This window comes from Artemia sp. Qi Xiang Cuo, chromosome 6, assembly GCF_049724085.1.
Source record: "Artemia sp. Qi Xiang Cuo chromosome 6, ASM4972408v1, whole genome shotgun sequence".
Taxonomy (NCBI): Eukaryota; Metazoa; Arthropoda; class Branchiopoda; order Anostraca; family Artemiidae; genus Artemia; species Artemia sp. Qi Xiang Cuo.
This window is the reverse complement of record NC_142799.1, coordinates 51,768,287-51,889,972: the sequence shown is the minus strand read 5'-3', so window position 1 is coordinate 51,889,972 and position 121,686 is coordinate 51,768,287. Positions and strand designations below refer to the sequence as shown.

The 121,686-nt window shown below is 34.8% G+C and overlaps 1 protein-coding gene and 1 pseudogene across 1 annotated transcript; one reads left to right on the top strand and one right to left on the bottom strand.

The window, feature by feature from the left end:
- Positions 1-1,185: 1,185 nt before the first annotated feature.
- Positions 1,186-118,595, top strand: LOC148951356 (uncharacterized). The gene is made up of 21 exons (XM_089091076.1): positions 1,186-1,218; positions 43,885-43,989; positions 48,436-48,597; positions 50,111-50,290; positions 52,315-52,470; positions 55,730-55,850; positions 61,445-61,629; positions 64,758-65,028; positions 66,955-67,129; positions 69,136-69,358; positions 74,971-75,141; positions 78,468-79,055; positions 94,038-94,175; positions 95,965-96,151; positions 97,723-97,839; positions 100,420-100,627; positions 102,022-102,459; positions 103,203-103,308; positions 110,866-111,282; positions 116,869-117,022; positions 118,546-118,595. Exons 2-21 carry the CDS (start codon positions 43,894-43,896, stop codon positions 118,593-118,595), a joined length of 4,143 nt encoding a protein of 1,380 aa, XP_088947202.1. The 5' UTR covers positions 1,186-1,218; positions 43,885-43,893.
- Positions 87,692-88,443, bottom strand: LOC148951357 (uncharacterized; annotated as a pseudogene).
- Positions 118,596-121,686: the final 3,091 nt, after the last annotated feature.

Here is a 121,686-nt window from a genome sequence, read left to right as displayed (position 1 = left end):
AAAATAGAAAGATGTCAAACCCGTCTGCACTATACTATGGGGAGGAGAAACACCAAAGTATAGCCCTGAGGATGAGTGGAACAGGATTGGTTTAGTACAACTGCTGATTAGAAGCGATAATAATTCACAAGAAAATATATCTTAATTTTCTTTTAAGGTTGCTGCTGTTATTGAAAATAGGAAATGGATTTTTCTTAGAATTTTGTAGGATTTTTGTTTCAAGAAATATTTCTTCTTCTCCTTCCTACGAACCGATATACATGGCGAGCCCAAGATGACAGTATTTATCTTTAAGAAACAGATTAGGCGGGATGACGGTTGAAGCCCGGAGGTCAATATCGATAAGCAAAAAAGAGCGAAAAATAACGGCGGCGCAGTAGTAACGCCGCCGATAGAATCAGCGGCGGCGTCAGCGCGCTGATGCAAACTCGGTGGCACGCCACCGCTTTTTTTCGGTAGCGCGCCACCGACTTTTTGGTGCAGTTTCGGAGTCTACTTCGGGGTCTATCTTATATATTACATATTTTTTGCACTTTTTCCCTGTGCATTATACTTTGTCAGCTGTTGGATTCATTCAACATCTTGTATAATTTTGTAAGACGTTATGTATACCAAAATCTTCTTTTTTTACCTTTTGTTACTATTATCATATAGCGGCTCTTGTGATTGGCCCAAAACAGTCATTTCCTCTAAATTATACACCGTGAACTTAAAGAAAATTTTAGAAATGAGAGTTGTGTTGTTATACATATTAGTGTTCAGACTAAAGAAGCTAACTAGAAGCTCAGCATCCAAGTGAGGATGTCGAAGAAAAAAATCACCGAAATACCAGTGAATTGGCAATTGGCATGCCATGTGCTCTTTCTCTATTTTTGGGAGGCTACTCTTACAGATTCTTTTCGAAAGGATCAGTTTGCAACTAGACAAAAGCATCAAGTATCCAGGACAAGCATCATGGCTTCCAACCACACCACTCTTCTGAAAATCTGGCTTTCCGTAATTAAATTTTGAACCGAAGAAAATCGGGAATGGATGCCAAAGATTTATGTGGTCTTTCTTATTATGAATTGGCCTTTCACTCTGTGGACCCTCACAGTTTGTGAAAATTTGTTTTGCATGTCCTTAAGAAACTCATCCATCTGATGAATACGTTTTACGTAACAACGCTGTTGCAATTTCAAACATCTTAAACACGAGAAAGACCATTGCAAAATCCAAGTAAGGAAATATAACTTATTGTTTTTTTTTCAGTTATAAATATGAGAAGTTGGTAACATTATAGTCACACTCTCTTCTAATTATTGTAGCAAAGCACCTGTTTTGTCATATCAGAAAATTTCTACTTGATATAGCCTTTCCCAAGCCTGTTTTTAGAGTTGCTTCAAATTTGACTGCATAACAGCTCCTTCCCCCCCCCGTCCTAAGGTCTGGACCTAAGTCTATTAATAGGATGCCTTTTTGGTCAATATAGGCTATACAAAATCATATTATTGAATTGGACTAAAGTGAATAAATACACCATTTGATGCCTTTTTTATGCTGATTACAAATATAATAAGCATTTCTATTGGAAATGAATTTCAGCCCCCCTTCCCTATATATGCCAATTCAGGGTTAGGTTAGGTATAGCCTATATAGGGGGGGGGCTGAAATTCATTTCCAATAGAAATGCTTATTATATTTGTAATCAGCATAAAAAAGGCATCAAATGGTGTATTCACTTTAGTCCTAACTCATTAATATGATTTTGTTTATATTGACCACCTTTTTTTATGCTGATTACAAATATTGTAATCATTTTGGTAAAATTCTACTTTAGCTATTTTTGACTATTTGGAAAGAGGTTAGGTTAAGAAAATGAAATGTTCAGGGATGGGTCTACAGGCTAAAGTATATCCCGGGAAGATATTTTGAAGTACCCACCTCCACTCCTTCTCCCTCTCGAGGGTCCTGACCTTTAATGACCTTTAAAAATATGTGAGTTATAGAAGTGAAACCTTGCAAAATAGATCTTCTGCTTAAATGAAGTACAACAAAATTGTTTTCAACTTCACAACTTTGCTCAATCTCAATTTATAAGGTTTTAAAGATATGCAAATACATTTCCTAAATTTTGGAAAAAAAAAACTATTTATATGTCTTAAAATTCTGCTCAAATAACTGAAATTGCATTTTCAGAGCAAAAGCCAGAGAAAAAGAAACTGATAACTGAAAATTAAGGTAAAATGTTGTTTTGTCAAAATTTCAGTGGGTATAGACCTGTCATGTAGGCAAATTTCATGACCCTCTAGAGAGAGAAGGAGTAGAGATAGTTACTTCAAAATACCTTCCCGGGACATACTTTAGCCTGTAGACTCATCCCTGAAAGTCTCATTGTCCTAACCTAACCCCTTCCCAAGATAGCCAAAAGTAGCTAAAGTAGAATTTTACCATCATTTCTATTGGAAATGAATTTCAGCCCCCTATATATGCCAATTCAGGTTATATATTTCTACAACCTAACCCTGAATTGGCATATATAGGGGGGGGGGGGGCTGAAATTAATTTACAATTGAAATGATTATTATATTTGTAATCAGCATAAAAAAGGCATCAAATGGTGTATTCACTTTATTCCTAACTCAATAATACGATTTGGTAGAACTTTACCTATTTTTTAGCACTAAGATCTTACATTTTTCTGCAAAGATTATTGTTTTTTAACTCATCTTTGTTCTAAGATCTTAAAGCTCACTGATGTTAGCAAAAAGTGTGAAGACCGCCACTGTTCTGCCATATAGAACAATGATGAGAGAACTTTGATGATCTACTCATCATTGTTCTCAGACTGCTGATCAAAGCTGAATGATGAAACATATTTGCACTAAAACAACCAAATATGCAAGATCTTTGTTCAAAGATTTCACTTTTAAGTGTTTCCTGACAAACAATGCAAGATCTTAAGTGAAAAAAAAGGTAAATATTTACCAAATCATATTATTGACTTACAAATAAAGTGAATATACCACTCAATGCCTTTTTTTATGCCCTTTCCAAATATGATGATCATTTTTGTCAGAAATGAATTTTTCCCCACCCCTATATACCAATTCAGGGTATGTATTTGCACATTAGTGGAGTAGATGTAAAGTTTAAACTTACCTCCCATTTACATCAGAAATAAAATTTGCCCCCCCCCCCCCTCATGTGCAAATATATACCCTGAATTGGTATATATAGGGGTGGGGGTAAAATTCATTTCCAAGAAAAATGATTATTATATTTGGAAAGAGCATAAAAAAAGGCAGTATAAGTTTAGAATTTTGGCCCCTCAGGAGACATGTTAAGAAAACAATTCTTACTTTAAAATATGTATAATGATTCTAGTTAACATATTATCCAAGGGGAGAACCTTTATCATCAAGTCTTACCTCTGTATTTTGTTTTGTATTTTCACCACTGCTCATTAAAAAAAAAAAAAAAAAAAAAAATAATAATGGCCAGAATGAATGCTACCTGTAAAAACAATCTATTATAGCAGCAATTTCAAATTTCATTTTAGCATGGAGGTTTTTTATAAACTTTCTTTTAAGTAGGAAAAAGAAGGATTTTTAGAGGAAAGACTTGATGATAGACTTGATGAAGGTTCTCCCCTTGGATAATATGTTAACTGGGATCATTATACATATTTTAAAGTAAGAATTGTTTTCTTAACATGTCTCCTTATGAGGGGCCACAATTCTAAATTTATACCAAAAAGGCATCAAGTGGTATATTCACTTTATTTGTAGGTCAATAATATGATTTGGTAAATATGTACCAAAAAACAGTTCTAATAAATTTGGGTAAAATTGTACTTTAGCTACTTTCAGTATTATTCTAGTTTAGCTACTTTTTGCTATCAAGGAGGCACACTTGTGCCTCTATAAAGAGGCGACCCACCACAATGTTAAGCGATTTCAGGTCCTAGAGGTTGCAGAGAGACGGCAGTAATCGCATTTTGTAGCCCAAGCTTATCCTTGAAATTTCAGCTCAATCCGATCACTCCTTCCCTGTTTTCAAAAAACCAAATATAGCCACTTAAAATTCATCATCATCATTTTTTTTTCTTAGCCACGCCTACAGGCCACAGTTGGCAACAGATCCAGTTGAATGAGGACTCATTCGAAGCAGAATTTGACCTGTTAGGGCTTTTTGATATTTTCAGACCAAAAAAATTATCCCCCCAATTTACATTTATGAAAAACCTCGTTTTCCTATATAAGCCCATGTTAATTTTTCCCACCACAACCCCCCTTTAACGTTGTCTGATCGGGCTGAAATTTAGAGGATAAGCTTTCCTGGGGCCTTGGAGCTTATCCTCGAAATTTCAGCTCAATCTGATCACTCCTTCCCTGTTTTCCAAAAACCAAATATCAAGTTTTGCTTGCGTCAAAAAGATTCATCACCTTACTAAAAAACAATTTCAATTATGTCTCTTTAGTGTAGCAGTGAGACTCCTGGCTGTCAGGCGGAAAACCCAAGTTCGATTCACTGTTAGATCAAATTTTTTATATACTGAATTTGAATTTAAAAAAAAACTCAGTTTCTTTTTTAAATTATTTGAAAAAAATTATGTTTTCTAAAGAGTTAAAGAGGCTGAGTTACAAGGTCGACCCTTAAAACACCCTGTCGAGAAAGAAAAGAATAATACACAATCATCTAACAGTTGATACTTCCAGCGGTTGATACTTCAGACTGTGAGGTGGAAAACCCGGGTTCAATTCACCGTCAGAGCAAATTTTTTATATACTGAATTTAAACTTTAAAAAAGAAACTCAGTTTCTTTTTTAAATAAACTGCACAAAAACGTGCAGAAATTACTTGAAAAAAACTACGTTTTCTAAAGAGTTAAAGAGGCTGAGTTACAAGGTCAAAGCTTAAAACGTACAGGGATTAGGAGGCACAGTTGGGGGGCTGCCGCCCCCCAAACCCCCGCTTCGCAGCCTTTAAATAAAAAAAAAAGTTTTTTAAACTGAAAGTAAGGAGCGACATTAAATCTTAAAACGAACAGAAATTATTCCGTATATGAAAGAGGCTGTGCCCTCCTCAACGCCTCGCTCTTTACGCTAAAGTTTGGCTTTCTCACAACTCTTTTTTTAAACATTAAAAACTTTAGCGTAAAGAGCGAGGCGTTCAGGAGGGCACAGCCTCTTTCATATATGGAATAATTTCTGTTCGTTTTAAGATTTAATGTCGCTCCTTACTTTCAGTTTAAAAATTTTTTTTTTATTTAAAGGCTGCAAAAGGGGGGTTTGGGGCGGCAGCCCCCCAACTGTGCCTTCTAATCCCTGTACGTTTTAAGGTTTGACCTTGTAACTCAGCCTCTTTAACTCTTTAGAAAACATAGTTTTTTTTCAAATAATCTTAGAAAGGGTTTAGGTTAGGAAAATGAAATAGCTACTGGAATTTTGACAAAACAACATGTTACCTTAATTTTCAGTTATCACTTCCTTTTTGTCTGGTTTCAGGCCTAGTTCTGAAAATTCAATTCCTTTTGTTTGAGTAGAATTTTAAGCCATATCAATGGTTTCTCTTCCTTTAAATCTAGGAAATTTATTGATATATCTTTGAAACATAATAAATTAGGATTAAGCAAAGTTATGAAGCTGAAAACAGTTTTTTGTGCTTCTTTTAAGAAGAAGATCCATTTTGCAAGGTTCCACTTTTATAACACAAAGATTTTTAAAGGTCATTACCCTCTATAGAGAGAAGGAGTGGTGGTAGGTACTTCAAATTACCTTCCCATGACATACTTCAGTCTGTAGGCCCATCCCTGAAAGTTTCATTATCCTAGCCTAACCTCTTTCCAAGATAGCAAAAAGTAGCTAAACTAGAATTCTACTGGCCAAGGCTTCAGGATATAACACCCAGCACTTTGACAGTCCCTTGCCCAATCTTAGACTGTTAGGTATTAGTCTATATTTATGCCTAGAGTGAAAGACCTCTTTTTGGGAAAGGTCACTTTTCTTTGGTGTTCTGGGATAATAGCAATGGGTTTTTGGTCCACCCCTATTTCACTACAAGATGATGTAGATCCTGCCTTCTTTGTGAAATTTCCACCAATAATTTGTCAGCATAAATCAAAATGTGGTGTCTGTTTTGACTAGTAATTGAAAATAAAAAATTATATTTAATATTTGTGATTTATAGAATAAATATCAAACAATAAAAGTTTTTTGGGTGGGGTGAGGAGGACAAATTTTCTGCTGGGAGAATTTTCTTTGGAGAGGATAGTTTCTAGGGGGTGAAATTCTGAGAAGAAATTTTATGATGGGTGAATTTGCCAGAATTCATATACATAATTTCTTTATATGTCTTGCTTTCTCTTTACCAATTCAATTTTACATGTGGAAATGTTAAGGGTAATGGTCTGAAGGTAAATTTTCACCAGGATTGAATTGTCCAGAGGATTTCTATGGGGAGGGGGATTTTTCCATGGAGGTGGAGCCAGGTATCCTGGCATTATTTAAAAAGTGATCATAAATAAAAAAAACACTTTTTTCAACTGAAAGTAAAGAGCAACATCAAAACTTAAAACAAACAGAAATTATCACGCATATAAGGGGGTTGCCCCCTCTTCAACATTTTGCTCTTTGCTTTAAAGTTTAAATTTTGTCCCAATTATTTAAAAATGATTCCTAAAACACAAGGTTCTTATTGTTCTTAATTAGAACAATAAGTAACTTTTTTTAAAGCGCCAAAAAACTGTAGCTTAAAGAGCAAGGTGTTGAGGAGAGGGCAACTGCCCTCATATACATAATCATTTCTGTGTATTTTAAGTTTTAATGTTGGTTTTTTACTTTCAGTTGAAAAAGACTTGTTTTAGTTTCTTTATTTAATGAAGCTTAGAGACAACAATTTTCTAAAGGCCATAGAGGAAGTATCTCAATTAAAATAAAACTGTTTAAAAATGGAAAAAAGTAAGACCTTACAGAAAATACAGAAAAAAATAGCCTACTTACAAAAAATAAGATACAAAATCCCAGCGTTTAGTTCTGTTGAGCAATGCCGAAGCTTAGGACATATATTTTTTAACAATATCAACAGTTTTGAACTTGGTTATCAAAAACCAAAATATTTAATGCCTTTAGACTCAATAAAAAGTAACGCATTATCAAAGTAGTTCCTTCAAAGTAAAACATCAAAATTAAGCTTAAGAAAATCAAATAAAAATTTATAATTCAATATTTTTAATTTGATTTTGAATGCCAAAAGCCAGCATATTTGACACCTTTATGCTTCATAACTGTAAAAAATCAATCTTTTTCATAGGGACAAATAGATAAATACAGTCACTCCTAGAAGAAAAAAATTGTTTCAGGAGGAGAATACAAAAATTTATAGCATTCCATTCAGGGGAAACATTTCTGATTATAGTTACTTCATATATCAGTCCATGGGTACTCTTGCACATTGGTGCCCATAAGCTGACTTTTAGGGGGGGGGAGGCTTAGCTGATCTAATTGGCACTTCCAATGCTGCATAATAGAAATTTCAAAACAAAAATATAAAACATAAACCAGCATCATTCAGCCCAGGGGGGGGGGGCTGAAGCCCCCCCATATGGGCACCCATGCTATTGCTATGCAAGCAAAAGTTGACACCATATTCTTACCAAAATTGTCCTGTATTGTTTTCCTTGTGTTCTGTATAATTTTACAAACTTTCTTGTTTTCTAATAACTTCACTAATTACTAATAAACAAATAAATATTTATGATCACCATAAAAAGCTGATTCTTTGATTGAATGTTATCAATAGTTAGGCTCTTATACTTTCATTATTGAGATCATTATTTACTTACATTATTTTACAAGGATCATTATTTACATTATTTACAAGGATCATTATTTACTTACCATTCATTGCTATGAAGAATTTGTCTTTTTGTTGTTGTTTTTTTTGCTCCAACCAAATAATATAGAAAAAATGTTTGTGAAAAATTGTTTTGAGGTTACTCAGTCACAAATTAGAACTTATATTTTCCTTGATCTTGGTCAAAATCTATTGGCAGGCAGCCAACAATGGGGCAACAAACATTTTTGCATCGTTTTTCCCTATTCTGCTCTCTTTCCTTTGATTTTCTTATAATTACTTTATAGTCCCAAATTTCCGGGGGGGGGGGCATAGCCATCCCCCCACCCTGCCCCCCTTGACGGCGCCCATGCCAACCTCCCCTAGTGTGCAAATGAATAGCCCAAATTATGTATTTCCAATGCATTTTGTCATGTGTTGCTTGGTTTCAGCCTATATAGGCTACCCATAAATTGAATCAACAGTGACAAATTCTAGAAGAAGAAAAACACATGGGTAATGCATAACTTGGACTGTATGTTTGCACAATGGGGGGGGGGGGGATTGTGGGTCAAGCATTGTAAAACTGCAGTAAAAATGTGTTAACTACAATTATTCTATATCCAGGTTGCAACAGTAGCTAGCAACTGAGTAAGAGACAATCTTGTCCCATACTAAAAAATACAACAACCAATAATTTTTAGAAATAGTTTCAGATCAAAACACAAAGCTTACTATTAAAATCATTTTTTCAAAACATCCTATAAAAGAAACTTACAGTCCCTTGGCTTGAAAACAAGGAAAATCCATTGGCTTAAGAAACTACGAAAGTGATTGTAGCCACAATATTTTGCATCAACAGCATATTTGTTTTTTTCTTTCTGTTTTTTTTCTCCACAGCTAGCAGGGCACTAGAAAATCATAGAGAGCCATTTAATGGCCCATTTGAAAGGAAATTGCTGCATTTAAAAACTTTTTGTAATTAACAAAACAATTTTTAATATAAAACGGTTTTTTTGCAAAACAACTGCATTTTCATGTGCAAGAATGGTGAATATCATCATAATCATAGCTGTAACAAGTCCCCGGCGCCGCGCCGGCGGATTGATCGAACGCCGCCAACAAGAGGCCCGGTCAAACGCCGCCGAAGTGTTGTAACGCCGCCGCCGCGACGCAGGCGCGCCGCCGCCGGCAAAGGCGACGGCGTTTGGTCGACTTCAAATTAATTTTGCGGCAATTCTTTGTTGCGTCAACTGCAAAGTCGGAGCTTTTCCTTCTCGTGTGGTTTAGTAGTTCGATTTCCCTGATTAGAAATCAAGCAGGGCTTGCACTATCCCCGAATTTTTTAGTATTTCCCCAAAAATCTATGCATCACCCCAAAAAAATTTGGTTCCTCAAAAATCACGCAATCATGGTGCCACACCTAGCGATATATCACTAGTGACTTTCCCTGCCAAATATTACTTTGCATACCATAATTCTTCACTACTCTCTTGTTCATTAATTTTCGTCTCTTTTGTTACTTTGCAATTTTTGTCTCTTCTGTTACCAGACAGATGCAATATGGAAATGCAAATATTGCAGTATACACAGTTCTTCAGATTTTGCAGATTTTTTTTTTTTTGCTGTTTTTAGATAAGATTTTCTTAATGTTTAATACTCAGTTGTTGAACGCTGGATAGAAAATACAATATTCTTTCTGAAACATTTTTATCCCCCCCCTCTCAAAAGAAAAAAAAACCTTCTATTGAGAAAAAATTTAGCTATAGACTAAGCTATGTACAAGGTTGGGGAATTAAAGATTGAACTGGAAGTTACCCCAAAAATATGATTCATAAATAAAATGTAAATTACTGCCTAAAGGGGGGGGGGATAGGGGGCTATCCTTTTTAAATGATAACACATCTTTTTTTTATTGAAAGCAGTGATGCCAAAAAGATAATTATTTTTTTCATTTAAAGTGGAGACAGAAGAAAATGATATCAAATTCCCTGGGAAACCATTGAAATATTTTGATAGACCAAGGCCCCCCCATTAGGACTTGTTCATTGTCTTGGGTATTTTGCGATTTTTCATAGGCTACTGGCCTAATTTGGCTTTTCTGTGTGCTCCCTTTTAATTGGGTCCTTTGGATCTTATTGAATTCCATGGCAAATCTATGACTCAGTTTTCCAATAATTTGAGGTATATCTGAATGATTTCGACATTTTTGTTGCTGTCTTTGTACCCCTTTACTCATACCCTCATTTTTTTCAAGGAACACTAAGCTGTTTAACGTTATTTTGCGTGTTTTTTAAAACCATATAGTAATCGAGTTAATTATTAAGTAAATTATTTTTCTAATGAAAGCTGAGACGGTATCCTATCAAGGTGGTATCCAGAGGGGGGGGGGTAGAGAGGTATTACATTTAAATGATAATGTCTCGAATTTTTTTTATTGAAAGCAGGGATCCCAAAAAGTTAATTCTTTTTTAATATAGAGCAAAGACAGTATCCTATCAAGGTGGTATCCAGAGGGGGGGGGGGGGTAGTGAGCTATCATATTTAAATGATAATACCTCTATTTTTTAAAGCAGGGGTGCCAATAAGTTAATTATTTTGTTTTATTTAAAGCAGAGACGGTTTCCTATCAAGATGGTATCCAGGGGGGGGGCATAGCAAGTTAATATATTTAAGTGATAGTACCTTTTTTTTTTATTGAAAGCAAGGATGCCAAAAAGTTGAAAAGTTGACAAAAATTAGCAAGATTTTCGTGAGTTATGCTTGATACAGCACTCGCATGGTTTTGTTGTCCAAAGGGAAAGGGACACATGCGTCCAACCCGTTTTTTTTCTTATTGATGAAACGGGTTTACTTTGAAAACATTCATACATAAGTACCTGGCAGATTCACACTAAAACAAATTGGCGTGACGAAAGTGATATCGACTTCCCCACCTAATGCTACGCTCGAGTGACAATGGCGCCCTTGGTCCAGTGCCCAAGTTACATTAACAAGCCAGGTCATATTAAAAGCTTTCAACTTGGAAGGTTCATGGAGGAGTCTGACAGTCTTATGACCTCAGGGTACTAGATGCTGCAACGTTCTTACGTATCTACAGTGGTTTAAAAAATTCGATCACCACACAAATGATTACCAAAAATATGCACAAATGTAACATTTGGAATATTATAACACTTTTTTTAAGGCTTTGAAGAAAGCAAAAAAGGCTAAATACCCCTAACTACGCTTGAAAGCTATTTTAAAAAGAAACTGGAAATTTCCATGGAAATGACCATAGCAGAAGCTTTGAGCCTGGGTGGGTATCAAAGAGGAGTCTTTGAGTATTTTGACCACAAGTGACTTATTGTTGCGACTTACTTAAATTTGGTAATTTTTGTCAGCATTTGGAAATCAAAGCTTAAACTCAATAACTGATACTAAATGTCCTAATATTTTGCTTGGATTAAAAGTGAAAAACTAGGAAGAAAATCTCAACATCTTCCTGGAGCTACTTCAGTCTGCATATTATTTCATTTAATTACATTTAAAATGGATGAGCTTTACATTTTCTACCTAAGAAAATAGCTGGCATTTCATTTTTCTTCATATGAAATAAACCATCAACTGTTTTTTGTTTCATTGTAATTGAAGTGTTCTCATGTGAAGTGTTCAACATGTATTTTTCAATTTGATAAATTTACTCGTTTAAGATGCAGTTTGTAATTTGACTGATATTAGGTATTTATTAGTTTATAATTTATTTATTTTATCCAATAAAGGAGGAAGCCATATAATTTGGAATGAATCCCCAAAAGAAAAAATGAATAATATCCAAAAGATCAGCCAAAAGCAATAAAAAAGCAGCAGTTCAGCCTTAGCCTACATGACATATTCTATAAAGAAGCAAAAAAAAAACTTTAAAATGTATTTTTTTTTAAATTGTTATTAAAAACCAGTTTTTAATACAAGAAGGCTTTTTAGGAGTCCAAAAGAGCAAAAAAAACATTCAATATCAAAGTTGGTCATTTCCACTGTTTTAAAGGTGACAAAACAGATATAGACAAAGGGCATTATGAAAAAATTAAGCTTCTAAGTTCAAAGTTATATTCAAAGTTTTTACCCATATAACTGACGAATTTTGTGACACGGTATTTGAAGTTTTGTATACAGTATTGCTTAATGAAAAAAACTACTAATTTTGATAATTATTTATGTTAAGAATACATAGCTAATAGATACTTCAATTACTCGTATTATGCAAGGGTTCTGGAACGCCACAGCCATTTCGTTTCTACCTGATTTCTACTTCTCTTGATGAATAACGAAGGAGACCAGTTTCCAGCCAGCGACTTGTGAATTTTAGAAGTCATGAATAGGCTCGAATCTGTTGTAAGTTTAAGCTGTGATTTGAGAAATACTGATGAAAACATTAATGTTTGCGGTCAACATTGATCACGCAGGTGGCGCGCCGCCAACATCTTACTGGTGGCGCGCCGCCAACATCTTACCGGCGGCGCGCCGCCGACAATTTACCGGCAGTGTGGCGCGGCGCGCTGTTTTTGGCCCCGCCGCCGCCGGTCTTCCCTCATCGGCGCGGCGCCGGGGTCTAGCTGTAACCATATATGGCATAAAAAATGAGTGCAATATTATGCTCTTAACTATATTAAAAATATAATAACTATTATATAAATGGGTGTTAAATTATATTCCTATTATAAAGGATTGATAAAGTTCATTATAAATCGTGACTATGTAAGTTTCATTGGATATAGCTGAAATCTGGCAAAGAAAAAACCATGGCACATAATAAATAAAAGTTAAGGTAATACAAGCATCTTTTGAGAAGTTATTTGTCAGGGGTAAATCATTATAAAGAACAAACTCATCAAGGTTACAGCTGTATCTGCAACCTAGTAAAAGGTATACTGCAGCCATAGTTGAAAAATGCGTTTTGTAATTTACATAAAGCTATAATAAAGAACTAACTTTAGCCTATTCTAACTGAAATGTTTAATATAAAGAAGAACTTCAGAGATTGATGAATCAGGCTTGCAGCAGTTATATAAATGGTTGGTATAGTTAATTATAAATGGAGATTATTTAAGTGCATTGGTATCATGGCTGTGGAGATAGCTGAAACCTAGTAAAGAACAAACCATGACATATATTGGACATAGTTAGCTGTATTACATAGTTAGATGTATTTAAAAACATTTTGTAATTAACAAAAATAATTTTCAAAATAGAATAAATTTTTTACAAAAAACTGTATTTTCATGTAAAAGATTGATGAATGATGTCATAATCATAGGTTGTAACCGTTATATGGCGCAAAAGTAAATGCAATACTATGATGTTAGGTATAATTACATCAGTATATTTTTACATGAGGGATTAGTATAGTTCATAATAAATAGGGTTTAAGTAAGTTTCATTATTATCATGGCTGTAGAGATAGCTTCCACCTAGCAAAGAACAAACCAGGTAATATAGTAACTAAAATTTACATAGCCCATTGTTTCATTAGATATAGCTGAAACCTAGTAAAGAGCAAACCATGATGCATAGTAACTAAATTTTATGATGTAAATCCAGGTCGCAGTGGTGGCTAGAAACCTAGTAAGAGATGAGCACATCCCATACTAAGAAATACAATAACCCATAACTCCCAAAAATTAAACAGAAGTCAGATTAAAACAAGAAGTACACTATTAGAATTATAGAGCCTTATCTAATACCCCTTATATAGGAAACTTACTGTCCCTTGGCCTTAACAGGAAAGTCTGTTAGTTGGAAAAACAAGAAAAGTGGCTGAAACTACAATATTCTGCATTGAAAGCATCTTTTTTTTTTTTTTTTCGTCCTCCACAGTTAGTGGGGCACTGGAGTATCATAGAGAGCTGTTTTATGGCTCATTTAAAGGCAATTGATGTACTTAATGAAAAACTGCATTTTTCTATTACCTGGAGTACCAAATGTTAACATCATCTTGCATACAAAGATCAAAATAGTAGTTTTAGGAGGTGTGCATGTAACTGAACCGCAAGCAACTGAACCACAGTGCAACTGAACCCTTGTGTAACTGAACCACCAGGCAACTGAACCCCATTTAACTAAACCCTTGTGTAACTAAACCCCCGTGTAACTGAACCACCATATAACTGAACAACCGTGCAACTGAACCACTGTGCAACTGAACCACCATGCAATTGAACCACTGTTCAACTGAACCACCATGTAACTGAACCATTGTGCAACTGAACCACCGTGCAACTAAACCCTTGTGTAACTGAATCATTGTACAACTGAACCACTGAACTCAGATTTTCAATTCTCTAAACATATTGGGCAATATCATTGGGTAAAACACAAGTTAGAATTTTTAGATGTTCAATCTTGTTGAAATTGTTTGTTTCTTAAATTCATGATATAAGCACCTGTCAAAAGTTTTCATGAAAAAGTTTTGTTTTATTTTTGCAAAAGAAAAAGAAGATCTGATTTCACAAACTGTTAAAGTACCAAGGACACCCAAAATGAAAACTAATTCATTAAATTGGTCAAGTGCAAACTTACGTCTTAAATTAGTGTGAAAAACCGATAATTCATTTTTTAAGGAGAAAGATCGCCTGTTTACATAAGGCTCGTTTTTTAGCACTAAGATCTTACATCTAAGATCTTCTACGATCTTACAGCTCACTGATGTTAGCAAAAAGTGTGAAGACCGCCACTGTTTTGCCATATAGAACAATGATGAGAGAACTTTGATGATCTACTCATCATTGTTCTCAGACCACTCATCAGAGGAGAATGATGAAAGAAGTTTGCACAAAAACGACCAAAGATGTAAGATCTTTGTTCAAAGATTTCACTGTTAAGCGTTTTCTGAAAAAAGATGTAAAATCTTAGCACATTGACGAGTGAAAAAACAGGCCTATAATGTGTTCCAATACGAAAGTTAGTGGCCAATTTCAAAAATAAATAAATCAGCATATAGCCTTAGAAAGTGTTGTTTTCTTGTATGTTCTGGTAAAACAGAAATCGGAACCTAGTTCAGCAAAGCTCTTTTCTTTGAAAAATACTTTTAAGGAATGCTTCTTGAAAAGAGCTTGGCTAGACTAGACCTATCTTGATGTTACTAGGATTTTTGGTATTCCAGGATCTTTTAACCATGAAGCAGTGTAAAGGTAAACATTAATGATTCTAAAAGAAAGTATCAATATATAGGCTACCCTATTGGTGGTTTTGCAGACCTAATAACCTCCACTGATAGCCTACCTTATGTAGGCTAAGGTAAGACACCTAGTAGGCTGTGTGATTTGCTTGAATATTTGATATAAATCTACCTCATAGTTACTATATAATAGTAGCATATACCTTTTATGCTTTATTTATATTAGAAATACAAATTACTCGGGTGAGCACTGTTTGACTAGGCCTATTAAAGTCATTGGTTCTTTATACTCTAAACAACAAATATTGTCATTTACTCTTATATACAAAGCACTATAAAATCAAAACATTAGGCAATATTGTGTTTCCTTTAAACATGGAGAATGATATAAAGTCTTCTCTATGATTTTTCAAATATGACATGATTGTAGGGAAACATGAATAAAGTTATACAGAATGCTTTTTGGTATTCTTATTTAATAGATGATCCACTAAAATGTCATAAAAAATAAATAACATTATCCCACTGATGCATAGAGAAAACAACAAAGTCATGCAGATGGCCTTTCATAGTTCTAATTGCAGTTCAGGCAACTTGGTGGTCACATATCAATCCTAAAACTTAGTCAACCTACCTGAGAATTTATGTGGCCAGGAAAATTAGGCTTAGGATGCTTCTTCATCAGCAAGTTCCTTAGACATTGTCTGTTGTGAGTCAGCCCAAAAATCTTGGTCATCTATATTGTAATTCAAGTAGAGTTTCCAAGTAGGTATGTCCCCCTAGAGTCTAAAGAATTCTGACCAAGTTTTAGGATTAATTTGACCACTAAGCCACCTGGACTTGCAGTCCACAGTCAGAAAACCCAATCTATAAGCCAAGACAGTTTCACTAAAACAGAATTAATTGGAAACTGATTGACTGAAAAGTTGCCTGGCCTTGTGTGCAGACAACTGGCAAAAGATGCACCCGACTAAAGTCTTAGACGGGCAACCCAGTTTATAAGCTCAGACAGTTACATTAAAACAAAATTCATTCAAAATTAGTTGACCCAACAAGCTGCCTGGATTTCAAGTGAACAGGTGACAGAAGGTTTGCCTGTCTATAGTCTCAGGCAAGGGCAGCTGAGTTTTAGGACTAACATATGAATATCAAATTGCCTGGACTCACAGGCAAACCAGCAGCAATAATAATAATTGATTGAATTTTCAGAACATATATCCTATAGGCCTTCAAAAAATTATGGGTATTTATTAGTGAAAAGGATGTCACACTGTTATACTAAAGCAATGCAGGAAAAAAAGGTACTGTTGTTGGTTAATGCTAGTTAAATAAAACAAAATAGGATAAAAATATAAGTTTAGAAACAAATTTTGGCTGTATATTTGCACATTAGGAGGGTGGGGGTAAAGCATAGCATATAATAAATACATAACCTAAACTAACCTATGTACCTTTTTTCCTCCTAAACCCCAAAAAACTAAAGCTTGAATATAGTTCCTGGAGTGAGAAACCCCTTGTTTATAGAGCATAAGATAGGAAATTACTGGGTAGTGTTATCTGTTCTTGGCTTTTCTCAAGTTGCATTCTTGCATGTTGCCCATATATTAGAACAGTACCAAAAAAAATTAATGAAACAAAACAGGAATTATATTAAGAACAAAATTAGAGAGTAATGGCTTCTCGGAATGACAAATGTTGATTATATAAAGCAATACTATTAGATCATTATCTGTCATTATTATGTAATATATATTACTGTATTATGAATCATATACAATATATTATTGTATTGTTTGTACTTGCCATTTTACACTGTTTATTCTAATTCAGCATTAGGCCACATAATTTTGGGGTGCCAATTATGTAAGGGGGGAGCAGTTGCCTCAGTTAGACTTTGAAAAATACCTTCTTATTTCTATTTTGCTACTTTTTATTTTATCATGGCTAACTGGTTATTTTTGCGCCATTACATTTTGAGGATTGGAATCACTGACATAATTACTAGATACAAATCATCAGCACAACTGGGTTATATTTTGTTTAGTGATCAGCCTGAATAAAAGACTCTTATTTAGTTACTTCATAATAAATAAATTATTATGGTTATTAGACTTTGAAGTTGATACCACGAGCCTATACTTTACTCCCCTCCCCTAATATGGAAATATATAGCCTAAGTCAGCTTCAATCATTAGTCAGCTACATATGACCTATTTTTCTCCTTAGCCAGTTATTTAAAGAAGCAAATTTTTGAGTATAGGGTTACTAGGTTTCTATGGGCTGTTCTGAGCCTTCTAACCCCTTCAGGGCTCAAAATTAATTGTCCCTATAAAGTGGTTATTTAATTATAAAAGAGCATGAAAAATACTCATTATTTTGAATTGTGCTGAAATGCTAAATTTAGTTGAAAACTGCAGTCTAGGCTATGTACCGAAAATATGGTGTTGATTTATAATTAAGGGTATATTTTTCACCATTATGGAGGGAGGGAGGGGAGAGTCTTGATATATTTAGCTATATATGGATTTGCAATGGAGTTCTGACTATACCTGTGTCTTATTTTTTAGGCCAGACCATATTAATATTAAATTAGGCTAATCAGAAAACTTTGAATATAGCTTTTAACTTAGAAGCTTAATTTTTTTATAATGCCCTTTGCCTACCACATTTAAAACAGTTGAAATGGGGGACTTTGATATTGATTTTTTTTTTGCTCTTTTGGATTCTTAAAAAGATATCTTGTATTAAAAACAGGTACTATTAAGGTACTATCACTTAAATATAATAGCTCCCTATGCCCCCCCCTCTGGATACTATCTTGATAGGATACCACCTGTGCTTTAAATAACAAAAATATTTACTTATTGGTACACCTTCTTTAAAAAAAAATTGAGGTATTGTAATTTAAATATTATAGCTCACTACTCCCCCCCCCCTCTCTGGATACCCCCGTGATAAAATACCGTCTCTGCTTTAAATTAGAAAAAAAATTGGGGATCCCTGCTTTCAATAAAATTTTTTTCGAGATATTATCATTTAAATTTAATACTTCCCTCCCCCCCCCCCCCTCTGTATACCATATTGATATGATACTGTCTCAGCTTTCATTAGAAAAATAAGTTACTTGATAATTAACTATGTAACTATATGGTTCAAACAAACACGCAAAATAACGTTAAAAAGCTTAGTGTTCCTTAAAAAAAATTGAGGGTATGAGTAAGGGGGTACAAAGACAACAACAAAAGTGTCGAAATTACTCAGATATACCTAAAATTATTGGAAAACTGAGTCATAGATTTGCCGTGGCATTCAATAAGATCCAAAGAATACAATTAAAAGGCACACACAAAAGCCAAATTAGGCCAGTAGCCTATGAGAAATCGCAAAATACCCAAGACAATGAAGAAGTCCTAATGGGGGGCCTTGGGTCTATCAAAATATTTCAATGGTTTCCTAGGGAATTTGATATCATTTTCTTCTGTCTCCATTTTAAATGAAAAAAATAATTAACCTTTTGGCATCCCCGCTTTCAATAAAAAAAAAAAATGAGGTATTGTCATTTAAAAATAATAGCCCCCTATCCCCCCTCCTATAGGCAATAATTTACAATTTATTTTTGAATCATATTTTTTAGGTAACTTCCAGTTCAATCTTTAATTCCCAAACCTTGTACATAGCTTGGTCTATAGCTAAATTTGTCACAATAGTAGGTTTTTTTTGGGGATTCAACTTGAAAATAAAATTCTTGACTACAAACGATGCAAGAAATAGTGATTGGGAAACTGCATTCGCAATGATTTGAACTCATTTCATAAAGACGATCCTGTTTTTTGTCAACATATGAAGAACTGTGTATATTGCAATATTGGCAATTGCATCTGTCTCTTTTTATGCAAAGTAACAAAAGAGACAAAATTAATGAACAAGAGAGTAGAGAAGAATTATGGTATGCCAAGTAATATTTGGCAGGAAAAGTCACTGGTGGTAAATCGCTAGGGGTGGCACCGTGACTGCGTGGTTTTCGGGGATTCGGGGAACCAAATTTTTTTTCGGGGTGACGCATAGATTTTCGGGGAAATACCTGAAAATTCGGGGATAGTGCAAGCCCTGCTTGAGTTCTAATCAGGAAAATCGAAATACTAAACCACAAGAAAAGGAAAAGCTCCAACTTTGCGGTTGACGCAATAAAAAATTGCCGCAAAATTAATATGAAATCGACCGAACGCCGCCGCCTCTGTCGGCTGCGGCGTTACGACACTTTGGTGGCGCCAGGCCTCTCGTCGGCGGCGTTTGGTCGATCCGCCGGCGCGGCGTCGGGGTCTAGCTGGAACAAGTATCCTGAAATGGTATCTTGCATACCATCTAGCGCTTGGTCATCATCAAAATATTTTCTGACACATCAGAATAGTCACTTTCTAAACTTGAGGTAATATTTTTTCACAAAATGTATTTTCACTAATATATATATATATATATATAACAATCAACAGATTTTGTAAATTTGAATTTTCACAAATGAAAAACAGGGTCGGATTCGTAGGAAATAGTTTTCGCTAATATTATTCAGCTCCGAAGTTTATCGTTGTTTTATTATTGACAACACTGTTTTGCAAATTTATTCAAACTAAAAATGCTAATAGCAGCTAAACAAAAACTCGTAGGAAACCCGGATTTTCCGGTATATTTGACCTTTGACCTTTGTGAATCTAGATAACGAATTTTGATCAGATGTCATTGAGGAGATTGCAGCTAAAAAGGAAATGGGGGGGGGGGGGCTGGTTGCACTCTAGCCCTTTTTTTCAACATTCCTTCAACTTGCCCTAAAAGTTTTAACTTCATACCCTCAGGTTTATACCCTTAGCTATTCTCGACACATAGCAGATACAACGTCTTTTAAAACTGGATGCACATAGTACCTCTTGATTTAGTTGAAGATGCTCCTAGATGTTTTCCAAACAATGTGACGGCTGTTACCATCAGCCATTGTAAATGTTCCTGGTATTTCCTTTTCATTTTCAATAAAGGAATAAATGCTTTTTGATTGTGTTTGGAATTCTTCTTGACATTACCCTTAGGTTTGACCTTAATGCTGCATGTTTTTTTTAGGATCAAACATGCTATCTTTTCTTGATAAAAAAGAAAATTATATGTCAATAGTAGGCATCTTGTATAACTTGCAGCCTTTGCACCAGAGGCTTGTGAATAACTATGGTTGTGAACCATAGTTATTTAACTATGTCATAGTTATTTAACCTTTGAACTGTTTTAACTAAAATGACCATCTCAAAATTTAGATCGGATATATTTTGGGAAAAAAAGGATAGGGTGGAAGCCCTCCAATCACTTTTAACTCTGAAAAAGAGCAAAGGAAATTTTGATTTCCAATCAAAGAGCCCTCCCCCCAAAGCTTATACACAAATTTATTCTACAAAAAACCTCGTGTGTTAGCAATGAGGAACTAGCTTAACTTACATCCCTTACCCCAGATGCTGCTGGTGGGGTTGTTAACCCCAAAGGCATGATTATTTGACCTTTAGACTATTTTGAAATTTTTTTTTATTTTAGTTTGATCGGATTTATTGGGGGGGGGGGGGGAATGCCAGTTAAGAGGGAAAGGCTGATTGTCCTCTGATTACCTTTGATTCTCCAAAATTGAACATGAACTTTCAATTTTCAATCGAATGAACCTCCTTCAAAGTTTTTAAAACCATCCCTTCTATAAAAACCTTAAATTTTAAAAATTGGTAACTTGCAATAATATACAGATTGCTGATACAGGTGTATTAGCAAATTTTTTTTGGAAAAGCTTAGCGTATCAAAATGAAACTTCTGGGGTATCTACCTGCTACTACTGCTATTAATACTGCTGCTACTACTGTTGCTACTACTACTTATTTGACACTATTATTAATACTACTGCTCCTATTACGACCTCTACTACTATTAAACTAGCACTATTAAGGCTACGCATATCAAGTTGAAAATTTGACAGTATGGAGTATTTGAGGGGGAACTTGAACTAAATCAAAAGACACTATGTGCCTGCAGATTTTCAAAATGGTGTATCTCAAAAAGAGATTTGTGTATTAAGTGGGAACTTTCAGAGAGTGCATAAAGGAAAAGTCAATTCACCAAAAGGAAATATGTGCACGCTCAGGCCTGGATTTACCCCTAGGTCCATAGGCCCGGACCTCGGGGCGCAGAATGTCTGGGGAGCAATAAATTAACTTTGAGTAGTTTTTCCTGACAAAAACGGGACTGATATGATTTATTGTTGCCAGGTGCACTCTGCCGCCACGCTGCCTATTCACAGAAAAGTGACTTTAAAACAAAACAGGAATGCCATGGTCGCTTATAAACTGTCAGATTTCTCCCGAGAATGGTAGCTGAGGGTTATGTATTACCCCTCTCTTTCATCACTTTTTGCTCATCCGTTGTGTTCTGTTAATTGCTTCCATTAGTCCCGAATTTTTGGGAATAACCCCGAAAATCTTGCAAAAACAGAGTGGCAAAAAGGCTAGGTTCTTAAGCATCAAAGCTTTGAATCCGGCTCTGTGCACGCTACTGCTAATGCCATTACTATTGTAACTACATTTACTACTACTGCTACTACAACAACTACTATTACTACTAGTTCGACTGCTTCTTCTATTGCAACCATTTGTAAGCTAAAAGTATTAAGATGAAAATTAAGGAACTATATGAGCATATAGGTTATCAAAAGGATATATCGGTAATGGGATAGCAACAGCTAATTGTATTAACGTGAAGCTTATAGAACTTGATGAGAGGAATCTTCAGCTGACCAAAAGGTAATATGTTAATACTACTGCTGCTACTTGCACTAGTGTTATTACTATTAATACTACTACTAATGCTATTACTGGGCCTACCATTACAGCTGTACCTAACCTTAATGAACGGTATGAAGGGGGACTTTTCAGGGAATATTGAGGGTGGAAGGTGAACTGAATCACAGCACACCATCTGTATACAGGTTGTCGAAAGGGCACATCAACAATATCCTTGGGAGAGCGTGGTGTGTTGAAAAAAATGTTCAAAAATACGAAATGTACTATGTACATACTGCTACTAGCTCTGCTTCTGCTGCCACGGAAGATAAAGGTATTAAGGTGAAGCTTTCAAGGAATAGTTCGGCGGATATTGAACTGAATCAAATTGACTATGAGTATGCAGTTTCTCAAAAGGGTTACAAAGCATTATCTCAAGAACGGCTTCCATTAATAAGTTGGACCTTTCAGGATAAGTTGTGGGTGGGGGACTTCGAACTAATGAAAAGTTAAAAGTTTGCAATAAAACCAAAATAAACACTTTATCAGGCCATGCTTCTGGCAATAGGCCCAATCCTGATAAGTTTCATTCAATTTAGAGGGTTTAGGGGCTACACTGATGAGTAATACAAGTTAGAAGCCGCAAATGAAGCGAGAAATAGATTTTGAGCGTTTAATCAGCCTTAGTTCAAACTTACTTTTAGGCCGTGAATTAGGTTCAGGATTTGACTTAAATGAGGGTTGGCTTAAAGAAGGCTTGAGTTAAATGGGGGTTTGTTTGAACGGGGGTTCAGCATGTAACTCTATAGCCCCTTTTTTGTTTTCCCCAAAACCCCCATATTTTCTGTGATCGTTTGTTTAACTTCTGTTCGTTTTGGGTTTCTTTTTTTGTGCTAATTTCTGATCATTTTGGGTTTGAATTATTATAGGAATTTATTTATGCTAGTCTTTGGTTTAATATGACTCTTTACTTTCCTTTGAAAAATTGTTTTTCAAAAGAATCTTTTTAATTAATTTAAGAAAAGTGCAACCCAAAGCAACTTTTTTGTTATCTAAATTCTCAAAGTTCCGATATTTTCAGTAAAGATTTTTATTACTCAACGTTCAGGAAAGGCCTGATTCATCTAGGAAAAAAAAAATCAAACCAAAAGTTTAAACGCAAAGAGAAAGTAGCTTTTGTATTGGCTCCACCGAAACAGGCAATTAACTTTTTTCAAACCAAACGATAACCAACTACGAGCGTAGAAAATACCACAAAATGAAAACAACAAAATAAGTAAAGTGGTAAAAAAAACATTACAGTATGTAGACGGTGTGAGACGCCATTTATCCCCCCCCCCTGCGAAAAACATCCCTTGAGGAAAATACCCCGCGGAAAATACCCCCCCCCCCCCAAAAAAAAAAAAATAATTAGCCGTGGAAAATCACCCCCCCCCCCCAAAAAAAATATCTCTTGCAGTTGGTTAGTCTCCAATCACTTTCGGCTTATAAAAAAAAGACTAGAAATGCCTGGGGATTATCAAACAATTTCTTCTTCCATCATCCTCTCCCTTAGAGCTAATTCTGTATTTATTTGATGACTCAATAAAAGCTGAGATGTTTCGACATCAAAATGCACCCTTTGAGGTATCTCCTTCTCTTCCTAGCTACAAAACAATCAGATAACCCCATTGCAGAAGTTTCAGTTTCTTTTTTAAGTTTTTTGATTTGTCTATTGCTTACAGATAGTATTTGTCAATGGGAAACATGCGGAAATTTTTTGCACGGGGGTTTTCTTGAGGATTTTTCATGAGAAGAAAGTATTTGCACGGAGGGGGGGGCAAGATTTACAAATAAATTCCTCTTTTCCACTTCCCTTAAAACTTCTCAATTAAACTAAAAAATGACTCAACCCAAAGAAGATTTTTAAATTTTGAAAACCATAATTTCTGTGAGAGGAGTATTTTGCAGGTGATGGGCTTCCATGGCTGGAGGAGGGGAAATTTTCTGCTGGGGAGAGGGGTAAACGATTAGACCCATAGAAAGTGACAGGGTGAAGGGAACCCCCATTAACAGACATAAAAAGAGAAATATATCTGGATTAAAGAGTTTATGATGTCCGTTTTTCTTTGTTTTTGTGACAACAAAACACAACATTTTTATAAATCATCTTGACAGTAATTTATATAAAGACTTAAAAAAGCAAACAATTCCAGCAAAGTTGAACATGTAAAGATTCTAGCTTGTGTTTTACCCATGTAAGTACGGTGGTTGAGTTGCACGAGGGTTCAGTTACACGAGTGTTCAGTTACACGGTGGTTCAGTTGCACGGGGATTCAGTTGCATGGTGGTTCAGTTGCAGGGGGGTTCAGTTACATGGTGGTTCAGTTAGACTGGGCTTTAGTTAAATGGGGTTGAGTTAAAGAGGGTTCAGTTGCATGGTGGTTCAGTTACAGTGGTTTAGTTGCTTGGGGTTCAGTTACACAGTGGTTCAGTTACAATGGAATCGTTTTAGCATTATAAAAAGCATGTAGATATAGTTGTATAAAATGCAGTATTTTTTTAGGGTCTTAACAAAAAATCTGATTTGTGTATTGAAACTAGAATAATTCCCGAAAATTTTAAATAAAATAATTTTATTTCATCTCTCAGTTCAAAGTTATAATTGTCTCCAGGAACCAGACTTTTTTGGCCTAACTCCTAAAGTGAGCCTCTCTATGAAGTTGTGCTATATTTCCATAGAAAGCAAAATCAAATTAAATTTTATTTTACTTTTGTTTTCAGTTATGAATTGCTAAAGTTATTGTGTAAACTTCAAAAATATATATGGTGTCTTAGCAATAATTTTAGTTTTTTAATTCAAACTAGAAAAATACATGAAAATTTTGAAGTAAGAATTTTTCTTTTGATTTAATGAACTTGACATGCCATTTTATGGTTATACAAAGGATTGGTATAGTTAATCATAAATGGGTATAATTTAAGTTTTCATTGGTATCAAGGCTGTTTAGATAGCTGAAACCTAGTAAAGAACAAACCATAACACATATTTGGACTTGGATAGTTGCCTGATTCTCTGAGGTCTGTCTCTTGCTATTCCAAATAAGAAAAAGCCATAGGTATTTTCCTGTTTGTAATTTTCTTTTAAAAAATGTTTCTTCTTAAGTTTTCTGTAAAAAATTGTTATATTAAAAGACAATAATTGGAAGAATTATAATAAAGAACAAACTCTGGTCCATAGTAACTTAAATGTAAAGAAAACATTTAGTTTTACACAAAATATTCATGATGATGCAAAAGCCTTATCTTTGGACAAGATAATATAAAACAAAAAAAAAACGCAAGAATATAACATAATGAACATTAGAAACCAAAAAAAGAAAGAAAAAAATGATGTGAAACCATTTCATGTGATCAAATCTTCCACGGTTTCATGTAAAACTCACTCCATCACTTCATCACTCCATTTTACGCTGTCAAAACCATAAAGAAATTAAAAAATGTTTGATCAACTGCCCATATCCTATTTTAATATCGGAAAGAATGCAGTTTTAGACAAAATATTCATGATGATGCAAAAGCCTTATGTTTGAACACGATAATATAAAACAAGTATTTTTTGAAAACTTGCTTCTCTGGGGTATAGTCTTTAAGTGACTTTGCTGATTGATTCCTTGTGGTTTGTCTTTTAATATTCCAGCTAAGAAAAAACATAGACTTCTTGCTGTGCATAATATATATGAGGCACCATCAAAAGTCAAGATTATATGGCAAACCGGTTTGTCCCTCTCTTGGTTGGACTCTTATCTATCTGGAAGAGTACAGAGTGTCAGCTTGTCAGCTTAGATGGAGTATCTTCTCAGTCCTTGCCTGTTCGGAGGGGTGTCCTGCAAGGCTCTGTTCTAGGCCTGATTTTATTTCTCCTAAATATCAATGATCTTGTTATGGACCTGGGCCCTTCAGTGCATCCTGTGCTATTTGCTGATGACAGCAACTTCTTCATTACTGGCACAAATTTACCATCGGCAATAACCTCTGCCCAAGTCGTTCTGAACAGAGTCCAGTCACGGTGCCTTACAAATAACACGACCATAAATAGCAAAAAAATTCAAGTAGTATTCTTTAGAACCCCCTACATCAAAGACGTAATCCACCCTGCTCTAGATCTCAGGTCCTCTGACATCCTCCCGCAAGTGGAGGTTGCCAAGTTTGTTGATGTATTTATTGACTCATGCTTGTCATTCTCTAATCATGTTTCTTACATCACAGCAATAATTTTGAGACAAGTAGCTATGATTGATCATGTGAATTATTTTCTTCCTCCTGACATCCTAGTTACCCTCTATTATTCCTTGATTTTTCCTTACCTTTCTTATTATGGATCAGATTGGGGAAATACAAACCGCTTCTTCACTAAAAAACTAAAATTTGCCCAAAACCATGCAATTAAAGCAGTTTTTTAGCTTCTCCGTCTATATCCAACCCGTGATTTGTACTCAGATTTTGGTATAGCTCCACTGGATCAAATCATACAAAAATTCAATTTATCGCTTGCTTATTCTGCTTTCCACAACAATCTTCCTCTTCAACTACTACCTATTATAATATTAATAATTCTTAAGCCCACTGTCTCTGTTCATCCAATAGAGCCATTATAATCCCTAAATGTGTTTCCAGTGCTGCCCAGCAATCTCCCATTTACAAATTTATTATTCAATGGAACAAATACCCTCCAGTGTTGAGCTAGCCACAAGTTTCCACACGCTGTACAATTATGTAACAAAACTTGACAGTATAATTTAATCTTTCAACTCTTAACCAATTTGCTTTAATTACCCACGTTTTATTCTTCTTTCTGTTTTTCAGTGTCACTTTATTTATTTTTTTTTCCTTAACAAGTTTCCTTCTAGGATCTTTATTGTTATTATGTTATATTTTATTTTTATTCAAATAAATTGAATTGAAAATTGGAAGCTACAGTGATGACAGTGGTCAAATATGGCTCTGAAGCATGGACACTCTCATAAAGAAAAATTTAAAGGAAATAAGAACTTCGTGGGAGGGTGTAAAGAGGGAGGCTTTGAATATATTAGGATGTAGGAGGAGCGTGCATAGCTGTGTTGGCCTCAGATCGCTTGGTGGTGCGGTGATTTATTAGTAGTAGTAGTAGTAGTAAATAAAACCGTTTATTTATTTATGATATCATTAACAGAGGAATTCAATGAGCCTAGTGAATGGAAGGGGAGGATTGACAAAGCATAAAGGTCTATTGTTTACATTTTGCAATCAACATTTACCATCAAAATTAACCAAAATAAAAGATGCCATTCCTGAGCCAGCTTGAAATGGCACTTCATTAATTGACAGTTTTTCCCAAACATATTTTGGTTACTATGGGCTAGACCTTGTTCTCTACTAGGTTTCATTTTCAATTGCAGTCATGATTTTTATTATTTTTTTCCTATTTTATGAAATTCCAGCAATCTACTTTATTATAATATTAGGAATTACTTAATTCAATGGAAAAGAAGTTTTTTGGTATTGTAAAATTATACAAGAACAGAATCTGCGGTTAGTATCTACTCTTTTTAAGCAAACAATTGTGTGTTTATTAACTTTCCTTTGAGGTGGCTCATTTTTTTTCAAAATTAGCGCCCTGAAACTCTCTGATCTGAAAAAGCAATCTAGATAGGTCACAAGTTTGGTAAAATTCTCTTATGACCCTTATTTTTGGAATTACATTTTTCATATAAATGACACCACGCTCATCTATCTTCACATTGGCAATTTAAAGAACGAATTACAACATTTTTTCCCCAGATTGGAATCGTTTTTGTGCAATAGTAAAGAACAAACCGGTTTGCCATATAATCTTGACTTTTGATGGTGCCTCATATATATTATGCACTGGAAGAAGTCTATGTTTTTTCTTAGCTGGAATATTAAAAGACAAACCACAGGGAATCAATCAGCAAAGTCACTTAAAAACTATACCCTAGAGAAGCAAGTTTTCAAAAAATACTTGTTTTATATTATCGTGTTCAAACATAAGGCTTTTGCATCATCATGAATATTTTGTCTAAAACTGCATTGTTTCCGATATTAAAATAGGATATGGGCAGTTGATCAAACATTTTTTAATTTCTTTATGGTTTTGACAGCGTAAAATGGAGAGATGAAGTGATGGAGTGAGTTTTACATGAAACCGTGGAAGATATGATCACATGAAATGGTTTCACATCATTTTTTTCTTTCTTTTTTTGGTTTCTAATGTTCATTATGTTATAACGCCCCGAATACCGTAACTATTTAATTTAGTTATTAAAATACAATGATCAACCAGTCAAAGGCCTTAGAGAAATCCAAAAATAAGCCCAGTGCAGTTTTTTAAGGTCAAGTTGTGAGCGTATGAACTGTGTGGCGTCAATTAGAGCATGAGAAGTTGAAAATTTCAGCCAAAAGCCATATTGATGAGAAGAAATCAAGGAAATGGAGTGCCGACTGGCGAACAGAAAGGGAGACAGATGTCTGAAGATAATTCTCTTGAGCACTTAGGATATAACAGGAAGAATTGAGATTGGACGATAATTACCTATCTCAGTTGGATCACCCTTTTTAAGAACTGGGATAACAATGGCTGACTTTAGTAAATCATGGAAAATCCGTGGGTTAAAGATAGGTTGGCAATATGCTTCATGGGCTCGTAAACAAAAGGAGATATGGTCTTCAGGAGCTTATTACTTAATCCAAGACAGTCAGGTGTAAAACTAATATGAAGAGAACCAATGATTTGAAGTACCTCATTGCTATCAGTTGGGCAGAGAAACATGGATCTAGAATTGAAGCAAGGGAGTACAGCCTGTAAGGAGGAGCAGGAGTCAGTATGGGGAATGCAGATGGCATGTAGTAATGTTTCGGACAGATTTAATGTGTTCCATTTGAATTGCCAAGGATTGAATTCAAGTTTAGATTTTATAAATGAAATTTCCAGTTTATCTCTTTTTCAGGTAATTGGACTGACTGAAGCTTGGTTAAATGATTATAATTCGGAACTTTTACATATTTCAGGATATAATCTTTACACGAAAAATCGTCAACTTCGCCGACACGGGGGACTGGCAGCGTATATACGTTCTGATATACGGGCAAGTGTCCGAGAGGATATTTTAATATATAAAGAAATGGTTTTTGAGTCTTTTATTTTGCAGTTAGAGCTGTCTGTACGTTGTGGTTATGTTCTGGTTGTATATAGGCCACCGTCAGGATCTCTTATTGAGTTTTATGAATTACTTGAAGAACAATTGGAAAAGATCCCACATCAAAGTCCTATTTTTATAATGGGAGATTTTAACATTGATCTATTGGATAATGGATCAAATACAGACCGATTTTTAAATTTGATGATTTCATTTGGTTGTATCCCTGCTATTAATAATAGTACTCGTGTTACAAGGACGTCATCAAAATTTCTGGATAACATATTTTCAAATTATATGTCGGGTAGTCCAAGTATTCTTATAAGTGATACTTCTGATCATTTTGGTGTATTTGCAAGTTATTCGGTATGCGTTGATAATAAAAATTCCACAAAGAAGAGCAGTCTTAAGCTGAGGATGTTACTCGATAAAGATGCACTTCTGAAATGTAGAAAAGAGCTAGCCAATAAGGATTGGAATACAGAGTTTTCAATCTCTGCGGATATTGACTCTAAGTTCAGAGTCTTTTACCAAATAATTAAGCAATCCCTGGAAAAATGCTCTAGGAATATTAACAACAATAGAAGAAAACCTTCAAAGAAGCCTTGGATTACTCCGAGTTTATTGAGATCGATAAATAAGAAGAATAATTTGTATGAGAAAAAGGTACATCATCCCTGCGATATAAATGAGCAAATTTATAAGAGTTATCGTAATGCCCTAAACAGACTCCTGCAAAGAGCTAGACAAGATTATTATAAAATAGAATTTGAAAAAGCATCCGGAAATCCGTTGAAAACATGGAATGTGATAAGAAGCACTTTAGGACAATCATCTGGAGGAATCCCTCAGGAGATATTCCGTAAAGATGGAACCAGCCTTAAAAATCCAGAGGAAATTTGTGAAGAATTTGCTAACCATTTTTCGACAGTTGGAAGGAGAGAGAAAGAGTCGATTATAATCAAAACAGGCGACCAGGCTTTTAAAAAATACCATCATAAGGAGTTGGAAATATCTTTAAATATACTCCCAGTTAAAGAATATAAATTGTTTATGGTATGAAATGTACAGCTTCTGGCTCTGATATTGTTTCAATTAGAGTAATAAAAACACTTTGGGATGTGATAGCTCAAAATTCTGTTTTAATAATTAATCAGTGTCTAAAAGAGGGAGTGTTTCCGAGTTGTTTTAAGTCAGCGAAAGTAATACCAATACATAAAGGAGGGAATACTGGGGATGTTGAAAATTATAGACCAATTTTGATTTTACCCATTATGTCTAGGATACTGGAAAAATGCTTTTCAATCAGAATTTATTAGTATCTTGACGACCAGAAAATATTTACTCCTACACAATTTGGATTCCGTCAAGGTTGTACTACTGAACAAGCAAATGTATATTTGACTAGCATTATTAATATGGCACTGGATAACGGGTATAAAGTGGCAACTGTATTTATAGATATTGTAAAGGCTTTTGATACGGACAGTCATGATATTCTGTTAATGAAGTGTCAAATTTATGGGATTAGGGGTCCAGCTCTTTCGTTTTTAGGTTCTTTTTTGTCTTGTAGAAAACAATATGTTCAAATTGGTAATATGGGTTCTCATGAAAATTGTGTTGAGTGTGGAATTCCACAGGGTTCGGTACTTAGGCCCTTATTATTTTTAATTTTTGTGAATGATCTTCCACAGTCTGTTAGTAAACTGGAAACAAGAATGAGTGAGATCGTCAAAAAGGATAACGCGGCTACAGTGCCTATGTTTGCTGATGATACTTCTTTAGTGGTGATCGCAAAGTCAGAGAGATTGCTCCTGGAGAGTGTACGAGAATCACTAAATGAGGTTTCAAGATGGCTGAGAGTGAATCACCTAAAGGTGAACCCCTCTAAGAGTAATTTTCTTATATTTTCGAGGACATCGAATTATTATCCATGGATACAGCATATAGCATATGAAGACGGTATGATTGCTCGTCAAAAGGCAGTAAAGTATCTTGGCATTATTATAGATTAGACGCTCAGTTTCCGATCCCATACTGAAACTTTATCCCGGATTCTATCGCGTAATTTGGGGATGATTCGTAAACTTAAATATATGTTTCCAATTAGTATACTGAGGCTTCTCTATTTTTCGTTAATCCATCCCTATATTTTGTATTGTTCTTCTGTATACATGGGTACATTTTCTTCAATTATTAGTCCTGTGCAAATTATCCAAAACAAGTCTATTAGAGTATTATCAGGAAAATCAGAAAGAGAATCGTTTCGAGAAGTCTATAGGGATTTTAGGATACTGCCAGCGGCGGGAATTCATCATTTTTATATATTAGTGTTTATGTATAGATACAATATGAAGCAGCTGCCAGAGTGCTTTAATGGTTGGTTTTACAGCCGATGGAATATACATAACAAAAATACTAGGGGTAAAAATGATCATTATACTCCACCTATAGTGTCTGCCAGGTCCATGTTTTCTTTTGTTATAAAGGGTATAAATTTATGGAATAATTTGGATAATGATATGAAGAAACTAGAAAATTTTAGTGGTTTTAAAGCAAAATTGAAGGAAAAATTATTAAGTAAGTATGAATTCTAGTTTTGTTTGTTTTTGAGGTGACTTGATTTGATTTAATTTAAGTTGTAATTGTTTGTTGGTTTGTGAGTGCGACCCCACAACATGAATTTAAATTTTTGTATTTAAAATTTTTTGTTAATTAATAAAATATATCATATATAAATAAAAAATTAGAAAAATAATTATTAGATGCGTCAGGTGCATGTAAAGGGTCAATTAATCTGTCATTTGTGTCTTTAAGGTGAAACATTAATGGTGGACCAAAGTTTTTTGAGGTTTCCTTTGCAATTGATAATTTTTGTTTAATAATAATTTTTCTTTGCTTTACGAATGAGTTTAGTGTATAAGTTTTTATAGTTTCTTATAATTTGGTAGGCCTGGTCTTACAGGCTTACAGGTCTTTCACTACTGGTCTTACAGGCTAACTTATATAATTTGTTTTTATGAAACGAGGAGACAATGAGGCTATGTGACATCCAGGGGCATATAGCGATAGTTTTCCAGAGGTTTACGAATAGGAAAGGTTGAATGGATAATCTCACTTAGTCGTTGTGCAAAACCATTTGTGGCAGAATTTACCTCTTGACAATTTAAAACATCGGACCAGTCAGTGGTTCCTAGGCAATCGATAAAATGGGTCATATTCGTAGAGCTGTAATTTCTAGCAGGTGTTGAGCTATTAATTCTAGAGCGTAGAATTAGTGGTTGCGAAGGTAGTGACAAGTAAATAGGGAAGTGGTCTGACAGGTCCAAAAATATTATATCTGAGGGCAGGTCATTTTCCAGGGAAGTAGATACAAAAATGTTGTCAATTAATGTTGAAGTTGATTTCAAAAGATCACCTCTACTGGGGAAAAAAATCGTGGATAGAAGACCACTTGTAGTCACTGATTCAGAAAAAGTGTCAGATTCAATATTTTTAACAACATTGAGTAGGTTTCAATTAAAGTCCCCAAGAACTATTGCCTTTTTATGGGGTAGATTAATAAAATTAGAGAAATCATCAAACAGATTACAAAAACATGAGGTTGGAAATGGAGGTGGTTTGTAAATTAAGAAAAGTATATAGGAATTTTGGCTGATAACTATGTTAACAATTATTCAATAAATAGATCTGAGATTTATTTGTGTAGAGAAAATAGATTCGCACTCTGGTAGCCTGGTAAAATTTATATTCAAGCGGATGTAGTGAGATACCCCTGGAACACTTAGTCAATCTCCTGGGCACATGGATTATTTGGTAACCAGGGACTAAAAAATCACGAGTGTCATCATTATCGGAAAGTCGTGTCTCTGTTAATACTATTATGTCAAAAGGGCAAATATCATTAAATGAGATTAAATCTTCAAATTTGAGCCACTTATCCCGGATGCTTCTGATGTTGAAGCAAAGAACATTAAGGGAATTATTATTGACTAATTTGGCTTCACATTGGTAGCAGAATCGAGAATATCAAGGTATTTACAATTAGCACGAGTAAGGTACCATCGGGGCTGCTTATAGGGTTGGCATCCTGGTTACTTTGTATATCGGAATAATTAAGAGCAATGTTATTAGGAAGGGATAAATTAGTTAAAAACGAAAAGTCACACATTAATTAGTGGTCAGGCATTCTTGTTGGGTATCTTCTCGCTTGGGTTTTGCTTTGAACATCATCTTCGCCTAAAGAGACTTCGTGAGGGGTCGTCAATTTCTGTGTTACTGTGTTGGGCGGCTTTTTCTTGCTTTTTTTTATTTTGGTATGGCTTGGAGCTTCTACCATCGTTTCAGATGCTGGTGATTGTTTCAAATTTCTGTGGGACTTGGTAACAGTTGGGATCAGGAAATGTTTAGTTAGGATGGCATTCCATGCCTTGTATGAAGGATAAAAGTTGGACCATGGCTGTTTGCCAGATTTCCTCTCTTAGGAGCGTAGTGATGACCATTATTAAGGATATTTTTCAATTCAACTGGTTCACTGCCAACCTCGATAAGATGGGAAACAGCGAGATATGTGGCTAACCTTTGCAATTCTTGATTATAATGATGAATAATTTGTGGATGCGATAAAACTGGAAGCTGGGAAGAGGAAGGCTGCGATTTGGCGTCAAGTAAAGGATATTAAGTGGATCATTTGGTAAATGAGCAAACTTTATCAATTGGGGATGGGGCCTGTTTCCTCTAGTCATTTGAAACTTCAGTTTGGCTATTTAAAGGTCTACTGGGAGTTGGTTGTCTAGGGATTGTAGCAGCTACGACAGAGTAGGGCAAGTTCAATCTCACATAGTTTTGGAGGATCTCGGCTCTCTTGTGATAGGCTGGACAAAGTTGCTTTTCATGTGCCGTGTGCCCCTTATTATTACAATTTTTACAGAGGGCGTCTTTCTCAATGCTACTTTCTGTAACGTGGCTAGGTTTTGCCACATTTTCGACATGATTGGAGTGACTTTACAGTTATTTTTACTATGACCATGAGCTAGGCAAATAGTGCATCGTAGGGCCTTTGGTTTATAGGACTTATGGCGAAGGGTCATGCCATATAAAAAACTTCTCTTTGCAACTCTTTTTTTTGTACACAATGAGCACTGAGCGACTGGGTATAAGATTACCATCATTTTTCAAGCTGAGTCTTGTGACAGTGGTTGGTTGGACGGCATGGCCCGAAGAACCCATCTGGCCTAGTTCAGCTATAATTTCCTCTATTTGTATACCGGTGTGAACACCATAAACCACGTATTTATACGACTTGTCTACTTCTTTTGAAGTGGCAAAGATTTTGGAACCCCCAAAGATTAGTTCCTTGGATCTTGAAAGGACTGAATCAGCAGCCTTGTGAGAGGTAAAATAAAGATCTATCGGACCGTCTTTCAGGAAGACTACTTCAAAAGTTGAGTTAGCTAGTAGAAATATAGGCTTTCTAATATCCATTAACCGTTCTCTAGTAAAGGGTTGACCATTGGTTTTCTTGATGGTCACAATGTAATAATTTGGCTGACCTAAAGAGCTAAGTAGGGAATGGTGGGGAATCCTCAGGGAGTGATCTAATCTCTGGTTGGGGTTCTTCAAGGGGTGATCTAATTGCATCATTATTGTTTTTTTTGTAAGGGGTTTCGCCAGTACTTTTAGCTTGAAGGATGTTTAGGGCTTGTTTCCCCTTAAAATGTGTGGTTGATTTAGACATAGAAGTCGGGACGGTGGTTCTGTTTCTTTTTGAGGGCAGGAAAAGTGAGACATCTATGTCTTTTTCCGGAGGTTCCTTTGTTTCAGACATGAGCTATTTGGAACTAAAAATCTCGCCTTTGATTTCTTTCACTGTTCAGGACTATGATACAAATCCTATAATCCAATTAACAAGAACCAAGGTCACTAATGTCACTTAGGAAAGGCAAGGGTCATGCACGGTTAGGAAATGTTCAAGTTACACACGGGGAATTTCGACTGGCAAATACCGAGAGTGAAAACACCAATTAGATATTAACACAGCAGAAGCTAGTTCATAAGTGAACTAGAACTTTTCTGAACTGAACTGATAATTTTTCCTCCCTATTTGAACCATGGTTTGACCTGGTATATTTTATTGTATGATGTTATTTACCATTGTATTGGTAAAATAGTCAAGTTCTGCTAATCTTTGACAAAGGCGAAGAATTTTAATTTGAAAATTAAAATTTTTATATGTATAAGGTATCTTTGAAAACAAAAATGATGTGTTACACTTTCATTCTTTGAAAACTTCTCTTACTTTGTGGGATACAAATTTTGCTACTCTAAGCTAAAATTTAACAGATAATCAAATACAATATAACAATTCATTGTTAATGGACTTAATTTTCTTGTGTATTGTTTTTGAAAAAACACAAAGTGAATCTTGTCTTATCTTTCAATTTAAAACCATTTTAAACAAATATTTCATGTTGTTATAAACAAATCATAATATATATTTTTGGTATAAAATGAGTGCGGTAAATAATACAAGATACTGTAAATAATACCGTATCTTTTACTGCTGTAGTTTTGGAAGCTGTATCAAACAGTTCGTGGTAACGAACTGTAAGAAAGGAGCGACCCGGCTCAATGGTAACCGAAACTCTAAAAAACGGGATTTTGATACCAATAGATACATCAAAAGAATCAGATTTTAATTCTGATTTCAAATATATAAGTTTCATTAAGTTTAATCTTACCCATCAAAAGTTACGTGCCTGAGAAAATTTGGCTGATTTTCTAAAAAAGGGGGAAAGACACCCTAAAAGTTATAGAACCTTAATGAAAATCACACCATCATATTCAGCGTATCAGAGAACCCTATTGTAGAGGTTTCAAGCTCCTATCTACGAAAATGTAGAATTTTGCATTTTTTGCCAGAAGAAAGATCACGGATGCGTGTTTATTTGTTTGTTTGTTTGTTTTTTTGTTGTTTTTTTTCCAGGGGTGATCGTTTCGAGCCAGTGGTCCTAGAATATCGTGGGAGGGCTCATTGGAACGGAAATTAAAAGTTCTAGTGCCCTTTTTAAGTGACCAAAAAAAAATGGAGGGCAACTATGCCCCCTCCCACGCTCATTTTTTTCCCAAAGTCACCCGATCCAATTTTGAGATAGCCATTTTGTTCAGCACGGTCGAAAATATGATAAAAATGTCTTTTACGATGACTTGATCCCCCAAAGTCCTCAGGGGGAGGGCTGAAAGTTATGAACTTTACTCAATGTTAACATATAGTATTGGTTATTGGGAAGTATACAGACTTTTTCAGAGGGGATTTTTTCTGGTAGGTGGGGGCAGGAGAGGGTTGGGGGCTATATGGAAGGATCTTTCCATGAAGGAAGTTTTCATGGGGGAAGGGACATTGCTATGAAGGGGGCGCCGGATTTCCCAGCATTGTCAAAGAAAAAGATCAGGAATTAAACAAAAAAAACAAGTTTTTCAACTGATCAACTGATTGTGATTAAGAGGTCATTTTTAAAGAACTGGAAAAAAAATTCGAACTATAGTTTAACGAGCAGGGTATTGACTAGGGGGCTAACCCCCTAATATACGTTTTAAAAATTTATGAATATAGAAGTTCGTTACGTAAGTTAATTCTAAGTTACTTATATTTATTACTAATAAAAACGTCCGTAAATAAAATTAAACAAGTTTCAAGAAAGCCATTTAACCAAATATAATATGCAAATTTGGTTTTAATTATTCATGTACGGTGAGCCAAAATCAAAATCTGCATTAATTCAAAAACGTTCAAAAATTAAATAAACAAAAAAGTTTTTTTTAACTGAAAGTAAGGAACGACGTTAAAACTTAAAACGAACAGAAATTATTCCGTATATGAAGGGGGCTGTCCCCTCTTCAACGCCTCGCTCTTTACGCTAAAGTTTGACTTTCTCACAACTCTATTTTTTTAAACAATAAAAAAACTTTAGTGTAAAGAGCGAGGCGTTGAGGAGGGGACAGCCCCCTTCATATGCGGAATAATTTCTGTTCGTTTTAAGTTTTAACGTCGTTCCTTACTTTCAGTAAAAAAAACTTGTTTTTTTTTATTTAATATTAGTTAGAAGTATTATGAATTAAGAATCCATTTCTTAACACGTTTCCTTCTCAACAGCCTCAGTTCTAGTTTTTTTTTTAAATTGCTTAACTTCACTTCATTTTGAGCTGTTGGATCAAAGTTAAGTAACTTACAGTGCCACTTTGTTGCAGTAGCAAACTGTAAGTAAAGACTGCTTTGGATCAAGCAGTAACAAACTGAAGTAAAAAGTTACTTTGTTAAATAGCACAGTTTATATAATTATCCAGTATGATCTTTCCCTATCTCACCCATTATAAAAACCCGGACCAAGGTGCATGTGCTCCAGAGAACGTTTTTGCAGATAGAAACAAAGGCGGCATCAGATCTTTTCACGGGTAGACAAGTCAGACTGTGATCTAATCGGAAACAAGTGGAAACCTGCTATTACGAATAATGTACTTTGTTGGAAACAATCGGAAACAGACTAACCCGCTAATGCAGAAAGAAGTGAGAGGAGCTTTTTGTTCGCACCGAGAACGAAGACCAGAAATGATCTGCAATAAGCTTACTGGATAATTATATGAACTGTGGTCAATAGAAACTGAAGCGCTTTAAAACAAAGTTTAGATTAGCCTAAACTATAAGTAAACTATTTACATTGTATAAACTATATTATAAAGTATTTGTGTTGAATTTTTGAAAAGAGTCAAACTCCCCCAAAAACAGGTGTGACCTTGGTAAAAATTATAAAACAAAATTGGATATGCATTAGAACCCCAAAGCTGCTTAAAAAAATATGAATTTTCTTACTATCCCTGGCAAGGGTGGCCATCTATGCATATTTGTTTTGTTGTTTTTCCCAGGAGTGACCATGTTATATTAGTTGTTATTTATTATTGAAAGAGTCTTCCCTCTATTGCAAAATTTAAAATCTAGTGTCCTCTTTAAGTAATTCATTGAAAAAAATCGACAAAATAAGTTTTACAGAGAAAAGTAAAGAGCTTGATTAAACCCAAAATGAGGAACAATAAAGTCAAATAATACTCCAAGCATAAAATTACCACAAATCACCATCAGTAAATAAATGAAACTAAAACAACAACAACAGAAATTACAATAAATAACCAAGTTAAACTCAAAATGAGCAGGAATTAAGATGAGTAGGGCTGACAGCCCTATGCCTTCTGAAAACCAGAATATAATTTGTGCTTTACTGAAAACAAGATAAATTTTAAATTTTTTTACTTTTTTAACTTTAATAAATCAAAATTTATTAAGATTTTAAGGAATAAATATTAGCATCTGTATATTGAACTGACAATCCACATTTATCTAAAATTTTGCAAATTTTTTTTGGTAAAGTGCAAATTATGTTCTGGTCTTCAGAGGATGGGGGGCTTTCAGTCCTACTCATGATAATATCTGTTTGTTATGAGATTCATTTATTTATTGATGGCGATTTGTGGTAGTTTTAAGCTTGGAAGATTGTTTGACTTCATTTCGGCTGATTTTTGGTTTGATGGAGCATCTACTTTTCTTTGAAAAACTTATTTCGTGGAAAAAGTTCTTAAAATAAATTTATTTTTTTTTTTTTTTTTTTTTCTTTTATTTTTTTTTTTGCACGGTTTTTTCCATGGAAAAAGAAAATAATATTTTAAATATTTTCAGTTTTTTTCCATTAGAATCTATAGTTTGGCTTGCTATTTGTATCCTGGAGAAAATTTTGCTACTAGTTTAAGCAACGTACACCCTTTGTAAAATCTTGACACAAATAGTATTTTCTAATTTAGTTTTATACTTCCTCAAGTTGACATGAAAAATAAAACTTAATACCTTTTCAAAAATTGTATCTATGCTTTTTGACAACATGGATACACATACATTCTTTTGGTTTAGTTAAATTCTAAGAGCAGAAGTAGTTATATCCCTAGAGACATAGTTACTAGACTTTTGAACTATGCTGAACAAAGTGGCTATCTCAAAATTTTGATTGGACGTTTTTGGAAAATTAATGGGCTCGGGAGAGGCCACTTACTATCCAATCACTTTTGACTCTTTAAAAGGGAACTAGGACTTTTAATTTTCAATCAGACTAGTTCCTTTTAAAATTTCCTATGATAGCATTGTGCTTTACATGATATTGCTTATGTGCCCCTTTGAAAACCTGCGTGCATATAGTTTTTTTTCATTTAATTGAAAATCCCCCTAAACATTCCCTAAAAGTTTCACCTTAATACTCTTAGCATCATTATTTACAGCCAGGGATGTAGCTCCAGCTTTGGGGGGGGGGCAAGAGGGTTCTATATCCAGATAGTCCTGGGGCATGGGCTATATAGTAATTTTTTCTCAAAATTATTTGGGGGTGGGCAACTGTCCCCCCCCCCCCCAAATGACGCTCCTGGTTTTAACAATCATAGTATTAGCATTAATAGTATGCACAAAATGGCTTCTAGGTTGTTCAAAATCCACCACAACCCATCCTGAAAGTTCCATCTTACTAAATATAAGCTGTTCTTGAGATATTACCGTGTCACCCTTTTTATAATCCTCATACTCATAGTTTGTTTTGATTTAGCTCAACACCTGCTTAATATTCCTTGAAGGCTTCACCTTAATACCCTTAGCTTACATAGCAGCAATAGTTGTAGCAGTATTCGCAGCAAGATGCACTTTGCACCTTTGGTTTTCTGCAACATCCCCCTCAAGACACACAGAAAGTTTCAAATTAATACTATAAACAGTTCCTGAAGCATTGCTGACATGTCCTCTTGACAACCTGTATGCACTTATTGTGTTTTGATTTAATGCAGCACTTACAATTTTCCTCAAATATTTTGCCCTAATACCCGTAGCTTTAGTAGTAGTACCAGTAGTAATAGTAGCAGCAGTAAAATTAATAGTAGTATAGTAGTAGCCTTAGCTTTAGAAGCAGTAGTCTTAGTAGTAGGAGCAGTAGTAAGAGTAGAAGCAGTAGCCTTAGGATGTATATATTTTCTTCTGGTTAGATCAATAGCCCCCCACAACAAGTCCTATAAGTTTCAACTTCACACACCAAACTGTTCCTAAGATATTGTTGATATGCTCTTTTGACAACCTAGATTCAAATGGCGTATTGTGATTCAGTTCACCTTTCTCCCACAAAAATCCTTGAAAATTTCACCTTCGTACCGTTAGGCTTAGTTATAATAGTAGTCACAGTAGTAGTAGTAGTACTAGTAGTAGTATTAAGAGTAACAGCTATAGTACTGGTAGCAGCAGTAGTATTAACATATTGCCTTTTGATCAGTTGAATATCCCCCTCATCAAGTCCTGGAAGTTTCAACTTAATACAATGCCATTGCTATGACATTGTGGAAATGCCCTTCTGATAACCTGTATATTCATATACTTCCCGAAATTTTCATCTTAATACTCTTAGCCTTACTAGTAGTTGCAGTAGAAGTAGCAGTTGGAGTAGTAATAGTAAAAATAGCAGTGGTAGTAGCATGCAATCGCCTTTTGGTCAATGATAAAGTTTTCAAGAAGTTATTAGATGTCAAATGGGACGATGTTCCCTGGAAGGACCAGTGGGATGCATTTGATGTTTAATCATTTATATCATCAAGTATGGAGCAATTCACTGATCAAGATGGATCTTAATTTGCTCTGAAGTGCAAATAAAGGTAATTAAGCTAATTGATCTTCCCGTGAAGCATCCTCTGAAAGTTCCTTAATACTCAAATCCATTGACAATCTAAAGCACATAGTGTGTTTTGATAAACGAAAATAGCGACGAAGACCACACTGCCTTTCCATGACAAACAACAAAAGCACATAGAACAATAGGGAAATCTTTTTGCAAGACAGTTCTAAATTCTTGTAAAGATAAAACCCCAGTTTATCAAATACCATGCGATTGTGGTAAATACTATGTAGGTAGAACACACCAGAATTTAGAAAAGCGCATACAACCGCATAAAGATGATGTCAAAGCTCTAAATTCATATATTTCCACTGTTTCATTTGATTCTGCATTAGGCAGCCATATTTTTGAAAATCCTAGCCATAATATACTTTTTGATGAATCCGCCCTTATTAGCAATGACCTAGGCATAAAAGCAGGTAGTTCGAGAATCAATGGAAATCAGACTTAAGATTAAGAATAATATTTCCGTAAATAGGGACTTGGGAGAATATACACTAAATGTTCTATACGCAAATTTAATTAAAAATGATCTTACAAAATATTTTAAAAAACCAATAGACATTAACACAGAACTGGTCACAAAATAACCTTTGAGGTTAGCTGCCAAAAAGGCTGGATTAGCAATAAGAACGTGTTTTTAAATTATTTTTCTTTCATATCATTGAAGCGCCTTGTTTTAACTTACTTTTTATCAGTCCTGGTTCAACCTCGCTGAAGTAAGGATGCTAGGACTGCTTTGAAATTATTTTTTAATTTTTGGTTTTATTGGTCGCATGTTGTTGTGAGTCTTTTTTATTTTATATATTTTTGTCTTGCTGAGGACGGCCCTTAGACATAGGGCCGAAATATTCATTCAAATTATCCCCACTGACTTGCAAAAAGATTTCTCGATTGTTCTTCGTGCTTTTGTTGTTTGTTTTGATAAACACATAGGCTCTTGGGGTTTGTGTCAACTGTGAAGGCATTGTTAAATGATTTTTGGACTGTTTTGAATGAAATGGCTACCTCATTTTTTTCTTGGGGGGGGGGCTAGTTGTCCTCCAATCACTTTTGAATTTTAAAAAAGGCACTGAACTTCCCATTACCAATCCATTGAGCCCCCCTCCAAAGTTTGTACAAATGTCCCTTCCATAAAAACCTTATATGTTAAGAATGGGCAACTAGCATAACTGTAGCTCTTGCCCTGAGGGCTGTGGGGAAGGGGTCGACATCCCCAAAGACATAATTACTATACCTTTCAACTATGCTGAACAAAATGGCTATCTCAAAGTTTTTGATAGGATGTGTTTGGAGAAATGATTGGGGTGGGGGGTGGGATAGTCACCTTCCAATCACTTCTGACTGTTAAAAAGGGAATTAGTTTTCAATTTCCTATCGAATAAATCTTTTCAAGGTTTCTACAACAACTTATATAAAAAGTGCCTTGACCATCATAAAAAAAAATAATAATACATTGTGCCCACTTTGCTTTTTACTTAGCCAGCGCTGCTGCACTGCCTTTGACAAAAGATATTGTACAACAAGAAAGTGTCAGGTTTTAGTATTTAGGCCTGCAAAACAGTAATCTTGACCTAGACAGGGCAGAAATGTCTTCAACCAAAAATCCTGCAAAACTATCAGAAGAGTTTTTATATAGCCTCACATTCTCAGATTCTATACTGGTGTTTGCTGTACATTTCCCTCTAAACATGCAAGCAGTCCATAAAAAATGAGCTGCTATAAATTACTGAAGATTATCAGTATGATTTTGAAAGAAGGGGAAGTACCTAGAGATTTTAATAAGACTTCGATTAAACCTCTTTTAAAGATTTCTCTAGTAAGTAAATTTCATAGAATGATGATACTTATTAGACAAAGAAGGTAGGCTACTGTAGATTCAACTTTGAGAGATATACAGTGGGGTTACAGGAAAGGGAGAGGGTTTGTCAAATATCCACTCTATGAATCCTCATTTAGGAGTATTTGAATCATCACACCAACAGCATCCCATAGCAAAGGTTATGGGAGAACATGGTATTAAATGGGAAGGTAAAACTCACCTAGACTTAGATTATGTTGGTGATTTCAGTGTCCTAGATAAAAATGTTTGGAAAATAAATGAAGTTTTGGATGTTTTGTTAGTCCAGGGCGCAAATATAGGTTAAAAATTACTATTATTAAGACTAAACTGCTCAGCCTACGAGTAAGATGAGAGAAAGAAAAGGTGTTATTTAACAGGAAATTCAAATCAAGTGGATATCTTTACTTACCTGGATAGTATTAGCAGTAAAGTTTTGGAATGCATTGAATAGGAAAAAGTGTGCAATATGGGTGCTGAGGGGGAGGGGGACTTCCTGCTGCAGATACGATAATTTGTCTTTGAACGTCAACAGTGGTAGAAGTGATCCAACACAATGTTAATTTTGGCCCTTAGAATTTGAATGTTGCCATGTAGTTTTCACTTATAATTTCTGTTGAACCAAACAATGCCTTTTGTAAACGTGAATTGTACTTCCATATGCTTGCCAAAAAGTATTTGCAGCTGGCTTATTTTACCTGACACCAATGTTGATAATCGTTCTGGTGGTAAATTTAATTCTGGTAATTTTACCTTGCCACCTGCACAGCACATTCTTGGAGTTTCAGTCTTTAATTTTAATGCCCTTCAAAATTTGCATAAATAGTCTTTTTTTCCAATAACAATAATACAATAAAGAATGTAGCACGCTCAAGATCATAATGGGACGCAGAAAAATTCAAATCAGCATGCATTGTCCAATGGGTTTGAACATCGCATTCTCGATTAGTTGCCAGTCCTGCTCTCCATCAGTCACTTGTCACTGTTCCATTCGAATAGGTTTGAGCAGTACATCAATTAGTACCCACTCTTGATTCTCTTTATTCTTCTGTTTTATAATAGTGGGTTTGAGCAGTGTGTAGTCAATTTTTCCCAGTCTTCATTCTCTTTTCTCTTCTGTTTCATTTGAACAGGCTTGAGCAGTGCATAATTGATTGGTTCCCTTGATTCTCTTTGCTCTTTTTTTTATAAACATGTAACGCCTTTTTCACTTCAGTTGTATATCGATCTTTTGAATTCCGCTTGGGGGGGGATAACAAAATCTTTTGTTATTAGAACTTAAAATTATACTCTGAAATTGAAAAATGAATAGCAAAAAAAAACGGGATCTTGGAAATACTTAAGACAGATATATTCCCATTCTTTTTTCTAGATCAGCAAAATGTCCCATGACTTTCCAAGAGGAGGGAGCGAAGCTATTGTGGCAGCCCGAAAAAAGCATTTAGGAAAGAGACCAAAGTCTGGTAATCTATTTAAGGTATGTTTTTAAAATTAAAAGTTTATTTTATTGTTATTATCAATATTAGAATGGCAAGTGAATATTATATTCAATATACTGATAAAAAAAAGTCTTCAGATAAAAAGAAAGTTTTTGGCACCAAGTACACTATCTATCGTATCAACCCCCCGCCCCACCCACCCACCCACAAATATCTTGCTTTTAATAGAGGAAAGATACGGGAAAAAATGATCAAACTTCAGGGAAATTATCACAGAATTTTATTTTTTACATCAAGATGTTCAGAAAAATCAGCTTAATTACACAAAAAAATCCACCCGAATCCCCCTTGCACAAGTGTTTTAAATTTGCCCCTGAAGGGGAAAAATTGATTTTTGTGTTTATAAATATTGTGGAGTAAATGGTCGTTTCCTATCAAATAAAGCATGCTGAGTCCAGATGTGGATTCATTATGATGAATCCAAATCAATAAAGCATGCCGAGTCCAAATCTGAATTGCCAATTTCCACCCGAAAAGAATGGGGAGGGGGTTAAAACTCGAAATTAAGGGATGTTGGATTTTTTGGTCATTTTCTATAAAATCAATGGTGGCGAATTCGAAAATGAAGTTAAAAACTTGATTTTATGTAGCATCACCTTACCTAAAATGGTTGTGAAATTTAACCTACAGGAACTAGTTATTTTAATAATTTTTGGTCGATTCTTCTTTTTATATTAAGCTAGGAATGGCGCCTTAGAATATGAGCCTTGAACAGTTTAATTTCAAACCAGTATTCCAAAATCCCCTTCCCCCTCCAGTTAGTGTTTTACATTCCTTAGTGCTATTCTTTAGGTGATCTAATTATTGGGACCATCTACCATAGCACTATGAAATAGTATGCGCTTATCCTGTAGAGCTTATCTTATCTGAAATAGAGGAGTTTATCTATGAAACAGTTCATAGTGCAAAAGAACGATTATCCGTGTCCAGAACTGCACGTCTTTGGTTTCAGTATCTGGACCTTTTTGAAATCCTGAGAAAGATCCTGAGAGCTGAACGAAGTGGCAACCTTGAGCTCTGTCTACAGTTGTTGTTAGAAATGCTTCCTTAATTTGCTGCTTCCAGCCACAATCTTTACACGAAGTCTACTTAGCTGTTCGTGCAGTCAATTATTCAGTTGAGGATAGACAAACCAGAGCAGTACAGAACGCTACAGTAATACCTGTTCATCTAGAGAACTGACAACTACTGGGCGACATTTTCTCCTGATTTGGTGATCGAACAGACGTTAATGAGTAAGTATGAAAACGAGTGGCAGTCTGACGAGAGGCGGAGGCATGACTGAATTACAGCGGACAATTTGAGCATCTGCTATTCCTGTCTTGGTTATTATTAACCAGTTTGGTTCTCATCAAACAATAGGAAAATTTCATAATTTAAAGGCCTTTCCCCAGGAGCTTTGGGGGGCCGTTTTATCTCTAAAGGCATAGTTATTGGACCATTCAACAATGCTGAACAAAATGGCTATCTCAAAATTTTGATCAAACTACTTTGGAGTAAAAAAGGGCATGGGAGGGGGGCTAGCTGCCCTCCAATCTTATTGGTTACTTAAAGGGGGCACTAGAACTTTTAATTTCCGTTCTAATTAGCTCTCTCGCGATCTTCTAGAATCTAGACCCACTGGTTCGATAAGATTATTTATCTCTCTTTTGGCAAAAAATGCAAAATTCCACATTTTTGAAGATGGGGGCTTCAAATCTCTACAGTAGGGTTCTCTGATACGCTGAATCTGTTGGTGTGATTATCATTAACAAGTATTGATTTTTTAGGGGGTGTTTCCCCTTTTTTTGGAAATTAGGCAAATTTTCTCAGACTCGTAGCTTTCGACAAGTGATGCTAAACTAATAAATATTATATTTTAAACTAGTACAATAAGTCGATTCTTTGATATATCTACTGATATCCAAGTTCCGTTTTTTAGAGTTTCGGTTACTATTAAGCCGTGTCACTCCTTACTTACAGTTCGTTACTACGAACTGTTTCATTTATTCATAGTGAAACTAACATACAATGAATATACTGTACTAATCCCAATAAGGCCTCATTGGCCTGTAAAGGAAGGGGAAGACATACGATTCATTTAAGCATTAAGTCAGAGTAATAAAAGAAAGTGGATTATAAAAATCATAACCTCACTCAGCAAAAGAAATAAAATAATAGAAAGAAAAAAATTAAATAGATTCCAAACAACCCTACACAAAAAAGGAAAAAAACACATAAGAAGACAAAAATTTTAACAATTTTTTGAGCAAGCGGAAAGAATGATTCGGCCGTCATGTTTCATACAACATGACTTGCGTTTACAGGATTGAAGTATGATCTTTCGGAGGGAGTAAAAAAAAAATTCAATGTGATTTGTATTACACGAAAATGAAAATTAATTTGATCAGAGGGGAAAAGAAGGCGGAACACCGAGGGGCCAAGGGAGGTCACCGTGAAGCTGAGAAAAAGTAAAACATGCACTCGAAAGAATAAATGGTGTAGATGCATTTTGTAGATATAACATCCATAATCTGCTAAACAGTAGGACTAGTTTTTGTTCGTTTTAAGTTTCTACTACGCTCTTTACTTCCGTAAGATAGCTCTTTTTAAATTATTTTTTGTTTTTTGTTAAGTTTTGTTAATATGCACGATAAACTTTACAGAAAGATCTTTGGGATAACTCCAGAGGGGGATATCGTAAACATCCGTTTAAGGGTCGTAAATCATGGAGATTAAATGGTACTCTTTTTATACTTTACATCCCTTTTGAGCATATGATTGTATGCTCAGTAGCTTTTAAATGAGCACTAATCATCTCTCCACAATCTTCCAATATCCTACTAGCCCTGATGAAAAAAAGACGGAAAAAGGATATACATCATTCCTACCCTTGTAAAAAAAAAAAAACAATTTCTCTTGTTTTTCGTATTGGGGAGGGGGCTCAAAACTTACAATATAGGGCTTTAAACCATGCAAAATCGATTGACCATCTTAGGATCCCTATTCTCTGGCATTTTAGCCCTCTTGGGACAAAAATTGATGTTTTATGGCAGAAAACAGCGGTTTGCTGCGTTGGGAAATCTTTATTACTTAAAGAAGGCACTAGATATTATGATTCACGTTCAAATGAACCGTTTCCCAACATTTTGAGAGCATTGGTTTGATACAATTGCCCTTGGGAAAAAAGAGACACATCAGTGCTACCTATTGAACAACACTTTTTTTTTTTTTTGTTCATGAAGGACTGTAAGTCTCCATTTTTTGTTTTTGACCAAGATGATTCTACTGCGCTTTTTTTTTATATGCCATCATTTTTGAGGGGATTCAAGCTCTTATTCAGAGTTCACGAGAGTTTGTTTTCGTAGTAAACTTCTACTGTAAAGTTAAACCTATATAATAGTTATTATTGCTGATCACCTTAAAAAAATCTCTGTTCGTTTGAGGTTTCATTTGTCCATTCATTGTAATTTCTCTTCGTTTTATGCTTGACTTGTTAGATGACCTTGTCTCTTTTCGATATAGATTCAAAATCACTCTTAAATTTACTTTAAAAAACTAAATTGCAAAAATCATCACTTCAGGTCAGTTTCACAAAGGGCTCGTATATTTGTCACTGTTTACCTCCTTTTAAATCCCCTCCGTTCAAATGTTTACGAAACACAGTGGATTAATGAAATTTTTAATCTATGTATTGTATTTACCTTTCAGTAAAGGGTAAACGACACTCTGGCCTTGTGGGTATGGGGGCTTAAGGGGTGACAGCACATGGTTTATTTTTGTTATTTATTTTGTTTTGTTTTGTGTTTTCCTTTATTTGCTATCATCATTTGTGATTGTTTGGGCTTCGTATCTTAATAATTGACAATTTCTGCTTCTTTTAGTGGAACCATTTGTATAAGCTAATTTCTACTCACTCTGAGTTTAAGCTCGCTCTTTATTTTTCATTAAAAAGGTTTAGCCTTATTATATTTAATGATTTGCAGAAAATGATCCATGGAAAAATATACAGAAAAGTTATATATTTGTTGCCACTTTTGAGAAGCGATTTATTGATAGATGATCATTCGTGCACACAAGGGAAGAGGGTATAAGGAACTACTGGGTCTAAGAATAGCTCGAACACCCAGGAAGTATGACATATTCCGGTATAAAAATCTGCTTTCTGAATTGGACCCCCTTCCCCATAAGAAAAATCTTAAAATTGACTTACTTAATCATCAAATAGTTATAACCTTACCTCCACGTTGTTGGTCAGAAGAAGTCTTCCCCCCGCCCACGAAGTTAAGGGGTGCTAAGATTGCCCCCAAGAATTGCAAGAATTTTGGCTTGAATCCTACTTTTTTGTTGTTGAGGTCTTCTGACAGAATCAATTCATTATCTAATATAAACATCTTTAAGTTTCGGCTGCTCGCACCTACAATAATATTTTTGTTTCTTTTTAGAAGAGTGAATTGCCCCGTAAGAAAAAGACGAAAAAGGTGAAGAAAGTCACCAAAGACCATTTTGAAGAGGATTATCTTGAGCCTTCTAAAAAGAAAAAATTGAAAAACAAGAAAGAGCCGGAGGATGTCCCTCAGGAAAATGCTAGCAACCTAACACACAATGTAAGTGGCTTTTCTTATATATACGTGTATCGCTACAAAGCAGAGATTTTTAAGCGTTGTGCCGCGGCACACTGTTGTACTGGCTGCTCCTCCTAAGTCTGCCGCGGAATTTTGTGAATGTGTAAGTGTTTAAAAGTTTTCCATATGCTTTGGATGAAATTATTGATGGTTAGCTTATTGCAAGCTGTTTTATTCTTCAATATTTAGTCAGATTAACGACAATTTTACCTTAGTTAATTTAATTTAATTAGCTTGGTGCTGTGCAAACTATTGGTGAGTTGTTTAAGACCAACTTTTAGTGCAAGTCTAAATTGAGCGTGCTTTTGGCACTTTACGATTGATAGTTTCCAACCTCAGTTGAGTATTGTTTCAAATTTTTCTGTAAAAGGTGTGTTTTTTTTGTTTGACGTTTCACTCTGGGTAAATTCCATTAAAGAAAAAAAACTTCGTGACTAACGTGAATCTACAAATGAACAAGCTCTGGTACTAAAAGGGTAGTTAGAGTTCGAATCTTCTTGGTATGTTGATGTTAATAATCAAATTTTGTGTTATTCGTGGGAAGAGACTGTCAAATGAATCAAAAGTACCAAGTAAGTTACAAAAATATTTCGTTTCTAAATTTCCACTCCTGTAAGATAAAGAGCTAATCTTGTAAGATTCAAGTGTATTTTCATTTTTGAAGCACATCTTGCAATTGTATGTGCTCCACGGTGTGGCGCTTGTAGACAAAAACATGGATTTAGAAAGACTACTCTTGACATTAAAGTATGTGTTGCTCTAATTGTTACGTGGAATTTTTTATAACATTTTCCGATTTTTATTCATGTTGATAAGACCGAAAAAAGATGTATTAATGATCGTATTTTGACTCTACAAATAAAACGAAATAAAAATACAGAAAACGGGTGTAATATTTAAAATAAGACGGTTGAAGATAACCAAAAAGACCTTTTTTTCACTAATAATAATAACATTCCGAATAGTTCGGCTTCACATCCGAAAGTCTTTATCAACGGGGTAAAACAGCTACAACAAACTAATCTAAATTTAGTAAAAAAAATTTCCACAGTCTTATTTGAAACATTATACCCGTTTTTCTATATTTTCATCTCGTTTTATTTGTAAATGTTAAGGCAGTGTGGTATATAAGAGTCGTCCTAGCCAGGTGGATGGTGTGCTGGATTTGAAATCATTTGTCCGAAGGGCGAGAGTTCGATTCCTGGTGCCGGCAGTTATTTGGTTAGGGTCAGTGGCGTGACTCTGTTAGCTCAGCTAAAGTCGACCCAGCTCTAAATGGGTGCCTGGAGAAAGCTGGTGAAGGTAAAGGGGAAGGGTGTGCAAAAAGCACAGGATGACTTACCCCCATCCCCCACTGTACTTCCTGGCTGAAGGGCCTTGAGGCGGAGGTCAGCACCGCCGGTTCATACTTTAAGAAGTTTAGTTCTGTACCCAGTGTAATATAAGAGATTGTTGTTGTATTTTCACTCTAATCCCATTTTTATCCAAATTTTAGCTTTTGTCAGCTGACATGAAGATTTTGGGTAAAATTATGGCGATTAGCGACTTGCACCTATTAGTGAGTTTACCTGGAAGAATCGTTGGAAAGGTTCCAATAACAAATGTATCCACACCTTACACTGAAGCTTTGAAGAATATTACTAATGAAGTTGAAGCTACCAGGATGAGGGATCAGGTAAGAAATTAATTTCGTTTGATCCTTCTTTGATTTATTTTGGTTCATATCGCCTTCCCTGCCCTTGACATCTCAAATTTTTACCATTTCACTTTTTCCCTGTAATTTTCGTTTTTTTAAAATTCCATCCCCCTCCCCTTTCTTACCAAATTATCTCACTGTGTATGCGGCAAGAATCTGAGTCATGTCTAATCTCTATTTCTCTTATTTGTGCCCAATCAGTAAATGAACCCACTTCAAAGGTGTTTCCGTATTTGGAAGCGTTCCTGAAACTCTTCTTTCTCATGGGCAGTGGAAGCCTCTCCTTCCTTGCTTGGATGATTTCAGTGGAGTCATGGAATCACTATTATTGTATCAGCAGAAATGTCAGAAACAGAACGATGCTGAAAGAATTATATCAGGGAATTTGTTTGCAAACGTCAAATGAACATTTTATAGTATTTAGTACTGACTGTCTTGCTACCTCTTCTAGGAGTATATTTGTGATCCATCCATTGAAAAAATATAACAGTGTTATCTTAAAATTCGTTGGTTCTGTCACGCATTTGGTCTAGCGAGTCTGATTGGGTTTTGCCAATGCTGGTGGACCTTTAATTTTTGGGCTTAAAAAAATTCTGTTTGGTTTTGTTTCAATTAAGCGCTTCGTAGGACACTTGAAGTTTGCATTTTTTTATGATCTTCAGGTAATTTTCTTGGATTTCTGGACACTTTTCAAAAAAGTATCAAAAAGATATTGTTACCCCCCCCCCTTGCACCCGAAGAAAAAATATCCTGTGCACATGCCTGCATCAATCCATATTTCTGAGCTGTTGAACTTGCTGAGAAGAAGACATATGTGTGCAGTCACAGGGCAGGTCCATAAGTTTCACAAATGATAAGGTTTCTTTTTTTCCTCCATAACCTTGGGGTCAAATCTATATGAAATTTCACTTAGAAAGCCAATCCATTGATCAGAGGACGGATGACAGTGTAGCCAAACTGTCAGTCTCTCTTGATAGATACTTTTCTGTGAGAAAATACATTGGATGTGTCGCTATATCAGCTTTTTCTATAAGGCTTTCTGTAGCAAAACTCGTAACTTACCGTTATGATCTTTGGTAAATTCTTATCCTCTATCTGATCCTGTTTTAAGCTTCGGCTTTGGCTATACTCATTTGGTACGCATTGGCTTTCCAAGCAGACTTTCTTTAAGGTCTATGTTCCTTGTGCAAGTATACTCTCCTATGGTTTTAATGCATCAACTAAAGACGAGAATTTTGGTGTGACTCCAAAATTGAGATTCAGTTCTATTTGTGTACAAAAATAAATTTTTGAAATTGAATTTACAAGGTTTTTTAGGTTAAAAATTGGTTGAAAATCATTGAAAAAATGATGGTTTTCCTATCTTTAAAGCAAGTTTAGATCTTCTATTAGAAAATGTCTAAGAAATAAGTTAATTCTGGCTTGATGAATGGATAGGTCTGGAGTTAATGGATCCAATGATATAAGTATATTCCACTTTTGGTGCAAGTTACAGCTGCAAGCTTGTCACTAAATCGCTTGTTTAGAGGGAACATATGCCTTAAGAATTCAAAGAAAATGAGCGAGGTAAAAGAAGCTTTAAGAGACCTTCAGAATTTTATATTTGAGCTAATTTCTGAAAATTCCATTCATCTTGCTCTAGTACTTTCCTTAAAATTTCCTAGAGGTTTGTCCGAAATGCGATGTTTTCCCTATAAATCACCCGAATCTTCACGGTCCTGCTTATCTTTTACCCCTTTGTGGGCTATTTAGCCCAAACTATTTCCTTTTTTGAGCATATGCCTCACTCTAACGTATATTTTAGCTTGGGGTAGGTTGAATTGACGCATCTGGCCCTTAGTTATGCGCACTGAAATTTCCTGAAATAAAACTGCTAGTTTTCACAATTAAGATAGAAAATAGGTATAAACATTAATGAACAATTATGTTTATAGGACTTTATAGGACTGTGCATTCATCCAATGAAAACGATCTTGTTCAAAGGATTACTTTATATTTTCTAGGTAATAAAAGATCTTGGAGGTATGTTTAAGATTGGGCAGTCAGTTGTTGTTAATGTCGTTCAGCCTAAGGCAGACGAGAAACTGAGCGTCGAACTTTCTTTGGATCCAAAAGATGTGAATACGAATATACCTAGCTCTCACGTCACCGAACGTAAAGTAAGTTCCCTTCTTTTCATTTCATTAATTGAAAAAAAAACTTACAAAAAAGTATATTTAAGAAAAGTGTGAGGGATAATATATTATACATGAAAAAAGTAGAAATAAAGTCATAATAGATTATACCTAAAACGAACAGAAATGACTATGAATGAACAAATGTAACCTTAAAAAGTGATTAAACTAGAACTCTATTTTTCAACGACCCCCTCTCAAGTTTCTGTGACCACTCCTTCCATACGCAGTGACGAAAAAAAAGATGACTCATGGGAGACACTTAGCTGTTTGGTAAGGTAAAGGTATTGGCTGTGGAGTAAAAAAGAAAATATGTTTCTTTAGCACTAAAACTGTTTGAATATACAATTCTTTATCTATTTTCGCCTGAAACTTTAGCATGTCTTTTGAGTAATCTATAAGATTTTTTAAAATCGTATTCTATATTATTTAGTTTTATTTTGAAAAATACTGCTGAAACTATCTGATATTATACGAATGGTTCAGGAAAACTCGTCCTTTATTTAAGTCGTCTATTGATATTGATAACACTTTCGAGAATTTAATATATACTTCCCTGTTTTGTTTCAATTTTGTGCTGCACAATTACTCTTAATAAAAAAAAAATGGATTTGAAATTGTTATATTTACGAAAATTGATTGAACAAACAAAAATAATGGAACTTATTAAAAGTCTATCGCTTTCAGTTATATGTATTTAATGGATACTTTCCGGTTTCCCTCAAATGTTTAAATTTCCTTTCACGATAAGAGACTTTGAAAGCAGTTTAGATGTTGACTGTTATGTTGAGGAAAGTTTTTCATCCAAAAACACTTTTTGTATTTTTTAGTTGCGGGAATTTCAGTAGTGGCGCTTCGAGGAAGTTAGTCCCTATAATCGCTTAGAGTAAGTCTTTCCAAAAACATAGGATTATATCTTAGATTCCATTTGGCAAACCCATGTACCTATAGTTCATTACACGAAGCAATTTAGTTTTCGCTAAGCAAAAAATGAATTTCAGGTTTGTAAATGACAATCTGCAGTAGACTCCGCAGAAAATTTTGAGAGTTTGAGAAATGTCCCCATGCTAACAGGGCTAGTTTACTAATCAAATATATTTGCATAAAAGTATTAATTTTCTGTAACTATGGAATGATTGTTTTCGAAGATGTTTAACCGTGTCAAGGTTTGTTTGAATCCTAACATTTATCTCTAAAGGTAAAGACAAGAAATTATTTGGCGTGTTGAAACTTACAATTTTGTCAGCCCTTGCGTCAGATTTAGGATATAAATGAAAAATAGTAAATACGTGATATTTGGGGAGAGGGGTATGGAACTGATCGCTCCATCTCCTGAGTCAGTGTTCTCCTTTTATTTAAGTTTTTACTGGCATAATCAGCCAAGAGATACCAAAATTTTGTTTTAAGCAATGTAGGGAATTAGGTTTTACTGCAGACCATTCAAACTTAGATGACAGTTTTTACTTTTTCAATTGACTTACGTAATGTGCTACCGTCTAGCTATCTCGCGTAAAACTACATACTTAAATATGAAAATTCAGTTGCCATTATTTGCCAAATTAGGTTCATCATAAATTGATATAAATAAAATATTTTTATTGATGTTCCGTATTTTCGTTTTTGACTATCAGATTGTGGATTTCCATAACCAAGTGTAAATTTCCGTAATCCAACTTGGTGTCGAATCTAGCGCAAAGAGTATGGGAGTGGAGACAACAAAACTAGCAAAAGAGCAAAAAAGAGGGGCATAAATCGATTTTTTTTTCACAGAAATACGGATTTAATTACTTTTGGAACATGGTAATTATGATCTAGATCAACTTTCAAACGATTTAGGTTTATTTTGCTGAAATTTAGCTTAAAATCATTTCAAGCAATGTTAAATTGTGGAAGGGATTAATACTATTACTACTACTAACAACTCACCGCAGCACCAAGCCACCTGAGGCCAACACAGCTACGCGCGCTCTTCTTTCATCCCCATCTATTCACAGCTTCCCTTTTTACACCCTCCCACGAAGTTCCCATTTCCATTAAATCTTTCTTTATGACGTCCTCCCACCCCAGACGAGGGCGATCTGCTTTCCGTTTAGCCCTAGACGGTTGGCTGAAAAGAACAATCTTCGTCAATCTGTCATCCTTCATCCGCAAAGCCTGCCCCAGCCATCTCAACCTTTCTTTCATAGCCCTAGAGAGTGGTATTGAACCACATTTTTCGTACAGCCTATTGTTTGAAATGCGGTCAGTCAGCCGGGTACCCAAAACAACAAGGGATTAAACAACAAGGGATGACAAGGGATTAATCCTTGTCAGGTAATAGTTTAATCCATAACTATCTCAAAATAAATGGGACTTCCTGGGAGGGTGTAAAGAGGGAGGCTTTGAATAGATTGGAATGGAGGAGGAGCGTGCGTAGCTGTGTTGGCCTCAGGTGGCTTAGCGCTGCGGTGAATTGTTAGTAGTATTGGAAAACTACTTCAGCATCTTATTATAAATTCGATCAAAATACAAAGTTCGATGTGACAACTAAAGATGTGTTTTAATGTAAAAATTTCTTTTTTTTTTTTTTTTTTTTTATTAGCTTGAACCAAATGTTGATATTTAACGTAGAAAGATTCAAGATTTCCTGCGTTACAATGTAAATATTAGAGCAAGTTTTCCTGTGAAAATGGCTTTTTTTTCAATTATACCCAAATCTTTAAATGGAATGCCTTTTAATGAGCTTCTTAGAAGACAGCAAAATTAGTATAACTAATTATTGTATAATTTCATGATTATGTTTTGCTCCTTAATAGCTCTACTTATGGATTTTCTAATTATTTTTAGTAATATAACCCTGTTGTAGCACAGTGGATTGATGCTCTGCTTGGCAATACAGGGCCCAGGGTTCCATCCTCGCCGCAGCAAGGTTGGGCGAAGAGCTTGCTACTTGTTCCTGTAAAAAAGACCCAGCAACTAATACGTTGATTCGACGCCCTTTGTGCCAGCAACAGCTCTGGAGGATCTTTGTATTCTTCTTCTTTTTACTAATTTGCTGGCACTTTCCACAAGCACTATATAAAATGAGCCCATAACGTTTATGACGCCTTATATGTTTTTTATGTAAGGGTGACAAGCTTGCTACTTGTCCCTGTAAAAAAGAACCAGCAACTGAAACGTTGATTCGACGTCCTTTGTGCCAGCAATGGCTCTGAAGGATCTTTCTGTTCTTCTTCTTCTTTTTACTATTTTGCTTGTATTCTAGATTTTAGTTGGTGCTATTCAAAGTATTGAAGACCATGGCTATGTTGTTGATTTGGGCATTAGAAACGCAAGAGCATTTCTTGGAAAAACTGACACACCTTTAGAAGAAGATGATTCTTATGGTATTCTCATATTCTCATTTGTACTGTTACATGTATTTTTTCATGTCTATTAAATGGTAGCCACTTAAAAAGAACTAAAATATAATATGATATAAATTAAGTGGTTAATTGTTTTATAATTAACCTGTCATGATATTTAAATATATTAATAAAAATATTATATTTAATTTATATAAATTAACCAGTTTTTGGAATAAGAATGATGCCTCAAAATACACTTTTCAGAAAACGAAAAAAGAAAAAAATTTGCCGATTTAAAAAAAACGTTACATTGCGCGTCTTGTCTTACTTTTTGCGTTTCCTAAAAAATTTCAGTTTGAAATTATTACCGATACTTATTGACAATAGTTCATTATCCAGACTTGTTGATAATAATTTCGCCCGAAGTTTTGAGCAGATATTAGACTTGACCAGTAAAAGAATCGCGCACCTGAAATTCGAATTTAGTTATGATGTCCAAATTGTGTATTTTGTCCTTTTTTTTCAAGGATTATTTCGTTTTAAAGAGTCTAACTTCTGCAGTCTTTATCAAAAGATTGCAGAATCTTTATCATTCTGCAAAGCTTTTTATCAATCAACCTCTGGCTTGATTGATGACTATGACATTGCGTTTTGTAAAGCTGCATGTAATTCTTGCTTTGAGCCAAAAAGGCTGACTTTTGCTTGTCCTTGAGCTAGAACATATGGTGAGTGAGTTTAAGTGCTGTTTTGTAGTTTATGAACTATCTGAATTTGTGTCGCCAATCCTTGAATCTTTTTGTTATCTGAATTTGTGTCACCAAATCTAGAAGTGCTTAAGATGTGTGATGGTTCCTTGGACCCATCGCCAAAGCATTTTCTGTGAATAATTTATAGGTTTAAATTGAGATCCAAAAGAGGAGCATATTCTCGGGTTTTCAAAAGTACTGCCATCTACTTGTACAAACCATATCTGTTTGTGATATCTGCTAATTTTTTATTTCATTTTCTGAGTTTTGGTAGAAGAATGGTACCATATATGCCTCCTAGGCTTTTTGTACTTCTACCGTGGCTAAAGAATTTTGAAGTTTTCCTTTGCTTCTTTCGCACCCACAGCAAGAAAATTAAGTTTTCAACTAAGAGGGTTACAGATTTCTTTTTAATGTTTGTTGCTACTCCTTGAAGAGCTGATGAGAATATGCATTGAACTAGTTTTTTGTGTAAAAACTCATTCATGGGATATAATATTTGGAAAGTTTTGACAGGTTTACAACTTTTTGTGGTGTATATTGGGAGAAAAATTGGATAATGACTACTCGTAGGCAAGCTAAATCTCGATTCGCTGCAAGAACAAAGTGGAGGCAAAAATGGGGCTCATGGCCCGTCAAACTTCCTCCCTCCCCCTCCCGCTCCTCCAATTGTCAACTTCTCAGCAGAAAAATAGATATGTCGCACCTTATTTGAGCTTGAACTACTAAAGATTTTTAGTTGGTATGATTAGAGAAATAGAGTGAGTAATAGACTCTTCAAAACTTTCACTCACCCTTCCACTGCTATTTTTTTGCCAAAAGGAAGGAATTTTGCACATTTAAAAAAAAAACTAGAATCGTGCAAAGATTTTCAATCTTATTTGGGGAATGTAATGAGTCCATGGACCTCCTTGGCTCCTCCCCTCACAACTAACTGTTTCATGGAAAATTAGACATATTGCACCTTTTGAAGTGGAATCACGCAATAATTCTCAATAGGTATCGATGGAAGTACAAAATGGGCCCTTAGCCTCGTTCAATATCCCTTCCCCACCACCTGCTATTCCATTTTATAGTAGAATGATAGACATGTTTCACCTTCTTTCAGCCGGAACCAAATAAGGATTTTCAATATTTATGATTTCAGAACTAAAGTGGGACTGCTGATCGTTCAACACCGCCAAACCGTCTTATCTCCAACTGCCATGCGGAATGTTAGGCATGAAGGATCTTTAAATTGAAAACGGGCCATGATTTCCAATCTGCATGATTTGATGTATAAAGTGGACCTTTAACCCCCCCCCTCACCGCCAGTATTTTAATAAAAATTCGCATGCTATGTTCTGTTTAAAACGCAACCTTACACGAATTTTCAACTTATATGATCTCAGGCACAAAGGAGGCCCCTGGTTCGTCCATGAACAGCTTTTATCCTCAACTTTGGCGGCAGGAGCTTTTTTTTCATTGGTCGGCTTTAAATTTATGAGACAAGTACTTTGGCTCAATGGAACACGAAAATGATGATTTTAAAGGCTTACTCTCCTTCTTCGACTTTTAATCCGCCTGAAACATACGGAACGAGTAATTTTGAGTCAAGGGACCTGAGCGAATAGATCTTTTGAAGGCGTGTGAAGCTTTTGAGGCATATTTACCTTCTGCATTAAAGTGTCTGCATTTACTTTAAATTTACTAAGAGGATACCTACAGCCACGGTAAGGTTAATCAAGAAAGTTTAGACTGTTGACCTTTACGCCCCAGGCGCTAGCAGGTTTCAAATTTCTAATGTCCACCGATCTCTACTTTGTCACAAAGATCAACTTGCAAGCAAGATTCGTAAAACATGTTCATTTTCAGGGATGAGAGGCATTATACCTGCTGATCTGTACTAGTAGAGTGTTTGTGTGCTAATCACTTTGTGATAGACACAGAATCAGAGTATTTAATCTATCAAACATGCCGGAAACAATACGCATTGTAAGTTTAAGAAAAGTAGCCTTAGCTTGTACATGTTGCGATTTTAAAAATAACAACATAGACTCTATTAGGCTTGATATTTTGGGGTATAGCAATAACGCATTAATTTACACTTAGGATATATTTTAAAACTATCATCCATAAGATGTCAGGAAATACAGAATAAAGTTGGATTTAAGAACACATTCCTCCTTGAAGCGGTTTTTAAGGAGCGTGTCGTCAATGTCTGCGTTTTTTAAAGATTTTTGTTTTTCATGACATCTAATGTCTAATTCTGAGTGGGTGACACCTACGGCTTTTACTTGGTCATGAAGAATAAAAAATCAAGATGTTGCGCAACATTATTTGTTGTCAAAGCCGACCAGAGGACTGCTGCCTTAACAATTTATATCTAGTTTTCTCCTTTTTTTCAATTTGATTATATTTTGGTTCCCAACTCTTCCGTAGAAGAAGAGGATAAAATTCATAAAAAATATTTTTAGACCAATGTAGAGTCTCTGTTCGGATCGTAGCAAATTCATCAGACCGACAGTACATTATCTGTTATATTCAATTTCATTGGACATTCTGGGTTTTCGTTTAATTACATATTTTTTCAGTTGAATTTGGTTTCATATATTAAAAAGATTAATGAGCAAATCACGTAAATCTGTAGTTTAAATTAAACGAAAACTGTATTTCTTGTATCTTCTAAAAAGACTATAGACTTTTTGTTTCATATATTAAAAAGATTCATAATTTTCATCTTTTCTCTATGCTTCTTAAGTCTGCTGCTAAGATCGTTTTAAAAGGTGGTATCTTTCGCAAAGTAACTGTTACAAGAGAACGAAGAACTAAAAAGTAGTGTTTTATGTTTGTTTGATTATTATTAACGATCAGTTGTTTGTATATGGAATTTATTTTTTGCTTTGTTTTCTAACAACTTTGGTATGACAAACTAATTCAGTCTTTCGTTTAATGTTTCTATGCCTTAAGAGTGCTTTGCTATGGCAATTTATAAGTCAGTCTACAAAATAAGTTTCATAGGAGAGCGAAAAGAGTGAAATGGGTATTTTGGGTTTTTGATTATTAATGCCATTATTGTTATTACAATGTATCGATTATTATTGTTCGCACAAGGAAGTTTTTTTTTCTACCGTTCAAAATTAAAAAAAAAAAACAAAGAACTTTCACATGCAAACCAATGAGGTCCGCGTAGCGCAGGTGACGATCTCCTGATACGCTTTCGATGTATTTCCCCTAGATTCCTATGGGCAGCCATTTGAAGCTAGGTGGAATTTTAGATTGTGTTACAGCGAAACGCTATTAATTCTTCCCCCAAACCAAACAATAAGCATCACCAAGACTTAATCCAGATAAATATAATGATAAGATAAATATAAATTATATTTATTGAATTTGGTGCTGTGCTTAAAGCCTTTGAGTGACGAATTAATTTCATCCTTCTTTTTGTTTAACTGTTTCAATTTAAGTCGATGTGTATAATATAAATTGTGCAAGAATGAAGAAAAAAAGAAGGAAAGGGCTTTGAGTTATTTAATTGCTGTTAACAAATTTTTTTTTATACTAAAAAATTGTTTCCCTAGCCAAAAGAACAAGACAAACACGAATTATATTTCCTGTATTCGGTGTGGCGCCTTATGTCTTCAGTGGCACGAAATTGATTTTGTGTTTATCTTTACGTTTTGTACGTCTATACTTGGTTGTCTAACTGAGGTAATTTAAGAAACGGTATATTCCAAAAAGTAATTTTTTTTGTAAAGCTAAAAAACATCTAAAAAAGGAAATAAAGTGCTTTTGGTTTTCATATTGTTTTTGACGAACATTTGTTTATACTCTGAAAGTTTTATTTTGGCTTAGTTAAAGCAGACGCAAATTTAATACTAAAAGCTCCAAGTTCTAGTATTTCTACATCCGAGAAAAGGAAATATAATGCATTTTGGAAATGAAATAAGCTTCTAATTATCTTGAAACCCAAATAACACACAGGACAGCGGATTGAACCATGTGATTGACCGTGTCTGGTTAAAAAGTATTGAGTTATAAATATCACTTTGACAAAAAGTGTCACATAATACATTTTTAATTAGTACAGCCGTTTTAATGTCGGCACAAAGACAAAAAAAAATTGATAACTTGGAAATAGCTAATAAACTAGTATAGATTATTGGCAAACTATATGAAACGTATTGAATTTTTGAAGAGTCCAAAAAGTAGCTTGTCGATTTTTTCATAGAACAGATTTCAATCGACAGCCAAGCACCGCAGAATCTCCAAAATACTTCTATTTCAATGTCTACTGTGTGTATACTGCTTTCATTTGAAAATTTACGTTCTGAATATTGGTCCATAGAGTAAGTGTAATAGATGGCGTTCTTCCTATTTTTTTTTTTTTTAAACAACTTCAGCGCACCAAGCGGCCAATAGAGTAACATGTTCATGGCCATCTAAGTAAGTAATATTTACAAGCCTACTTGTAATGGGGCGGCGGGGGGGGGGGGGGCTAGACTACAAAACAGCCAACCAGCTGGAAGGAAGTGTAATTTTTATTGATTTTTTTAAATTGTCTTAATGGAATCATTAGGTATTGACACTAATTTTTCATTAAAAGAAATTCAACAAGCTTGAGTTTTAAGGGAAGTTTTACGGGCTTCCATGAGAATTTTAATGGGAAATCTACTGCCTTAAATATTTTTCCCCCTGAGAAACAAACCGTTGTGCGACTAAAAGCATTATAAATTCTAATACACCAGATGCATGATTAAAGATCTGATATTTTTTTCGTTTTGAAGAGACGCTATTATCATCTGATCGTCGAGAATATTTTTCCCCCTTCCAATTCAAACTAGAAAACAAAATAATTCCTTTTATCAGCCAATGCTAACAAACTGTCTTTTTCTTTCTATTTTTTAGGGGTTGGCCAAGTTATTGAAGTTGGAGTAAAGAAAGCCTTGCATGCCAGTGGTATTACTAACGCTAATTTGACAACGATGCCGGATAAACTTAATAAATGGAGGCGATTAATTCTTGAGGATGATTCGGATTTTATCATTGATGCTATTTTGCCTGGAACTATTGTCGACGCAGTTGTTGAACAGGTACTATTTTTGAGTAATTAATCTTCGGTAAACATAAAAGACAAATTAGGTTGTGTTCAGCGTTATAAATTCACAAAAATGTGGGGGGGGGAGGCAAAATTTATTTTGAAAATCTAGGGGAGGGGGCAGTTTTGTTTTCGGTTCCTTTAAATGGAAACAGAAAGAGGGGATTTTTCCATGAAAATAATTGAAAGCTATTTTCTGAAATCTGGAGGGAGGGGGAGGGTTAAAAATGAAGGGCAGGTATGTGATCCCCCTCCTGATCAGCACCATTGGTTGTATCAAATTTGTAGGATTGTAGCTGATTTTAAAGGAGTTTGCAAGCTATATTCGTAAAATGGATTGTTTGTTTGTAATACTTTACCTTCTTTGCTTTGCCTTTTGTTGTGGGTCAGCTGAAAAAGTGATCCCATATTTTTGTACGCAATCGATTGCTTACTCGTTTCTTTGTTTAAAAAGAGAAATATTTAGTCCGTGATCTGTTGGTTTCTGAGGTAGACTGATCCGTCACATCAATGTCAAGGGGAGTATACCGCTATCCTTACCCATCTCTCAGAGAATAATATGTATCTATTGTCTGTATATAGTAATACCTGTGGATTCTAATAAAAGTGTTTGCCTCTTTCTATTCCTTTTATTTTATTTTTAGCCATTTTATACCTATCCAGCCATAGAGCTTTACGAGAAAAACCTTACTATGTATATGTAAATTTCTGTATACATTCAGTTAAATCCATCTGGATATAAGGAAGAATAAGGACATCGTTCTTGGTTTTATTAAGCGGTATGTCCTCAGCAAGTTCTGTAGTGAAAATGAGACCGGGTGGTACTCGAACTTAAAACGTTGGTAGCTGACACATATACCACAAAAATAAAGTTGATTTACTTGCTTCGGTAACGTTTTGTATTGCAACAGCCTCTGGTCGGTTTTGCCATCAAAACTGTTTCAGGAGCAAATTTTCGTTCCTGAAGACGGTATCAAAACATGGTGTTTTTTTCTAAAACCAACTTAATTCACAAATCCCTAAATTCTATCCAATGTTTTCACTTTTCAAATGAGCCTATTCAAGCTAATACTGTATTATTTTACCCCAAAACCTAGCTCAATCTGTGTTGCTAGTTAAAAAAAAAAGTATATCTGTATATACACACTAAGACTGCGTTGCTTAGCCTCAAAATTCTGTACCTACCATTTGGTTTTGATACATTTGTTGGAAAGTACAATTTTTTCCATGTCTATCGTTTAATAATTTTCTCTGCCATAAATTGTATCAGAAACGAATAAAAGGCAGACCAAATCAAACAAGGTGTTTGATCTGCTTCAAACAAGGTGCGCCATGCCTACTTTTCCCCTTAAAAGTGGGTGGCGAGGGTGTTGGATTGGCCATGGACCGCTTTTTGTATGAAATCATATAGATTGAAAACATCGCACGATTTAGTTTTAAACAATATGTAGCATGTAGAGGCTACCTTTCCTTTAAAAATTGGTGGTAGGGGGTGCGACGGTGGTCCTCTAATCAAACAGATTAAAAGTCCTTGCGCTATTCTTGCTCAAGTAACTTCGGCTACCATAAGCACCATTTCGCCTAAAAGTTAATGTTGGGGAGGGACAGGGGGGGGGGTATTGGAGAGGCGAAGCTCCTCGGCTTTACCTCATTTCATAAGGATTGGAGATTACTGCAAGATTCTGGTTCAAACAAGATATATAATTGCCTATCAATATGCCTCCAATAACATAGATTTAAAATCCTTCCATGATCCCAGTTCAAACAAGGGATGACTTGTCTATCTTTCTGCTAAAGAAAATGGCAATGAAAGATGCTGGAAGTCACTCATCCACTTTCATTCCAATCAAATACATTAAAAATTATCCCATAATTTCTGTTCAAAAAAATTGTAACATGCATGAATTTCTGCCAAAAAGTTGGTAAGAGCTTGACCCACTTTTTACCTAAAATTAGTTTTTTTTACCGGATCAGAAATTTGCTAGTTTTGCAATGCGTCATTATCTGATTTTGCTACAACGTTTACCACAACAATGTAGTTGTTAGCCCCTCAAGTTTACAAAAACGGACATACCGCGCTTTCATCAGCTCTTCAAATATTATTCATCGACGTTACTAAATTAAGTTCGAGAGCTAATTCCTTGCAGTTAATATTACTGAGAAAGGTGCAAGAGGTAAGGTCTAATATGTTTAGCGATGAGAGAATTATTAAAGTTTAGGAGTATACGTGATGCCATTCATTTTCTTCAGGTCCAAAGGCAGATAATGAAATTACAAATTCAAGTGAAAACACAAACTGAAGACTTTTACATAGACTATAAACTCCACTTCAGCACACACTCATTAGACTGTCACTCAAGGTCAAAAAGGAAATAGTTAAACAATAAACTTGAGAAATCACAAACAAAAGTAACAATAGATGGCAGTTCTTTGGACTAATTAGGAAACGCTCCTTGTTTGAATGTCAAAAATTTTTTATTTCATATTCCAAGAAATTATTTTGGTACGTCATAGTTGCACAAAACAGTGGCACGTGCTAAGTATTTTTAAATTTTAGTCTAACATCAACTTCACACATCTGTCTGCTGTACTTGCCTACTTGAGGAGAGTTCTTACCTCAAAAGCACAGATATTAATAGAAAAATGAAAGATTGGTGGAAAAACTTCTGATATTACTATTTGATGTAGACTGTAAAACTTTATTCCCGAACGCATTTGTTAAGCTCTTGCTCAAGGTTTTTTTTTTTTTTTTTTTTTTTTTTTTTTTTTTTAAGGCAAGAATTATAAGTAGTTTTTTAAAATGTATAGTCTTATTCCACAATTTTACCAGAGATCCACACTTTTCGTAAAAAGCGCGTAAGTTAGAACTCTACCACTTTATTGCAAAAAAAAAAATAAAACATTAAATTGTCAGCATTAATAAAAAAGAAGGATTTACATCACATTAAAGAGCAGCTGTTAAACTCAGCATTGAACAGCTTCTAAAATAAGGTCAACTAACTGTTAGAAAGAATAGAATGAAAAGCCAAATCTCTTCTAGGGACACATACTCAACAGAATTATTCAGAAAAGCTTATTTTCGATGTTGTAAAGCAGTTAATGTATATTTTCTCTCGTTTCCAGGTAATCCCAGAGGGAGTGAAACTAAGCTTCTACAGCAGTGAAGGATACGTACATCAAGATCATTTCCCCGGTTTATTTGACACAAATGAGAAGTATACACCTGGAGATAAAGTACAAGCTACAATTTTATATACCCTTCCAATTGTCAAAACAATTCACTTGTCTCTTACTGAAACTGGTGAAACGACTGAGACTGGTGAAATTGGTGAGGGGGGATACAAAGTTGGTGACATACTTAAAAAGGCAGTAGTAGTATCTTCGAACTCAACAGGTATGCTTTGGAACTATAAACAACAGGTTTTTATGTTGACAGAGCCGTTGCGTCTAGAAACGCAAGTAGAAACGCAAGTTAATTTTGGGATAAAGTGTAAATTCGAAAGAACCGTGCTAAAATTTTATGTTAATAAAAACGTTTGGGTAAAGGTCAAGAATAGCGGCTCTTCAGAACAAAACATCCTAGTACAAAAAGAGACACATTTTTAGATTGCTATCCCAGCCCCTCAAATGGTCTCATATAGCCTTAGGCTGTATGAGATTTTATGAAATAAATACGCACTTTAGTTTAAAAAGGTTATCAGGAAACCTCCTCTGGGTAGAATCCTGGTGTTTGTTTTTTTATTGGTCTTGAAAATACAAAATTTTAGACTATTCAGAATCCTCAGTCACCCGCCTAACAGCGTCACGTTTAATATTCCTATGCATAGTGGTTGTCCCATTAATCTAAGGCTAGTTAGACGAGATGAGGGGTTGTTAACTGAGGAGAAGGGGGTAAGAGCTCCCCTCATATAAAACAAATACTGCGAATGTGAAATGAGATACATTCATATATTCACCTTTACAGAAATCGTACGGCTGGTGATATCTCCAAGATTAAGATTTGTCAAATAACCCCCCCCCCTCCCCCCCCCCCAGATTTTCAAAATTTAGAAATGTTGACCTAAAGTCATATTTAGAATTCTGTATTTAAAAAATCATGGTAGGGTGATTGAGGAATTCAATAAAGATGGACTTGACATGTGTAAGCAAATGTACCTATTTTAAATAGTTTAGGATAAGCATTGTGTATTTGAGGGTGACACCGAATTTTTGTTTTTCGTTTGTGTTTCACAATTCAATTATCGCTAATGATAACTAATTAATTGTTACTATTTCCATTCCAAGGCAAAGGATTACTCAAATTGTAAGTGATTTGTATTGTTATAAATCTAGAACAGACGAAATAGTAGTCCATTTTATACATCAAAAGTGTTTTAGGGACTAAATTTATTGTTATCTGTCATTTGGCTAATGCCCCGGGCTCAACGAATAGGATTAGCCTCATATAATTATTTTTTTTTTGCTTTTTTAAAGCAAAATTTCTTTCTTTCGTTGATATTTTATGCTCTGAGGAAAAAAAAATATCGTTAAGTTTGTTTCTATGTTGTCAGCTCAGAAGACCCTATGCAACACTAACGATAAATAATTTACAGCACGCTATAAAATACAAGTAAAAGTGGGGTAAAGAAACGAAAAAAAAAAAAAAAAATGGCAAACAGTTTGATCAACTAGCTAAAAGAAAATATGGGAAACTGCCATGAAATGGCTTAAACTTCGAAACAGCATGATGCGACTTCCCCTCGTTTAGCAAGGTCAACTTTCTCATTATATCTGACGTAGATTTTTCTAATCTTATACGACGGTACAAACACAATTAAAATCTCACAAAAAACAAAAAAAACGCTGCATTGAGCGCTAGGGAATCATTTCTTAGAAAAAGTAAAACAAACACAAAATTAAAATTTTATAAGATTAGTTCTTTTGTTAAAAAATTTTAGTCTCTAAAAGCATTTAGTGCTATAACTGTGTATAGTGTGTTTCCACGGCTTAAGCATTGTAATAGTGATTTTCCTGTATACCGATGTTGTTGTTTTTTTCTAAAGTAGGTTGTGTAAAACTATTAATGCTTGATTTACGATGAAACATGCTACTAACGATTTATCATATTTTCCTGGTTTGGAATATATAATTTTTAACTTTTTAGAAACTATGGAAATGCCCATGTTTTTAAATTTCCACAAAGAAGAGTTAATTATATTCACATTTTAATACTTGGATAACACTTAAAGCGTTTATAACGATTACTGGTGTTCTATTCTGTAATTTAGGCTTTTCTATTTTAGACTTTTTATTATTGTTATTATTATTATTAATGTTTTAGGAGTTTTCCTTCGTCTTGGCAATCGAGCTCGTGGCTTTGTACCCACTCGTCATCTACACTCTCAAGAGCAGTCGAACAATAAAGTCCAGGCAGCTCATCCAGTTGGCTCAAAACGAAAATGTCGAATTATCCATTGGGCGCAAATGGACAGAACATTCATTTGCACTATGAAAGAGTAAGATCGGTTTATAAAAATGGTCTTGCACAATTAATGAAATATGAGTGTTTGTTGGCTTAAATTCATTAATTTAACTCTTACATTCATTAATTTGGATTAAATTCATTAATTTAACTTCATTAATTTAAATTTAAATACTGTAAGGCCATTCGATACCTTAAAAATATTTTTTTGAAACTCGCCATTGGCTAACAGTCTCAAAGACAAAGGGAATATTGGGGAATTTTCCCAACACTACGGGAAACTCCCAAAGTAATCTTGATAAAAATTTATTGGAGATTTCAAATGTGGCAACAGTTCGAAAAGCTAATGAGAGGCTAGTTTAAAATAAAGGAAAAATTATAACCTTTAACTAATTGTTCTGCAAAGTGCTGCCTATTCAATGTGTATGAAGCATAGACAACACGTCTTCTATGTCGGCAAAGTTTTCAATCAAGGCAGGTAGCAAAACGGAGAACCCCCAAAGCTGAGCAGTTACTCAAATGTTGCTTTCTTCAGCTGATTTATACCATTTTCTGAACAGGTATTCTGGAATATTTTTAGGGACTGCCATTTCCTGAACTGTAGAAACAAAGTCATGTTCTGTTGAGTCGAAAAAACAGGATTCACACTTTGTAGTGGTGTAAGTTTCATCAAAGATGAATATGTCCATCTCCAGTACAAAACGCGTGAAGCTAAATGGTTTTTCCAAGATTTCCGGGAAAGTAGGTGTTGGCTTTTAGTTTTCAGTTGTTTATTCGGATCACTTATATCACCGTACAAAACGCGTGAAGCTAAATTTTGTTTTAAGATTTCCGGGAAAGTAGGTGTTTGCTATTAGTTTTATGTTGTTATTCGTATCTCTTATATCACCGTACAAAACGGGTGAAGCTAATTTTTTTTTTAAGATTTCCGGGAAAGTAGGTGTTGGATTTTAGTTTTCAGTTGTTTATTCGGATCTCTTATCCAAGCTCCGCCTAATCAAGTCTTTACCAAACAAACCAGAAAAACTTAGAATGGACGAGATTGGGTGATCCTGTAAGGTACTGTACCCTCTTTCTCTCCTATGGAAACAGATATATTTTTGATTATGGCTATTTTTATGTTTTCTAAAAATAGTATTTCACTCACCCTGTTCGCTTGAAACTGTTAGTCTAATTATGCGACCTTCCAGAGACTAAAAAAAATATCTTGAGTTCGTTTGTTTAGACCTTGTTCTCGTTTTGGAGCGAGAACAAGGTTATAAACCTTGCGAAAAGAACTTTTACATAGGAGGTCAAAACTCTCTGAAGTTTGAAAATTTCAAGAAAAATAGAATAATTTTTTTTTTTCTAGTCAAATAAATACAAATAAAAAATATAAAAAAAAATTCTTTAAAGAATTATTTAATGAGGACACTTGTAGAGCATAATGTACGGCTTATACATATTCGCAGGACAAGAGCTAAAGGAGTATTAATTTTGTGGAAGTATATACAAGCTTTATAATACAAATATGTTACGTTTTAATCTTTCTTAATGGTTTTTTTATCACTAAAGACAGCTTGGAGGAGGTTCTTGGCAAAACCTATGCAGTATTTCGTGTTCCACTGGCTAGAAAAAAAAATTAATTCGTTTTTTTTTTAATATGGTGCACGCAGAGGAAATATAGTTGGAATGTCTGGGTACAATAATAGCTCTTTTCATGCGTATTTTGAAAAGCTTTTATCAATGCTGGCATTTTTCATACGTGGAATATTCCTTACCATTGAAGCACAATTACTGACCAAATGCTGTTTTTGGCTGAGAACCGTGAAAACCAACCATTTTAAAGTATCAAAACATTATTCCTTAAAAAGAGTACGAATCGACCTTAAAATCCATTTTACTATGCTTAAGACCAATCTAATTTTTTCGCTGATGGGACTGATTGTGCGCTTAATCTGGCTTAAAATAGTTTCTGAAAAGCTAAAACATTCATGGGTACATGTGAGCCCCTAAATATTGGAAGTGTGTGCATTTTAATCATGTATATGTTATTTTTAGGGATTTATTGAAAACACCATGTATTACATTAGAGGAATTAAGTGTTGGTCAGCTATTAACTTGTAAAGTGAAAGAACGGCTAAAGCATGGTGTGGTAGTCTTCATAGGACTTTCAAAGCATTTTCAAGGCTATATTCCGAGAATCTTTTGGGATGATACTATACACAGGAAAAAAGAATCAAAACTCCAACCTGGAGCTGAACTGCAGTGTCGAGTATTAAGTGTGAGTTTGTTCTATTATTTTTAATTGTTTAGTTTAGGACTATTGATGTTTTTCCATCACTGAGGCTTTGTTGCTCCGTAGTAGATTAAGGATTTTATTATCTTAACAGAATCTTTCGCGTATTTTATATTACAAATCTTTTATGTTTTAGACTTAAACAGGATATTAATACTTTTCTTCAAATCAACAGTATTGAAGTGACAAAAAGACTTTATCACAGTTCTTGTTTTTTCACTTTGAGCTTTTGACAATTTTTTTTCTGTGACTAATTTTGCATATAAGTAAAATCTGCCTAGTCTCTGAAGTTGCAACTGTTGGATGGACAACTTGTTTAACTTAGCTATTGATGCTTGTCTTTTGTCTCCATGCTCAAAGCCAATAGGCCTTTTTTTACATTTTCAGAATTGTACATGTACACAATTGTTTGTAATTGTTTATTATAATAGTGGGAGCAGCTTAATTATGAAGATTTTAAAGCAAAAAACTGACTGCAAGTAATAAGAGCTTGGGCTATGTTGCTTAGGCAACGTGAAATGTTTTAGTAAACTTGGGCAACACCCATGGGCGTAGGGAGGGGGGGCCGCTGCCCCCCCCTAGACCTTCAAATTTTTTTTACAGGTCTCTGCATGATGAGTATACATCGAGATAGAATAAAAGTCAAACAAGAAGCAATCATCCATAATGTCTTGGAAAGATTTAGCTGTAATCCAAGAAGATTAATGCTGAAGCATATTGATGATTTATAATTTTTGGTGATTACTATTAATAAAGATTTCATAAGTATGACAGAACTTGCTGTCAATGTAAGGTTTGGTGAACTGCCAATATAACTTCAGCCCCCCCCCCCCCACCCTTCATCACAGAAGTGGCTGCCCCCTCCCCTAGGCAAGAAGCTACGTACACCCATGCCGACATAACTTCATCTCCCCCTCCATCACACTATCGACTGCCCCCCCCCCCCTAGACAATATGCTGCCTACGCCCATGGCAAAACACTTTCCTTAAAGTATAGACTTCAAAGTGCATTGTTTCTGCTTAAGCCTAACTTTATTCTCTTATTTCCTGAAACCCGATCAATGTTGTTACTTTTAAAACGCACCGTATATACAAAGCAATACTATACCACTTTGACCTAAATATAAAACCTAACCCATATACGAACATGTTGTTTGTTTTTGGCCCAAATTTATTCCCCCTTTAGTTTCAAGGTAATCTTAGCATTTTCGTGCGAAGGTTGGGGAGGGGAAATACGCCCCCCAAAGTCATCCTTATGCTGCATTTGGCCTATCAGTTTTAAGTTAATTGGTCAAATAAAAGCCAACATACCTTTCTACTGAAATGTTGGTTGTGGAGGGTAATGCTGAAGATCCCGCGGTCTCACTTTTTTCCAACGATCTTACAGATTGAAAATTACTGCAGGGTTTAATTATTTTTGTAGACCACACTGCCTTTCCATGACTATAAATGACAGTTCGAATTGGGATAAATCTGCTGATGGTATTTTTGCTGATGACGATTACTGCACATTTAATGGCAATATCCAGTTTATTTTTTAATTTTTATTTCACTGTCTAATAAAAGGATTTATCCCTGTTCGAACTGTTATTTACTGTAGTGTTTCAATTCAAACCAGATATAACATGCCGGCTTTTCTGCTACATAGTTTGTGATAAAAGGGTGGAGGCTCAAAGTTCCATTTTAAGCCTTGAATCATGAATATTGAAAGAAACAGTACATATTTTCGATTTAAAAAAGATACAGCATGCCAACATTTCTATTAAAATTTAGAGCTGTTATGGGGTGGGATAGTGAGTGCGCCACTGATTGAACTTGGTTCTCCGATTACACTTAATGAAAACTTTTGTATATGGTTCAAACAATGTGCAACGTATCTACCTTTCTGCTAAAAAGCTGGATATAGGAGGGGCGAGAAGTTTGTAAGGGGCCAGAAGTTCCTTTTAGTTCTTTAGTAATAAAGATTAAAAACAACCTGCATGATTCATGCTCAAATAAGTTGCAACATGCATAGCTGTCTTCTAAAAAGTTTGCAGTGGGAGGGACTTTAAGGAGGGGAGATCTTGGATTGACCACATTCCCACTAATTGGCTCTAATCACACATATTAAAAATCCTTGTATGTTTCCACTTCAAACAGGGTGTCAGGTGCCAGCTTTATTGCTAAAAAGTTTGTGGGCAGAGAGAGAAGGGGTGGGTTGGACCTTGAACCTTGGGTCAAGATTAATTTTAAAATCACATAGATTGAAAACCATAGCATGTTTTTGATTTAAGGGGGGTGCAGCGTGCCGACTTTTCAACTAAAAGCCCAGAATTGGTTCCGCATAATTTCCGCTTTAACAAGATACAACACATCCACCTTTCAGAAAAAACAAAAATTTAGGAGATAGATCGGGACGTCTGAGGGGCCAGAGGCTCACTTTGAGCCTGAAGCCATATAGATTGGAAATCATTGCATGATTTTAATTTAAATAAAGCATAGAATTCATACTTTTCTGCTAAAAATTACTAAGTGTGTGATATAGGGATGTCTGGAGGTCTCTGGTCACACTTTAGTCTTCCAATCATAGAAATCAAAATTTCTCGCGGGATCAAACAAGATACAAAATGACTAGTGCTCTGCTAAAAAGTTGACATTGGGAGGAGTGTTGGGTGAAGGGAGCTCTTAGTGAGGCTACTGGCACTTTTGGATTTCAAATCAGAAGTTTAAAATTCTTTTGTGACACTGGTTCAGACAAGTTGGAACGTGCCACTCTTTGTACTATAAAATTGGGATTAAGAGGTACAGGGCACCACTCGCCAAATTTGGCTCTTGAGTCATATAGATTGAACATCCTTGCCTGATTCTGGCAAAAAAAAATATGCAGTCTGCCTACCTTTTTTTTAAAAAGTGGAACATTATTAGGTCCAGTCTTAAAGATTAAATTTCCTTAACGATTCCGGTTCAAACAAGTAGCAACTTACATAGCTTTCTGCAAAAAATTTGGCAGTAGGAGGGACGATAAGAAGGGTGGAGTGGGAGGAACCATAATCTCACTTTGCGAATCATGCTTCCTCTTTAAAATTCTTTTATGCTTCCTCTTAAAACTGGGTGTAATATGCCTACTTTTCTCCTAAAAAATTAGAGTAAAGAGAGGAGGGGCTGGGAGGTCACGGTTGTATCTCTGTCAGTTCAAAACTTGATTCTTTTGTTATACGCTAGCTTTCTAAAAGTCTTTACTAAGAAAGAGGCAAATGATGGTTTCCAATTTCTTTCGTAATGAGAGTTATATTAGTTTAGAACACATTGATAGTACAATTATTCTTCCTCAGCCCCATACTCATAAAGATTAAATGACAAACTCACTTGAAATACGCTAAAAATGTAAGCTCTTTACTTCAGCTTACATACTTTAGTCTTTGGGCCAAGGACACGTGAAAACCATCCTTTTTCACTCTTGACCATAATTACACATAGCCTTCCAAAATGTAATATATTCATCAATCCGGCCTGAGGTCTATATCCAGCCATGAGGCCGGTCCATTTTTTCTAACAACTGAAAACAAACCAAAACTGAAGCAAAAAAATCTTATAAGTTTGTCACTGCAAATAAGCTAAAACCAGTGGCATAGGATAAAAAATACAGAGGGCGTTGCTCCTGCAACAAAGTTCAATAATAAAAAAAAAGATGTACAACTGGCTTTCAAAGTTTTACCTTTTGCAGTTGTCCTCTCTGAGAAAGTAACAATGAATTTAAATAGGTGTTGATGCTAGGTTCTATATAATGTTATGCCCAAAGCCAGTGGAAGTATCTGAATTTTTTGTAGTTTTTCAGGAAAGCAAAAACAGGTTCTTTCGAAACAGTTTGTGGGAACACTTTTTCTGGAAAATTTTATTAGAAAAGTAAACTTTCTTGTCAAAATTAACAATTTTCTCTCATTTTCAAATGTAGTATATCAAATTTTGAATTTGCCTTTAAATTAGAGGTACTAAAATTGGACTGTCTGACATCCCCTTTATGATGAAAACTAATTTGGCGTTAATATTTTGTTTCTTTTAAATAATTTACATTACTAGCTTGACAAAATGAGGGAAGGGCAGTCTGAAAATCTGACGCCTTTTAGATTCAGTGTATAAAGTTAGGTTAGCAAAATTTTATTGAACAGCTGCATTAACAAAGTTTCCTATTTGGTGAGATTTTTTTTTTTTTTTTTTTTTAATTATAATATTTTATTATTATTTAAAAGAATTAGCCAATTCAAGCTCTATGATAATTTGCAACAATATCACTTTGCCATCTCTTTTATGTCATCGTTTTTTTAATCACTGCTCGAATGTCACTGCGAAAAATTATCATTGTTTTTTTTTGTCATCGAACGAACTATTATTATTATTATTTTTTTAATTATAATAGTTTTTTATTATTTAAAAGAATTAGCCAATTCAAGCTCTATGATAATTTGCCACAATACCATTTTGCCATCTCTTTTATGTCATCGTTTTTTTAATCGCTGCTCGAGTGTCACTGCGAAAAATTATCATTGTTTTTTTTTTGTCATCGGACGAAGTATTATTATTATTATTTTTTGTCACTGCAAAAAGTGTTACTGTTTTCTTGTCTCTGAAAAAAGTGTCAAGATTTTTTTTTGCTATCAATGGTACACAAAGCTTATTAATTTTGTGTGCCATTATAAAAAGTGTCATAGTTTTATTCTGTCATCGTATAAAGTGTCATTGTTTTTCCTGTCATTGTAAAATTTGTCATCGTTTATTTTTTACTTCATTAACAAAGATTGTAGAAGTGCTTTTCTGATCACGAAGTAAAACTTTATTTACAGATGCTTTTGCTTATAGAATATTGTAGCCATGGAAAATTGTTTAGGCGGCATTGCTTAGATGAGATATTCCACCCTCGGGAATTTTTGTATGATTGAAATATACCTGAAGGAAAATTATAATAGGTTGGGTTTTTTTTTGTCCAAATTCCAACATGCAGCATATTACCTTTGATAAACACCATGGTCTTGACTTTTTAAGGAATAATGTGCAGGGAAGTGAAAATCTCTGTTGGAGTGGGGGTAGGGGTCAAGAAATAGCCACGTTTGAATAGAAAATGACGTGTAATATGATAATACAAAAACAGTATTATGGGAACGACAGAGAAAAACAATGGTTTATTCCCCAGTGATAGGGAACACTATTCCATTATAGACCAAACATGGTTCAAGCCAAAAAAGAAAATTTTTGCAACAAAAAAGTAAAACGATGGAAATTCTTGCACCGAATTGTTTTTTTACTGCCAATAAATTTCAATTTTTTTTAAATGACGGAAGCAAAAATGGCATGATTTTTTTATTGCATTCACAGAAAATTACAACAAGCCTGTACAAAGGATGTTTACTTATTGGGGGGGGGGTGGATTTTTAAAGTAAAACCAGGTAATTTATGTGAAGAGTGTGGGGAAGGAAAAATTGTAAAGATCTTGAGATTTTGGTGATTTCTAATATTCCATGAATCGCCCCCCTTAGTTTTGTTGACGTGACGCAGGAGTTTAGTGACTTTAGTGACTCGAGTTTATAATCCCATTAATAATTGATGCTTCTGACTATATATTTTAGGTTGATCCTGCTAAGCGACGACTTCATTTGACTAACAAAAAGTCTATTGTCAAGTCTCAACAGCCAATTCTTGCAGAATTTGAGGACTTTGAAGAAGGAGTCGAACAGTTAGGAACGGTTGTCGCTGTCAAAAGAGAGGGAGCTGTCATTGGGTTCTATAATGACATTACGGTCAGTATACATCCAGCAGTATGCTTTTACTTTCTACAATGAAGTGGGATTAACCTCTGGTTTATATTTGCGAGTTTTTTCTTGGAAATAGAAAAAAACCTAATATAATTTTATTAAGCGGTGCATCCTTTTCACCTAACTAAAAACAGAAGAAATAACTGCAACTAGTACTTATCTTGATTTTCTTTTTTCTTATTTTTTTACTTTCAGATTTCTTTAATTTGCTCCTATATTGTTCTTAATGAAGTAAGTAGTCTTTGTATCATGATACTATGATACAAAAGCCTCATGTGATAAGCGAATGTTTTCAGTGACTTTTATTTAGATGAAATTAGTTTTTAAAGCTAAATTTATCTACTTAATTCAGGAATTAAAATGAGCAGGAATTCTTATAAATGACGAAGTAAAGCTTAAAACGAACAGAAATTGAAACGAACATTAGAGTCAAACTTTAAGAAAAATATAAATTGTTAGAAGCAAGCGCCCCCCCCCCCTCTCTTAAACGGCTCTCAAGAATCTTGTAGGATTGACTGAAATAGTAAAATAGAATGGGATCTTACATGTGTTATATGTAAAAAAAAAGAAATAATAACTTCAAATAAGCTTGGTGTTGGTGCTCCTCAGACTCCCAAAAATTACTATAATATAATTTCCAGCTTTAATAAAAACTAAAAAATAGCTTCAGTAGGAAGTTTATTTCAGTTAATTGATTTTGATTAGAAAGGAATGTATTTAGAGGGAAGAAACCTTTGGTGAAAAAATGTATTACAAATTACATTAATAAAACTAAATAAATTGTTACAAAGAAATATGATTAGGCTATATCGAAAAATAAATTTTCCGGAAAAATAAATCTACTGGAAGTGTGTGTATTGTTAAATTTGTTTGTATTATAAAGCGCAAATATGAAAGTGTAGCATATAGGAGGTATGAGGGCTGGTAGCGCCATCTTTATTTTTTGGCAATTCATTTTCGTCTAGTTCTGGCTTCATTGTTCTGTTTAATCTCTGTGTTTTGAATTTTGTTTCTCTATCTATAGTAATTTCAGCTTTTTTTTTACGATTCTCCATCCATTAATTTACCATACAACAATTTCAAAATTCTCATTCTAGCTACCCACGGCGGCAAGGGGCTGCTCCCATTCATTAGGCCTATAACATATGACATTAAAATACAAACTTACAATGCATTTTTTGTAATACGTTTTTGTAATTTAAAATACATTCACTTTTCTTATAACACTTTAAAACACTTTTTACTATATATATATATATATATATATATATATAAAAGAAAAAAATTAAAAATATAACACCATTATTTTTTAAATACATCACATTTCAACACACTACTGTCGCTGGGCCTTGCGTTGTTAGGTAGCTACAATAATCTTCAAAAAAAAAATTCTCAAAAATCAAAAAAATAGTAATTTCAGCTTGTCTTAGGTTTGAATTCCACATAAGCTAACTTTTGCTTGTTTAAAGTTTCAAATCCGCTCTTACTTTTGTGGAACAAGTTTTTTTTTTTATCTAATTTATATTTTTATTTTTTTTTTTGCTACTCCCTTTTTCTAAAGAAGTTGTATTGACAAGACACTGATAATTATTTTTTTAAAAGCTTTATTGACAATCTTAATTATTTTGTTAAGCAGTTGATTTTATTAATAGTGGAAACATGATGGTAGTTGATTAACAATAGTTAATTATTGTTAATCAATTAATGTTGATCAACAGTAGCAGCATTGTGTTAGCAGTCGTAGCTGAAGTACCCTCACAATTATTTTGGACTTCCACAATTTAATATTAGCCTCAGTTAGTTACCAACTTAGCACTATTTGTAAAACATTTACTTAATGGGTTTTGATATTGATATTTTATGTTTCAGTATTAACCTCAAATTCGTACTCAACGATGTCGTAGACCCTTAGATACCAGCCAATTTTTATAGCCATTTTGAAATTTTGAATATTGGTCAGTTACGGGTCCACCAGTTTACTAATATGAATATGAATGTGTATATGAATGTAATATGTATATGAATGTTTGAATGACGTTGCACCAGCATATGTTCTACTAATTTTAATTATCATTCGTATGATGCTAGGAATGCCAATAATTTAGTATATGAGAAGAGAGAGACAATGAGGTCAACTCAAGTGTTTCGTCATATAAGTGTAGCCCTCTGGAATAGCCTACCGGATAAAATTAGGGGCTCTGAATTAGTTTCTTCATTTAAATCCCAAGTCAAAAGGATTTCTCCTTAGTCGAGATGCAGGGCGAGAGCAGGTTCTTGGGGACTACTATGCGTGACTTTTTTTTGTCTTAATTATGTAATTTATTAATTAATTGAACCGCTGAGCACAGGTCATTTGGCCTTCTAGTACTGACGATGTTTATTTCATTGATTTAATACTTCGTGAATTGCATTTTGTGAAGAAAGGTATCAATCAAAATGATACCATAAACCCTTCAATATCAACTTTGTTGAGAATCAAGCACATTTTGGGAAATATTTACTTAATTTGTTCTGATTTCAAACGTCTGTATAGTAATATCAGTGTCAGAATTATAATTAACAAGCTTACTTGAAAACGATCTTCCATGGGAATCAGACACAATTTTTGGAATGCGTACTTATTGTATCTACATTTAGGGCATTCATGCTGTGATCTTAACGATTTTTCAATCATTTAGGATCATTCCCAAAATTATTCCTGATTGGCTGTGAGTTGAAAATGGTCAATCGTACACGATAATGTTTGTGAATTTGGATGATGGGGTGGGCTATTGGAGGAGGTATTGTCCAAGGACTCAACTTTTGGTCCTTGTTGCATAAAAGTTGAAGATTTTTAAACGGCTCAGATTGAAGGTACCGTTTATGAAATATGTACTGAATATTTTTAATTTTTTAAGTCGAATTTCCAGTATTAGTCTGAGATTTGTTGTCATAAGGTCGGAAATGCAATAAATCCATTTTGGTGGAAATCAAACACACTTCATGAAGTTTTTACTTAGTGTTTTGGCTTGCGACAATTTTATTGCGATCTTAGAAATTTTTAGGATGAGCATCCATTAAGGCTGAATTAATCATGAATGAATAAGAGTCAAAATAGGTGCAACATGTCTAAATTTGACGGTGTAAGAGGGGATAGGGGCCAAAGAACTCCACTTAAGGCCCTCCAGCTATGCAGGTTGAAAACATGACATGTGAAATATCGTTTTACGAAATTTTTATATACAAATGAGCATGAAAATCCAAAGTTTCCTCTTTTTTGACATTACTGCTTTCAGTATGTTGAGATCTTGTATGATGCTTTTTTGTTCTAGGGTTTTTTACCAAACTTTCAAGTCCTAAAAGACAAAATTGTTGAGCCACGGGAATTCTTCCGTCTTGGACAAGTGGTTAAAACTCGCGTTATATCGCTAATTCTAGAAGAAAACAGGATGGTTTTGAGTATGTTACCTCCTGGCATTCAGTCAAAACACATCCCTGATGCATCAGCAGAGACAAGCGAAGAAAATAATACTGAAAGGTCTGCTGAAAATAACCTTGAAAGAGTTGCTGTATACAACTGTATTATAGACCATATAGATAAAAAGGGGATTACAATTAATATTGATAATGTAAAAGGTATGATACCCATAGGACATGTCTCAGACTTTGAAGGGCTCAATGAGAAGCTAGTTAAAACATATAAACAGGGTGATGCAGTGGAGGCAGTGTGTCTCTCAAAGGAAAAGTTAGTGTTTTCAATGAAGGAGTCCCAGATAAACTTGGCTAAGAACGGACTATATCCTAAGGATTTAATGAGCGTAGAAGGTATGATTCTTCCATTGGTGGCTGTTTCTTTCAAACAGTTTGGCATTTTCTGTGAAGCTATAGGAATGGACAAACAAATATTGATGCATAAAAAGGTGAGTTTCTTTTGTTTCTTAGTGTTCCGAAAATAAGACAGAATCTTGTTTTAATGCACAATACTGTATATAAAGTGTGCCTGGAAATTATTTCAACTACTATTATTATTATTAGACATTCATTCGCACTGGGAAGGCATACATTGAGACCGAGGGGGGTGTTATTTCCCTTGGATAAGTCCAAAAGACTTCCTCCCTTCCCCTCTCAGACAAATTTAAAATAACGGTAAAAACGAAATATTTTTGTCTTTCGACCCCTCCCCAGGACAGTTTTTTACTTCCCCCAAGAGATTCAGGTTCATATTCACAATTCACATTTTCTTTCCAGTTCCCCTTTTTTGTAGCTGAATTTTCTATATTCAGACTGAAATATTAAAGATCATTGTGCATTTAATCAGAACTTAAATGTACTTATATACCTGGACACAGGGGAGTTGAGTAATGTTGCCAACATGACAGGAATTATGTTCTTTGGCAGGAATTTAGTGCAGCTGATAGAGTGAGAGGAGCAACAGATCAGCTTTTATTCATTCTTGGGATGAGGACTAGGCTGTAGTACTTAAAACTGCTATCTTATATTTATATTGAGCATTGTACAAATGATACCGAATATTTGTGTTACTAAAACTAATTTATTGGCAAGTGATTGATCTCTACCGCTTTTCCTCAAGCGAGTATGGCTTTTTCAAATTTAAGTCCCCCCAAGTGCTATTTTACTTTCCTGTGAGCCTTGGTCTCCATTGGTAGTTTGTAAGGCCCAGAAGACAAATCAGGCGCATTGGAATTCGCCTTTTTGGGAAAAGTCCGACCTGGTGAACGAGTATCTATTCTTATCAACTAGGGAGGTGGCCAATTTCGCCTGAAATAGGCATAACAAAGAAAGGCCTAACAGTTCCGTCGCCTCATCTATAGTTGTCAACGGTACTTTTTTGTGAGCTTTGGAAATCGGATAAGTATTTACTTTTCGCCAAAAGAAGAAATCTATTTTGGAAATTTCATTTGTGTGTCACAACAAGAAGAGTGATTCACTAAGTGGTGTGGTTGTACTCAAATTTCGCTTTGAACTGGTTCAAATTCAAAAGGCAGATATGCCTCTTGGAAGTTTTTCTCCTTGGGGAGCGTGAAAGCAGCTGTGGACGGTTGTATAAATATTGTCTACACATTTCGGTGCGTTCAGACCCTGAGCTATTATATTTGACATCCATCAAACTTCTTAACGTTTTCAACATCCTTCAAATACAACTAAAAATTTGCTCTAAATGGCTACAAGAATTGCGAAAAGCTAACTAAGGTAGTGTTAGAGCCCTAAGGTGAGGGCTCAGCTGCGCTGTGCCCTCACCTTGGGGATAACATATTGCAAAATTGGAAAAACATATTTATAAGACATGCTGAATCTTATAAATAGGCCAAAAAGGACAATGTATCATCCTTCATTCAATCAAAACAAATGTTGGTAAAGAATGGGATCGCAGAACTTTCCCTCGCCATCTCAGGCTTTCTCTCCTTATAGACCTAGAAAGCGGGATTGAACCACACTTTCCGTACAGCCTACTTTACAAAAGCATATTAAATTGGAAAACATATTTATAAGACATGCTGACTGTAAGTATTCTTGAATTACAATTATCAAATTGATGAAAGTGAATAAGTGTTGAGCGATGGTGTATCATCCGCGGCTATCCGGACTCGGTAGGGATGCTGTTTGCGTTAAACGGTACGGGTCAACGGCGGAAGTAACTAAGACTCTCTTATTGAAAAATACTTGTGTTTTAACTTTTGGAGAGGCAACGCCCCGCTAGAGTCTCAGGCGGGTTAACCCAATTTTAGGATTGACACATGACCATTAGGTTGCCTGGACTCATGGCAAACAAGTGATCTAAGCCTATTAGGGCCCACCCGCCTAAAGTCTCAGAAGGGTGACCCAATTTATAAGCTCATACATTTGAACTAAAACAAAATTAATTAAAAATTAGTTGACCAACAATTCGCCTGGACTCGCAGGTGAACAAGTGACCTAATAAGGCCTGCCTGCCTATAGTCTCACCCGGGGCGACCGTGTTGTAGGATTAACGCATGACCACCAAGTCACCTTGACTCACAGGCGAACAAGCAACCTAATTTTAAATGGGCCTGCCCGCCTATAGTCCTAAACGGGTGACCCAATTTATAAGCCAAGACAATTTAACCAACATGAAATTAATTGAAGCTTGGTTGACCGAGAAGGTGCCTGGACTTGCGTGCAAACAAGTAACCAAAGCATAATAGGGACCGGCCGCCTATAATCTCAGGCGAGCAACCCAATTTATAATTTCAAACAGTTACACTAAAACAAAATTGATTAACCAACAAGTCACCTGGACTTAAAGGTAAAAACAAGCAAGATAAGCCTAATAGGGTCCGGGTCAGTAAATGGCCATTGACGCAGTAGGCTTTAGACTTTTACAGTTAGGGAAGGAGGCAAAACCCAAACTCTTATTTGTAGTGATTTTGTTCCTTTTAAGCTTGATTTGCATATTAGAATTCAGTTTTAATCATTTTAAGATTTATTTATTCATTTATATTAGTACCTGTTGCATATTTGTTTGCTGTGATTTTTTATTTAATGTTCTATGACTATTTATTTAATTCTGTTCGTTCTGGGTTTCATTTATTCTTTAACAGTAATTTCTGGTCGTTTTACGTTTGAAATTTCTTGTAATTTGGGTTTTTACAGGTTTTTGTATCTGCTGATCGTAAGTTTGATATGGCCTTTATTATTTTTGGAAAAACTTCTTTACAGAAAGTTTCTTTTGATTAATTATCCTTTAAAATCTAATATCCCGATGAAATTTGCCTGGTTTTCTAAAAAGGGGAGAAAAACCCAAGTGTTGCTCACGAAAATCACACCATCGAATTCAGAATATGGAGAATCCTACTGTAGAGGTTTCAAACTCCTATCTACATGAGTGTGGTATTTTGTATTTTTTGCCAGGGGTATTGAGCAAATGGTCCTAGAATACCGGGAGAGAGCTCATTCGAATGAAAAAAAAAAATGTTATAGTGCTCTTTTTAGGTGACTAAAGAAGCTATCGTTAATAAATGTATTTGGTAAGTATGGCTAATCAAACTGAACTGTTTACCTTTAAAAAAGAAAACAATTTTATTGAAACAAAGGATTTAAGAGATTGATGACTACCGTATTCATTTGGTAGCAAAAATTTGAAAGTGAAGTGTTACTCCAGCAACAAATTCGTCGGCGGACCTGTCCCTTCCTTTTCAATATTAAATAAAAAAAAACAAGTTTTTTTAACTGAAAGTAAGGAGCGACATTAAAACTTAAAACTGACAGACATTAATCCGTATATGAAAAGGACTGTCCCCTCTTCAACGCCTCGCTCTTTACGCTAAAGTTTGACTCTGTCTCACAACTTTATTTTTTAAAACAATAAAAAACTTTAGCGTAAAGAGCGAGGCGTTGAGGAGGGGACAGCCCTTTCATATACGGAATAAATTCTGTTCGTTTTAAGTTTTAATGTCGCTCCTTACTTTCAGTTAAAAAAACTTGTTTTTTTTTATTTAATTTCTGATCGTTTTTTATTTATCCAGCTTTTATTTAGGCTTACTGTTACTGAATAAATAAAACATAATTTGCATATTAATTTTACTTTTCTTGTGCTAAATGGCTTTCCAATAAACCAAAACCAATACTATACAGAAATACCAATACAGAAATTATTCTGTATATGAAAGGGGCGTCCCCTCCTCAACGCCTCGCTCTTTACGCTAAATTTTTTTATTGTTTAAAAAATAGAGTTGTGAGAAAGTCAAACTTTAGCGTAAAGAGAGAGGCGTTGAGGAGGGAACAGCCCCTTTCATATACGGAATAATTTCTGTTCGTTTTAAGTTTTAACGTCGTTCCTTACTTTCAGTTAAAAAAAACTTGTTTTTTTTATTTAATTTTTGAATGTTTTTGAATTAATACAGGTTTTGATTTTGGCTCACCGTACATGAATAATTACAACAAAATTTTCATATTAATTTTACTTTTATTTAGGTTAAATGGCTTTCTCGAAACTTGTTTAATTTTATTTACGAACGTTTTTATTAGCAATAAATATACGTAACTTACGAATTAACTTACGTAACGAACTTCTATATTCATATATTCTTAATACGTATATTAGAGAATTCGCCCCTAATCGATGCCTTGCTCTTTAAGCAAAATTTCGAATTTTGTTCTTTAAAAATGACCCTTAATCACAAACGCCGTTAATTAGAATAAATAGCTCTTATGAAAGTACTAAAACATCTTTGGCTTAAAGAGGGAGGTATTGACTAGGAACCCAATCAATATGAACCCAATCGTATACGTAATATTTTCTGTTCGTTTTAAGTTGTGATGTTGCTCCTTACCATTTTTTTTTATTTGATTTCTGGTCTTTTTCTTAAAGAATGCTGGGAAATCTGGCGCCCCCTTCATAGCAATGTCCCTTCCCCCATGAAAGTTTCTTCATGGAAAGATCCTCCCACATAACCCCCAACCCACCCCCTCCACCACTACCAGAAAAAATCCCCCCTTGAAAACGTCTTTATACTTCCCAATAACCAGTACCATATGTTAACATTGGGTAAAGTTTATAACTTTCAGCCCTCTCCCGGAGGATTTCGGGGAATTAAGTCATCCTAAAATACATAGTTATCATATTTTCGACCATGCTGAACAAAAGGGCTATCTCAAAATTTTGATCGGGTGACTTTGGGAAAAAAAGTGCGTTGGAGGGGGCCTAGTTGCCCTCCATTTTTTTGGTCACTTAAAAAGGGCGCTAGAACTTTTAATTTCCGTTCCAATGAGCCCACCCACGATATTCTAGGACCACTGAGTCGATACGATCACCCCTGAAAAAAAAAAAAAAAAAAAAAAAAAAAAAAAAAAAAAAAAAACATGCAACCGTGATCTTTGTTCTCGGAAAAAATGCAAAATGCCACATTTTTGTAGATAGGAGCTTGAAACCTCTACAGTAGAGTTCTCTGATACGCTGCATATGATGGTGTGATTTTCATTAAGGTTCTATAACTTTTAGGGGGTCTTTCCCCCTTTTTTTGAAAATCAGCGAAATTTTTTCAGGCGCGTAACTTTTGATGGGTAACTTTTGATGGCACTAAACTTGATGAAAGTTTTATATTTGAAATCAGCATTGAAATCTGATTCTTTTGATATATCTATTGGTATCAAAAACCCGTTTTCTAGAGTTTCGGTTACCATTGAGCCGGGTCGCTCCTTACTTACAGTTCGTTACCACGAACTGTTTGATAAAACAAGTAAATAATAATCAACCTTTAATTCCATATGATAATGTTACTACATCTTGCTTAGCCTAATTATGAAAATTAATTTGAAAAGTTTTTCAAAGAAAAGTAAAGAGCTACACGAAACCAAGATAAGCAGCTATAAATTTCGATATTTTTTCCACCTGTTGCATTGTAAATAAATAAATAGGCATTAAAATCTGCAATAAAATCATTGCCCACCCAGGTTACAGGTTTGGAAGGAAGGACATCTTCTAACTGTAGGCTATTATATTCAGTAATAAGGAAACCCCTGAAAGAGAGGAGGTTTGGTCTTTTCTCAGGGTCTAATAAATGAAAGAAAACAAGGCGAAATCTTTTGTTCACAATTGGTGCATAACCTTCCTATGATGTAGCATCTTTACGATCCTTAATAGGCTATACAAATTAAGACAGGGCGTGTAACAGATTTGGGGTGCTACTGACAGATTTCCCAAAATGGTTACTGGCAAATAACAAAAATATTTAGACTATTTGGTGCAATAATATTCTGGCCTTGTAGCATAGTTTTTCCTTATAAGGGCGTAACTTCGCATTACTAAAAAACAAATTTAGTTGATAATGCGAATAATATATTCCCAGAAACTGACGAAGATTAGAATTTCGTTTGGGGGGCTTATATTTCTGTATATAGTATCTATTTGAAATATAAATATCTCCTTAAGTAAGGAAATATAGATATTTCCATAAGTAATAAGAAAACATCCTCAAGTAATGCTTTAATTTGAATATTGAGCTAAAATAGGGATTCACTTAGTGAATCTATTTAAATTGAAAGCCAGAAGATTGGTTCCCGGGGTTTTACCTACAGCTAGAAACCAATTCGGCAAATAAAGTAAAATCAGTAAAATTCGGCAAGACATGAGAATTATTAGTTAGTTTTTTACTTTCACTAATCTTTGGAAATCAATTATTGTTTGTCAATGAACAATTTTCAAAAGGTCTCTCCTCAGTCGAGAAACAAGGTGAGAGCTGGTTTATGTCTCTTTTTTTGAAAAGAAGAGACAAGGTCTTAGTTTTGTGTGATTTAATTAGTTAATTATGCGTTAATTACTTAATTATTATTAGTTAGTTATGAGATTTAATTTGTTAATCGAGCCGCTGTGCATAGGTTATTTGACCTTCTAGTAGTGGCTATGGTTATTTCATTATTTATTATTTTTGTGAATTGTTGAAAATGCAGGTATCAATCAATCAAATATCCCCATTATTTTGCAGTCTTTTGAGCTACTTCCAATTTTAATCCTATCCTTCACCCCCTCCAGAAACGCGAACTGTATACAGACCTACTCTGTATATTAAAGCAAACTTAGTCTGAATGTGTGTTTTTTTTTATTATAAAAATGTATGAAGGTACAACAATTTTACAACTCATCCTCGAATTCCTTCTAGAGCAGGAGTATTCACAGCAGGGAATATCTTGTTTGACCAGCAGGTTCATGCCGTTTATTTTTTATAAAAACTGAACCAACGGGATCCTTTACGTCAGGTGAGGTGCAAGTCACTGCTTCTCCCTGTAATAGTTCTCTGTCAGGTGGGCTCTCCCTGTAATAATAACAGTCATTAGTACAAAATAACGGCATATTAGTACAAATAACTATAAAAAACACATAACAAATTTGTTTATAGGTATTTTTGTTAAGTTTTTACAAATCAAACAAAAACTTCAGGGGGGGGGGGGGTCAGACCTCCTAAGCCAACCCCCCTTGAATACGGCTTTGATTGTCAATATATCGTATGCATTCAGCATTTGAATAATACGATTCGCATACCAACGAGACAGATATAAAAGGTATTTACAGCAACGGAAATTCAATACTTTAATATCTCGCATACCATGAACATTAAAAAATGGGCCCAAACCTGATAGACAAAGAATGGAATGGTTACCAGTATGTTGAATGAAGTCTAGCAAAGCTCTTAGGAGAATAAAGGCTACGAGTTAGGGTAATTTTAGCATAACCTACTTTAAGTTGATTCTTGGTGTTTATTTTTAAACTCATGTTGGTTTTTTTAGACCAGAAAATGTAAGTGTACCAATAATCAGAAAAAAAAATATCGATCCGTTTTTGACACCAAAGTTACTTATCAACAATGTACTAACAGGCGAAACATTCACAACGAACTAAACAATTTAGGTAAATGTACTGAACATCAAACTGCCAGTAGAGAAAGGAAGCATATTATACCACAAAATCATCCACTTATCCATGATTTAAGCCGGCATATAAAGAACGAAGAACGAAAACTGAGAGGAAAAAGACACTATGAAACTAGGGTAGTTTTTGAATCTTTAATTTTTCAGAGACAAAATTTTATTCGGGAAATCCCCCCAAAATTGAGTAACATGGAACTACACTGAAAGCACATCAAAGCAATAAATATCTCCTATGAGATACAATTTACTTGTTAAGCTTGAAAAATCTTGAAACCTTGGTAAAATCAAGCTATCCCCGAGTAAACTTGAATGACTGACCTTTCCGAAGAAAATTTTAAATGATTGATAGTTGAATGCGCTAGCCGTTAGGGCTAAGAAGTCTTGGATAAAATTTTTTTTTTTTTTTTTAAGAATTTTAGCCAACCTGGGGAGCTTCTTTTCCTCTTTTGAAAAAAAGTGTCCGATTTTTCATGTTTAAACTACCATTATAATTTTAAACGTTACAGTCAGTTCTATTAACACGGTAAAAGTTGTATATTTAATTCTAGTCTCCTTAGTGTGGCGTCTTTATCTAGCTACTGGAAGAACTCCAAATTTACAAAATATTTTAATAAAGACAGAAAAAACTAATTTTTCAACAAGAAGTTTTTGAAAAAAAAATTCTAGGCAGCTTTTTCTTTTTTGTTATTTTAATCACTATACAAAAAATAAAAAAAATTGCACTTTTAATTTAAACTTATGAATTTAAACCAATTAGACTGTAACACATAACTTATAGCGCCATAACTTCTATAGTATTAATAGTGCTAACTTTTAATTCATAAACTTAGGCTTATGACCTAAGCGTTAAAACCTAAAACGAACACCAGTTTCTCACTCTTTTCTTAAAAAAAAAATAAAACAACAAAAAAATGACTCCAGAGAGGCGCGAATGACTAATGGTTTTACATCTGAACGCTCTAGCCAATTTTGCCAAAGGTGCTTGCACGGAATGTTTTATTCTTAAATTTTGATTTGTACGCTCAGCTAAACTGCGGTTTTATTTATTGATATATTCATCTGTACCAGCGGTAAATTTTCACGGATGGATCTGTTTGTTCTAAAACTGGGAATGTAAGATAAATTATATAAGCCTGTAAAGCACGACGGAAATTTATGATTCAGCACATGGGGGTAAACAATTAATAAAAAGGTAGGGCTGCAAAACCCCTTTGTCTAAGTCCTGAACAAAGATGTTACTAAAAAAAACTGATAGAAGCCTTTGTTACCTATGAGAAAGATAGTAGCCATCTTGGTATTTGCTCAAATACCAGCCTCCAAATTCTTGAATCCTCCAAGGTTGTGCCTTCGCCATCCATATATAGCACACATCAATAACATCAAAAGGAAAATTGACTGCAAACTGAAAATTTTCCGGAAAGACTGGTACTATTTCTTTTGGTTGGGCTACTCTTCTCCTTCTTTCGACTGCAGCCAAATGTCGCTGTAGAGCCCTTTCAGATGTAACAGCCCATTTGCCACTGCAAGGGTCGCACCTCTTCTCTTTTTGCCAATAAACTTCGTTTTTGTTTTTACCTGTCTTGTATGCTTTATCTTGGCGATGAATTGAAGTTTTTCCTTTACATCTTTGCCTTTGATATGATGTTTTTCTTCCTTGGGACTCGTATTCTTCCCTTTCTAATATTGACTGGTATTCCCCCTTTTTTACTCATCAGCCACTCTATTCTTGTCAGTGTTAATACTTCTTTGACTCATTTTTGAATAGCCTCTTGCTCCAACTCGGAATATAAACTCTTTTTTCTTCAACACAGGCTGGAAATCTTTCATTTCTCGCTTGTCAACTCCTTTTAACTTTTCTGCAGTTAACTTGAAGTGCTTTTCAGAACTTAATCCTTCAGTTTTCATAATACCGTAATATAAAAATTATAATTGATGTTCTTTAGTCCAACTCTGAAATGTATACGATAAATTGAAGCGTCCCATTTGTTTTATGCTGTGTCTGACGTCATCTTCTCGTTGAAATCTTCTTTATGCTTTATATGACGTCGTCTCATTTGTTTCTTGTTGACACATGACGTCATTTTTTCTTGTCGATCTGCGGATCGACAGTATGGCTCCGCCTACTTTAGATTTTTTTTTCATGCCAATATCGAGGTTTTCTTTTTATTACAATTGAGTAACAAAACGGTGTCTTTTTATTGCCTTATCCTCATAAAATTAAATAGAACGCAAATATAGGGTCGAAATATTCATTTAAAGTTGCGTTCCACTGTCTTGTATAAAAATTTCCCTGTTGTTCTACTTATTTGTTTATTAAATAGAACCTAATATGACTGGACTATTAGGACTTTGATTTCCCTAGAAATTTATATACAAACATCATCAAATTCTTGGTCAACTTTCTTACGTATTTTATTAGTAATAGGACCTTAGTCTGTGCCAAGGCCTTTGTATCAATGTACATTTATAGATTCCTGGAAAATCAGTCCTAAAAATTTCGGACTTCTCTTGAAAATGTGGTCATTCATGTCTTCTCTTTATGTTCTTATGATATAGCGGGATTTTAAATAATTCCCAAAGTTCTTTGATTATATCCTCTTGTCAGGTTAAAAATTGCGCAAGTGCATGGCTGCAGTATACTGTCCATCACCTGAGAAATCACCCAAAAGTAATTTCATTGAAATATTTTTACTATAAATTTGAATATGAACTTCTATGTTCGCTGATTTATGAATCAACTACCAGATCAGTTGGAATTTAAGCCATGTTTAATATTTCAATGCATAAAATGGCATCGCCAATGCCTGACTTTTGAATGAAAGTTGAGTTTGGCTAGCCATATTTACCTCATACATTGATGTACAGAGTCCCTCCCTCCTCCCCACTCATGGAAAGTTATGGAATATAAAGGATTCGATTCAAATATAAACTGAGTCTATTGTGGATTACGTAATATTTATCAAAGATTTTGTGGTAACAAACTGTAAATTAGGAGTGACACAACTCACTACTAACCGAGACTGAAAAAAATGAATTTGTTAGCAATTAGTAGTTTAAAAGAATTAGATTTTTATGCTGATTCCAAAAATGTACAAAATTCATTAAGTTTAAAAATACCCATCAAAGGTTACGAGACGGTGAAAATTTGCTGGATTTTCGAAAAAGGGGTTAAGCACTCCTACAAAGTCAAGTGATACTAATGAAAATTATACCGTCAGATTCGGCCTACAAGAGGAGCCTATTGAACAGTTTTCAGCTCCGTTCTGCAACAATGTGGAATTTTGCTTCTTTTTTTCAAGAAGATCATGGCTTTTTTTTCTCTCTCAGAGATGATCGTATGGTACCAATGGTCCTAGAAAAATGGGTGAGGACTCATTCGAACAGAAATCAGCCAAGCGCCCTTCTTGAGTTACCAAAACATTGGAGGGTAACTAGTCGGATGGGGACCTTTTTAAAAAAGGGAAAAGTTTTCCAGGGAGAAAGCTCAATGGAGGGGGGAATTACCGGCACATTTTTTTCGATTCAAACAGCTTTATTAATGAAACACAACGTAAGAGCAAAGAAACTGAGTTGTTTTTGCAAAGAAACTGAAAGACGGCTAGAGTGTTGTTGTGATTTTTTTATTTTTCACTCCTTTTGTCTTTAGTATAATCAATGTTCCTACTCTTGTTCTGGTCATTCTTATGTATCCAATGCAATTGTTATCATAAACAAACCTTTGCATAGGACGGAAACAGGGGGTAGGGGGGTATTTCCCCCAAAATTGCTGTGGAGGGCTTTCCCAAGAAAATGAAAAATCTGATGAATTCTGCAAAGATCTATGCACATCCTTGAAGTATACTTTTTACGCTTTGACGAATTATTTTCAACAACAAAAAATATAGTATCTAAATACGCCTGGACTTCTTCTGAGTACATGTGGAAAGACCCCACCTTGCTGGTAATAAACGTCATGGTGACTAGACTGTTGTTGTAACTGTAAAACAATTTGATTTATTAGTATTTCTAAAATATTCCTTATCTATAACTATTTCTTCATAAGATTTTAGTGCTAAAACCCCAAAATCTGGAAGATCTCCACAGACGCTGATACCAGGCTGGTTTTGCTGTTATCCCAACTTCAGTTGAGATCAGACTAAATTGAGCAAATTTAGTTATTAAATCATAAAATGTTACAAGGGCTATCCATGTGTTTCGAATCATTTATATAATATAACAGTTTTTCAAACCCTTCAACCCTCTCCCCTCCTCAAACCCGCCCTTTTGTCTTGGTACAAGTACAGCTCAAGCGTTCAGTTTTCAACAGCTCGCCCATCGAGAAGACTGTCAGCAATGTCACTATCCGCTGTCTCAAGAGTATGAATATTTAGCACATTGTCATCACTGGATCGAAAAGGATTTAGCCTTGGATTCCAGAATAGACTTCACTTTAACAATAGCTTTGTGCTACTGCTGGATGAAGGAAGGGTAATCTCCGTGGTGAGTGGTACCAAACTCACTTTGAGGTGCAATATGTATTATCTCACTGAATTTAGAGAGGTAAAGGTAAGGCAATGCGATACTAGACCCTTAAAGTCCAAACTGGCAGTGCTGATCTCCGTTTCATGGCCATTCAGTCAGGAAGAGCAATGGGGGGGAGGGGCTGGGGGCCAGCCATCCTGTGCTTTCGCATACCCTTTCTGCTTGCCTTCCCAAAGTTTCTCTGGGTACCCATTTAGAGCTGGGTTGACGCTGGCTGAGTTCAAAGAGTCAGGCTACTGACTCCCGTGCCAAACCAAATAACTAGCCACATGGTCTCATGCCAACTCATTCATGGTAATCCCTGTCATTTCACCCTCCGTCTTTGAATCCGAATTAATTGTGGATTCTGTCGCATGATCAGGGGATATGCAATTGAACTTTGCATTTTGTCTCTTTACATTTAACAGTCCACTGCAGAACTTCTGATGGACTCCTGAGGAGTAAATCCTGCATCTCTGCCAGGTGCTCAATAAAGCAGGTTCCATATTTATAGCGACCGCATGGAACTAAATAAGGAAGCATTTGGCCAACTCCGGCAAGATGGTCATCCCAATCATCAGATCTTTCACTATGCAAAGACTGCCACATAATTAGTGTCATTTGTTTTTACTGTTTCCAGAACTTGTGGTTTTTTGAGCATGCACAGGAATTCTCAAACTTTTCCAACCAGGGGGATAATGTGGCAAGTTTTTCCTTAAGATACTGAAGGTTCTCATCAATGAGAGTATACTCTTTTCAGATTTTCAATTTCTGCAGTAAGCCTTCAATTCCTTCGAAAATAATTATGGATGATAATTGGCTGATTTGATGCAAAAATCTTCAAAAGCTTTCTAGCACAGAACAGATATTAGCCTCGAGAACTAAGGCATGAGCAATGAGGGCTTTATAATACGGTTTTTCATTCATCACTTTATTTATGCTCCCTTCTAGTAGAATTCCAGGTTCATAAATCAGCTCTTCCAAAGCAGAGCACTTTATTATATGACCAATCGCACTAATAAAATCCATTAAAATAGGAAGCCCACCAACTCTGAGGACAACGTTAGAATACGCTGCCGGATTTCCCCCTCTTAGTTACGCGCACATTCATACAGCATACCATTTCATATACCGCCTGGTCGCATATGACAACGTTGTAAGTTAGTCCTAGTTCCCGCGCAGTTTTCTGGTGAGTTTTAATGGTTTTTTCCACGACTGCTGGGCTTGTGGAAGAGTGGGGAACCACTAGCGGGTACCTGGTCTTGGTAATAGATTTATCAGCCTCATTGTCATGTGCAGCAGAGAAACATTCGAAACTGAAATTTGGTTGAGATGCTGCTGAGTTGCTTGGGACATTCATAAGTGCGTCGGCAACGCTCCACAAAGAAGTCAGATCGTTAAAAAGTCTAAAATGGGAATCTGCTGATAAATTGACAAACTAATGAGATCTTTGCATTTTGCTCTCACCTGCATTTTTGCATTAGGTAAATCTTACCAGATTCTCCTGGCAGAATAAGACTTGGAAATGACAGGGAAGGTTTTCTATTCCATTTTTAGAATTTTCCTGGAAATTCTATTTTTTCACAAGTTTCACGCGTAAAATATACCGTTAGTAATAATATTTCTTGCCTGAGGCTTCATTCAAATAGCAGCAGCACGCTCATTCATGGATTCAATTGCTTTGGCCGGGTTTTTCTATTAAACAAAGTCAAGGAAATCTACCAGGACAGGCCAATTCATGCTGGATATATGCCTATATTTATCCGAGCTAAAAATTACGCCATTACACTCCTTCGCTAATAGTTCAAAAATTGAAAACGGCTAGGCAATTTTTAGATCGCTCATTTTGTAGAACGATACATTTCCTACCATCCATTAATAAAAATTACACCTTATGTAGGCAGATTTTCCAGATGGATCAAGATTTTCCCAAAACGGCTTAAATTATGTCATCGTTTTACTCAATTTTAAGGATTACAAATGAATGGCAAAAGGTAAAACAGTTTTGGAAATAGAATATTGAATTTCTTTCAATTTTGTCAATAATTGAGCAAATTTGTAGATGCTTAGAATTTTCTATTGATTTTAAGGGAATTTTTGTCAGTTGAGATTGATTTTTATGGAATTTGAAGAAATATGGATGCAAGACCCATTTGCCGACTATGTAACATTAATTTTCGTATTCAGTATGGTCGATTACACCATATTGCACTCTCGAACCTTCTGCTTCTTGCTGATGACCCAAAACCTTAAACATAAAAATAAAAGAAATTCGTGTGGCTCCCTGACTAAAGGGTGCGAATCGTTTCTCTCGGTCTCACGGGCCGTGCCCATGTATGTTTAGTTATTATTCTAAGAGCTACAACTCTTATCTTGTTTTTCAAAGACAAGTTCCGAAGGATGCGTTCTTGTTTCTATTGGTTTAAATTCAGAGAGGAGCTGTAGCTTTTACTCTTACTATTATAGGCAGGCATCGGACTGGTGCCTTTAGTCGGGTTGGTTGCTAACCAAATATGAATTTTTACTTTTAAGCTGTATTTGTAGGCACGCATTTCAGTGTCTCGCAACAATATTAAGGTTTATGTCCCCTGTGCAATTTTTTTTTTGTTTTTTTCTGCTCTCGTACGGTTTAGATTCAGCTCTATCCATCTACCAAATTTTTTTGTAATTTGGTGTAATTTTATGTTGAAAATATGTTGAATCTGGTCTGAAATTTGTTGAAAAAAGGACAATTTTCCTGTTTTTTTTTAGCAAGTTTAGATCCTTCTCCAAGCAAAAGAATAATTAATATCATTATTCTGGCTCGGTGAAAGGACAGATCTGAGAGTAATGAATCCAATTATGTAAATATCTTGTCCATCTGGTGCAGATTACAGCTGCAGGCTTGTCGCAAAATACCTTGTTTCAATTGGAACATAAACCTTAACTATATTATTTTGTCATCGCCAATAGTCTTTCCAGCGCCATGTTTTTTTTAATAATAATGAAAATCATTACAGAGTTTGCCGGTCACAGCTGTTAGTCAAGGTTGGCCTTGTGTATGGAATATAAATAGATACGCAACTATCTCTGCACGAATTGGTCAACCCAAAAATGAAGGAATTAGCGCCATTCCTATTTCAAGGCCATCAATTGAGGTAATTATTTTTTTCATCGTTGTTATGCAAACTTGGGTCTTTAAGTTATTTTGTGATGTTACTTTTGGTTGGGAGAATTTCTGGGAAGGGAGGGGAGGGGGGGTAAACAGAACGAAGATATGTTATTCTGCCTTTTGAAAAATTTGAACGATTCAAGCGTTGTTTCTAGTCGTGTTAGGAAAAAAGAGAACTAATTATAAACAGGTTATAGTCAAAATATATTTAAATTACATAAATATATAAAGTGTAAAATCATCTGTTTTTAACTTGTTTCTGAGAAAATGAATGTAAAAATAAACAAGAAACTTTAAAGGAAATCGAACTTATGATTAAAAGCAAAAGAAATGCTTGTAACCAAGGCCGCATTTAGAAGGAAATTACCGAGTTTGAACCCCCCGGAACTTTTTTTTCGACTGCTAAAAACAAAACAAAATTCAATTAAACAAATTTTGATGTGTTTTTAAAGTTTTTTGTGCCCCTCCCCCTGAACAAAAATCGTGCATGCTTAAAACGGCTTTTGTTTTTATCTGTTCTTTTATTTGTTCACTTATTTGTTGAGCGTCCAATAAAATACAAATAGAGGGAGATTCTACTAAACGGCCCTTCTGATAGAAGATAGTGAAGTCTGATAGTTGTCATGATAAGAACCATCCTTCGCAACGGACTTTTCAGTGAATAATGACCAAAGTAGTGGAAAGCATTTTATTTGAAAATATACATTATTGATGAGCTTTTATTTTTAGGGCTCAGAAATGCGTTAATGTTTCAAAAGTGTCAAAATCAAAGCCAAAATTTTGATATTTTTTTGGATGCATTTATTATTCTGATGCATCAAAGATATGTTAAGATTCCTAAAAAACGTTCAAAATTAAAGCCAAAATTTGGATGTCTCTACTCCCTGTGTTTCCCCACCCCTGACAAATAAAAAAGACTAACTTGGTGAAGGCAAAGAGTCTCTACTCTCTGGATTAACCATCCCTGACAAGGCAGGAAAAAGACTAGCATGGTGAAGGCATAGAGTATACTTCCTGGATTTACAACCCCTGACAAGAAAGAAAAAAACTAACTTGGTGAAGGCATAGAGTCTGTTTCCATTTTTTCAGACCGTAGTTCAAAGATCATGCATCTCAGTTCCTCAATTAAATTACACTATTCATCATTTTTCCTTGACATATCTGCATATTTTATATGATTTTTACTTTTCATTTATTTTGTAAACTTATTTAATTTATTTTATTTATTTTACACGATTTTAGTCTCCTATATTTTTGTAAATTTACTATTTTGATTCAATGACGCCACAGTGTTTTCGTTGTTGGAAGTCAAGTTTGGTGGCAGTCCTTATGTTACAGCCTCATTTTTTTGCAGCCTCATTGGTTATTGGCCTAACGGTTAACAACGCTAGTTTTCTCATGTTTCTTTGTTCTAATTTCTCTGGCTTGCCGCGTCTCGCAGAATATATTTCATTGGTTGAACTTGCTAATAAAATCTGCAGGTTTTTGTTGACAGATAGCTAAAATCACCAAACTTCCATTTTTGTGTGTGTATTCCCTTTAAAACTGGCTAAATATAAGAACAAACTTGAGCATTTGACATTGAGGTCTAAGTATACATCTCGGTCCTAGCATCTGATCTATATTCTCTTAAATAAACCAATTTGTTTACGAAAAGGCGGAGAAATAAATTCTTTTTTATCATTCGACCCAAAATGGATAAGCTCCTGCTCGTGGTGGATTGCTTAGGAAAGCTTTGAAATATATTATTCAATCATGTGTTGGGTTTCTTTTAGTATACCAGAGATTCCTTTGAGAACTTTATGACTGTCTACGAACGTTTGTATCAATATTTAACAAGACAAAAGGAATTCAAACTTGGCAAAAGACTTGACGTTCAGGTAGTGGAATCACGTGATAACGAAGTTGAATTAAAGTCTTCGGATGGATCCTCTTATATTCTTTTGAAAGAACCATCGATTGGTGAGTTTATTTAATTGCTTTTTATCGCTCTTTTTCGCTTTTTTAGAAGACCAGTTATAAATTTAATTATTATCGTTGATTTCAAGAAAGAAAAGAAGAAGAAGCGGTGGAAGACAAACATGTTAGAAAATCTCAAAATAAATCCTGAGGAGTGATTGTTCCACAAAAATATTGTCAACTAACAGCATTCGTTATTTCCAATCCCACTCTGGGTCGAACAATAAACTATGAAAATTCAGTTTGTTTGATTCTTGGATAAAAAATGAATATGATCTGTATCCAAATCAAATATAGAAACTTTATCTTCATAACTTACATTTTAACCTTCTACTTAATTAATATCATTTATTGAGAACACGTTAAATACAACAGTGATGTGACAGGAGGAGAAAGAGAAAAAACAAAAACAAACTACGAAAAAGCATCCGAAAATATAGAGCATGTCATAAAACTTTACATGCTGCAATATATGGTATTATCCCCAGAATATAAATGAAGCATGAAAAACCATATATACAAAAAAGAAGGAGAGAAAAAAATAAGCCTCAAGAATATCAATTCAAATATGTTAATTTGCGTAATTTTGAACGTGACGTAAAATATGTGCTATTAATATAAGCTTTGAGACCAAAACGTAATAATTCGTACGCTTACGGTTTCAAGTAGCTAAGCTTTCACACGTAACTTTCCTTTAAAAACAATGTAAGCAAAAACTCCTTAACAATTCTTTTCTCCCTTTTAAAAACACTTTTCGTTATTCGTAAGTTGATTTAAGTCTCAAAGGGACAGATGATGATAGCTCCAATGACAATGTTGTCGGAAGAGAGTGAAAGGAATCAGAATTCCGGCTTTGGAATACTATAAATTGAAACTACAACTATTAAAATTTGTGTTGCAATCAACTCGTCACTCCTACAAATATGCTTCTGTTCAAAGAGTCCCTTGCATCCTTGGTCTTAATTTTTATTTTGTGGTCAGTCTATTCTTGGGTCGTAAATAAGTGTACTTTCTTCAATAAAATTCATGTTTTCAATTTTTAAAGGTTTAATTTCTAATTCGCTTGCTGTTGCTTGGTGCGAATTGGTTCTTCAGCTGCTATTAGGATGTAGTTTACATCGGTCTTACTGTGAGGGAGGGGACTCAGCATAGGATCTTAAAATTTACCGTAATTACAAATTTTCCAGTTGAAAAATAATTGCTGTTTTTGGATATTTAAAATTAAAGAAAAAATGATTTGGGCGTGGAATTTTGATTAAAAAAATCTAAATTTTAACTATAATTAATAAAACAAACGTATGAAGAGATATAGGAAAAAAAATCATCTGTTTGTTATTACATTTCAATTTTGTTTATGAAATTGTTGGAAAAAAACATTTTATCTGCACTGCTTAAAACATTATGCTTCTATTCGGACAACTATTTTTTTTTTACTTTAAAAAGAATTGAAGGTAAACATGAATCGTCAATACTTTTACTATTTTGTGTTTTATAAAACTGAAATATCGCCTGTCTAGATAAAGAGAGATGTGCAATATTATTTGGTTTTTGTATATCTATTTTTTCTTTTCCAGAGAAAACTTACCGAGAGGGATCAAATATCGAAGTGTATACAGTATGGATGTCTCCTGAAAGTGAAAAGGTGTTCGTAACAGATAAGGAAGCCATTGGTGAACTTCTTCAGACAGTTGGTTAGTACTATTACACGGCATCTTGACTAGTTTGTGTTACGCCAATATCTAAAGAAATAATAATCATCACTATAAAAATCTAAAATGGTCCAATCATCGCTTGGCAGAGTGTTAACATTCCTTGAGAAAGTTCACTGTCAAAATTTTTACGAATTTTTTTAGCTGTCATAACTGTGAAGTTTGGAAAATTTCCAGTAGCTTTCCAGAAAAAAATAAAGACTTTTTTTGGCCTGTTTTTGTACATGGTGCCAAGACAAAACTATCCGGGCTCAGAAAGTAAAATTTTCACAACAGTTTCTTACTCCTGTCAGAATATTAAATTATCTCTTTGAGAACCGCAGAACTAAATTTCGTGTTTCTTCTATATTTCTTGGAAATAATTCTGGAAAAGTTGACCTCGGAACACAAATTCTGTTGTTTCTTGTATTTTTGGTCGTTTCCTATAATTTTTGATTTGATACCCTTTTGTATTTTATCGGGTGATATTATGATAAGTAGGCAAGCCAACGTGAACTTTCTTAACTAAAAAATTGCATCCTTCACTTAGAAATAATTTCCATAGTTTTCATGACACATCTAATTTGTTTGATATCTTAGCTAGACAAGGTAATTATTGTTTCCAAAACTAAATCGACATATCCAAATTTTCTTAGATCAGAAGCTGATATTGGCTCTCCGTCGTAAAATCCCTTCTGTAGCTTTTTGTATTTTGAAGTTTTAACTCTGCGAGTTTCCTACATTTTGTCTGAGTAAAATGCCATAACTTCCAAGCTTATCTTTTTAGAAATCAAATAATTTTCAGTACGGATAGAACTTCATATTATCTTTTCCATAAACCAAGCAAAGTATTCGCATCTCTCACAAATTTAGGGGGGATGCTATCGAAATTCCTGTTTTTGCAATAGAAGTTCCGATTTTTTTTTCATATAATCTTCGATTTTGATGTCTATTATATTTTAGACCTTTAGTGTCATAAAAAGTAGGCAAGAAGATAGCCTTTGTATCTGAAAAGGCACCGTATACTAAGTAGTAAAAGTTTACACCATAAACCGTTTCAAGGATTTTCATTAACAACAACAATAATACTAATAAAAACCAAAACAATGCTGACGCAGAGTTTGACAATCACTTCGTGCACGCAGAACTTATCTCAGAAGTTCTCTAATCACACCTTAACCTACAAATAATAGCACAATAATCATAATGCGTTGGCAAACGTGATGACTTAGTAATAGATTTATTTTATTTATTTAATAGAATAGATTTATTTAATAAAAAAAAACTTTCATAGTTTTGGCCTATGCCGCAACTAAATAACGCTATTTTTTACAACTTTGGTCACTAAAGTGAACGAAAAAAATATTTTACGAACGATTAAATGCACCTACAAAAAAAGGGACGAAAGAGTTCACGAAACGATTTGTATGGCACTTTGAGGGTTCAAGCTTGATTTTGCTTCGGGTATTCATCGCATTTATTATTACCCGTGGGTCACAATTGCTGCCACACTCCAAGGAGCCTTGGATGTTTTTTTTTTTTTTTTTTTTTTTTTTTTTTTTTTTCTAAATATCTACACTAAATTTATGAAGAAAATATAATAAAAAAACAAAACGAATATAAGTTTACTGAAATTATTTATTTTACTATTGCAGCTTTTATTTTTGTAATATCTATTGTGCCTCTTCATTATAGTAGTCTTTTTAAGAACCTAGTCTAAATTTATAGGAAAAAAAAACACTTTAAGAAGAGGACAAATTTTACTGGTATCTGTCGTTTTGCAATTGCGGCTATCACAAGAGAGAAAAAATGACTTTGGGATCCCTTCTGAGGCTATAGTTACTATAGACATGAACAATCTTTGCATGATATTGAATTCAGCGAGAGAGCACATGCCTATCTTTGATTTTATCTTCATCTTTAGCGTCGAAATCCCAAAAAACTTACTATTTATTTAATAGCCTGGTCTTAGTACGTTTGTAGGGACACTACAATCCCCCCAAATCTCATGATATTTAGTGTTTTCAAATAAATCCTGTATAATTTGCCTGCTGTCTGTTGTTTTGACAATTCCCACTCTTCTCCCAATTTAAACACTTGTGTGTTCGTTCCTTGACTAGTTGATGTAATAAGAGTTTAATGCTTTCTGAAGTAACAAAACCGACCATAAGTGATTCTTTCATTCACAGATAAGCCGGTGGATCTTGACGGATCATGAGTTAATTTCATGTCTTCCTTCATTTGATTCAAGTCTGAATGAGGTCGTTGTGGGATGATACCTCCTTTTTTATTGCAGAAAAACGTTTCCGACATTTTTCATGAAATTATTTTCATGTATTTTATTCAGCATGTATTTTCCAATAAATCTTGTATAATTTGCCTGCTGTCTTTTGTTTTGACAATTCCCACTCCTCTCCCAATTTAAACACTTGTGTGTGCGTTCCTTGACTAGTTGATGTAATAAAAGGTTTTATTAGAAGCAAGGTAAATAAAGGATGGAGATACAAAAAGATAAATAGTCATTAAAAGTTTAATGCTTCCTGAAGTGACAAAACCGTCCATAAGTAATTCTTTCACTCACAGATAAGACGGTGGATCTTGACGAAGATTCAAAACATCCTGTGGTTGTAGTACATAAAGATGAAAATGTCACGATTGCCTGCAGCCTTGGCAGTGCAGGGCCTCGAATAGTTTGCTTACCTCAAAAATGGGACATCAATGATTATGTTTTTCAAAGCAAGGAAGAAAATCTTTATAAAGTTGGATTTGTATACGATGCTGTAATTCAAGGGTGAGTTTTACTCCATTACCATATTTTACCCATACCATTTCAATGTCAAAGCAAAACTGCCAACAGCAAAAGAGCTTTCAGCTTGCCTCAGTACAGTTTTTTTTCTCTATAGATTCCTTAAGCCTGTAAATCCCATTACAACTGGAATGTCTCCTCACCACAACCCTATTTGCATACACCGACTTATGCGCTAATGTAGGAGTATATATTGCTTTGTGGCTTTGCTCGGTACCACAAGATTGGAAACTGATTGTTTGCACTATCGACTAATAGCACCCTACCCCCCCCCCCCCCCCCACACACACACACACAAAAATCAAGGAGTCCAAGCTTTCTTCCCCGACATTCGAAAAAAGCTGTCTGGACAGAATTCACTTCGGTTAAGCAAAGCTGGGTCTCCTTGTTTAATTTTCATTTTATATTTTGTTGGCTCTTGGATGTGTAAGAGCAGTATCCAAATGTCATTTTTGGATTGTTTGTTAATTACGTCGGGTAACTAAATTTTTGGTTTTTCTTGGGTTTATTGTTAAGCAAAGATTTTTGCCATTTTAGTACTTGCCTATTGTATTATCTCTACACAGGAGGATATTTTTTGAACGAGTTGGCTTGGGAACCCCTTCTATGCATGGGTAAGCAACGGGCAATAAGAAGCACTTTCTGCGTTTTTATTTCTGGTATTATTTTATTTGTTTCACCCTCTATTCAAAATTGTCAGAGAAATTTTGTCAAAGAAAATAAGTTCTCTTTTAAATACAAACTCCCCATATCCTAAATTACCGCATTCTTTGGGATTGCTTTGATATATCGGTCGTTAGTCCAAAAAAGGGAAAGAACGAAAAATGGCCCCATCTGTTTCACTCTAAGACTAGGTTTGTTTCGTTCAGACATATTGTCAAGTTTGTCTGCGCCCATTAATTTCGATTAAAAGAAAAGTCTGAGAAAATCGTTGTTCTGAGATGTGAACCCACCTAACATGGGTCCAGGGGACAAAAGATGTTTTCATTTTGATATTTTTGGTACTATAAGGTGTATTTAGAGGCAAACACACAGTGTTGAGATTTGTCCCTGCTCTATGATTCTTGTTGGATGCCTTGTAACTCTGAACGTTTTTTTTTTTCGTGAAGAAAATGCTTGATTTTTCCTTTCGTTCTAACGGTTTCATTCTTCAAAATAATATATGAAGGGTAACAGAGACATGGCTTCATTAAGTCAATTATTTGGATCCTCGAATGCTTATACATGCTTGATTTAAATAGCGATGAATTCGTCCTACCAGTACCTTTCTTTCCGTTGATAATTGAATTTTCTCTGTTATGACAATTCTTTATATCAAAAATTAGCTTTACAAATGTGCGAATATTATTGAATTAATGATTTGACATATTTTTTTTAAGGAATTTGGATGAGTTTTCTTTTGGTCTGTTACAACAACAAGTACAACAAAAGAAACTTGTGACTAGGACGTTATGGCCTAAACGATTTGAGGAATTCTCTCTTCGCAAGCCAATAAAGCAGCGAACTTCTGATGGTAAATTTGTGAACGACGGAGTCGATAAAATAGAACCAAAAAGAAAACGTAAAGTTTCTGAATCGTCAGATGTGACTAAATTTCAAAGAGAAAGAATAGTTTCTGAAAAAATATTGGCAAAGAAACAAAAAACAATAACGTTGGACGATGGTATGAGTGCTGAGAAAGTTGAAGCAACGGTTACTGACACTGGCTTAGATGACGCAGAGCCAAAAAGAAAGCGCAAAGTTTCCGAATCATCTAGTGTGACTCAATCTCAAAGAAGAAAAGACTCGGAAAAATTATTAGCGAAGAAAGAAAAAAAGTAATGGTGGACGACGATTTTACTATTGAGACTGTTGAAGCACCTTGTATTAACATTGGAGACTTTTCCTGGGATGTGAAAACCTTACCGATACAAACTGTTTCAAAGGAAGAATCTGATTCTGACCTATAATCCGAAAGCGAAAAAAAGTCAAAAAAGGTACTGTATGTTTATATCTTTCTTGGCGAGACTATTAGAAAGAGCTTTTGTTTTTTATAGCGTTTTTTCACTAACTGTCTAATATAACCAATATCCGAAATATTTTTGAAGGTTCGAAATTTCCTCGACTTTTCTGACTGACTCTTTTTTTGTTTTACCACAGAGTCAATGTATCCTAAATCTTCTCGATTGACCTCTTTTCGATGATAGAAAAAAAACTTGAAAGTCCGATGTGTTTGATCAATTGAGTTAAATTCTGTATTCAGTGGCATTGCAATGAGTAATTTAATATTGGTAAAGAGCTTAAAATAAAAATAAATATAAAAAAAACTGAAAAATGCAATAATCACTACATGTAATATCCTAAAGAAATGAATAAGGAAAATCTTATAGCCTCAGCTGGATTTTGGAAGAAACAATCTAGAAGAAGTGACCGAAAGATTGCAATTCATCTTTGTTTTGTTTTCAATTTTGCTATGATGTGGAAATTTATTTGCAGTGTTTTTCTTTGTTTCTTTTTGTTTTTATCAGGGGCAATCGTATCAAACCGGTGTTCATAGGTAGTAAAGTCAGTGTTCATTCAGAGTTCATGGTGAAAAGACCTGTTTTGGATTCAAACCTATTGCAAAGGATTATATCAAGGCAGACGAAAAAAATAGCTCTGTCCTGGATTATAAACAAACCTGTGTGGCAAGTTTATCTTTAATGAACTTAATTTACTATTATTCAGCGCTCGTCGCCTGACCATCACGTGTACTTCGCGTGTGTTGGTTTAAATTATTTTTGAAGTGAATTTATAATGAGATGAGCGTTTTCGAGCTTTTGTATTCACCGCTGTTGAACTTTGTTTTTGAAAATTTAAGTGGTGTTGATGAAGCCGTTATTTTACGGAAAGGAGTGGACTTTTTTAAAGATTTGGAAACTGTTAGGTCAGAGAAAGCAGCTATGGAGTTTTGTGAGTGAAAATGATCCCCCTGTCAGAAGGGACACTAATGCAATTCTCCGTCACCTGCAAGATATTATAGACTTTATGAAGAAATGTGATGCCGATGGAAAACAGCTCCCTTGTTTTGTCATCAAAAGGCCAACAGAAGTCCCTGTTATCTCTGCTACAGCGTTTACACACGTCACAGGCAAGCTTACGAGCCTTGAGCAAGCGATTTCGCTAGTTTCTGCCAAGATTGATACGGACAATCTGAACTTTCCTCAAATACGCTGTGATTAGCCAACCTGCTGCGTGTGATACGCATACTACAATTTTGATCTCTGATCCCCCGCCTGAGCATGGTGGCCCGCTAAAGTGAAAATCAGTAATAGACTCAATTGCTGGTCATCAGCTGGTGTCCAGAGTGCGAGCGACTAAAAAGCGGTGGACGGTGAATATTGAGAAATCTGCAGCTGAGGATTTTTGCAAATCAGCAAACGAAGCTCTACTTGGTTCTAGTGTGAAAGCTTTATCTAAAAAATACACTGGTGTTATTCGAGAAGTCTCGTCTGATTTTGACCTTGAAATGCTACGGAACCAGTTTGGTATAATCGGGTCTAGTCGATTTGGAACAAGCAAATCGGTTAAGCTTGAATTTGCAGACGCGATTACTAAAGGATCATTTCTGCGAAACGGTGTGAAGATTGGTTATGAAAACTTCCGTGTTTATGAGTTCAAGCAATTGCCAAAGTGTTGCTTCAAGTGTCGTTCCCCTGGGCATTTGGAAAGTGCGTGTACTAGTAGCACTCCTAAGTGCGCTCGTTGTGCTAGACCCCATTTATCTACGAACAGTGATTGTTGTACGGCATCTCCGAAATGTCCCAACTGTGGGTGATCTCACCCTTCTAACAGCCTACAGTGCCCTGTGATTAAGAAGATCACTGATAAGGTCTATTCTCAGAAATGGATCCGGACATAAGTATAGTCTCATTTAATAATATTGGAACGAGAGGCAAGGACTTTTTTATTGATTATCTGTATTTTAATTACGACGTTAATTGTCTCCAAGAACATTTACTGACCGCCTTTAGCGAAAATTTTCTGAGACGAAGCAGTGATCACGTTGTTTCTGTGCGTCCAGCTAAAATTACGCGTGGCCGCCCTTCTGGCGGCTTAGCATGTGTTTTTAAGAAAAATATTTCTGTTGCGAGTCCTGTGCTTTTCCAATCAGATGACACTTTTCTTGCGGTGCGTCTTGGTAATATTATATTAATTAATGTGTATCTGCCATATAATGATCCTTCCATTCGTTCACTTCAGAATATCTCTTGTGCTTGTAATGGTCTTAAAACTTTAATTCAAAAGATATCGGATAACGGGTTTCATTTTGTTATTCCTGGTGATTTTAATTCCGATCTGGTTGCTAATAATGTAAGGAATGGTCAGCTTTTTGATTCTCTCCCGGCTTATAAAATTGTTCGGAAGTCCCATGATTATACGTATATTCACCATTCAGGTAGTAAATCAGACATTGATCACGTTATTTGTTCTGCAGCTATTGTCTGCTCGCCAGTTACGGTTCATTTTGACGAGAATGATCTTGGTCACCTTCCGCTGTCTTTTTGTTCATCAAAGTCTGTTGTTTGTTCTGGGAGTATGTCTAAGAGTCGTGGTGTACGTTCTAAATGGTTTTATAAGCCTGATTGGAATGATGCGAATTTTTCTGTTTATCTTATAACATTGGCTTCACTTCTAAGTACGATTTATGTTCCGTATCAGCTTTTGCAGTGTAGTCAGAATTTTATTTAAGCTGAATATGAAATAGACCGATATCATCATTCTATCCTCTCTGCTACGAAAGAAGCTGAAAAAATTTCTGTCCCAGTAAAACGAATCCGAAAGAATACTCAAAAGTCTCTTTGGTCACTCGACCCTAACCTTAAGGCCTGTAAAAATAAAGCTAAATTTTGGCTACAAGTTTGGACAAATTGTGGTCGACCTAGGTCTGGTAATGTTTTTCTTATTAAACCGAAAACTAAATTAGAATTTAAGAAGCATCTAAAAAGTGTCCGATACCGAGGGCTTGATTTTCCATCTTCGCCTAAAGATAGGAGGAAAATAATTAAATAATTAATTCAAGTAAAACAGACGATTCTGATGTAAGCAGTAATGCTATTCCACCAAGTTCTTGGCATGCATATTATTCGAAGATTTTCTCCGTTTTGAATTATTCTGTCCATAGAAAATTTGGTGAAGCGTTTGTTAAAATTGTCCCAAGATTTCTAAGTCAGCGCTTTTTTTTGCCTATATCGCGTTGTGAAGTTTTGAATGCTTTGAATAATCTTAAGTCGAAATCTATTGATGCTGATGGAATCTCTAAAATGCATCCAACTCCCCAATGTGCCGAACTTGTGTCACATCTTGCGCTTTTGTTTCAAATGTACTTGGCATCTTCTGTCGTCCCGGAAAGCTTTTTGTGTGGCAGCGTGACTTCAATTTAAAAAAGAAGTAAACCGCCAATAGATTGCTCTTCTTACCGTCCAGTATCTGTTTCTTGCAATATTAGCAAGGTCTTCGAGTATATTCTTTTACCTAATCTAACTCAAAATATTTCTTTCTTTGGCGAAAATCAACTTGGTTTCAGATCAGGAGTGGGGTGCCAACATGCTCATCATGTCCTTACTTCTATTCTACTTTCTAATTCTTCTAAGGGTAAAGGCGTATATCTCTGTACACTTGATCTCTCAAAGGCTTTCGATTCTGTTGTTCATAACCAGCTATTCTTTTCTTTGGCTTTTTCTGGTGCTAATTTATCGGTTATTTACCTTCTACGGGTTTGGTGTTCTAATTCTTCCCTCCGCCTGAAATCTTCTCCAGAAACAACTATTAAAGTGCTTCGTGGTGTTAGGCAGGGAGGTGTTTTATCACCAGCCCTTTTCAAAATTTGTATTTCTACTGTTCTGGAAAAGATCTCAGGCACTTATTTTTCTGGTTCTACTGATATTCTTGCATTGCCTATGCTGATGACATTCTGTTGATTAGTCGTACTAAGTCTGCTCTTTCTGCGATGGTTTCCTTAGTTTCTCAGTCTTGACAAGTGTGAATTCTTATCTTGTAATCTGTCTTCGTCTTCTCCTCTGGTATGTAATTAATTTTCTGTACTTTCTGTCTCTTCCTTTCGGTGGCTTGGTATTACTGTTTCTAATTCTCTAGCTCTGTTTCGTAAACAGATTGTTGCTGATTCGGTAAGAAAAATTCAGTTCAGTTATTCAAAAATTGTAGTAAACCGTGGAAAATATAACGGAAGAGCTCTTGGGCGATTATTTTAGACTTTTTCTGATCATTCTGTGCTTTATTTTTCGGGTGTTCATTCTGTTCTTAAGCTAAAGGATTTAAAAAAGATTAAAGTTACATATTTCAAATTTTGCAAATTTCTTCTTTCTCTGCCGCCATGGACTAGAAATCGGTATCTAGTTAAAAATTTCTAGTTTACGGATGTAACTCAAAAGCTCGGTGACCTACACAAAAAGCTTTCTGCAGATGCATTTTGTAATATTGGCCCTGACCACGGTCTTTTACAGTTCTTTTCTTAGTTTAATTTAATTGCTAGTGTTTGTTGAGTTCTTTTTTGTTTTTCTTTTTTGTTATTATGTTTATACTCCACTTGTACTACTTGTTGTCTTGTAGTTGTGGGTAATAAATGATTGATTGATTGATAAAGGGCTCCTTCGAACGGGAAGTTAAATTTGTAGTGCTCTTTGAAGCAACGAAAGGTCACATCACAATTTTCCCACTTGAAATGTCAAAGTACCATTTTGTCTATCTTGTCCCCACTACAACAGTTTTTTCCCTGAATAGGGTGGAAACGTTTTTGACCAAAATTTCTGAGATAGCCATTTGGCTTAAAACTGTCGAAAAGCTACTGACGTAGCCTTCTAGTTCTAGAGGGTAGCTTGGCATTTCGTGATATAGATCGCTATTGGCATACACGCTACTATATAGTCAAAAAGAAAATTCTCCGTTATTATGGATGTTATATCCGTTATTATTGATGTTTATCAAGTAAAAGTAGCGATTATAGAGTAGTGCTGTACACTATCTACTAGGCCGGAGGTCTTTTAATGTCTTTATAGGGAAGGCGTACCTAAAGCCTCAGAAAATGTTTTCTTAGGTCCACATCTTGGAACTGTCCACGAGAGGAGCTTCAGATAAAAGATGGCTTTCACCCCTGACCTCATAGGTGCTTGCAGTCGGGGAGGGGGTAGGGGTTGGTATCCTCTTACCCCTAGGAAAGAGAAAGACAGTATAGACTTGACTTTGGGACCTAAGCCTCTGTGCATAGCCCCCCTCGCTTTGGGTGTATACAAAATGCGAAGTTGTTTTTGTTTTAGTTAAGATATTACGTTACCCACTAGCATATTTAAAGTGCTTTGATTTATTGCCATCACGTTTATTCATTACATTATGAATCACGTATTCGTAGTTTCTTAAAAACGGCCATATGTTTCTATTGTCTTTTTGACCACCTGCCACAAACAAAATAGCTATTATAACGTTCCAATACGTTCATCTAAAAACTTTTCTAAATATTTCAATATAGAAACAAAATTTATTTTAATGAATATGGACAATCTTTCCCTCTCTTACTTTTTGAATTTTTATCCCTTAGTCTGTATTGCACTCTCTTTTGTTTCTTTTCGTTATATCTTTTCAATCTGCATATCGCAAATACCATGAATCGAATTACAAATTATATAAGAAAAATATAAATAATAACTTACCATGATACACCTGTGACAAAAAAAAAAAAAATTCTAACAGACTTGTTTAATGTCATTTTGAGGCAAAATTCTGCTAAAATCGTATTACCTAAATTTTGACAATTGCTAATACTTTTCTGAAAGAATTTTTTTTTTTCAGTGAATATCTTGTTTAATTTTTTTTTTTTCTTGCGCAGAAATATTTTTGAAAAAATATTGCTGATAATTAAGGCAATTATGTAGGCAAATACTGTTATGTACATGCTTAATTTTAAAGTAATCTTTAAAATGGAATATTGCATATTTGGTGCATCGATAGATAGCGCCATTAAGTAACTGCCCCTTAATCCTCTCGCTCTTTGCGCTTAAGGTTGGATTTTTTTTTCTCGGTTTTTCTAGAACAGTTACTATAACGCAAGATTAGTATGATAAAAAGTTTGTTCTCCAAAACCTTGAGTAAGAGACGGTTTATTTATTCGTGTTTGTTTTACACAATAAAATTTTATCTATTAAAAGGTAATCAGTAAATAAAGCAGTTACAATTACTAATTGATTTTTTTTTCAACTTTTAGTGTATATAGGGGGACCGAAGAATGATGATAATATACGTAATAATTTTGATTTGCTTTTAAGTTTTAATGCTGCTCTTTACCTTCAATTGATTTTTTTTTTTAGTCTATTCTCTGACTAGGTGGATATTTCATCCTGTTTGGTATATGTCAGATATCCGTCTAATTGGATCAAAAACGGGATGGATATTGTGCCATCTTATTTAATGTTGTATGTGTCAAAGCTATATATAAATTTGACGTCACTCACATGATTTTTCTTTTCTGGCGTAAATTCAATTTCTATTCCCTGTTTGTCCTTCACAAGCGCCAAAATAACTTCATTCCATTTCAGGGCGGTTAAAAAATTCAGGCGTGAATTCGTTTTCTCCTTGCGTATCTTTGCAGACGCTAAAATGGTACTTCTTCATTCTAGGGTGAAAAATCAGTAATAAATGAATTAATTAATTCTGGCGTTAATTTTATTCTTTCTTCGTGTTTATCCTTCACAGATTCGCTCACGTTCAACTAACACGTTCCTTCATTCCATTGTAATTTGTCTTGTCTTCTAACAGCAAAATTCGTTGTGTAACGTTTTCCTCTGCAATTCAAGGTGATTTTTGCTGCTTCTTGTTCCATGCCTTTTTATTTAGCTGTTCAGAATCTTTTGTCATCTTGTGTAGTTTTGCATGCGTCATAGATACCAAAAACGATATGACCACTAAACAAATTTTCTCAAACTAAAATAAAATCCCACGGTGCCAATTTTCAAAAAAAAAAAAAAAAATATGGATCCGTTTTCAAGAATAAATTTATAAATACATAACCATTTGAATAATAATTAATCCGATTATTGTTATATATACTATCAAAAATTGAAACGAGACAGGATTAATCTAATAAGCGCGTTATACACATTGTTCTTATCTCCTCTTTTAAGTGAAGGGATTATCCTAGCACCTTTAGGACACTTGGGATATATACCATTTTTATCGGATTCATTAATCAGGCACAAAATCTGGTGTGATAGTACAGGGAAAATTCCCTTAAATGCTTTCACTGACATAAAATCAGACCCTGCAGCACTATTTCGCATACTCTTTACCATATCATTCAATTCTTGTTTAGTAACCGATCGCAAATACATTGATACATTACTACTGTCAAGAAAAATTGAGTAAAATATCCATCACTAGTATGCTGTGCAACAGACGACGCTAACCTGCCTCCTATACTAGAAAAATGGTCACACATGCGTTCAACTGTTTGATAAGTATTTTTATCATCAGAAAAATTAAAAACATCATCAGAATTATTCGGCTAATTTTGGTTAATCACATATTTATAACTTTCTAAAACTAAGGCTACCTTCTGCTTTTCTAAAACGGTCATCCAGGAACTCTAACTTAGCTGTACGTAGTACAGTATTCCACTTATAATTATATGCTCTATAAATATTCATATCACTAACAACATTACTTAACACTGTTTTTTTTTTATATATATAATACACGTGTCTTGGCTAACGAAACTAGAAAACTCTTCGTAACTCAGGGCTTTTTTGGCGTATGATAATAATTCCTTTTCTTCTTAGCCTGACTACAAGTAACTTATCATTCACATTCATTATAAAAAATCCGAATTATTATTTCCAAGCTCTTTTTTTAACTTCAATACATTAATAAAACTCAAACCCTTAGGCTATAGATTTGTGGTGAGGGAATTATCAATCTTGTGTTTTGCAACCTCTACTCATAGAGTTTTTTGTGGTCTAGCCACCCCTCCACCAAATTCCTGGATTACCCTCTGCATATATATGTGGATAGATCTGGCGCTACCTCAACCAATGCAGTAAATGTATAAGCTTTTCTTACATATAAACTAATTCAAAAGCTTAGCATCATTTTTTTAATGATCTTTGTAGATTAAATTTCTTTGAGTGATTCTTCTATTCTGTTAAAACTATTTGCTTGTAATAGTAAGTTAATCAGAATAACTAATAAATTCTTTTAAGGTGTTAAAAAAGAAAACAGACGGACTCCAAGCAGCTAAAGAAGAAGAAAGACAGATCAGCGAAATTGAGAAAACACTAATGAATCCGGATAGGCTACCACAATCTACTGATGATTTTGACCGTCTTCTTATCTCCTCCCCAAATAGCTCCATCATTTGGATTAAATATATGGCATATCACTTAGAACAAACGGAAATAGAAAAAGCTCGTGCCGTTGCAAGAAGAGCGCTGAAATTCATTAATTTTAGGGAAGAAAACGAGAAATTAAATGTTTGGATGGCGCTATTGAATTTAGAGAATATGTATGGAACTCCGGAAAGTGTGAAAGAGGTTTTTGCTGAAGCTGTGGCGTTCAATGATAGTCTTAAGGTTTACCAACAAACATCCCTCATGCTCGCCACAAGTGGCAAAATAGAGGTAAATTAACAAATTCACTTGTCAAGTCGGAACTCTGCTGAATTTTGCGTTTAGCTTGTAAATGAAGAAACACTACCAAAAACAAATTAGGCTCATTGTTGCTTAAACAATCGCGGAGCTTCACACACAACAATGAAGGATGTGAATGCATGAAAATTTTCTTATGGGATGCAATAAATTGTCTTTAAAAACTTTATCGAATGCTCTGACGGCTACGTCCTCGTCGGCTCGAGTTAATTTTTAGATGCAATTTTTTTTGTTTTTCTTACTATAAACGGAAAGGCCAACATCATTTTCTTATGCTAATTTGTAGTAATTTTTTCAGCAGTGAAAGAAGGATTTTGGTTGAACTATTCCTTAAAGTCGATTTGCTTAATAAACCGTCTTTACGCAAGATATCTCGCAGTTTAATCCGGTAAAACTATTCTGGCGAAACTTAACATCTATAAAAATGAACAGCTAATAGTTCTCAGTAGATGCTTTTCAATGACAAAGTAAAAAAAGCTTTTGGCAATTTTCATATGGAGTAGCTTGATGCAGATAGTTTAGCGAAATTAACTGACAAGGGAGTAAGGATCGGTAGCGTTTCAATCTTTGGTGAAAACTGAAACGGCGAAAGAAAACGGAAATCTATTTCTGTTTTTCCGTTTTTTGAGTTTCTTTAGGCTTATGAGAGGAAAGTGAACATTTACTCATATAGATTGATAAAAAAAGACAAAATATACAGAACTAATTATACTAAAAGGTGCTAACATTACTAGCACCTTATGTGGTTAGTCATGTGGTTAATGCGACTAAAACAGATGGAGTTAGGAAAGCTGTCAGCAACATTTTTACCCAAGTGATTTACCAACTAACTATTATTAATAATTTAGCTCATCTACCTCTATTGCTATAGTCTAGCATTATCGCCATGCTTATTCTTTGAAAAGATAGTTTTCAATAAGATGTCGCAGATTCGAGTTTTGTTTTTCTTTGCTAATAGTAAAAATGGTCCCACTTGATCATTTTTTGGCTTAACTAATCTTCAAAGGGATTTTTCAACGGCACGGATGTCCATGCCATATTATATCGCATGCAGTCTATATAAACTAAAAGCAAATTATTTATATCCATCACGTTTTTAACTCTTTGTTAGAGTTATTAATTTTCTCCTTTTTTACTTTTATCTTTTCATTAGGCCGAAGATAGAAGACAAACTTCGGTGAAAAGGTGCAATATGTGTTTTTGTGCGATTTTTTTTTAATTTCGCTTTACATTCGAATAATATAAAAACATTTTTTTATGCAACACATCGAGAGACTTTTTGTTTTATTTCTTATTTCATTTTACTTTTTCTTTACATTAGATTGAAGACACATGGTAAATTTGCCAAGACGTCGACTCGTTACTCTAGGCATTCTTGTGTACATTTTTTGCTTGTTGTAAAATTTCTATTTTTTACTTGTATTGGGAGAACAATATAAGAAACAAATAAAAGACATCTTTAATGCTCTAACTCCTTTTTGCCTCTGTTTTACATACATTGTGGCGTTGATGTAAGATTCTTACGTTTAAAGAGCCGTTCGTTAAGACCAACCCTTTGCCAAAAATGCAAGATATATCTATTTGTGTTGATGGCTTTTTCTTGTTTTATATTTGATGGATTATGCAGTACCAATTTTTGACAAAAGAGAACGAAATATTTTAATATATATCTTAAAAAAACCTTAAGTTTGAAAGCCCGCCCTCCCTCAGTTGCTTGATTACGTATAGCTAATTCTATTATATATTATTCTATTTGCCTGGCCCCTAAATATCTCTCGACTGGATTTATTACAAATCCGCAGAGAGTGGTGCTACTGAGCTTATAATTTATAATAAGTAACATTAAAAAGAGCTTATTCTCAATTGCAATTTAATTATCGTAATCTACCTTATAATCGGCTAATGTTTGTAATTCTCAGCCCTGAAAAAAGAGATATCAAAGGGTACCTGAAGCCGTCCTACCTAATGAGTATTTCTCATTACTCGCGAAAGCATGGACGCTAAGATTTTTTCTTGTTTATGCCCCTTGTCCGACAGACTGCTGCTTTTCTGACCTTGATGAAAAATAGTATTATCAGGAAAAAAAGAAAACTAATTAAATAGGGAATGGCATTTATTTACGGAGAGAAAGATATATTTAAATGCCAAACTGTGACAACCCTAGTGTAACGGCCACCTTGAAAAACAAACAGTTGTCTGAAGGGGGGTGGCAAAAATACTCTAAAATAATAAAAACAAGATAACCAATCCAGATCACACCTCCCAATCAGCACCAAAGACCAGGTATTTAAAAATAGATTAACAGTTATTTCCATTATCATAAAGGATTCTTCTATACGGTATTCCATAACGTATCTCGGGTTGGTAAACTTCTAAAAGTTGGTCTACTAACCACTAGCTTGGTCTCTCACGAGAATCGGAATAATTTTTGCAAAATCTAGAAAATGTAATCAGTTGGAAATAAAAGGCTGACAAACCTATGTGAACCTGTAAACCTGTATGTTACTATCTAAAAATGTGAAGTTAATACCAACAAAGCTAAAACTATTCACTTTATTGGAAACTTTAACCACATTATGTCATTTTTGTCATGAATTGCATAATTTAAAACTAAAACGAATTAGATATAATTTTTTTCTAGTAATTCCAAGATGAAACAATCCTTTTTTAGCGGGGTAGCACTTATCTCTTTTTTTCCTGTCTATTTTCTCCACCTCCCGGATGGTAGATGGATAGAATGCGTGATCTACGTGACCCTCCTACTGGATGGTCACAGTTTGGTGTTTTGGAGCGTGCTTGGTAAATATTCTTTTTTAACTCAGGTTTTATAAACTCAGAGTGGCTGTTCAAGTATGCGTAATGTCGCAAATCAATATTGGATGTCCTATACGAAATTTGTGAAGTTTACCTTGGCTTCAGGAAATTACTGTCTAGAAGATTGTTTGATGTAGGTATGAAGTCGAACAATCTCTTAGGTATCGTTCCAGACATATCAATGCTAGGAGGAAATCGAGCTTTATTATTTCTTAAAATGAAGCTATGGTGGTGGGAAAATTAAAAGTTTTTAAAAAACTTATAAGAAAAAAAATCCATTCTTTCAAAGCAGGTTGCATTACTTAGGCTATTAGTCTAAGGAGGTTTCTAAAGAAAAAATTTAGAAAAACAGCTTCTCATTATTGTAATAATAGGGCCAAATACCTTTATTCCTACAAGACCAATCAATGGTACAGAAAAATTAAAGAAATATGCGGAAAAAGTCCTTCCGAAATTGATTTTCATCTCCCTGAACCCCCTAATAAGACTGCCAACGATCTGAACTTGTACCTTGCTTCCACCGTGTAAAGTCTCCCCCCTTTTACTGGCTCAAGTCCAACTATTCCTTCCAATACTTCCTTCCCCTTTATTTCTCCCTCTGATGTTAGAAATAAAATTCTTAAGCTTAGAAAATCAAGCATTTGTCCCTTGGACATCCCAGTTGACGTAATTAAAGCCTTTTCGGACAAAATTGCTGAGCCTTTATCAAATATTTTCAACCACATCACAGAATTTATTAAGTTGCCAAGTTGCTGGAAACAAAGTTTTATTACACCTGTCCCCAAGAAATGCGCCAGTCTGACTTTTGCCAACATTCGCCCTATTACGCTGACTTCTATTTTTTTCAAACTTTATGAAGGTTTCCTCTCTGACTAGCTTAAGGATAAAATTTGTCCGGGTATTGACACCCGGCAGTTTGGTAACTTAAAGAAAACTTCCACCACCCATTACCTTGTGGACTTAATGCATACCATCGTAAATAACCTTGATAAACCAAATGTCTGGCTGAACCTTGTCTTAGTTGATTTCCAAAAAGCTTTTGACCTGGTTGACCACACCACCCTAATTCGTTCACTCCTGGTTAACTTTAAACGTCATCCTCTGTTAGTAAATATTGTTATATCGTTTCTTTCAAATAGATCCCAAGTTGTTAAATACAAAAATATTTTCTCTAACCCCCTCCCTATATATTGTGGAATTCCTCAAGGAACCTTATTGGGATAACTTTTATTTCTAGTCATGATTAATGATATTGGTAAGGACTTCCCCCTTAGGTGGAAATAGGTGGATGACTTGACGATCCTCGAAGTATGTCACAGGAATATTAAAAGTGACCCCCTTGAAATTCTATCCCACATTTCAATGAAGCTAAGAACCTAAATATGAAAGTAAATTCCACTAAATCAAATGTAATTACGATAAATTTCTTGAAATCTATTCCAGCCTTCCTTGACCCTATACCCCCAGATATTTCTGTGTCTTCCTTTAAATTACTTGGGGTTACAATTTCCTCTAATTGAAAGTGGGATATCCACGTGAAAGATATAGTCCGTAGAGCTAATGCGTCCATGTCTCTCCTTAAGCTCTTGAATAAATTTAACATACCCCCATCCCATTCTTTAAGGATTTATACTTCCTTTGTCCGCCCGGGTCTTGAATATGCTTGTCCAGTTTGGCATCCTGGCATATCCCGTGATGAATCAGATAAAATTGAATCTATTCAAAAAAGAGCCCTAAGAATAATTTTTAAAGAAACTTTGGTACTATATTCACTCCTTCTAAAAAAGGCCAAGCTGGAAACTCTTGAGCACAGGAGAGGAACGCTGTGCCTCCGTTTTGCAAAAAATGCAATAATAAACCCTCGCACGGAAAATATTTTCCCCAAAAGACACTCCCCATCCAGACACCGCCTGCCACTTACTGTATCTGAACCCATCCCTATCTTGTCCCCCATCCGTTGTTTAACCTCCAGATATGAAAAAATCTTTGTCCCCTTCATTACTGATCAAATTAACCAGTATTTTTTTTTTTTTTTTTTTTTTTTTTTTTTACTGGTGATAACCATGCTGGTGTCTGTTTGGCTCTTCCGTTCCCTCCCCTTTTTATAGAATCTCTTTTAAACCTTTTTAACATTATTTTTATCTCAATTTTTTTTTTTTTTTTTTTTTTTGGTTTTGTTTTAATTTTTGCCTTTTTAACCTTATTAAATTTGAAACTTTTTTTTAGACTAATTAATGGCTTTGCCTTTCGTATATTGTTGTTTTTGGCATTGTTTAGCCAGTTTTTTAGTTGTTGTGCTAGTTATGTCTTTTTTTATTATATGACCCCGAAATGCGAATTCGGCCCTTCGGGGCTTGTGATAGCCATTTTTTGAAATAAATATCTTATCTTATTATCTAAAATGGATCTCGGCAGCTATTCAAACGGAGATTAATTGGGATATAAAAGAATGCTGGTCCTTTCACTTGTATTTTCGGCCGATATTGTACTTCTAACTGCTCCTGGCGTCGGTTCTGGGATAGGTGGGGCTAGTGGGCAGGTCAAACAGTCCGCTAATATTGGTCTTATTTAACATTGGGACTTGCCACATTACGTCCGTGTAGAAAGCATTTAAAACAGGATTTACATTTTACTTCCTTATTGTTCTGAGGTTTTTTCTTCCGTTTTTCTTCTCTCTCTCTCTCTCCCATGTCTCTTATTATTAACCCATTTATTATTAGCCTACTAAATATGTTTTGTTTTCAGCAAGCTGAAGAGATGTACAGCACAATGATGAAGAAGTTCAAAACTGACAAAACTGTGTGGATGAGCGCCTTTTTGTTTTTCATGAAATCGAATCAGCCAGAAAAAGCAAAGAATGCTCTTGACCGATCTCTGAAAAGCCTGGAAAAGAAACATCGTAAGTTTAATGATCTTTTTTGCTAGCATTAAGATATTCCCATTTATGATCTTAAGATAAAGTGGAGGGATTTTGCTTGAGAGGGTTTATTCATTTTACTAGCTGTGTACGCCTGTTTGATAGGTCTATCTTTTTAATATCAATGTTTTAGATTAAAAAAAATTTTCTTTTAAGTGAAATAAAGTCTTGCGGGAGAATGCTCGTTTCATTTCGGTTTCTCATGAAAATTGGATAATTCGTTTCTATGACTGGAAAAATTATAAATTGGAAGAATTATACTCTAAATAAACAAAAGATTCCTGTCCCAGTATATACACTGGTAAAAACTTACTATTTGGCATCAGAAAATGCACTATTGGTACAGAGTGGTCAAGATAAAAGAGGCCCAGTGTGAACACGGAAATGCAGATAATTTTGCGAAATTAAGGTACTATGATTTTTATTGAGAAATCGTAAATATACGATAGCACCAATAAAAATACATTGAACATACAAAGGTGCTTAAAAAGATGTTCACCATGGACTTTGATACACAGATCACCATGTCTCACCAAGTTTCCCAAAACTTTGGCCTTTTAATTTAGTGTGGTTTCTGGAATCATTACGTATGAACTGTTAACAAATTGTATAATGGCCAATGAAAAATCTCAAAGAATACTTAGGTCCCGTGGTCAAGTGTTCTTCAAAAGCACGGTTCTTCAAGGTCCCGTGTTATTCAAGGACCTACAAGAATACTGTTGGTCCCGTGTTCTTCAAGAATATCATGAAATCTTAAGTCTATGTAACAGAACGTTTACCGTCATTTGTAGCGTAGGTGACGAAGGAAGGACGAGAGTATGTGTTAGTGCTTTATTTGATACATTCACGTGCTGTAAATCCAATGTTTTTTTGCTTTTACTGGAAAAATAAATATTAAAAAAAAAATCTAATTTTGCTCGTTTTCTTATGTTATGTCTGGCCAATGTGGTCTAAGAAATTATATATATATATATATATATATATATATATATATATATATATATATATATATATGTGTGTATAATGCTGTTGTAATTCTCTAGTGCTTTATTTGATTCATGCACGTGCTGTTAATCCAACGTTTTTTGCTTTTACTGGATCTATTAATATTGGGAGACGTTAATTTCATTATAAAGCCTTTCAAATTTACATTTTTTAGCTTAAACTAAGCATGGGCACTGTTACTGTTATTAGTTTTGTGTTCTGTTTTCGGGGCGCATGTTTCTCTTCTGTTAAAGAAAAACAAACAAACTAATGACCTGTACAGATGTCTCTTCTGTAGAGATGATTTGTTCTGTTTCTGGTTTTGTAAGAGTTAATCTGACATATTTCTGGTTTTTTTTTTCCTGTTTTACTCCTGTTTTTCGTATACTTAGTCATTTTGTAACATTTACGACATATCTCCTTAAAAATAGTTCATCATTACCATTGCCTATTAATCTTAATTTGGAGTGCATTAGTAGTATCTTGAATTTGTTATTTCTTAAACCTTATTTACTTATTAGTGATTTTACCAAAATCAAGAAGTACTTCAAGGCTGAATAAGTCTGCCTGAACATTCAAAAGAGACTAATTGTTTTTTTTGTTCTTTTAATTAATGAGAAAAGAATTGACGTTTTTCTTTGCATGAAAATGGAAGCGTCTAGTGTCCAGATAGAGATAAAGCCGATACAGTGCAACATGAAAGAATGTATATTTTTAACGAGGTTAAGACACGTACAAAGCGAGGAGTGTCTTCACTATTGTACAGTTCGTTGATTGTACCGTTATAAAGATTTGGCTATTTTTTAGATACTGAGAAAATTTCACTATCATACAGCTGGACTTTTTAAAAGAAAACCAACATAAGCGTATTATGGAAAATTAATTAGTATAGTATTTGTACATTTCTGCAAGTAAATAGTGACTCATTTTGTTTTCATTCCTGGTATAATAATTTAGATAATTCCAACTTTCGTTAAATTTAATTTGTAAGCAAGGTAAGTATTAATTGTTTTCCAAAGAGGCACAACTTAGTATTTATCAGGTTAGGTATCAACTTAGTATTTGTCAGGTTTGAACATAATTTGCACTTTACTGAAAAAATATAAATGTTTTTACTTTTATAACTTTAATAAATCAAATAATATTACCATTTTGATTACTAAATATCAGTATATGTATATTAAACCGACAATGCACATTCATTTGTATTTTTTTCAGTAAAGTGCAAATTATGTTCTGGCCTTGGGAAGGCATAGGGGTTTTGAGCCCAACTTATGTTAACTTCTGCTCGTTTTGAGTTTGACTCGGTTATTTTTTGTGATTTCTGTTCGTTTTGGGTTTCATTCATTTATCGATGCTGATTTGTGGTAGTTTCACGCTTGGTAGATTACTTGATTTTATTTTTGCTCATTTTTTGTTTAATGGAGTTCTTTACTTTTCTTTGAAAAACTTGTTTTGTTAAAAAGTTTTTTGTTAATTAATTTCTGTTCGTTTCATATTGACTTAGTCTTTTCAGGCGAAAAGAAAATAATACTTTAAATCTTTTCGTTTTTTTAAGACTTTATAATTTGGCCTGCTATTCGTATGCCGTAGAAAAATTTTCAGCAATTTATAACAACATACACCCTTTAAAAATCTGGACACAAATAGTATTGTTTAATTTAGTTTCATACCTCCTCTAGTTGACCTGAAACGGAAAACTTGATACCATTCACAAAAAAATCTGTTTACTTTTTCTGATAGCTTGAATACATTTACGCTATTTTGATTTGGTTAGATTTTAAGAGCAGAAGTAGCCCCGAAAGTTTGAACATAATACCCTCAGTCGTTCTAGGGATACTGCTGAGATGCCTTATTGCGAATTAGTATTAACAAAGTTCATCTTGATTTAATCTTAAGGCCAAATTTAGTTTTTAAATATAATGGGAAAATGGGAGGGTGGGCATGGGAGGGGGATTAGTTGCCTTCCAATCAATTTCGTCTATTAAAAACGGCATCAGCCCTTTGTATTTTTAATCGAATGAGCCCTTTTCGAAGTTCCCACGACAACGCCTTCGATACGAAGTGTCCTCGTCTAAGCAACAACAACAAAAATAATACATTATACCCACATGGATCTTTCATAGGCAGCGCATTAGCGCTGCCTAAGTAAAGAACGGTGTGGGCACAATGGTTTTTTTTTCATACAGGCACTTCGTATCGAAGGAGTTGTCGTATAAAATTCCAAAAGGGCTCATTTGATTGTAAATTGGAGTGGCTAGTGCCCTTTTTAATAGTCGAAAGTGATTGGAGGGCAACTAGCCCCCCCCCACGCCCATCATTCCCCCAAACATATCCAATCAAAATTTTGAGAAAGCCATTTTGTTCAGCGTAGTTGATTTCCAGATAGAAAATATGTTTCTGAGGAGGGCACTCCCCCACAACCCTCAGGGCAAGGGTTTTAAGTTATGCCCTGGGGGCATATAAGGTTTTTATAGAAGATGTTGTCGTAGAAACTTCAAAACAGGCTCATTCGATTGGAAATTCGAAGGGATAGTACCCTTTTTCATAGTCGAAAGTGATTGGAGGGCAACTAGCCCCCCCCCACGCCCATCATTGCCCCAAACACATCCAATCAAAATTTTGAGATAGCCATTTTGTTCAGCGTTGTTGATTTCCAGATAGAAAATATTTTTTGAGGAGGACACTCACCCACAACCCACAGGGCAAGGGTATTAAGTTATGCCCTGGGGGCATATAAGGTTTTTGTAGAAGGCGTTGTCGTTGAAACTTCAAAAAGGGCTCATTCGATTGGAAATTCAAAGGGCTAGTGCCCTTTTTAATAGTCGAAAGTGACTGGGGGGCAACTAGCTCCCCCCCACGCCCATCATTCCCCCAAACACATCCAATCAAAATTTTTTGATAGACATTTTGTTCAGCGTAGTTGATTTCCAAATAGAAAATATCTTTTTGAGGAGGACATCCCCCCCCCATAACCCTCGGGGCAAGGGTTTTAAGTTATGCCCTGGGGGCATATAAGAACGATGTTGGCACAATGTACTATTTATTATTTATTTTTCCCTTTAGAGCTGGGCACATCATATGGAAGGGATCGTCGTAGAAACTTCAAAAGGGGCTCATTCGATTTGAAATTGGAGTGGCTAGTGCCCTTTTTAATAGTCGAAAGTGATTGGAGGGCAACAAGCCAACACCCCCCTCCCCCACCCCCCAACGCATATCATTCCCCCAAACATGTCCAATCAAAATTTTGAGAAAGCCATTTTGTTCAGCGTAGTTGATTTCCAGATAGAAAATGTGTTTTTGAGGAGGACACTCCCCCACAACCCTCATGGTAAGGCTTTTAAGTTATGCCCTTGGGCCATATAAGGTTTTTATAGGAGGCGTTGTCGTAGAAACTTCAAAACAGGCTCATTCAATTGGAAATTCAAAGGGCTAGTACCCTTTTTAATAGTCGAAAGTGATTGGAGGGCAATTAGCCCCCCCCACGCCCATGATTGGAGGGCAGTTTTTCCCTCTTTATGCCCGTCATTCCGCCAAATCCATCCAATCAAAATTTTTAGATAACTATTTTGCTCGACGTAGTTGATTGCTTCATACAAAATATGTTTTTGAGGTGAAAAAACCCCCAAAGTTTTCGCGACCGGGGTTTTAAATTATGCCCT

Coding starts and splice junctions, on each gene's coding strand:
- LOC148951356 (XM_089091076.1), top strand. CDS start 43,894: ATGTCCCATGACTTTCCAAGAGGAGGGAGCGAAGCTATTGTGGCAGCC. Junction 48,598..50,110: donor CTAGCAACCTAACACACAAT/GTAAGTGGCTTT, acceptor TCCAAATTTTAG/CTTTTGTCAGCTGACATGAA. Junction 61,630..64,757: donor TCGACGCAGTTGTTGAACAG/GTACTATTTTTG, acceptor TCTCGTTTCCAG/GTAATCCCAGAGGGAGTGAA.